This window comes from Molossus molossus, unplaced genomic scaffold, assembly GCF_014108415.1.
Source record: "Molossus molossus isolate mMolMol1 unplaced genomic scaffold, mMolMol1.p scaffold_m16_p_21, whole genome shotgun sequence".
Taxonomy (NCBI): Eukaryota; Metazoa; Chordata; class Mammalia; order Chiroptera; family Molossidae; genus Molossus; species Molossus molossus.
This window is the reverse complement of record NW_023425357.1, coordinates 6,011,415-6,116,214: the sequence shown is the minus strand read 5'-3', so window position 1 is coordinate 6,116,214 and position 104,800 is coordinate 6,011,415. Positions and strand designations below refer to the sequence as shown.

Genomic DNA, 104,800 nt, shown 5'->3' with positions numbered 1-104,800 from the left:
GATGTTTTTCTCTCTCTTTCTTCCTCTCTCTCCCTCCTACTCTGTCTGAACAAAAAATGGAAAATGTCCTCGGGTGAGGATTCAAAAAAAAGACTTGCTTGAGAATAGAGCCAATAACGAGCTAAGCAGAGTCACTTGAACACCTGGATCCAACCATGCCTGAAATCCTTCTGTGCTCTCAGACTTGCCATATAGAGAGGTCTTCCAATTCTGCTGGTGGTTATGGTAGTTGGGATCGCATTTCATGTCCTATAATCATAGTGGTCCTGGCCAATGTAACTTTTACAAATTAAGGATCAATTAAGACACCAAAGGTCACCCAGCCAGTGGAGGAAACATTTATCTGAATTCAGAGCCAGGAGGTTCCAGCCCAGCTTCCCAGTCCCAGAAAGGACAGAAGCCCAGGTGGAGTGAGACCCACGTGTGTGTTTATTCTGGCGTTGATAGCAGCAGCAGTGGGTGGATCGGCCAGACGCGGGGTGTGGCAAACAGAAGGGGTAGACACAGTTGTGTGTGTGTCTGGGGGAACACAGAGGATTGGTCCGTTGACATTCATGGTGAGAATGAGGGTCAGGACACCAAGTCTTGAACAAACAGCAAAGAGACTGACAGACAGACAGAGGGTTTGGGGGGTTGGGGTCCCCCAGACATGCACGGCCCCTCACCTGGAAGGGGAGCCCCAGGGAAGGGTAGACAGACACAGTAGAGACTGAATGCCCCCCACCCTGAAACAGGGAGCTGGGCCTGCCTGCCTCCCACCGTCACGCCTCCAGGGGTAGAAGGATGGGCAGGCCCAGGGCCACCCCGCACCACGCAGCTCGGACGTTATGGCTTCGAGGAGATGAGTTCACGGTCCGGGCAGGAAGGGATGGGGTCCTGAGGGGGCCTGGTCCGATCCCGGGCCTAGGCCAGACCTGCAGGATTGGGCAGGGAGGAGACGTCAGTGATGGCAGAGAGTGGCCGTGACCTGCTGTAGCTCCATCGCACCCCAGGGACCCAGGCATGCCAGTCCCATGCCCCTCCTCCACCAGCCCCCTCCCTCTCATCTGGGTTCCTTACCCCTCACTCTGAATTCTCTTTCTCTGACAATCCTTTGCTGCCTTTTGTGAAGCTGGTCAACGTCTTTTCCTGAAGTGGAAAATCCAGAAAGTTCAGGAGTGAGGGACAGAGGCGAGACAATCACTAATAATCACCATAATAAGACACCGATCCTGCCCTGGCCGATTTGGCTCAGTGGTTAGAGCATCAGCCTGCGGTCCTGAGAGACCCGGGTTCGATTCCCACTAAGGGCACGTACCTCGGTTGCAGTTTGTCCCCGGCCCTGGTTGGTCGTGCGGGTGGCAACCACTCAATGTGCCCTTTCACATCGATGTTTCTCTCTCTCTATCTCTCTCTCTTCCTCTCTCTCCCTCCCACTCTATCTGAACAAAAAATGGAAAAATGTCCTCAGGAGAGGATTTAAAAAAAAAAAAAAAGACACTGATCCTGTTTACCATTCACAGGGCTCTTCTGCACTTGACTCTGAAGTGATGGGGCAAGTGGAATTATAGTCCTATTCTACAGATGGGGAAACTGAGGCACAAAGATAAAGTCACTGGAAATGTGTGGAGCGATGAGGCTGCAGGGGTGAGTGGGGCAGACTCTGCCGTAGGGGAGCTGAGGCTGTCCTGGGGGTGCCAGGGAGCCAAAGGAGGGCCGTGAGCAAAGGTGGGGCAGGGGCAGCTCTGGGGGTAGAAAGGCCTTCTGGGGTCATGTTGAACTACTGGCTGAAAGTCAGGGTCAAGGCCAGACTCAGCCAGGTGTCAGCTTCTCGCTGTATCCCCAGCATTGCCCAGCATGAGTACGGCCCACGGAAGCTTCCAGAGAAGCCTGTGGAATGAATGAGTGAGTGAATTAGGATACCAGTGAATGCCAGAAGGAGGGTGTGGCTGCCATCTGTCGGCCTAAGTAGAGCCCCAAGCTTTTGTGTGTGTGGTTTTTTGTTTTTTTTTTGGTTCAGATAGAGTGGAAGGGGAAGAGAGGAAGAGAGAGAGAAACATCCACGCGAAAGGGACACATCAAGTGTTTGCCACCCACCCGATCCAACCAGGTCCAGGAACAAACTGCAACCGAGGTACGTGCCCTTAGCAGGAACCGAACCCGGGTCTCTCAGGACCGCAGACCGACGCTCTAACCACTGAGAAAAACTGGCCAGGGCTTGTGTTTTTTTTTTTAATCCTCACCTGAGGATATTTTTTTTTATATTTATCTTCAGACAGAGTGGGAGGGAGAGAGAGAGAGAGAAACATCGATTGGTTGTCACCCGCACGACCCCAATCGGGGAACCGCAACTGAGGTGCGTGCCCTTGGCTGGACTTGAACCCGGGACTCCCTGGTCTGCTGAGCCAAACCGGCCAGGGCAGAGCCCTGGGTTTTTGAAAACTCAAATCTGAGTTCCATGCTCAGCTGCTTAAATTCCCTACCCCTGGAAAAAAGACCAATGCAGGGCCGGACTGGAGGAGGGCAAATGAGGAATTCACCCAGGGTGCAAAATGTAACGTGTGCCCAAACTCGGCAATCAAGACACATACCACTGGAGTGCGATATTTTAAAAAAATCAAAATTAATGCAAAAAAATCCATGAGGAAGAAAATATGAAATGTAATAAAGGCCAGTCCCATGCCATATCATAACCTGGAACAAACAAAAAAAATGCACCCCTGCCCAGCTGTGTGGCTTAGTGGATTGAGCATCGCTCCATACATCAAGAGCCAATCGATGTTTTTCTCTCTCTCTTTCTTTCTCTTCCTCTCTCTAAAAAAAATCAATAAAACATATTAAAAAAAAATACACCTCTAGCCCGGCCAGTGTGGCTCAGTGGTTGAGCATCGACCCATGCACCAAGAGGTCGCCAGTTTGATTCCTGGTCAGGCACATGCCCAGGTTGTGGGCCCTGTCCCGGGTTGGGGGGGACATGCAGGAGGTGGCCAGTCAATGGTCTGTCTCATTGACGTTTCCATCCCTCTCTTCCTCTCTCTCTAAAATCAATAAAGAAAAAATATTTAAAAATATATATATATCCCAATTTTTACATATTTTTTATGCTTAATTTTTTCTGGAATACTAAAATAATTGAAAAATATTGGGGAAAAAAGAGTAACTGTATTGAAATTCACATAATTTTAAATTTAACTGTTTTATTTATACCCTCCAAGGAATTTAGTATAATTTTACTTTCTTGGCTTTAATGGCAGCAAATTCAACAATAATTTTTTTTCAAAATCGACTCCTTTGCTTCTCTGGGTTTCAAACGAGAGAGTGGCCATGCTTGAACATGTCTCTGGACCATGCGATGATCTGACATGATTTCTAATTTTGAAACAATTGTCAAGCTGGTTCGTGAGTGACCCCCAAGGCCCCACGTGATCTAGTTTCCCCTTCCCTCACTCCCTGGGGAGGACCTCCAGCCTCCTGCCTCTGGCCTGGCCTCCTTACTGCTCCCTGCAACTTCTCCTCAAACCTTCACTAAGCCAATTCCCCTCAACCTCCAGGCCTCTGCTCAAGTGTCACCTCCTCCTAGAGGCCCTCCCTGACCACCTAAGGGGCAGCCCCATCCCCCATACTTTCCAGACCTCCAAACGTCTTGGATCACAATCCACAGGACCGAAAAAAAAAATCGACATCACAATCCTTACCATGGGTACTGCCCTATGAAATTTTCTGTTCCGTTCTATTTTGACTTCGTTTTATTGTACGTGAAAGAAATTGTGGATCTCCACCCAGTAGACAACAATGCCCACATTTTCACACTCTGCTCTTTAAAAAAAGACCCAACCCTGCTCCATTCTATCACGCAGTTTTCACCTTTATTTTGGACTTAGCATCATGAGAAACAATAAGAACGGTAGCTGACCATTTGCGGGGCCCTTACTAAGAGGCAGATCTGTCATCCTGCCTGAACTCACTGAATCCTCACATCTAGGCCATGTCCCAGAGGAGGAAACTGAGGCACAGAGAGGTTAAGTAACTGGTTCTAAGTCACACAGCTACAGTTGGTAGAGCAGGGACTGGAGCCAGGGCAGCTGACTCCGAAGCCCCCAATGACATGATGCGTCGGGTGAAGGGAAGGGCAGAGGCAGGTGAATGGCGGGGAAATGGCATCGGGTGGCCGCCCCACTCACCTCCACCAGCTGGTGCCAGTGCTCCACGGGCTTGCGGGGGTTGGCCAGCATCTCTGCCCAGTGCTCGCGGCCGTGGGGGTCGGCGGCATCAGGGCCCACGCGGCACACACCGATCACCTCGTTGTGCCCAATGCTGGGGGTGGGGAGAGTCGGGTGGGCAATGAACATCCAGGTAGGGAGGGGGCGAGGCTGGTACCCTCCTGCCCTTGCCCCCAGGCGGTGCCCCTTGGCCCTCACCAATCATAGTCCACCACTGCGATGCTGAGCCCTACATTCTCCACGCTCTCTGGGGTCACGTCGAACACCAGCGCCTCATTGTAGGTGGGGTTCAGAGTATTCTTCTTGATGGAGGTTTTCCGCTTCTTGAGACGCCGCCCCTCACTGATCAGAGAGGCCTTCACGTAGGGGTCTGGGGGTGAGCATGGAGAGTACTGAACCACAACTTCCTCCCTTGGACTCCTCCTCCCCTCCCCACCCGAGGGTTTGGGTCCCCAGCCTTTTCTCCCCCAGCCCCTCCTCCCTCAGACCAGGAGTCCAGGCTCCCAGCCCCTCCTCCCTCAGACCCAGGAGTCCAGGCCCCCAGCCCCTCCTCCCTCAGACCCAGGAGTCCAGGCCCCCAGCCCTCCTCCCTCAGACCCAGGAGTCCGGGCCCCCAGCCCCTCCTCCCTCAGACCCAGGAGTCCGGGCCCCCAGCCCCTCCCCCTTCAGACCCAGGAGTCCAGGCCCCCAGCCCTCCTCCCTCAGACCCAGGAGTCCAGGCCCCCAACCCCCTCCTCCCTCAGACCCAGGAGTCCAGGCCCCCAGCCCCTCCTCCCTCAGACCCAGGAGTCCAGGCCCCCAGCCCCTCCTCCCTCAGACCCAGGAGTCCAGGCCCCCAGCCCCTCCTCCCTCAGACCCAGGGATCCAGGCCCCCAGCCCCTCCTCCCTCAGACCCAGGAGTCCAGGCCCCAGCCCCTCCTCCCTCAGACCCAGGAGTCCAGGCCCCCAGCCCCTTTTCCCTCAGACCCAGGAGTCCAGGCCCCCAGCCCCTCCCCCCTCAGATCTCAGAGCTTCCTCAGAACCCACCTGAGAAGCCAGTGAGGTCCATGGCTTTGAGGTTAGAGGCTTTGATGATGGTCACGGTGAGGCGCCCGGCCGTGGGGAGGTAGCAGAGTGAGAAGTTGAGCTCCCCAAGATCTGCCTTTTCCTGCAGTCAGGAAAAGGGGTTTAGTGACGCCCTGCCTCAGTCTCCCCATCTCTTCCTGACTCCTCTCCCATCTGAAGCCTCCAGCTCTCCTCCCGGATACCCACCCAGGACTCGGATTTCCGATCCACTTAATCTGACTCTGGGTCAAACCCGGTAACTCCCCGGCCACAACTGCCTGCCACGGCCAAAGCCTGTTTGTTCTCCTGGGAAGATGGGAAGAGGCCTGAGTCGGGGGGGGGGGGGGAGAGTGTGGGAGGGGGACCGAGAGAGAGGAGATTATAGTGAGAAATAGACTGAGACAGAGACAAAACATGAGCAAGGCAGTTAGAAAGACAGACCCAGAGTTCTAAGGTAAGAAACCGAGACCCAGAGTCAGAGACCCAGAACCGCAGAGGGGAGCAGACTGCAGAGAGGGGCCAGAGTCCAGGCCAGGGGCCAGAGATCCAGGAAAAGGGGGACCGAGACTTGGTGGGGAGGTGTGGAGACCTAGAGTGACAGAGACCAGAATGAGACGGGAGGTGCAAAGACCCAGAGAGATGCAGAAACAGAGACCTAACCAGAGACAGGGACAGATACCCAGAGACAGTGAGACAGAGAGGAGGTGTGCAGAGAAGTCAGTCTTAGAGATGGCGGAGACACACCCAGACCCAGCGTGAAGATCAGAGGAGACAGAACCCCCTTTGTGGACACACAGACACAGAGCAGTGACCAGAGCTAGCCAGGACCTGCGACCCACCCCACCCAGCCCTGCTGCCCCATCTGGGCCCCTGGCCGCCCAGCCACGCTGACCTGGGCCTCGGTCCCTGGACTCCCCACTTACTCTCCTCCCAGCCCTGCCCCAGCTTGTTCCCTCCTCTCAGCCTTCAAGGCTCAGCTGTCACCTCCTCCCACGAGCTCCCGGAGCCCCTGCCGCCCTGAGCAATGCTCTCCTGTCCCTCATGATGCTGGCCCCTGACAGTGAACTAACTCTGGGGTCCCCAGGTCCTGATCCTGCAAAAAGAACCCAGCTGTTGGAGGGGTGAATGAATACATGAATGAGTGATAATGAGGGAGAGAGAAAATGAGAAGATACAGGAGACAAAGAGGGGTACAGGGACAGGGCCTCCAAGTGGGCTGCCTCGGGTTATAACAGGAGTGGGGGTGGAGGGACAGATGGGGTCTGGGGGACAGGTACCCTGGAATTAGGCACTTGGTTCTCAGAGGCTGGGCTTGGACTGAACAAGCGGACCATGGAAACCCCACGAAGGGGGTTGCAGGCAGAGCCGCGGGCAGTCGCTTCAATATCATTGAACATGTGGGGAAACTGAGGCTCAGAGAAAGAGAGGACCTTGAGCATGGCCATCCTGTGGCAGCCATCCTTCTCCTGGTATGAGGACAGGGCTCACCCCCACCCCCCGATACACACAGCTCCCCCAGATTGGCAGAGTTGGGATCCCTAGATTGGAATGGAGAGGGCTGAGGCTTGGAGGGGGATGGGATCAGGACACCCGAGAAGGACCTAGGAGTGGAGCTGGGGAGGGGTCGGCACACAGGAGAAGGAGGTTCCAGGAGGAGAGAATCAGGAGAAATGAGAAATGAAGAAGGCGGCCCTGGGGGGTCCTACAGTCTGAATGCTGGGGAGCTGGGGGTGTCAGGACGTTAGGTTCCCAGAGTGGCTAAGGCCTGGGGATCAGGCTGTTGGGATTCGGGTGGTGACCGCGAAGAAACAGGATTAGATTAAACCAGGGTTTGGAGGTTAGGGTGCAGATGTAAAGTGTTCAGAGATGGGAAGTGTTAGGGATTCGGGAAGTCTGGGAAGTGGGAAGTCGGGAGGTCGGACGGGGAAGGAAGTGGGGAAAATAAGCAGGAGCTCTGGGGTCAGGAAGTTGGAGGGTCCGGAATCTGGGGTCAGAGGGCAGAAGCCACAGAGTCATGGTCTGAAATTCTGCGGAAGCTACCTGGTGGGTACCTGGGCATCTATTACAGTTTTCTCAGCTGTTACAATCAGATGTCAAGGAGGGGTCAGAACTGGAGAGATCTGGGGCCCAGGCACGATGCTAGTATTTGCCAAGGTGTGGAGGGCATGGGGGGTCCATTCTCTACTCTCTTGTGTACTTGCAATATTTTGCAATAAAACAAAATTGAAAAGAAAACTCTGGAGTCTGGAGTTAGGAGGTTATGAAGTCCGAGGGCAAGGAGGTTGCAAAGCAAAAGGGGATGCAGGGGCCACTGACCGAGCCGCCCTCCACAATGTCCCGCCACAGCGGGCGGTCAGGGGGCTGCTCAGCCAGCTCCAGGAGGTTGTCCAGCACCACCTGGCCGATGAGGTCATGCCGCGAGAAGCGGTCGAAGTCATAGACGCTGAAGTGCAGCTTGCGCTGGGCCAGCTCGGCCAAGGGCACCGAGAACTGAAATGTCTCGTTGAACACAGGGTTCAGGGTCTTCCTGTGCACCTGGTGGGGGTGGGGAGGAAAATGACAGACACCATGCCCACCAGCTCCTCCTCCCCAGGCCCCAGGAGCCCAGGCCCCCAGCCCCTCCTCCCCAGGACCCAGGAGTCCAGACCCCCAGCCCCTCCTCCCCCAGACCCAGGAGTCCAGGCCCCCAGCCCCTCCTCCCTCAGACCCAGGAGTCCAGGACCCCAGCCCCTCTCTGTGGGGACTCACTGTCCCACCCGCTGTCCCTGACCTTGGTCTGAAATTTTTTCTTTCGGTCAGGCAGCAGGTAGATCTTGACATAGGGGTCTGAGAAGCCATTGGAGTCTTTGGCCGGGAGGTCCAAGGCCTGCAGGATTCGCACCACCAGCTGGTCCGATCCATATAGGTACCGCAGGGCAAAGCTGATACGGCCACAGGGCGCTCCTGCACCAGCCTCTCCAGAGCCCGGGGCCCCACCGCTGCGCCAGCCGCCGGGTCCAGTCCCCTGGTACAGCTCCGGCTTGATCTGTCCAATGAGCTTGGCCTTTTCTTCACCGCCTGGCAAGGGTAAGGGTAGGGCAGGTGGCCGCTCCTCGCTGCCCGGGTCCGGCTGGGGGGTTAGGGTCTGCTGGGTGAGGGGCCGGGGCAGGGCTGGGTACCTGCAGGGGGGTGAGGAAGACCAAGGTGTGATGGGTGGCTCTCATCTTTGCATCTGAAGATCTGGGAGACCCCTCCCTGCCTCTTCCCCAAACCCCACAGCCAGGGGCACACAAATCCCCACCTTTGCTCACTGTAACCAGGAGCAAGCCACTTGTACTCTCTGAGCCTCAGTTTCCCCATCCGTATTGGGGAGCGGTTATCCCCTTCTCTAAGCTAGTTCCAGCCCAGACCTGCTTGGGCAAAAGCCTCCAGAAGCCTCCTCTGAACCTCAAGCTGGTGACTCAGAATAACTTCTCCATGGATCTCTGTGGCTGAGCACAACCCAGACCCCCGTAACCCTTATCTGCCCTTCTCCAGATCTCTTTAACCCATCTTTTCCCTTTTTGTCAAAAAAAGAAAATTACAGGTCAATATCTTTGATGTACATGGATGCAAAGATTCTCAAAAAATATTAGAAAACCAGATCCAACATACATTAAAAAGATTATATATCATGACCAAGTGGGCTTCAGCCCAGGAATGCAAGGATGGTTGTATATCCATAAATCAATCCATGTGATCCGTTACATCCCACAGCCGTAGTTCCCCAAGCTGCTTTGCTGCAGCACTGGCCCGGCTGGCTGGACACACTTCCCCTGCATTGTGAGTGACATGAGGGCAGGGCCTGTTTGCCTGCTCGCCTCTGTTTCCACCTTGTGAATTGTCTTTGGCCTCAGGGTCTTGGGAGGGGTGCTAAGTCTCATTCTTTCCACCTTCTTGACTCTGGAGTCCTGCCCTCAGCCTCCTCCTTCTTCTGTATCAAGGAGCACAGGCCTCCAGCCCCTTCTCCTTAGGTCCAAAGACTCTAGGCTCCTCCCACTCCTCTCCCAAACCCAGGAGTCTGGAGTGGCCTCCTTTATCCCCAGGATCCAGGAATCCACACTCCAAGCCCCCTACTGCCCCAGGACTCAGGACTCTAGATCTCTCCTCCCACAGGGCTCAGGTGAGCCATAGATGGGAAACAGACACAGAGGAGAAGCAGATGTTCAGAGTGAACCCCCAGCCCATCAACCTGTCTCACCTGGTGGTGGGTGCTAGGCTTGTGACCTGCTGATGTGACTGGGCACTGGGCAAACCCCCACCACTGGGGGGCAGCAGGAGCAGTCCGGAGCCTGCCCCACCCTCAGAGGGCAGCTCAGGAGATGTCTGGCTTGGTTTGACCCCAGCAGCTACTGCAGCTGCTGCAGCCTCTGGATACGAGTCCATGTCCAAGTAGGAGGGCTCAGGGGTGTCAGAGCCCCCCAGGCTGCCTGGCTCCAGCAGCTCAGCGAAGGGCGGGTGGTGGGCGGTGTGGGCATGGTGATGAGGGCCCCCCAGCAGAGGGTGGCCACCCAGGCCAGTCCCCAGGTGGTGCCCACTGCTGCCTACCAGGCCTGCCAGCCCAACCCCAGGGACCAGCTCTTTGCGCATGGGGCCACTGCCCGAAGCTGAGCCTCCCTTGTCCCGCCAGGGCACCCAGCACAGCTTCCAGGACACGAAGAGAGAGACACCCAGCAAGACGATGCCGCAGAACGTCACGATGACTGACAGCAGGCTCACAGAGATGTCTGGAGAGAGCAAGGACACGGGTCAGGGGTCAGGGTGGGGCTCACAATGTATCTTCCTGCTGCTGTCGCCAAAGAGCTAAGCTTTTAAAAATAATTTAAAATGTTGAGCTCTGGCTGGTTTGGCTCAGCGGTTAGAGCGTTGGCTTGCGGTCCAGAGAGACCTGGGTTTGGTTCCCGCTAAGGGCACGTACCTCGGTTGCCATTTGTCCCCGGCCCTGGTTGGGTCATGCGGGTGGCGGCCACTCGATGTGTCCCTTTCACATCAATGTTTCTCTCTCTCTCTCTCTCTCTCTCTCTCTCTCCCCCCCCTCCCTCCCTCTCTGTCTCTTTCTCTCTCTCCCTCCTGCCCTATCTTAACAAAAAATGAAAAAAAGTCCTCGGGTGAGGATAAAAAAGAAAAAAATGATAATTTTGACTCTTTGCCATGTGTTGTCCAAAGAATTTACATATATTCTTTAAACTCCATGACCCTACAAGGCTGGTATTTTAATATAACCATTTTAAAGATGAGGAAACTGAGGTTCAGAGAGGCTGAGTGACTTGTATAAGGCTGCACAGGTAGTAAATGACAGATCCGGGATTTGAACTCAGCTGTCTGTCTCCAGACTTTATTCTCTTTATGGCTAGCACACAGTGCCCCTCTATAAGAGGATACGCCATTGGAAACAGGACTAAAGTCCCCCCAAATGCTTAGAGGTGATCAAAGAAAAAAGAGTGCATGGCATAGTTAGGCAGCTCAGGGTTCAAATCCCAGCTTGCTGTGTGGCCTTGGGAAGATATCTTAACCACTCTGAGCCTTACATTCACCATTTGCCAGATCGGAAAACTCAGTCCTGCCTCTTTGGGGTGCCTGGTTCAAGCCCACTGTTCCCTACCGTTATTCTACCAGACCTCAATATGTCGCAGTAAATGGTACTTCAAAGGCGACGTAGTTTTCAACTTTTTATATTCAACTGAGGAAATTTTCATTGATTTTTAGAGAGTGGTAAAGGAAGAGAGAGAGAGAGAGAGAGAGAGAGAATGAGAGAGAGAGAGAGAGAAGCATCAATGTGAGAGAGACACATCAATTGGTTGCCTCACACAGGTGCCCTGACCAGGGCTAGGGATCGAACTTGCAACCCTTTGGTGCACAGGCCGACAGTCTACCGCTGAGCCACACTGGCCAGGGCGTGTCTGAGTGTTTTTGTTCACCTGAGAAACCTTGGCTCGCACCAGGTAGTCTATATAACGATGTGATGGATTGGGGGGCCTTGGGCCATGTGGTATGAATTGGAGAACAAGGTCAGCCATGTCTATGTGACCGAACCCCAGTTAAAAACCCTGAACACCCAGGATTGCGCGAGCGTCCCTGGGGGCCGATAATCTGAGTGTTGTCACAGGTCATAGCTGGGAGAACTGAGCATTGTCTAAGCGACGTCACCAGGAGAAGACCACGGAAAGCTCATGCCTGGTCTCTCCTGGACCCTGACCAAGGCGTCTCTTCCCCTTGCTGATTTTAATCTTCATGCTTTTGCTGTAACTGTGAGTATGACAGCTTTTCTGAGTTCTGTGAGTCCTTCTAGGAAATCATGGAACCTGAGGGTGGTTTTGACTTCCCAGGGTCGAGTTCTGCCTCTTCTTCCTACAGGCGGTGAGACGCGGAGCAAGTCCCCGTTGTCCTCTGGGCCTCATTCCTCATTTCTGTCTCCTGGACATTCTGCACACGACACACTGAGCCCTGCCCCGGTGCTCGGCAAGCGTGACCGTCACTCATCCTCCCAGCACATGCTTCTGCGGGGTCCCTCACCTAGACAATGGAACTCGTAATATTTCCTAGCTCTTAGAACCCTGCTGCTTCCTAGCTGGGTGGCCTCGGGCAAGTCAAATGACCCTTCTGAGCCTCAGTTTCCCACACTGAAAATGGGGATTGTATGTACCACAAAGGGTATTCGTGACTCGTTGATGGAATAGGTGAAGGGCCTCCTTGCTCGCTGCCTGGTGCTGAATAAGCACATCCCCACATGTGTGAAATGGCCACTGCGTGCCCAGCTTGTTCTAAGCCCTTCACATGTGTTATATCATTGGAGTCGCTCAGCTGTCCCACGAGGTAGTCATTTTCATTATCACCGTTGTCTGGATGAGGAAACTGAGGCAGAGAAGAGTCACTGGCCTAAAGCCATCCAGTTAGTAGGTGGGGGAGGTGGGATTTGAACCCAGGCGAGTGGGTCTGACTCCAGAGCCTGAGCTTTTTCTTTTTTTTTTAGTCCTCACAAGGAAGGGAGGGCGCGTAGGGAAGGAGGGGGAGAGAGAGAGAGAGAAACATCGATGTGAGAGAGACACATCAATTGGCTGCCTCCTGCATGTGCCCTGACCGAGACCAGGGATAGAAGAACCTGCAACCCAGGTAATGTGCTCTTGACCGGGAATCGAACTCATGACCCTTTGGTCGGCAGACCAACGCTCTAACCACTGAGCACACCAGCCAGCACAAGGGCCTGTGCTTTTAAGCACTGTGCAAGATGCACAGATATCTGTAGGGGATATGTGGGGAATGGGGGAGGCCCATAGGGGAAAAAATCCACAAGGTCAGGGGTCAAATGGACCCCACAGCTCCTTCTCCTTAGATCAGAATTTTGGGGGACCAGCAGCAGGCAGAATGGAGGCAAGGCTCCAAGAAGGATCAGCCCCACAGGGAACTGAGAGCTGAGCAGGTCTGCTCTGATTCTCTGAAAATCCTGGCTGTAGCAGAGAGAGGGGGGCTGGCCGATACAGCTGGGGGTGCTGACCTGCATCCGGGCCCCGGGGATAGCCTCGAATTCGCAGGTCGTTGAACTCCTGGCACCTGTCGCTGGTGTCGGCATCTCGGACCCGTGCACAGAGGTCTGAGACCAGGATGAGTGCCCGTCGGCAGAGGTCATCTTCGTAGTCTCCTGACATGGTGACCGGTGGGCCCTGTGCTGGGAGGGGCCAGGCAGGGTGCGAGGAACGAGAGTGGGGAGAGAGTGTGGATAACGTATGGAAAGAGAAAAAGGAAGGATAGGCAAGGGGACAGAGATTGGGGTTGATGGACAAGGGGATGAAGATTAGGGGCAGCTGGACAAGGGGACTGAAACTAGGGGTGGACAGGCAAGAAGATAGTAACGGGTTGGACGAACAAGGGGACAGAGATGTGTGTGACGAACAAGAGGACAGAGAATAAGGACAAATGGACCAGGAGGAAGAGACTGGGAAGGCCACAGGGGGTAGAAATTAAGGATGCACAGATAAAGGGGTGAACAGACAAGGAGACAAAGATTAGCGGTGCAGAGGTGAACAGATAGAATTTAGGGATGGACAGTCATTCATTCATGCTTTCAACAAATATTCATTGAGTGCCAACTACATGCCAGGCTCTGTGCCAACTGCTGCAGCTCCAACCGGGCACGAACCTCATGCATTCCCTAATTTCCTGGTGTCACAATCCACTGAGAGGTGACAAAGTGTAAACAAATCCACAAACACACATAAACACTCTCAGACTGTGAGAAGAGCTCTAAAAACAATAGTGGAAGGATGTGCCTCAAAGGAACCTGGAGGTGGGCCGGTGGGGGGGTGGGGGGCGCTCTCTCTGAGACCTGAAGAATGAGATGGAACAGGCCAGTGGGGCTGAGTGGGGAAAAGCATTCAAAGTAGCAGGAACAGCATGAGCAACGGCCCAGGGTGGGAAAGGGCTGGTGGTGTCCAAGGGACAGAAAGGAGGCCAGAACAGACAGGGAGAGGACTAAGAGAGAGGGATGGATAGAGGTAGATAAGAGATGGTTATGTGTGGTGGTGGCTGGGGAAGGATGGAGCTGCAGGATGCAGAGATAGGGACCAAGCTGAGGGAGGGAGAAATGAGGGGAGGGGAGACAGAGATAATGGGAAGGACAAACTGGGGCTCAGAAGAGAGGGTTTGATGAATAGACAGAAGTCAGGAACTGAGGCTTGGAATGCACAGCTCTAAAGAATAGGCTGGGGTGTGATTCAGGGCAGTGTGAGAGAGGGGCAAACAGAGGGGCAGCGATGAGGGCCGGGCAAGACTGTGGACAGCAGTTATCTCGGAGAGAGAAACAGTGAACAGAATGGATGCTGTGCAGAAATAAAAGAGACAGACAGATCATAGCCAGCAATCACAGATGGACAAAAGGATACAGAGGAGGGCTGGGCAGGAGACATGGGTCCAGAAGGAAGGTTGGATGGGGGGAGCATTAAGGAGAAGGGACTAGGAGAAAGAGGTGGATGTGGGGAGAGGGGCAATAGCGACACATGGTTTGGAGCCAGACATAGAGATAAACTGGAAGGAGAGTGCAGGGGGAACTGGGGACAGACAGATCAGGGCTTACAGATGGACAGGTGTCGTGGGGGTTCTGCAGAAGACCAGGGCTCTGAGACAGGCATGGTCAGACTCACCTGCGCTTATCCCTGCCGTCTTCTGGGTGGCAGCCGAGGCGGCGGCTGGCGGCAGCCCATGGGGATTGGAGGGCGGGCAAGGGGCTGTGGTCCCGTCCCCACGCGCGGAAACTGGTGAGAGGGGGTGTCAGATCTCAGGGCCGTGGCCGGGAGAAAAGGCTTAGTCCGAGCCTCACATCTTGTCCTACTCTGGCCAGCTGCTTGACCCCAGGGGACCCCGGGGAGGTCCAGCCACCCGCTTCCACCTCCGGGCCCCCACCTCTCGATGAGCTTAGAGACTACAATTCCCGATAGGCCTTGCGCTCTCACTGCAGCAACTTTATAGGCCCGGCGCTGCAGGCGCTACTGGGAGTTGAAGTCCTTAATGCCTCCTGGCTGCAGAAAGGATGGGAATTTTTTGGGGGGGGGGGGGAGTTATGTGATGCCGGGGTCCCAAAGCACTGCAGGGGACAGGAATGAACTCTGGAACCTAGAGCGGCCTCAGAGTCCTAAGTCATTGGGGGCTGTGGAGTGGGTAAACGATCCCCATGCCCAGGAGACGGGTGCGCGAGGTTGGGGTACACCCAGGTGTTTCGGGACCCCCCTTTCCAGGGCCACGTGCCCCTCCCCCGGGCAGCTAGCGAGCGCTGCAGCACTCCCACTCCCCGGCAGGAGATCGGCTTGCCTCTGCACCTGCCCCCGCCCCCACGAGCCCGGGCTGCCCCCCAGGATCGGGCTGGGGCGGGGGCTGTGGCAAGGGGGAGGGGAGGAGCGGACTCACCCGAGCCGCCGCCGCCGCCGCCGCCGCCGCCGCAGCCCCGCACGCCCGCCGCGGTGCCCGCTCGGCTCCTCCCCCCGCTCCTGGCGCAGGTCCGCCCTCCTCCCCTGCACCCCCCTTCTTCCCCTCCGAACCTGCGGCTTGAAAGCCGAAATCGCGCGGCCGCTGGGAGGGAGGAGGGAGAGTTTCCCGGACAGAAGCATCAGAGACCCAGCGCGCTTCCTCAGGATCCAGAGATCAGGCCTCGTGACCTTCTGCTCCCCCAGGATCCAGGGGTCCCAGCCCACAGCCCCTCTTCTCTCACACAGAGCAGTCCGGGCGCCCAGTCACCTCTAATCCCAGGACCTGGGATACGTAGCTCCCACCCACCTCCATTCTCAGATCCAGGAACCCACTTGTCTCGCTGCCTACAATTCCCGGACCGTGGAGTCCCAGCCCCCACCCCCCCTTCCTCCGCAGGACCCGGGACTTCAAGTCACCTCATCTGAGGAGCTCTGCGGGCCGGCGGTGGGAGGGCAGGCGGAGGCTCAGAGCCAGGGGTAGGAGTCTCAGCCGGGGTGGAGGTGCCAGCAGGCCCTGGGTTTGAATCCTGCTGGGCCAGCTCCTGCCTTTGTCATCTTGCGCTCTCTGCTCTGAGCCCGGCTCCTCATTAAGAAAACACGGACCATAAACCTGTTTCCTAAGGGTTTGAAAGAAACAGTCAGTATAAGTAAAGCATTGACATCAAGTAGATCAGCGGTTCTCAATCTGTGGGTCACGACCCCTTTGGGGGTCGAACGACCCTTTCACAGGGGTCACCTAAGACACAACAGTAGTAAAATTACAGTTATGAAGTAGCAATGAAAATACTTTATGGTTGGGGGGGGTCACCACAACATGAGGAACTGTATTAAAGGGTCACGGCATTAGGAAGTTTGAGAACCACTGAAGTAGATGCTTAGTGAATATTCCTTAAAATCGGCGAGAAGCCCTGGCTGGTATGGCTCAGCAGTTGGAGCATCGGCCTGCGGACCAGAGAGTCCCGGGTTCGGTTCCCGCTAGGGGCACGTACCAAAAAAAAAAAAAAAGGCAAGAAACAGTTACTGGTATAGTACTGTAATAGCAGTTCATGATAATCGCCACTGATGCTCTGGGCACTGGGCTAAGTGCTATGAAAGCATTTTCTCATTTAATCTTTTCTGCGCAGTTGTTATTCCCATTTCACAGAGGGGACAACTGAGGCACATGGAGGTTAAATCCCTTGGAGAAGGTCCAGAGCTACAGTCACAAGTGTGTGCACGCAGGTCCAGACGCCCCAAAGCTCACTCCCACAACCCGACCCTGGCAGCCAGCGGAGCAGCCCCCATGCACAGGCAGCCGCGTTCCTCAGGAAGAGGCACACGGAAGGAAGTGTGCACGATGCATACGCGCAGAGACATGTGCACAGATGGGCTTGCCAGATTCCCATGGCTCCTTCCCAGACACTCAGAGTCTGAGGCTGCCCAAGCATTAAGAAGCAGCTGTAGTGCTCCGGTCAATGTGTGTGACTTGGGGTGCAAAGGACCAGAGTTCAAATCCCTGCTCTGCTCTGTCTATACTGTGTGACCTTGGATGAATTATATTCTCAATGCCTCGGTTTCCCTTTTTGTAAATGAGGAAAAACTTTTCTCTTTTTATTGATTTTTTAGAAAGAGGAAGGGAGAGGAAGAGAGAAACATCAATGTGAGAAAGAAACACGGATCAGTTGCCTCCCATGCACTCCCCGACTGGGGATAGAACCTGCCACCCCGTATGTGCCCTGACTGGGAATCCAACCGGCGACCTTTCGGTGCACATGATGGCACTCAACCAACTGAGCCATACTGCCCAGGGCGAATGAGGAAAATGTTTTAAACTCCAGATTCTGCCATGGCTGAAATTGCTCAGTGGTTAGAGCAGTGGCCCATGCATGGAAGGGTCACGGGTTCCATTCCCAGTCAAGGGCACATACCAGGGCGTATGCTGGAGGCGACCACGGCAGCCGATCAATGTCTCTCTCTCTCCCCTCCTCGCTCCCTTCCACTCTCTCTAAAAATCAATGGGAAAAGTATCCTAGGGTGAGGATTAACAAAAAAATAAAACCCAGATTCTATGTCTAAGTTATTTTGAGGATTAAATTAAATTTATACAAGGTGAAAAATGGTTAGTATTTGGTAATATTGTCACAGTTAGTAATTACCTGCATTTGCTTATGAACTCTAACTGCGTTTTACAAGTGAGAAACCTGAGGTTCAGAGAGGGGAAGTGCCCTACCCAAGGTCACAGAGCTGAGATTCAAAGCCACCAGGGTCTGAATGCAGAGTCCTGCCATTCAGCCACTATGTGGTTTGCATTCGGGAAGTTTGAGGACCTTGCTTGTCATCGCCTGGAATAGCATAGGGCACTGAACAGGAACCAGGAGACAGACAGTCTTCTGCATTCATTCAATTCAATTCGTGCAGCCATTCGATAGATACTTACTGAGCATCTACTGTGTGCCAAGCACTGTTCTAGGCACCAGGGATGCAGCTGGGAACAGAGAAGACAAAAACCCCAGCAGGGAAGATGATGGAAAGTGCAGGGTGCTGTGAGTGTCGGGAGGAGGTCATGGAGCAAGTGACACCTGCACTGAGCTTGGAAGGGTGAGTAGGCATGAGTCAGGTGAAGATGGAGTGGGGGGAGGGGAACAGCTACAGGGAGAACAGCCTGTGCAAGGCCTGAGGCAGGAAGGAGTTTGGCTCATTGAGAGGGACTGCCGGGCACATGGGGGCAGCACTGTACTTTGTTTATAGCTGTGTCCCCGCTGTCTGACACGGTGCCTGGCACGCAGGAGGCACTCGATAAATATTGGTTAGTTGAATGAATAAATAAATGAACAAATAAATGGATAAATAGAGGGGTGGGTGGAAGAATGGATGGATGGATGGATGAGTGGATGGATGAACAAATGGGTGGATGGAAGCAATGATGGTGGATGGATGGATGAACAGATGGATGGATGGAAAGACAGGGATAAATAGATGGAAGGAAGAAAGGAAGAATGAATAGATGGATGGAAGTTTGGATGGATGGATGGATGGATGGATGGGTGAATGGATGGAAGTTTGGATGGATGGATGGATGCATGGATGGATGGATGGATGGATGAATGGATGGATGGAAGGAAGGATTGATGGATGAACAGATGAGTGGACAGTTGGATAAATGGATGCATGAGTGAATGAATGAGTTTGCACAAATACCTACAAATTCACACACAAATATGCCTGGAAATACACGCAGACACACACCCAGAGACAGGCACACGTGTGTGTAAACACAGTCACCGCTCCTCCTGGTGCTGCCCCTGGAGAGAACAACCACCGGGAAGAGAGGCAGGCCAAACACGGGGCCTGTGCGGATGAAGATGGAGGGAGGCAAACCCTCGGACTGGGCTACCACAGCCCCACCCCCCACTGCGGCTCTAATATGATTTCTGGAATAGGAGGAAAATGCTGATTCAGGGAGTTGTGTCCCAGGCTGCAAGCCAGGCCAGGGAGTGGGACAGATATGGCCTGACAGAGATGAGGTGAGTGACAGCGGGAGGCAGGTGGGGCTAAGGCAGAGGGACAGGGGAGGAGATAGATAGATGCAGAGAAACAGAGATGGAGAAACAGAGCAATGGAGACGAACACACACACAGACAGAGACACCCAGAAAGGTACAGAGACAGACACAGAAAGATATAAAATAGAGATACGTGAAATAGTAATTCAAATTCAGACACAGAGCGAGATGAGGCAGGGTTCCAAAGACAGACAGACAGAGAGGAAGAAAAGTGAAGACACAGAGAGAGAAATGGAGACACCCGGAGGGAAACCTAGAGATGCAGACGTTAGAAGGAGGGAGGCAGAGAGGGAGGGAGAGAGAGAAACCGCTCCAAGGAGGGAAGAAAGAGCTTCAGAAGAGGCAGCTAGAGCTAGGCTCAGAGAGGAGAAGACATTTGCCCAAGGTTGCACAGCCTGGACATGGCATTCAGTCCTGGTTTGTTGACTCAGAGTCCATGTTCCAGCAGCCTCAGGAGGACCAGAAGGGACAGGGAAGACGTGGTTGGGGCTACTGAGTGTGGGTCACAGGGAGAGAGGGCAATAGCCATTCTTTTATTCACTCAACATATGCAGTCTGCACTTTCCTGAGGGAGGTGATGCTGGAGAGCCATAGAGAAGTTAAGAACTGTTGGTCTGGTGGGGGAGGCAGACACAAGTTCAAATCCCACAGTGGACAGTGTTCAGAGGTCTGGGGAAGGAGGAGATAAAGAACATGCAGAGCCCGGCCAGTGTGGCTCACTGGTTGAGCATCAACCCATGCACGAAGAGGTCGCCGGTTCAATTCCCAGTCAGGACACATGCCCACGTTGTGGGCCAAATCCCCAGTTGGAGGCATGCCGGAGGCGACCAGTTGATGTTCTCTCTCATCAATGTTTCTATCTCTCTCTCTTTCTCCCTTCCTCTCTCTTTAAAAATCAATAAAGAGCCCTGGCCGGTTTGGCTCAGCAGTTAGAGCGTTGGCCTGTGGTCCTGAGAGACCTGGGTTCGGTTCTTGCTAAGGGCATGTACCTCGGTTGCAGTTTGTTCCCAGCCCTGGTTGGGTTGTGCAGGTGGCAGCCACTCGATGTGTCCCTTTCATGTCGATGTTTCTCTCTCTCTCTCAATGGAAAAATAGAAAAATGTCCTCAGGTGAGGATGAAAAGAAAAAAAATCAATAAAAAAATAATAAAGCCATGTATTAATTTTTTTTTTATCCTCACCCGAGGACATTTTTCCATTTTTTTTTGTACAGATGAAGTGGGAGGGAGAGAGGGGAAGGGAGAGAGAGAGAGAAACATCGACGTGAAAGGGACACATCGAGTGGCTGCCACCCGCACGACCAACCAGGGCCAGGGACAAACTGCAACCGAGATACGTGCCCTTAGCGGGGACCGAACCCGGGTCTCTCCGGACCGCAGGCTGACGCTCTAACCGCTGAGCCAAACTGGCCAGGGCTGTATTAATTTAAAAAAAAAAAAAAGAACATGCAGAGGAAGAATACAGAGAACACAACTGGGAAGATGAGGAGTCCAAGAAGGACTTCCTGGAGGAGGGAGCATTTGAGCTTCTTATTAAAAGGATGAGAGTATTTGGCCCTGGCCGGTTTGGCTCAGCGGTTGGAGCGTCAGCCCGCGGTCCAGAGAGACCCGGGTTCGGTTCCCGCTAAGGGCATGTACCTCGGTTGCAGTTTGTTCCCGGCCCTGGTTGGTCGTGCGGGTGGCAGCCACTCGATGTGTCCCTTTCACGTCGATGTTTCTCTCTCTCTCTCTCCCTCCCGCTCTATCTGAACAATGGAAAAATGTCCTCGGGTGAGGATAAAAAAATAAATAAATAAATAAAATAAAATAAAAGGATGAGAGTATTTGGACACTGGGAAAGGTGGAGTCTCGAAGGGCATTCTAGAAGGCACAGCATGTGGGGAATGGACAGAGAAGTGGGCTGGGAAACATTTGTTAAATAAAATAATGAATGAAAGGTGACTGGAGAGTGTTTAAAGCGGGGAGGGGGGAGAGGAGGGCGGGACCAGATCATGTGGGTCTCGAACACCTGGCTGAGGGGCTGAAGTGTTTCCAGGGGAGCTGGGAGCTGTGGGAGGGCTGTGAGCAAGGGAGTCCTGGGGCAGCTCTGGGTGCAGAGAGATCCCTCTGGACCCCTGGGGAGAGGAATGGGGATGGGGGGGGCAAGGAGGAGGCTGGGGAGAGGGTCCAGATGGGAGAGGGGGGGGCCTGAGGGGCTGTTCTGGCCACAGGAATGAAGAGGAGAGGAAGCAGTGTCAGGAGGCAGAAGGGATAGAGTCTGGGGATGGATGGATGGGCTCTGGGAGCAAGGTGTACCTGGGGTCGGGAGACAAATACCTGAAGAAGTGGAAAGGGATTCAGGACCACAGAGGAACTGAGTCTGGAAATGAGTCTATTCAAGTCTAGACTGCTCATTGCCAATGACAGAAACACAAATGACCTAAGCCTAATGGGGAATTAATTGTGTGGATGCGAGTTTCAGGCATGGCTGGATCCAGGAACCCCAATCATCATCAGGAATCTGACTGCATCCTTGTGTCTGCTTTGCTCTGTGATGGCTCCCCACAGCTCCAGCCTAGACTCCGGCCAGCCTGGCAACCTCAGTGGGGAAACTAAGATCCTCTTTAATAACAAGTTCAGCAAAAGTCCAAGAGTTGACTCTGCTTCCTTGATTGATTAAAAAAAATTTTTTTTCTTTATTGATTTTAGAGAGAGAGGAAGGGAGACGGGGAGAGAGAGAGAGACATCGATGAGAGAGAACATCCATTGGTTGCCTCCTGCATGCCCCCCACTGGGGATTGGGCTCACAACTTGGACATGTGCCCTGGCCGGGAATCGAACCAGAGACCTCTTGGGGAATGCATGGGTCGACACTCAACCACTGAGCCATACCAGCAGGGCTCCTTGATTGATTTCTAAGGTCATCCCTGAACAAATCACTCAGAAGATCAAGGTGCTACTACTGAAAGAAACAGGAGACTGATGCTTATCAAGCAGGATGAATGGGCAGTCAAGACGGAGACCATCTGAAAGTGGAGAGAAGAGAACGGGCGATACAGGTGCAAAGACAGGCTGGGAGGGCAGACAGAAGAACTAAGAAAGTGTAGCTTCCTCTGGCACAGTTTCTGCCGTGAGCTCTGCAGACACAAAGGAAGGGATGCCTAGGTGGTTAGACCTTTTCACTTGGGACCCAGAAGCCCCCAAAGCCAGGAATCCAGGCCCCCAGCCCCCTTCCTCCCTCAGACCCAGAAGTCAGAGTCCCCAGCCCCTCCCCCTCCTTCTGTAGGTACCATGGCAACCAAGCCCCCTGCTCACTTTTCCCTCCCCCATATAGAATCCAGTTTCCGTTTGAGTCTTGACTGTTTAAGCAGTTCCTGCTGAGACAGGGATGAGCGGAGGGCAAGTGGGAACACAAGGGGGTTGACAGAGGGGAGAGGAGCCAAGAGGCGGGGCAGAGGCAGCCATGAGAGAGGAGAGATGGGGAGAGATGGAGAGTGGAGACTGGGAGGAGATGGGGATAGAGGTAGGGACACAGAGAGAGGGTGATGGGGTCAGAGAGAGGCAGACAACTATGAATAGAGGGAGGGACAGGGGGTGGGGGAGATGTTGGGAAAACTGATAGAGGAGATGGAACCAGGGAGGGGGAAAGAAGTGGGGAGGTGGGGGGCAGAGAAATCAAGGGAAAGAGTGGAGGAGAGATGGGGAGAGAGAGTAGGAGAAATCAGGGGAACAAGATTGGGAGAGAGGGAGAGAGGAAGGGGAGTAGAGAGATGGGGAGAGAATGAGGAGGAGAGAGGGAGAGGGAGGGGTGGGGGAAGAGACTCCAGGAGACAGGGAGAGATAGAGGAAGAAACAGGAAAGTGGGAAAGAAGAAATTGGGGCACACAGGGGCTCCCCGATGTTAGAGGAACCTGGATCTCGACGGGATCTCAGCCTTCCGGTTCTTCTGCATGTGTGCCCCGGGGCTTCAAAAAGGAAGAGGAGGCAGCAGTGGGGAGAAAGAGCTGGGGTGGGTGGCCCAGTCAGAGATCTTCTTCCCACCCTCCTGAGACATCCCCCACCCACCTTCCCAGGATGCAGCAAGAGGTGGAGCCCCTGTGCTGCTCCACCCGGGGCACCCCCAGCATGCACAGGGAAGCAGGTACTGAGCCCTGTCTGTCTGTGTGTTTGTGTGTAAGTGTGTGTGTGTGTGTATGTGTGTGTGTGTGGGATTTTCTTCATGTATTGTGTGGTAGCCCTGGCCTCCAGTGTGGCCTCAAGTGAGTCACTGGCCTTCCAAAGGGAGAACCACCCAGACTCTTAGGTCGACCAGATTCCTGAGCAGTATTCTTTGGAGTTCACACTACATTTCCCATGAGCCTCTGAATTTCCCTGGACAATATTCTGAACCCAGAACTACATTTCCCATGAACCTCTGGGACCTTAACTACTCTTCTGAGGCCATTATTCCCCTAGACATCCTGCTCTGGTTCTCCCACTCTTCTTGTCTCCCACACTGAGCTCAGCATCTTCCCCCCGAATCATTCCTCCTCCTTGCTTCTCATCTTCTAATGGGCCCATCGCCAACCTGATCACTGGACTAGATCCCAGGTGCTGTCCCTCATTTCCTCCCATAGTCATCAGTCCCCAGCCCCATCTTTCTGCCTACTCTCTCTGCCCCACTCCAGCCTCTCCATCCCCACAGCTCCAGCTCAGGTCTTGTCTTCTTCCATATGGACCCTTTCTCCTCCTACCTTTCCGGTCTCCAGTTTCTTCCCTCCAGCCATTGCCCACATGGCTCCAGAGGGGTCTTTCTGACACTAGTGCCGATTCTGTCTCTCCCCTGCTCACAGCTCTCCCTCATTCCTCATCACTCCAAGGACAGAGTCCCAGACTCTCAGCCTGGTGTTCAAGGCCCTGTGTGGCCTGATGCCAGCTGACAACTTCAGGCTTATGTTCCAGGGCTCCCTACTGGCCTTCTTTAGCACAGTGTATTCATTCATTCATTCACTCATTCAACATTTATTGAGTACTATCTTGGTAGAAATGCATTTGGTGCCCTGACCAGTATGGCTCAGCACATGCCCTGGTTGCAAGCTCCATCCCCAGTAAGGGGTGTGCAGGAGGCAGCCAATGGATGTTTCTTTCTCCCTTCCTCTCTCGCTCTAAAAATCAATAAAAACATATATTAAAAAGAATGCATTTGGCTAGCAGGTAATAGAAAACGAGACTTAATGTAGTGTAAAGAAAAAGAAAGTCATTATCTCACCCAAAAATGAAGCTCACAGGTGGGATGGAGTGGGATTTGGGTTTGGTTGAGCCAGCAGCTCAATGATGTCATCAAAAGCCCAGTTTCTATTTTCATGCTTTTTGGTCTGGGATATATTCCCTTTGCACACCAGCTAACCTCATGGTCACAAAATGGCTGCCACAGTTCCAGGCATCACTTCCAGAGGTCTTCATCTTAAAAACTCCCAAATGATCTCTTTTCATACTTTATTGATCAGCACTCAGTCCCCTGCTCATTCTTGTCTCTATTGCTGGCAAAAGAAATAAAATTGTCATGATTATTTCAGTCAGGGGTCCTCAACTCCAGCTACACATGAGGTGGAAGAATTTTTAAAAACCTATACCTAATCCCACATCAGATCCAATTTAATCTGAATTTCTAGGACTGGGGTATTAGCATCTATATTTCTGGAATGTTTACCTGGTAATTATGATAAACAGTGGGGTTGGAAGGCATTGGTTTAAACTTGATGGGATATCCCCAAGGGAACTGGAGATCAGTGAGCCTCCCTTGAGTTGCATAAGTGAGGAATGGACCCTCCACCCAAGTGAGGGAAGGAGGATAGGAATGGCTGAAGGGGTCTCCTTTCCCGGTGTTGGCTATAGGCACCTACTATGTGCCAGGTGCTATGTTAGGCATAACAAATGCCCTGGTTGCAAAACAGACATCATAACTCTGTCAGTTGTCTTTTAGTGTCTTTGAAGGACTCTTTCCTTTGGAAACCCCGCCTTACCACATCTCTAACCTAGACTGAAGCACTTACCTGATCAATATCATTTGTGTCTAGCTGTAGAATAGCTGAGTGGAATTGAGTTGACCAGTTGGCTGGTTTTGTATATCAACATTTGTTCATTTTTCATTCCATTGTTTTCTTTGTGGTATTTTGGAACCAATAACATTTTTAGCTGATCAGGTTGCAAACTTTGGCTTAGGGCATTAGAAAGCCCAAGTATTTTACCTGTAGAGCCTAATGAATGAAATGATGCAGCCTGTTCTTGTGCAGGGAGGGCGGATGTGAAAAACATCTCACGAATAATTAATAACCTACAATGGACAATGGTAAGTGCTCCTGAGTCTTGGGGCTGAAGATTATTCTGGGAAGTTTCTGCAGATGTTTAAAGACCAAGGTCCTGAGGTAGGAGGAAACATGGACAGTTCCAGTCACAGAAAGGCAGTGTTTCCGGAATTCAGCAAACGAGGGTGACTGTGCCCAACCAGGCTTAAGACAGCAGCAGGGTCAGATCTTGTGTGGTCTTGTGAGCCACAGGGAGAACTTTGGACTTAATTTACCTCAAGGATAATTGGGATACTTTAATTGAGAAGTCTTGGGAGGAAGTAGGCAGTATGATCAGATCTATATTTCAAAATGCTATTCTTGATGGGATGACTAGAGAAAAAGAGGAATTAGGAAGCTGTTTTCTAGACAAGAAAGGCAGCAGACTGGGGGGATTGGGAACACAGACCCTGGATCCAGACACCTGGATTTTTATTTCGATACTATGGGCTTTGTGACCTTAGGCAAGCCACTTAACCTCTTTGTGCTTCTGTTTCATCCTCTGTTAAACTACACTATCCGGATGTAGTGGAAAGAAGTACTTTTGAAAGTGCTCGGCTTTTTATTTTTATTTTATTTTATTTTTACTTTTTTATCCTCACCCGAGGACATTTTTCCATTTTTTGTTCAGATAGAGTTGGAGGGGGAGAGAGAGAGAGAGAAACATTGTCGTGAAAGGGACACATCGAGAGGCTGCCACCCACACGACCAACCAGGGCGGGGGACAAACTGCAACCAAGGTACGTGCCCTTAGCGGGAACCGAACCCAGGTCTCTCTGGACCGTAGGCCGATGCTCTATCCGCTGAGCCAAATCGGCCAGGGCAAGTGCTCGGCTTTTTTAAAAGGGACTGTAACCATGTAGTTATTATTATTGTTAAATAGATGGATTTGAAGAGATTATTGTGTTGGAGGGATTGAGGGGAATGATCAGGGAGGTCAACAGGGGTGACCACACACAGGGCAGGTGCTTCTCAAAGGGGATCTTGTTCAAATGCAGATTCTGATCTGGTAGGTCTGGAGTAGACCCTGAAATGCTGTATTTTAAACAACGGGACTTGATCCTGAAGGCAAAAGGAAGCCTCTGATGGTTTGTAAGCATGGGATGCTCAGAAGTAAAAATCACCTCAGCTGCCCAGTGGGACGTGTGGGAGGTGGGAGGACAGGGAGCAGAGAGGTAGACTTACTAGGGTACAAGCTAAGCTTTGTCAATGCCCTGAAGTCAAAGACCACCAGGAGCACAGTTGTGACATAATTGAGTGCCAGGGTACAGCTGTACTGGCTCACAAGAACCCATTGTTGAGTTTTGCAAACTGGTTGTTAAAACTGTGGGTAGCATGAAATTGGTCATGGTGTGAGTATTGACACCTTGAAACTGGCAAATGCTACAATCTGTGTGTGTGGGTGTGTGTGTGAGAGAGAGAGAGATAGGGAAAGAGAGAGAGAAAGAGAGAGAGAGAGAGAGAGAGAGAGAGAGAAAGAGAGAGAATGAGAGAGAGGCACACACTGAATTTATTGACTTGTAATGAAGGAGATGGTAGAAACATCTGCATAAGGGGTGTCAAAGAGGACTTAGAGGAGCTGGGCTGGGTTAGGTGACTTTGGCAGGGCTTAGGGAAGCAGGGTTTCCCTCCGGATCAGATGCTGGCAGAAAGTGGAGGCAAGTCCCCAAGGAAGGAGGAATGAATGGAACTAACGCTCTGATTGGAAAAGAAGCAGAATCTGAGCCAAGAGGGGGATGTTAGGTCATTTTTGTGTTGTGGGCCGTGTTCACATTTTGTTGTGTCGAGACATGATTCAGAAGTGGTCTTATTTTGATCCTGGTCCATTGTGGTCACAGAGTGGTCTTGGCTGATGGTGGTGTTCTGTGAAATTGTGTATGTCAACAGGAGAGCACCAGGGCCTGCCTGGGACGCCAGGCCAGCTCCTGGCTGTTAGGCCCTGCATTCTGCTTTGTTCAGCTGCTGTAACAAAGGGACTCCCAAACACAATGGCTTTAAGGAGACAGTGTATTTCTGTCTTGTATAATAGGAAGCAGGTGTTTCAGATCGGTGGGACATCTCACTCTGGGATGACTCAGGGACCCATGTTCCCTCTGTATTGTGGCTCCACCATCTTTAGCATGGTTGAAGCTGACTTATGGCCACATCAACATTCTGGTTGAAGGGAAGGAGCAACCAGTCTAGACAAACAATCTTCTTTTAAGCAAATGACTCCAAAGATGCACCCTCACTCCCTCTAACACTGTGGGTGAGAACTTGGTCACATGCCACACCTAGCTGCAAAGGAGCCTGGGGGCTGTTGTCTTTAGCCAGGTGACCATGTGCAGCAAAAACTCTAGGATTGTAGAGGAAGGGAGAAATAGAGTATGTAAGACAACTAGCAGCTGGCCATAAAGAGCCAGTTAGCCGACTGTGGGGTTGTCTAGAAGGGCCCAGATTTAAGAGCTGTTATCAGTCTCAAGTTCTAGTCCGGAGGCTGTTTCTGGGAGTGTTGGAAAAATCTCAAACTGGATTCAAATGCTGCTGCTGGAGTGAACTGACATTGTGAAGAAGCAAGGCTGGGATGACTGCAATGGGAAGCAAAAAAGGGCCACGTCCCTTTCTCTTCCTCCTGCCTTGCAGTCTCCCTCTAGGGCCACCTTTAGGTAGAGCCTAACAGGACTCTAGTAGGAACCCAGCTGTCAGAGCCGAAATGAATTTGGTAGAGCCTGGTGTGGAAGGGTGGAGCTTGGAGCTGAGAGACAGTAGCTTAATAACAAGAGCTATTCTGGGGATGGCATGGGCAGCACTCGGCGATGCCCATTTAAGCGGAATAATGTGTGAGGAGTGCTCAGGGCAGCTGACACTGGCTTCTCCATCCCCAGGAGCCCTCCTTGTGGACCTTGAGAACTCAGAAGAGACACAAGCTTGGAGCCTGGGCAGGCCCACCAAATCCTCGTAGGTAGTCCCCGGCCCCATGATTCCTGACTTCAGCTCCCTGGAGTGTGATGACAGTGACCCCTAGCCTTGGAGGTCCTTGCCCACTTGCTCTCTCCCCCAGGAAGCAGTACCTGCACCAGGTCATTGCAGAATATGAGGCACTGGACCGAGAGCTCCCGTGCATCCGGAAGTTCCCCACACCACCCACGGCCCAGCCCCTCTGCCTGTGCATGGAGACCTCGGTGAGTGGTCCCAAGCCCTTGTGGCATTGGGCAGGGTGGTGGAAGGGACATGGGCACAGAGCCAGGTGGACAGAGTCTGAATCCAGGCTCTGGGGCTTACCACCTGTGGGCTTGGCACCAGTACACGTTGCTAAAAATTGATTGTGAATATGTCAAAGAGTCAGTTGTCAAATGTATTCCTGCTGATTCCAGTGGGGCAGAGGGAAGGGAGAACAAGGGGCAGAGAAGGGAAGAGATTGAAAGGCAGAGAGAGGGAAGACTGAGGCTAAAGAGGCCTGCTATGAAATTCTGTCAAGTTCACAGATTTAGCAAAAATATAAGAAAAAAGTTCATGTTTTTAATAGATTTACCAAACTCGTTATTCAGTGTACAAATCCTTTGGCAATCCCTGACCTCAGTCAGAGGAGATATCTATTAGGGTCCCACTTGTGCAAAAGTTAAGAGAGAAGCCCTGGCCGGTTTGGCTCAGCGGTTTAAGCGTCGGCCTGCGGTCCTGAGAGACCCGGGTTCGATTCCCGCTAAGGCATGTACCTCGGTTGCAGTTTGTCCCCGACCCTGGTTGGTTGTGCGGGTGGCAGCCGCTCGATGTGTTCCTTTCACGTCGATGTTTCTCTCTCTCTCTCTGTTCCTCTCTCTCCCTCCCGCTCTACCTGAACAAAAAATGGAAAAATGTCCTCGAGTGAGGATAAAAAAAAAAAAAAAAGTTAAGTGAGAAGAGTAGATATTCATGGGACATTTACTGTGTACCGGCCACAGGGCTCAGAGGCTCTCCCTCCGCTGACCTGGGTGACTTGACCCCAACACAAGGATTGCTGTCCTTGTTTTAGGGATGAATCCCCACCCCAATGATCCTCTTCTTCGTGGCTTTGAATGCGGAGCCCCACCCCTTCCCCCACACACCCAAGGCTTGCCTTCCTGGAGGAGACCAATTTCTGGATTTCATTTTAGTCCCTCGGCAATTTTATATTCTATGACAATGGCATGATGAAAATGTGATAGTGCTGAATGTTTCTGAATGTTAAACATTCACAGGAAGTCAAAACCCTCTATGACCCGTAGTTTTTGACAACTGAACCTTCCTTAAAATGCTTGTATGAATATAAAAAGAAAAGGGTACGACTCAAATCCTTGAGGAAATCTTCAAGAGCTGCTAAAAGCTTGCCATCCAATGCAGGTTGCTGGAAAAGTTTTCAGTAGATTTGGTCAAGTTGGCCAAGTTGGTGAATCACTCAGCCAACTGTTCGTTGGCTTTCGACAAATCAGCTTGGTGAGAACTGATGTTTTGGAGAATGACCTTGAATGACAATAGATGCTTTTCTCCCTGAGAGATGCCTGTCCTCCCGCCTCTGACAAGAGGGACAGGACCCTTTGATTAGGTGTGATGCTTGCCCCTCATTTGCCACCTGGGACTCTGGCAAGTTCTGCAGATGGGGTGCAGGGTGGGGACTTCTGAACCCGGAGTGAACCCGGTGTCACCGGCTGAGGCTCCCTCTCCGACTCCCTCAGACTGAGGAGGACCTTACCCACCTGGAGGTGCTGCAGGCGCTGGAGGCCGAATTACCCGGGGCCATGCAGAGCGGCCGCGTGAGCAGCATCCGCTTTGAGAACATGAACGTCATCTGTGGGACTGCGGGGCGCAGGAACCGGTGAGCCCGCGGCGGGGGTGGGGCGGCCCCTAGAGGGACATTGAGGGGCGGAGCCTGGGGAACTGGAAGGGCGGGGCGGAGGCGGTGAGGGGTGGGGTCCAGTGAGAGCGGGATTAGGAACCGAGTCCGGGCGGAGGGGGCGATTGGGCGGATCTGGGAAGTTAGGGTAGTGGGGGGCGGAGCCTGGAGTGACTCCAGAAGGGCGAGTTTATGGAACTGGGACGGGGCGGGGCCGAGAGTGAGCGCGGCGCGGGGGCAGGGCCAGGTGAGACCAGAGAGAAGGCGGGAGCTGGAGTGAACGGACTCTGAATGGCTCAGGGGATGGCGGGGACCGTCAAGACCGAGGTGTGGGGGCGGAGCCTGGACTGAGCGCAGCGCAGAGTGATTGGCGTCTACTTTGAGGGGGGCCAGGAGGGACTCCGATCAAGGCCCGGGCCGGAGAGCCACACTAAAAGGGTGGGGCTGGACCCAGGGGCGGGGTCTGAAGTTGCTGGGTGCAGGTCCAGCCCTGGTGCGGCGCTTTGAAAGCGTGTAATCTCCATAGACCGCGATTCGAGGAACAAACCAGGCTGACAGCGAGGACTGGGCCAAGGATGGCCCAGGTGAGGGTGGCAGTACAGGTGGACTGCGTCGAGAAGACAGGGCTGGAGAGGGGTTTAGGGACGGAGCGACAGGTTGAGGGGCCGGAGTCGGTAAACGAACAGGGACCAGGCAGGGACGTTTCGACGATCAGAGGTGGGGCTGGGACCACCGGCGACTGCCCTTCCATCTCCACCCTTGCCCTTCTCCTCTTGGCCCCGCCCCCTCAGGTGGCTCATCACCGTCACGGACTTCCAGACCCGCTCGCGCCTGCTGCGCTCGGGGCTCTGGCTCCGCGGGTTCGCGCACCCGCTCGTGCGCCACGACGAACTGCTGCTGAGCGATTACCGCCTGCACCTGCGCCGCTCCCTGGTCCGACGGCGCATGCTCGAGGCTCTGGGGGCGGAGCCGACCGAGGAAGACTGACAAGTGGGGACGGGCCCCGGCTGCGCTTGCGCACCGCCCAGCTGGTTCGGGCGACTCACCCGGATCCCCCGAGGAAGGGGGCAAGGCCTCCCCAGGAAGGAGGCGGGGCCGGCTCGAGGGGGTGGATACTGTGAGTTTAATTATAAAGAATGACCTGGTACAAAAGCCATTTCTCTCTGCAAAATCTTGGTGGGTAGTCAGGGCAGATGATGGGGGGTAGGGACGAACCCCCATAATATAATCCCGCCTTCCTAGTCTTCCCCAGTCCCTGCAGATGGACGCCTGGGTCCCAATCCCTTGAGGGATGAACTGAGGCCCGCGAGAGGGAAGACCTGGGCGCCGGGCTTTCAACGCGTGCAGATCCCTGTCTCAGCGAGAACCAGACGTCCTGATCCGCCCCCTTCTCTTCCTCTTCCCACCCCCCTTGGAAGACAGTTCTCCGGGCTTTGATTTCAGGTTTTTTTCTGGATTTTTTTTTGTGTGTTCTAGGGTTCTTTTTTCGTATTTTCTTTTGTTATTGTAACTTTTTGCTTTGTCTCACCTCTCCACCCCACGCTGCACCCCCATCCAGTCCCTTCCCCCTCCCCACCCCAGCCTCTCCTCCCCCCTCCCCACCCCCTACACCCTCCCCAACCCCGCGGCACCCATCCAGAATGAACAAGCCCTTGATAGACAGGCGCCGCGCAGGCCCCCTGCGGACGGGGGCATCCGACAAGGGGGAGGGGGCGGGTAGGGGCCCGGCACGACCTCTGCCCCCTCCTTGCTACCCCTCCCCCCTCCCACGACCCTCCCACAAGGTTCCCCGCAGATCCCTGACGTGGTGAGGGGAGAGGGCTGCAAGCACCCTCCCCCCATGGACGGAGCCCCTCCCCTCGAGGGTGGGGGGCAGCAGAGGGGGAAAGGGCTTGGGGGAAGGAGGGGGAGCTCCCTTCTTTGGCAGCTGAACATGGGGGGACCTGAGGGCATTGCCCTCCCCCCTTTACCCACAGTAGGGGAGGGGGCTTCCCAGGGGAAGGGGTGGTTTAAAATTCCCAAGCCCCAGGAACAAAGGGAGGGGAGGAAGCGTGCAGGAAGCAACAGCCATGCCAGAGGGAGAAGGGGTTTCTTGGAGAGAGGAAAGGGTTGAAGGGAAGGGTCTTCGTGCAAAATGGAAAGACAGATGGCCCAGGAAGGACTGGGAAGAGAGGAGGGAGGATGTGCCAGAGGGCGAAGACTGGAGCCGGGAGAAGAGGAAGCATGGTGAGCAAGAAGTGGATGTGCACAGGGTCTTCTCGTGCCAGAAAGAACAGACAGACGAGGACAGGCGGAGTGAGAATGGCCGCAGGAGCGGTGCCTTCCCTGGGACAAATAACAGAGCTGCCAGGAAAAAGAAACCATAACACAGGCCGAGAGTGTGGAGTGAGACGAGTGTGCAAAAGGCACGAGGCAGAAGTGTTCCCCAGGGAGATGGAGAAAGTCACCAGACAAAAACAAGTCGCGACTCACGCGTGAGAATGCAGCAAAGCCACGGTGTGCAAGGGCATCGCCAAAGAACAGAAAGGAGCTTCAGAAGAGCAGCGAGGTGCAGGGAGAGTGTACGAGCGTGTGCAAGGAAGTCCACGAGAGTCAACAGAGATGGACAAAGATTTGGAAAAGGAGAGAGCAGGAGAGCGGAAGCCTGGCAGAGGAGAGGAATGAGCACTTGAGAAACAGTGCCTGGGAAGCACGTGTGCAAGCTGTGCGAGAAGTGACAGTGCAAGAGGGGGCGGGGCAAGGGGATCTGAGGTGTCACGGTGATGGGCAGAGGTGGGTAGAGTAAGAATGTGGGGGTTCAAGAGGGGAAAGTGCTTAAAGAAAATGGAGGCAAGCGTGTCAGGGGAGGTGCACGGGACAGCAAGTGTGCAAGAGCTGAATAAAGAGAAGGGTGTTTCAGAGAGTAGATGTGTGCATGGAGCCTGTGAATGGTGAGGGGAAGGGTGTCCCAAGTGTGTCTGCAGCAAGGGCCCAGAGATCTTCAGAAGTGAGGTGCAGCAGGGAGGGCGCCAAGGGAGGAGCGTGCAAGCCAGAGTTGGAGAGAGCAGGGCGTGTGGAGTGTGGGAAAAGAAATGCAATGTGTGCAAGGGAAACAGATGAGGGCCTTGGGGGACGGAAGCAAAGGCGGAGTGTGCAAGACAGCGAGAGGGCAAATTTGTGCAAAATTGTAGCCCAGGGTGGGGACAGAGGCAAGCAGGCGTGCAAAGGAGGCGTGCAAGAGGCCGGGGGGGGGGGGCTGCTGTGTGTGCTAGGGAGAGGTGAAGGCGGGAGAACAGAGGGGCCTGGAGAGGGGGGAAAGGGTTATTAGAGGGGTGGCAGGTGGTGGAATCTGAGGGCACCCCCTTCCCCTGCGGCCTGGGGGGATGACCCCCATCCAGTCAGGCTCAGGGCTGGCCCTCTATGGCTCTGTCTGTCCCCCCACTCCCCAGAATCGACCCTTCCCTCCTTCTCTACCCCCCTGTGTGATTTCTTCCATCCCCACCCCCTCCGCTCCCCACTTCACACACACAGTCTCTCTCTTAGTAGCTGCCCCTCCTGTGAGGTGCAAATGTCTGGCTGGAATCAGGCCACCTGGTGACCTCCAGCCTCGGGAGATGAGGGCAGGGCACAGTTGTAGCAGAGTCCCTGGCCCAGGGAGAGAATAACGGTCAGGGGTCAGAGGTCCAAAGGCCAGTGGGCTCGAGGGTTCTGTGGACGGGCTGGTCCGTCCGAGCCAGCCATCACCTCTCCAGGAAAAATTTGAGAGCCCGGTCGATGTTCATGCGGTGGCCCACCCTGGTCACACCCAGATCGACGTAGTCCTCCTTGGTCAAGGCGGGCAGGTGCGAGCCATCAATCTCGTGGTCCAGGAACCGGGCTCGGTGCTCAGCCAAGCCCAGCCACTCGAGCCAATCAGCCACATCGAACTTGGTCCAGAACCCCAGAGGTTTAGCGCCGAAGGGCTTGTCCGGGGGCAGCGAAAGCAGGCGGGTTGGTGAGAGGGAGCGGGAGGCCCCTGACAAGGCTCCGCCAAGCCCCCCGGACATCCCCGGGTGCGGTGGCACAAACACAGGGGCGAAGGGGTCAGCCGAGCCCCCTGCCCCTCCAGTGGGAGAGCTGCGGATGTCAAAGAGGCCCGGATAGAGGGGTCCCGAAGGCAGGATGGGCAGGGACGAGGGCCGGGGTGCAGGGCTGACCTTGTGCTCCGACGTGGGCAGCAGCGAGGGGCTGGGAGCCCGGCGGAGCAGAGGTGGCCGCATCTCGAATTCCACACCCTGGAGGTGGCGGGTGGACGTGGAGGAGGAGGCTGAGGGTGAGGTGGCCCCTGGGGCCGCAGCAGCTGAAGGGGGGACCCCGGTTCCTGTGGGGAGTGGCGGCAGAGGTGGTTTGGGCCAGTTCTGAAACAGGCTGCTGACAGGTTTGGAGAGGAGCGAGGACTGAGAGTCTTCTGAGAGTCTGGAATGTGACAAGGCAGGGTGGAGGAGAAGGGGGGGGGAGGGCAGGGTGAGAAAGAGGAGGAGGTCAAGATATAGGGGGAGAGGAAGAAAGACATAGGGTGGGGGTAAAGAGATGGAGAAGAGAGATGGGAAGAGAGAGAAGGAGCGTGGGGGTAAGATGGATGTCAGGACAGAAATGAGGGGAGAGAAAAATGAGAGGACAGGGAGAGGGTGACAGTCAAGAGAGATGAAAGAAAAAGAGACATTAAGTGATAATAATAATAATCGTCACCACTTACTGATGCTCATGTGTGCCAGGCATTGTTCTAAGTGCTTTACATATCGCATCTCAATTTAATCCCCATGACAGCCCTGATGCAGGTTACTATTATTATCAGCACAGAGAGGTTAAGTAACTTGCCTAAGGACACACAGCCAGGAAGTGGCAGAGCCCGGTTATATGGCACCGAAGTCTGAGCTCTTAACCACTATTCTATACTGCCTTTTGGTTTATGGCCAGTCACAGCAGAGTGGAAGACAGGGAGACGGTGGGAGAGGAACAAAAAGAGGGTGAACGTTCAGGGGAGAGAGATGGAAGGGGACAGGGAACAGAGAGAGAGAGAGAGATGAGGAGAGGGAGATGAAAGAGAGAAGAAACAAGGGGAGAAAAAGGTTCCCCTCATCCCTTTAGCTCCCTCCAGAACAATCCAGCCTCAGGGCCTTTGAACTGGCTGTTCCCTCTGCCTAGCTCACTGTTCCTCCCCTCCTCCAGTGTCTACTCCTCTTGCTGTTGGAGACAGTCTCTAACCATCCCACTGTATCCCCCCACCCCCAGGACGACTGCAATTTTCTTGTCTGGCCTCTACCTCCGTCTCAGTAGGCTCTGAGCTCTATGAGGTCAACACTTGGCCTGTCTGTCCACTCTGAGGCCCTTCTCACCCATACGCGCACCCAGCACATAGTAGGTGGTAGATCAATAATTGGCTCAGCTGTTGCCTAAAATAAGCATCCTTTTTTTCTGCCCAGAATACTTAAGAATACTCAGTGAGTTGGTTGCCATAAGCTCTCAAAGGCCTGATAAAAACCCTATTTGAATATCACTAAAAGGACATCAGACCTTCAGACAGCATTACAGTGAGTTCTGCAGTTGGGCAAGGGGGTTAAAACACCTCTCTCCACTCTGTGTGTGTGAATTAGGAAGGTGACTCTATTTGCCCCAGACTAGGTATACATGTACTTGAACTCTGTGGCGATCCTGGCTAGCTCTCCGCTTTAGAAAACTCCGGCATCACCTGTATTTCCCCATCTATACTTTCTAGGCTTTTGTCAGAGGCCTTTTCCCTCCCCCGTCTCATAACAGTGGCCTCAAAACCCCTTTTAGGTGGACTCCTTTCCCTGTTAGAAAGTGCAGGGCTGATTCCAGAACCACACACGTCACCACTGTGCCCTAAAGCATCTCGTCTTGAGCTGCAATGAGCTCAAGAGACTTGCAGATTTCAGGGATCTTCAGAACTGACAACCCACCAAGGAAACAGACATCGGCAAGTTGTGCTCCAGTCTCCTTTGTTAAAAACTCTTTTTGTTCATCATGGGATGTGGGTTGTCATGGTGATGGGAGGAGACCACAGAAGCGAGTGAGATAAAGGGAAGTTTAAAGCGTCTGTGAGAGCGTGCTTCTTGGAGGGCAAACGTCACCAAGCCAGCCTGGGTTCTGTTTTCTTTCTACCACCTGGGACCCTAAAGGGACACAGCTGCGGGGAAGGCGGACTCTGGTACCCACGGCATCAGCCCCTCTGGCCTTCGTTGCCAACCACCAGCCCCTGCTCACCTCTGCCGCTGCAGGGAGGAGGTCCTCTCGGGGATGTAGCTGGCTCCCCCGTGGTGGCTGTCCCCACTTCCCCCGCTGCCTCCCCGGGCCCAGGGCAGAGCGCCACCAGCTGCCGAGGAGCCCCCAAACTGCTGAAGCTTGGAGCTGAGTTCACTGATGATGCTGGCTTTTACAGTGGCCAAGGCTGAGGCCTGAGGCTGGGCCAAGGGCCCGGGCAGGGGTGGCGGCGGCGGGCCCGGGCCCTCCTCCCAGGGCAGCAGCTTCCGCGGCAGGGAGGAAGCAGACGACAAGGACACTGGTGGGCCTTCTGGCTCTACAGCTGCAGGACCTCCAGTCACTCCGGCCACCGAGGGTCCTGAACAACCACTCAGGGCCAACAGCCCATCGGTTCCGGCCCCTGTCACAGAGACGGTGGGGCTTGTGGGAGTGACAGGGTCTCGGAGTCCCCCACCGGGGCTGGGCCGCAGGCCTCCACTGGCCCCCAGAGCTCGGCCCCGGAGCTTAGACGGAGTCATGAGCTGGGGGGGGTATGGTGGGCCAGGAGTACCACTCCCCCCAAAGGCCTGGCCGTCCAGGTAGGCCACATACGTGTCCAGAAGTTCTGGCCCACCGGCCACACTGCCACCGCCACCGCCACCCCCTGCACTGCCGCCCCCTTCTGCAGACAGGCTGCTCAGGGTGGAGGCGCTGCTAATGGTCTCCAGAGGGTGGTCGCTGCTGCTCCGACTGTCCACTTCCTCAATGCCCGAATCCGTGCCAGGCGGAGGGTCCGGCCCAGGCTGGGGGGCCGGGGCCACCGGGGCCACCGGGGCCACCGGGGCCGGCGGGCCGGGCGGAGGGGCGTCCCCAGGCGCTGCGGGAGCCCCCTGGGTCAGCGTGGCCACCTCACTGTCATAGGAAGTCAAGCTGGATGCGGTGGAGTCCAGGGTGGGCGGGGCAGCAGCCACGGCAGGGGGTGGCACTGGGGGCAACGGGGTGGTCGGGGTGGGCGGGTCTGGCAGCGGGTGCGGAGGCCCGGGCGTGAGGGGTGACTCGGGCTTCTCGAAACTGTTGGAGAACTCCAGGGGTGGGGGCAGCGGTTCCACGAAGAGGAACTCGCCGTCTTCCACGTCTACCGAGGGGGCCGGGGGCGGCAGGACTAGCAGGGGAAGCCCGTTCTCCTCACTGCCCCGCGGGGAGGTGGGCGAGGGGGGCACAGACCGGCGTGGGCTGGGGGGCGCGACCCCAGGGCCGTCCTCCGAGGGGGGCCCTCTTCCACCCGCCCCACTGACCCGGGGCTGGCAGTTCTCAAGGAACCGCACGTGTAAGGGCAGCCGCTCGGGCTCCTCGGGGGCCCCGGCCCTCCAGGCCTTGCTCACCCCGGGGAGCGGGGCGGGGGGCTCAGGCCCCAGCTGCAGCAGGAGCGGCCCAACCCCGGGAGCTGTGGGCGGCAAGCGGTGCAGCAGGGAGCGCCGGGCAGCTGGCGGGCTGGCCGGGAGAGACTTCTCCTGGCTGCCCAGCCCTGCCCGGTACCCCAGCTCCCGGCGGGCGGGGTCCGGCGGGGAGGCCCCCCAGAGGCGCAGCACTGGCTCGTGGTGGGCGTGGGGCGAGTGGTGGTGAGGGGTGGGCGGCGGGGCCTCGTAGCGGGGCGATGGGGGCCTGGGAGGGGGTTGTGGGGTTCCCCCGCCCTCCGAGGACTCCTTCAGCGCCCGCTCGCGGGCCGCCAGGGCCAGCCCGAGCGGAGAGGCGGGGTCCAGGGCCTTGCCGGTCAGCGGGTGAACCAGGGGTCGCGGCGGCAGGAAGCTGGTGAAGGCGCTGCTGCCCCCGCTGCTCCCGTAGGCGCGGCCGGCGGCCCCGTAGCCCCCGTAGCCGCCGCTCCCGGCGCCTGCAGACTCCAGCCGGAGGTAGGGCTCGGCGGAGAACATGCCTTCGTCGATGGATTTGGAGTGGCGCAGCCGCGGGCCCGGGGGCGCCCCGGAGCCCAGCACGCTGTCGCCGCCCTCCTCGTCCCCGGCGTCGGTGGAGAGGAAGAGCGTGGAGCGCCGGCGGGCTTCGTTCTGCCAGCCCCCCTCTCTCCGCGCCGCCCCCACCAGGGCCGCTCCGAACTGGCTGGTGAAGTCGAGGGTGGCCGGGCCGCTGGGCGAGGCGGGGGTGGGCACGGGCGACGGGGACGGCGGCACGGGCGACATGGCCGGGGCGGGGCCCGGCGCTGAGGAGCCGCCTGCGGCCTCGGGCTGGGCCGGGGGCTCGGCCTCGGTGCTGCTGCCCTGGCTGCTGCGGCCGCTGCTACTGGTGGACGGAGCCTTGATGATGATGGTGGGGATGGGGATGGAATTCTTCTCCGACGGGGCGGCCGCGGCGGGCGGCGGCTGCGGGGACGCCGGGGACGTGGGCGAGGGCGCGGGCGGGAGGCCGCCGCCCTTCTGCGGCTCCCCTTCGACTTTGGTCTGCTTGACCAGCGGGCCCTTGCGCCCGCGGCCCGAGCGGGCGGGCACGTACATGGCCGCGCTGGCCGCCCGTGGGGGCAGCTGGAAGTAGCGCAGGGCCGGGGCCTGGGAGGAGCCGCCGCTCGCGCCGCCGTGGTGCGACGGGGACGGAGCCCCCGGGGTCGGGCTGGGCCCGCCGCCCCGCCAGCCGCGCAGGCTCGGCTGGGGCCCCAGAGCCAGTCGGGGCGGGGGGTCGTCTGGGGAGCCGCCCGTCTCCATCTCCGGAGGGTGAGGGGGGTGGGCGTGGTGGTGGTGGGGCTGGGGAGGCGGGGCGTGATGGTGGTGGTGGTGGGGCGGGTGGTGGTGGGCAGGGGGCAAGGGTCCGCTGTGGTACAGGCTCTTCTCCCGGCCACCTATACGGGTGTCGGGAGGGGTGGGCCCATCAAAAGAGGAGGGGGAAGAGGCGGGGAGGGGGCCACCAGAGCCGGGGTTGAAGTGCCCTCCCCGCGGGGAGGGGGTGAGGCGACCAGAGATGGAGGGGGCTGGAGGTGTGCTGTAAGGGGGCTCCGGTGGGGACGTGGTGGGAGGCGGGGGAATGTCCTCCGAACCAGGCACAGACAGGCTGCGGCTGAACTTCATGGTTGGGGGTGCTAGGTAAGGTCTATCATCTTCTGCAGCCCCTGGGAAGATAACAGAGGGTCCAGGAATGGAACGGGGCAGGGGTGGAGGTCTCCCTGTTCCCTTATTCCACAAAACTACAGCATCGGTAAAATCATAATAATAAGACGAATAATGGCGCCCGTATACGAAATAAGACTTGCACATGGATTAGTCCAGGGCTTCCCCAGCTATAGTAAATCCAAATCAGCTTGATACAGTAACACAAGTTGTGCACTGCGCGACAGCCAACAGCAAAGGGAACAACCGGGGCTGGGGTGAAATTCAGCCGAGATTCCACCCCAGGCCAGGAGGGGGCGCCGTTTCTAATTCACGCAAAGGCACAGTATAGGCTGGTACTGGTGGCTTGGGGGGAGCACAAGTGGCTTGAGCCAGGAATAGATACCGTGTTTATCTACATAGTCATAGATTTCTTTTCGTGTATAGGCAGAAAAGAAATGTAATTAGCGCATCAAACCTGTGATTTCATAGATAGAACTGCTCAAGATGAGGCTAATGTTTACAAGAGGGAGCCGATTGATAGGTATGCGATGTTATGTAGATTTTTAGGTGGCCGACATTAGGTAAATGATGATATACAGGTAGACCTCACAGATGCAAGACACACACTGGTAGACTGGACACTGGAAGTTCAGGCAAAGTTGGATCCAATTAGCAAAACGACTCAGAGAAGACTGGAGGAGTGAAGTTTTTTGCCTACTTATCAACTGTCAGGACTCAGTCTTTGATCCTCTTCTCAAGCCTCTGGCTACTCTCTCTCCCTCAACTACTGTCATGGCTTCATTCATTACTTCTCTGCTGAAGACTCCTACCTTTGTCGCGGGCCCAATTCTCTCCCCTGAGCTCCATGCTCCTACATCTAGATGCCACATCCATTCAATGTCTCACTGGGATCTCAAACTGGCAGGCTCCCAGTTGAGGTCCTGATCTCCTCCTGCCCCTCGTCTCCCCCATCTTAGCAAATGGCAGCTCAGTCTTACCTCAGGACCTTTGCACTGGCTCCTTCTGCTTCCTGGAATGCCTTACCTCTGAATATCTCCATGGCTCCCTGCTTCATCTCCAAGTTTCAGCCTAAACCTGCCCCCGCAGCACTAGTGATCTCTCTTGTCCTACTCTACTTTTTTCATTTTTCCATAGCACTTACCACATTTAACATACTACATAATTTTCTTGCTTTTTATCTTTATAGTAGTACATGTCTGTCTTCCCTCAAGTAAGCTCTATGAAAGAAGGACCCTTTAGTCTGTTTTGTTCACTAACATATCCCCCGCAGCCTAACCTGGTATATGGTAGCGCTCAATAAACACACGTAGAATGAATGAATGAATGAATGAATGAAGTTAAATATAAGGGAGAAGGAACCAGAGTCTGTGGTGGGACCCACGTACTGCATCTGGGCAGAGGCAATAATCTCCCCATTTTCAAAATGCAAAGCCCTACGCCCAGAGAATTAAAGCCACCTGGCCCAGGCCACACAGCTGGGATGGACAAGAGCCAGGATCCAAACCCAGGTTTGCCCATCAGCAAAGCCAGAGCTCTTGGTCCAACTTCATGGAACTGTGGTCACATATGAAAGTAGAAAAGAACATTTCTAGGCCCCCTTGTTTCTGCTGTACATCGTCACCCTTCCAGCCTCCCCTCTCCCTGCCACCATCCCTTACACCCACCCTTCCGGTGACATACCAATAGATTTTTGCCGGAGCATAAGCCCAGGTCCTGGAGGCAGGTAAGAAGGCCGTTCATAACTTGGCTGCGAACGGTGGTGAGGATCGAAGCTCGACTTTGGGGTGGCGGTCGGGGAAGAGAGAAAAGATAGCAGAGGAAGAACAGTCAGGGCAGGAAGATTCAGGCTTCTGAACCTGGCCAGCCCCCATTCCTTCTCTGAGCCTTTGCAGGAAGGGAGAGGGGCCTGGAGGAGGTGGAAGGGAATTCTTTCGGAGGGAAAGGTTTCTGAGTCCTGGCAGTGGGGAGAAAGGAAGGAAAAGATTTCTAGTCAACCCTCTTTGCTCTGTTTCCATACTGATCACTCATCTGGATGCTTTTCTCCACTCCTGCTGCCCAGGTGCAAGTCACCACCATTGCCTACCTGGACAGCTGCCTCTTCCCTGGTCTCCTTGCTGCTACCCTTGTCCCCCCACTCCCTTCCGGTTTGCTTTCCACGCAAGGGTCAGAGGGAACTTTTCAGAAAGTAATTCAGGTCATGCTATTGCCCTGCTCAGAATCCTGCAGCCACACCCCATACCAGTTAGGAAGGGTGGTGAATTCCCAACTCTGGTCTTCAAGCCCCTCTGCAGTAGACACCCGCCATGCCCAGCCAGATCCCCTGGCTGGGATGCTGTGCCCATCCAGGGCTGCCCTTTGCTCTGCAGAATTGCCCTCCCCCAAAAGAGCTGGTGGTGCCCAAGCAGTTATGTGCTCCCACTTCTGGGAGCCACTGGCGGCCAATGACGGACTGACATGGAGGTTCAAGGCAGGATCAACCCTCTAGTGCAAGTCACATCCCAGAGCTCTCTGAGGGATCAGGCTGAAGGTGGCCTCCAGGGGGGACCTGGTTTGCTGTCCTCTGCAGCCCACTTTGCCTCCCTCACTTCGTTACAGGTTCCCCCGCAGATGGCTTAAGAATCCCTATCTCAGGCTCCGACTGCAGGAGACCCAGACTCAGATACTCTGTCTGATCTAGTCCTGCCTGCATCTCCTTCTTCCTCACTTCAGTCCCACAACGTTCCCCTTTCCCTGGTCCTCTCATGCCCCAAGGGCCATCTCTGCTTTAGAAGGCTTGCCAGTCCTGGATCTTTTCTTGGCAATGATTTGCCCCTAATTGTCACAGGTTCTTTCCACCCATAAGTTGTCCACTCTACTGTCCCTTCCCAGTCACTGTTGACTGCATGTCCTTGTCCTGTTTCCTTCCTGGCACTTTTCTCCATCTGAAATGATCTCGTCTACTTGTCTGTCTCTCTGCCTGGAATGTCAGCTCCCTGGAGGCACCCCAGATGACATGGGTGCAGTGTCCAGGGCCCATGACACTTTTGGGGGAAATGTTTTCATTTATTTTAAAATCAGAAAGGAAAGCCCGGCCTATGTGGCTCAGTGGTTGAGCGTCGACCCATGCATCAAGAGGTCGCCGGTTCGATTCCCGGTCAGGACACATGCCCAGGTTGTGGGCCAAATCCCCAGTGGGGGGCATGCAGGAGGCGGCCAATCGGTATTCTCTCTCATCGATGTTTCTATCTCTCTCTTTCTCACTTTTCTTTCTCTCAAATCAATAAAGGAAAAAAAAAAGCAGAAGGGAAAAAATAGAATCAACGTAGATAATACTCATCTTTGTACCAACACAGTAATAAAATAGAGAGTTTTAAACTTTTTTTTTTTAAGGAAGGGGCCCCCAAAGGCAAAATTGCTTGAGGACAGTGCTTGGTCTCCAGTCCCTAAACAGGGCTTGATGCTCTCTAAGCTCATGTCAAATGAACAAGTGACTCAGAAAGAGCCAACATCAGGCCCTGTTATTTGGGAGTTTCTCTTATATACAGCAGAACCCAATTCCACAAATCTCCCCCCGACAAATGTAAATTTTCTAAGGGAAGTGACTTGCTTGACTGGTTCTCTCCCACAACCCTAGGGCCCAGCAGCAGGTCTAGCACATAGTAGGTGCTCAATAAATATTCATAGAATGAAGGACTGATTGGCAGTGACACAACTCATAAGAAAGGAGAGCATCCTGAAGGCACAACTCTCAGTCCTGGTCCCTTGAACATCCCCATGAAACAGCAGCTGGTTGGCCCCAAGAAGGCATCAGGACGTATCTCCTGAAGGCATGCTTGTTTTAATGGTTCCCCCGTTCTGATCTTCTCTGAGCAAGATTCTCAGCCTGCCAACTCTTCTGGACTGTGCTGCCTGTTTTTCTCATTCTCCTTAAGCCCATTCTCCCCTAAGCCTCGGCTGAACATCCTGCTTGGTTTCCCATTCTGTCCTGCAGCCTGTAATGATCAGTGTGGTATCAGGGAGCCGAACCCCGCAGAGTGAGAGAGACTTTGTGGTGCTGCGAAGAAAGAGAGAAGGAAAGTGAAGGGAGCCATTTCTGCGCAAGTGTCTTTGCCGGCTGTGTTCCGTGCTAAGTCCTCACCGGATCCTCAACCCTACGCCATTAGGGTTGGTCGCCCCCATTTTGGTGACAGTGAGAGAGGCTGTGGATCAGAGAAGGGTCACGTCCTAGGTTAGCCAGTGAGGAGGAAGTTACAGAGCCATTGCAGAAAACAGACTGGAGTGACGAGAAAATGCTAAGACTGAGTAAGACGGAAGAAGGGTTATGAAGAGTGAAGAAAAGGGACGTGACCCTCAGAAATAATGCAGGGACCACTGAGAACAAGCAGGCTGGGGACGAAGGGCAACAGGACAGGAGGAGGAGGGAAGGAAGGTTCGGGGAGTATCCCACATGAGGCGCAGGGATGGGGGTGGGGTCAAGTTGTCGAGAGAGAGAGAGGTCGGAAGAACAAGAGGGGGTCAGAGTGGCAGGAAAGGGGTCAGAGAGATAGAAGAGGAGTCAAAGTAAGGGGGAAAGGGTGCCCCTAACTGAAGAAGGCACAGAGTGAAGGGAGAGGCACCCGACTTGCAAACTGACCGAGGACACTTTGAATTGGAAGGAAGGGATCAAATAATGGGTTCGCTTGCCGTCGTGAGGGGTCAGAGTGGCAAGGCGATATCAGACTGACAGAGGAGCCATAATAGCTTCCAAGGACACGAACTGACTGCTCGAGGGGCGGACAGACTCAAGGTGGATAAACTGACCTCCAACAACAAACCAACAAACGGGTAGCGCTCTCTCCTGCACGGAGGGAGCAGCCAATCAGGGCGCGTGACGTCACCAGATGCCAGGCAGACTCCTCCCAGCGAGTAGTCCAGAGGTCCAGCCTCCTGTGCTACCTCGTGGGTTGTCTGTGGGCCTGGTGCCTCAGTGACAGAGTATGTGCCCTGGGAAATTCGCACCGCGGAGACAGCCCCTGAAAGGGGTCAGGGGAGAGAGAGTGGAGGGGGAGACAGATGGAGAGACAGAGACAGAGAGATGGGACAGAGAGATGGGGAGACAGAGACAGAGATTCAGGTCCAGAGAAGGGAGAGGCACGAGGGGAAATGAGACAGCGATGGGAAGGAAAAGGGACCCAATGAGGCAGTGAGAGAAAAGTCAGTCCTGAGAGGCCCTGAAATGGAGAGGAGCTGTCCCAGGGTGTGATCAATGTAATCAGAGGGAGAAACTGTGCCCAGAGAAAGGCTAAAACCTGCACCCATACAGACTGAGGGAGAGAGAATGGACAGGGTCCCTGCAGGGGAGTGGAGGGGGGCATCATTGACCAGGTAGCAGAAACAGTTGTTGAGAAAGCCAAAGCCACACAGAAGGGAGGACAGATGGATGGACAGCAGAGCCTTGGGAGGAGACAGAGCCCAAGAGGAGCCCCAACCTACAGTGGATTGGCCTGGGTCTGTGCCCCCACTGTTGGCATCAGCAAGTCTCCCCAACCCCACAGGTTTTTGGCAGAGGTGTGCCTTTTAGGGAGGGTTAAAATCGCCCAATTCTTAAGTCGATAAACAGTGGCATCTTGGACGATATTTTGCTCTTGCTCAGTGCTGTGCGGGTCTGAAAAAGGCGGCCTCGGGGCCACACTGGGCCCCCATATTGCCCACATTGCTGTGCATTGCCTGGTCTAGTGCAGAGGGGTCCAAGTGGAGGACTGAAGAGGGGACAGAGCCTGAGACAAATGGGAGATGGAGATGCAGAGGACAAGACCACACATCAAGAGAGGTCCTGAGAGGAGACACAGAAATGTTAGGACTCAGGGCAAGAAAGATCAGGATGGCTGGTGGGAAGGGAGAGAGAAGACCCCAACACGAGAGGGGGGGCTTGGGGAAGGCCCAGAGACAGGCCTCAGGATGGTGAGAAGAAAGGGGAAGGTCAATGCGGGACATGACCAGTGGCCTCCAGCTCCTGGAAAAGAGGCTCCAAGGAAGACCTCAGGTGAGTGGAAGTGAGCAGGCTGCTGGTGTTATTATTGGCTGGTGTTTGGGACCATCTGAGGGTGTCTTTGGAGCTCAGAAAGTGAATTCTTGAGGATCTTGTCCATCTTGTCTGTCCTGTAACTACGGTTCACACGGGGAGGGCCTGGCACCCTGGCTGCCTGGCGCTGCATGGGTGCTCCAGTTACTGGAGACTCTGCCCTGGGCCTGACATGGTACTATGGGGTCTCTGGGTGCACGAGTCACAGTGGCCTCTCCAGTTTGTTATTTTGTGGCCTGTGGAGGCTCACCCTCTGTCGAGAGCCTGCTGTGCTAGGAGTTGATCTCATTCAATTCTCCTAAGAACCTGCAGGACCGGCTTTAGTCCCATTTTACAGAACAGGAAACTGAGGTGCAGAGAAATTAGGTAGCGTGGTCCAAGGCAGTTAGAGGAGGTTGGGATTTGAAGGCAGGCCTGCGTGGCTCTATGGTGGCCCATGCTGTGATTCTTACTGACCTTGGTGGGCAGGTGGGCACGGAAGATGACCCTAACAGCCCCAAGGACCTCAAACTCCTTGAGCAGCCAAGGACAGGTGTGAAGTAAGAACCGATTACACACAGGGCACTCCGCCAAGCCCTGAGAAGTGGCCAAAGACCCTCCGCCTCTAAATCTGGAAGAAATCCTAGCAGTCTGCGTGCAAAATGCTCCACCTGCATCTGGTTCTTGTAAAAAGACCAGACCACCCCCCCCCCCGCCCCCGGCCAGAGTGGTTCAGTGGTTGAGTGTCGACCCATGCACCAAGAGGTCGCTGGTTCGATTCCTGGTCAGGACACATGCCCGGGTTGTGGGCCTGATCCCCAGTGGGGGGCATGCAGGAGGCGGCCGATCAATGTTCTCTGTCATCGATATTTCTATATCTCTCTCCCTCTTCCTTCATCTCTCTCTTAAAAAAAAAAAAATCAATAAAGAAAAAAAAAAAGACTATTAAAAAAAATAAAAGTGCCAGACCCTCTAGAGTAGGCCGTTGAACCCTTAGGGGTGCTGTGGACAGACTTCACGAGGCCTGTGCGCTCGGATGGGGAAAAAAACATCTTTATTTCCATTATCCTCCAACTAAAATGCAACATTTCCTCAATTAAAAATGTCGGCTAGTGTGAGCAAGACCCGTGACTATATCCCCCACAGAAACCCCAGATTTCCATATCCCATCGCAGTGGTTAAAATTCCTCAAAAGAGCATTTAATGTCTTTGAAATGAGAGTAGTTAAGATCCGCCAGTAGTAAGCTCTTACTGGATAACAGGTTGACAAAAAGACACTGATATTACTGTCTCATAAATCTGCTTTTAAAAAATATTTTGATAACTGCATTTCAGCGTAACTGGCTTCTTTGTTCCCTTATGTATTTTATCGTATGTCTTTTATAAGCATCATTCTCCGCACTATGCTAGCCCGCCAAAGGGGCCCATGGCTCCCTAGAAGCCAAGGAGCCTAGTTTTAGAGTAAATGGCCCCTTGGCCACCAAGTGGCAGGTGTGAAAAGAGGGGTTCAGAGGTCAGGGACAGAGAGCAGGGCCTGGGCAGAGAAAAAACGTGCTAAGAGAGAGTTAGGGTAGAGTGTGACCTCTGGAGGGAGGAGGGAAGAGCTGGTGGGGAATGTAGTCCCATGAAGGGGCCCAGCTCAGCAGGGACGACAGCCAGGGAGGGACCAACAGGGTCCCACCATAAGAAGCAGGGCGGTAGCTGAACCATGGATCCAGTGACCTCACTTCCCGGGTTGAAATCCTTGCTCACTCTCTGAGCCTCAGTTTCCCCTCTGTAAGTGGGCTACCATGCGTACTTCACAGGGTGATTCTAAGGAATGAATGACATAATCCACCTCAAACGTAGTGTCCAAAATATGACCAACACTCACTCCAGTGAGCCTCCGTCATGGGGAAGAGCAGGCAGGGCCAAGACAGAGATCATAATTAATATTTTAGTAACTACCACTTGTTGAGAGCCTATTATTATGTGCTGGGCCTGTGCCAGGGATCTCCCATCGGCTTACCTTCCCTGAGACCTCTGAGGTGGGACAGAGATGGATAGAGAGGGAGTGTAAGGAGCAGGAATGGAGAATGGAGAGAGGGGACAAGAGAGACGGATCTGGGAGAACAAGGAGGAAGAAGAGGGACAGAGAGGAAAGGAGACCCCCGAGTGGGGGAAAGGAGTGGACCCAGGAAGGGGGGAGCCCTCCAGGTTGGCACATGCACCCGTCAAGTTTCCTTCCCCCAAGACCCCAGGTCCCCAGACCAGCCTGCCTACCTCAGTGGCGAAGAAGCCTTTGGGCCGGTGTTTGCCCAGGGATGCCAGGCCACCAGGCCCAGGACTCTCGCTCGCACTGATGGTCTGCTGAGCCGCAGCCAGAATTTCATCCAGTTTGTCTAGGGGGAGGCAGAAGACGGGAGGAGACACCGCGAAATGATTGCTCTGGCCTCCAGCAGAGACCGCTGCCCAGCCCGGAGCCCACACAGCGGCTTGTGAGCAGCACCAGACAAGCACACCCTGTCTCCATCCTGGAGACAATCTCCAGCCCCGCGGGCAGGACTCAGCGATGGGAAGGCGTGAGGGCGGCGAACACGACAGCCAGCTTGGGAAGCGGGAGCTTAGACTTGAGGGCTGGGGCAAGGCTGGGTTTGAGGCTGATCAGCGGGCAGGAAGAGGGACAGAGTGGACGCGGCACCGCAGGGGGCGTGGGGTCAGGGGCCCTGGGCAGCCCAGGGGGCAGGGGTGGGCCATCTTACTGAGCGCCATCTGATACACGGTCCGCTTTTTCTCCATACTGGGCACCGGTGCAGGCTGCTGCTCATACTCTGTGGGCAAAGAAAGGATGGGGCTGTAGCCCAGGGGAGCCCCTGGGGGGCATGGCCAGCGGGTGCAGCCCGTGGGCGTGGCCAACAGGCGTGCGCAAGCGCGAGTGGGGCAGTGAGGGGCCGGGACGGGGAGGGGCTAGTCCGCCGGCGGGATCGGGTTGGGGGCCCTCCCGCCAGTCCTGTGCCCACTCACCACTCTTCTTCTTCCAGGGGGAGACTAGCCCGGGGGAGAGGCAGTAGAGGAGCCAAGAGTTAGGACTTCAGGGGGAGGCGAGGGGCCCCCTGTCTGGAACGCCCGCCTCCCGCATGGCCCCCTGGTGAGGACGGTCAGCTGCCTGACCCGCCCCTGTCAGCGGACACCGGACCCCCCAGGTCCACTCTGGAGGGAGGGGGCTGGCCTTCATTTCTGTTAGTGGGCGTGGGGGGAGCTGGTGGCAGGTGATGGAGAATAGAGGTGGGACAGATGGAGGGGGGCTAGAGAGGAAACAGACCCACAGAGAGGGACATACAGACCAGACCCTGAGAGACCCCGACAGAGAAACAAATACAAGAGGACAGAGGAAAGTCGACTCTTAGATGCCCCTTCCCAGCGACACACACGCAGGCCAGAGAGAGTCTGGCCCATGGACTGGGGACAGGATGAGGACAAGGAATCCTGGTCACTAACAACACTAACAAACTCGAGGATGGTCCCGCCCCCTCTGCCGGTCTCCCTCTCGGCACCTGGGCCCCAGCAGCCCCACAGGCTCACCCATCTCCTCCAGCTCTGAGGTCATGGACTTGGACCGAAGGGAGATGGCTGGGGGCGGGAGCCGCTTAGCTTGCTGGGGTGCTAAAAAGGGGACGGTGGGTGTCACGCATCAGTACCATGGGGAAAAGCCCCATGACCCCCCGCCCCCACGCCACCGCCACAGTGCTCCCAGAGCTCGGAGAATAGCACCAGCAGCATGTGGAACCCTCCCTGCCTCAGTTTCTCCCCAGAAGGGTCATGGACAAGCAGCCATGAGGAGAGGCAGGCCAGTGGTGGGAGGGCACCTAAGGGTCTTGGTCTAGTGGCCGTGATGTGCCAGGCCTGGCCACACAGTAGCAGAGGATCACCTTTCTTATGGACAGCCTCATCCATGTCCGGGTGCCTGGTGACCATCACCACCTTGACCATCAGCGTGTTGCCCCCTTGGCGGATCATGTTCACCACCTGTCGGTGGCCGACCTTCACCACATTCTGCCCGTTCACCTGTGGCACAGACACCCCCAAACCACACCCAGTAGGTGAGGGAGGGGTGCGTTCAGCTTCAGAGTCCCCTGACAGCAGCATCACTCTTCCCTGGCAAGGCCCCACCTCTATGTTCCTGCGACTCTCCTGGCCTCAGGGTTGCGGAAGGGGCTGCACCCACCCTGTGCACCCCTTCTCTTCCTCTCTGTCCCCCTTGCTTTGAGAAAGAGACAGACAGAGAGAGAATTCGTGAGCATGCTGGGGGCAGCTCTGCCATCTTTTGAGATATTTCAGAGAGGCCTTCGGAGTAAATTCATAAAGAAAGCAGAGGCTGATGCCCTGGCCGGTTTGGCTCAGCGGTTAGAGCGTCGGTCCGTTGTCTGGAGAGACCGGGGTTCGGTTCCCACTAGGGGCGCGTGCTTCAGTTGCAGTTTGTCCCCGGCCCAGGTTGGGGTTGAATGGGTGGCAACCACTTGATGTGTCTCTCTCACGTTGATGTTTCTCTCTCTCTCTCTCTCTCTCTGTTCCTCCCTCTCGCTCTATCTGAAGATAAATGCAAAAAATGTCCTTGGGTGAGGATAAAAAAAAAAAGAAGAAAGAAAGCAGAGGCTGGGAAGCCTGGTGCCAAAGGAGAATCTGGACCTGGGCAGCCAGATCCTGGTGTGGATTCCAAGGGGCCTTGGGATTTGTCATCAGGGTCCCAGGGAAGGAAGAGGTGTCTGTGGCAGGGGGCCCAGAGGCTAGGGTTTGGAGAGGGCCCTGGGGTGGGGGCCGGGACTCACCTCGATGAGGAAGTCTCCCATGCGCAGTCCAGCGCGCCATGCCACGCCACCCTCGTCCACCGACTCCAGATACTGCAGGGCCGGGAAGGCCGGGGTGGGGGTGAACTCCTCGATGGGGGTCTGCGCTGCAGATGGGAGGAGCCGGCGGGGTCGGAGGGGAGGGGGTGGAGAGGCCGAGCAGGGGATGGGGCTCAGACCCAAGTCACGGAGGCCTCACTGTAGCTGAGGGACCAGCACCCTGGGGTTGGGGTTGTGGGTGGGCTGGGGTCCCTTCCCCTGTCCATCCCCCTGGGTCAGAGAGCCATTCCCCCATCCCCTCCCGGCTGGCACTCACCCTTGGCCCCCCGGAGCACGAAACCAAACCCCTCACTGTCCTTCTTCTGCAGCAGAACGGTCTTCTCCTTAATGATGTAATCGCTGGTGGGGAGGGCAGGAGGGGTGGGGGCGGGGTGGGTGGAGAAGGGATCATGAGACACCGAGCCAGGCCCCACCGGCAGCCCAGTGGCCCTAGCCCCTGCTCTAGGACCATTCATCCCACCTAGGATCTTCCTCACCCACTCCGAGAGTGAGCGTTTGCTCCCAGCAGCTCTGACAGGCCTCCCCCGCAGAGCCCGAGTGCCTCTCTCCCACTCACTCTTTCCTCATTCATCCATCGGAGCATCCATCCACCCATCCATTCAGCAAGCAGTTACCAAGCCCACTGGTCCCCAGGCACGGCTCGAGGGATGGGGCTGTACATCGCCAGATCACCAGACAGCCTGCTAGCCACATCCTGTCTGTGACCTTGAGCCCAGGACTTTAACCTTTTGGGTCTCAGTTTCTTCATCTATAATCGCAGGCTCCACCTGCCAACTTGCTGTGGTAGCAAAGTACGTGTAGCATTCAGCACAGTGCCCAGCACGTTACACGAGCTCAGTAGAATTCCTTCTCTGTCTCTGGTCAAGTTTTTAAGTCAAGAGGACACATGTACTTCGATACCTCTCCCGACTCCTTGACTATATATATACCACAGCAACATCTCCCCAGGTCCCCAAGCATATTGTAACGTTGCTTATTCTGCGCTGTCCAATATGGTGGCCACTAGCTGCATGTGGCTATTTATATGCAAATTAATTAAGAATTAAATGGAGAAACTCGATTCCTCAGTCTCACTAGCTACATTCCAGAGTGCCCAGTAGCCACAGGAGGCTAGTGGCTACCTTGCTGGAGATGCAGAACATTTCCTGGCTGCCATCTAGGGGGCAGCCCCGACTTCTCTGTGCCCTGGTATAGCTCAGATGTATCTCCTGCACCCAGAGGGTAGACTCTAGTGAAATGCGAATTCCCCATGAAGATGGGGATGGTTCTCGGTAAGGCCACAAAAGCCTGCTAGCACATTTAGGTAATAATGCTCACATACCCAGTAAGCTGACACGTATCCTATGTATCTCAACACCTGCCGTGGCTTGCTCGGACACGGCTCCCAAACCTTGATATCACCGTGGTGTACCTCAACATTACACACCGGTTCCATTCCAGGCACCCCGGTATGCAACAGGAATACCCGAACGCCCTGGCTCCAACCCCACTCCCATCAGAATACCCAAGAACACCAAGATGAGCAGAACACATGGCGGGCTGCACCCCGGCATTCTGCGGGCTGGGGTCTGCTCTCCACCCAGCGCTCGCGTAGAGACTCCCCTCAGCATATCCCTACAATCTCCACCGGCCCCAACACACTCCAATAATATCGCGTGTGCTCTCTGCGCACTCCAATTACCTACCCACACAAATTCGGCAAACAGCCCTCCACGAATACTCCAGTATATTTCAGTAACAGCCCCGCACATCCCAGTATGCTGCAATAATAACTCCCCCTCACTCTGATCTCAGTATATTCCCATAACACGCCCCCTGAACACATCCCAGCACACGCCAATAATACGTAATGTGCCCCCTCCCCCCCGCCACACAAGCACCCTGTGTACTCCCATGACCCACCACGACTTACACCGTCAAATCCATACATTTGTACCATAGCGACAGAGTTCTGCGCATGCGCGGGCACGCCCGCCCTGCCCCCGCCCCCTTAGTGTAACTCGTGTGCTCCACAGCACGTGTGCACACGTAGACTCACCCCAGCCACTGCCCTTGCTCAAAGTTCACCAGGGTCCAGCAAACAAGTCCACACCGCACCCACCATGTCTTCCTGATCTCTTATTCAGCCCAAGGATCAACCATCTTTGTAGCTGGGTGGAGGGGATGGGGGAAGACAAGGAGGGAGGGGTTGAAAGGAGGGAGGGCAGAGAGGGACCGGGATGGGAAGAGAGAAGGAGGCCAAGAAGGCTCTAACAGTGAGTGCACGGGGCCAACAGAAATTGGTTGAGGGTCAGAGCTGCCTGCTCCTGACCATGTTCTCTGTGATGCCCTTGTCCCCATCTCTGTCCCCACCGAATACCCTGTCAACCTCCTCCGAGCCCTCTCGCCCTGGCTACCCCCATGTCTCTTCCAGGTCTCCAGGGCCCCCCAGTGGCCAGCAGTGCCCTTCAGCTCTCCTTTATTTCTCATTTACAGCCAGTTCACTTTCCTTCGGTGGTGCCATAAGGCCGGATCCTCCCCACGTCCTCCCCCTGTCCCTGGAATCTCTCTTTTACCCCCACATTATCCCGACACTCCATACATAAGCCTTCCCCAGAGAGCCCATCCTCCAGTACAATTAAACAAAACTCCCATATCCATTACACGCCAAGAAGCAGCCCTTGCTATGTGCGAAGCAGTTCTTGAAGCCTTCACAGCTAAATAACTCAGCTGTCTCCACAGCCAGCCTCTGAGGTAGGCATGAGTACTGTTTCCACTGTATAAGCCAGGAAACAGAAGCACAGAAAGGTTAAGCAATTTGCCTGAGGTCACAGAGTGAATAACATTCTTCAACCACCTCCCAGAAATGCCTGGGTAACCACAGTAGTAACACCCTCCACTCACTCCACAGCACCCAAATACCTCAAGCACACATGCCTCTGCCCCAAGTCCACCGCCATGAATGCCCTTCCAGGGCCTGCGATTTGTCCCAGGAGATGCCAATAGCACAGCAACCATGGATGACATTTACTGAACCACTGCTGAAGGCCAGCCAGTGATCCAAGCACTTTCCATTTATTCATTCACTTAGTTCTCACAACAGCCCAGGGGGATAGGGGTTGACTGTTACCGTTCCCATTTTACAGATGAGGAAGGTGAGGCACAGAGAAATAACTTGCTCAAAATCACACCAGCTAGAATAGTGTCGAAGCCAAGATTCGAATCCCCAACAGGCAATCTACGTACCCCAATAATGTCCAAACATCCCCAGATCATCACAGCACCCTCCTGCCCCTCCCTCTAGTGCCCCCATCATGTACATGCTCCTGTCTCCCCCCCACTCCTGTGACTTTCTCACCCAGTCCCCAGCTATACATGCTACCTCGTGCACCCACCACATTCTCCTTGAATTGCACTCTTGCCCCTACAGTTTCCTGCAACTCTATATGCCCCCTCCCTCATTCCTGTATGTCCCTTCCCCTCTCTGCACCTGCTCCCTGCCCCTCCATGTCATTTGAAAACTGCACTCCACCCTAACCCATCACCATCAGCCCTCACTTCCCAAAGCCCTCAGTACACCCGTGGGCCACCCCTCCACCTCTCCCTTTGCTCTTGCAGGTCCGCCCCACTTCCTCTTTCCCCAAGTCTCCTCCTCAGACCCCTGTCACCTTTGTCCCCTTCCTTGCCCTCATCCTGCCCACATTCCCAGCACCTCTGCACGGATCCCACTGTGTCCCCTGCAGAACACTAGGTTTCCTTCCATACTCCCTGGTACCCCCTATCCATTATCCATGGAAACCTCTTCCTCCTTCTGCATCCTTAACTCACTTCATCACACACCTTTCTGCCTCCTGGCAACTGCATTTCATTTACATTCCCTGCGTCCTCAGTCTACACTGCCTGAATTCCCACCCCCAAACCTCCCTCACTTTTCCTGCATTCCCTCCTTACCCCATTGCTCCACACAGTCCATGCACCCTCCATGCTCCGGTGTTCCCCATTCCCCCACTTCAGTATGCCCCACTCTTCCCTGTTCCATTCTCATCCCGATGCTCTCCCACCCAGACCCTCTAACCCCACCCCCTGCTCCAGTCTTACTACCCACTCAGCGCCCCATTCAGGATCCGTACTGCTGACTACCTGCCCTGCAGGGACACACACAATGCTCTCCCCCAGGCCATCCTTCAGAGACCCCGAGTAGCCTCCGGAGCTCAGCAGCCAGCTCTTGTTCACTGGATCCCACACACGGAGACTGCAGCAGCGTCCACTCCCCCCACCCCCACCCCGAAGGTCCCTCTCACACACCCAGGATCCCACAGCCCAGAGCCTGCTGCTGCACAAGGCGCCCCCTCTGGCACTCAGCCCCTCCCCATGTACCCATCTCCATGGGCACCTCCAGGGCTGGCACAGAGGCCCCCATGCAGGGAAGCCAGCCCCCTCCCGTGATGAGAAGTGGTACACACAGCAAATGCAGCTCCCGTGCAGAAGCTCAGCCATGGCTCAGCACACGTGCCCCTCAGAGGCACAGACCCCTGGGGGCAGGGGGAGAGGCACACAGGGACAGAGAGACACACAGAGGACTGGTGGGTGTGTGTGGGGGAGGGGACAGGCCTGGCATGGGAGGGTGGGTGTGGGGAAAGAGCTGCAGTGCCTGGGACAGACAGACACACACACACACACACACACACACACACACACTCCCCAGACAGCCTCTCTATCACTCCAAGTCACACACAGAGACAGACAGCCCTCAAACAGGGACACACAGATGGACACAGCTGGGGGGTGGGCTGGGAGCCCACCATCTCCCTATCCTACTCTCTCTCTCTCTTTCTCTCTCTCTCTCACACACAACTGCAGGCAGTCATACACACGCATGCACATCGGCACAGCCACACTGACACACGCACAGTCGCACAGTGACACGCAGCGGAAAAAGCGGAGGGGAGAGGAGGCCGGGGCGTATGCGTGTGTGATGGGGGGGGGGTGACTGTGAATGGGCGAGAGGGGTATGAATGGGGGGACTTGCCAACTCCGTGAAGGGGTGTGGGGAAACGGGGATCAGAGGAGCAGGGCCCTGGGGTATAGGCCCTCAGGGAGAGCCACTGTGGCTCCCCAGGGGGAGGGCTCCACAGAGTGGGGGCTCTAAGGGCGGCGGAAAGGGCGAATGAATTCTGAACCCCAAACTGGGGTCCGTTTGGAGGGCCTCGCTGGGGGGAAGGTCTTGGAGGAAGACTGAGGGGGGCCAGGAAGGGCCTGTGAGCAGGTGGAGGAAAGACTCCTGGGCTGGGGGCGGGTGCTCAGAAAGAGCGGCCCAAGGAAAGGGATGAGAAGAGGGGCCCCATCAGGGTGTAGCGTTCAGAGGAGATTAGGGGAGAGGGATGGAGAAGGGGGCTGCTTAGGGGATGGAGAGAAGCCTCGGGGTGCGGAATCTGCGGCGGGGGAGGGTCGTCACAGCGGGCCCGGGGCCTCCAGGCCGGGCCGCGGGGAAAAGGGGCGGCGCGCTCCGTTACCTGTAGATGTACCAGACGCTGCGCCGCCGGGGCCCCAGGGCCGGCCAGCTGGAGGAGAGCGCGGGGGGCGGCTGCGGCAGGGAGCCCCCACTGGGGCCGCCCCCAAGACCCCCGCCGCCGCCGACCGCAGACAAAGCCATCGCCGCCGCGGCCCCGGCCCGGGTCCGGGTACCGGCCGCCCCCGCCGCCGCCGCCGCGTCCCCGTCCCCGCTCGGCCGAACCCCCGTGTCCGGGCCCCCAGGCCCCGCCTCATGCTGACCCGCGCCGGGAGGGGGGAGGGGGAGGGGGCGCGCACCCTCCCGCGGTAGGGAGGGCAGGGCCGGGGGCTCACATGCCAGGGGGCGCGGGGGCGCGGGGCGCGGGGTCGGGCGGCCGCGGGAGCGCAAGGACCGCGGACGGCGCCGGCTTCAGCACCGCGGACAGCTCCGGAGGCGGGCAGCGGGCGCGAGGCTTAACCCCTTGGCGTCCTGCGCCGGGTGGCGGAGGGGGCCGGGCAGGGGGGAGGGGGGCGGGAGGGGAACGCGGGGGCCCCTTGGCGGGAGAAGGGGGAGGGGCGAGACGCGGAGGGGGGAGGAGAAGGGGGAGGCACTTCCGGTCTGGGCCCCCCCTTAACCCCCTCCCCCCTCCAGAGCCCTCCCGCGCAGGTGCAGAGCGAGGGAGAGCGGGAGAGGGACGCACACCACCACACAAGATGCCTCGACACCGCGTGCAGGGACGCGCGGACCCAGCCCCACTTCCAGGGCAGGGACGCCACGGTGAGAGAGGCCCCAGGAGGGGATACACAGCCCCCCACCACAGACTCACAGACCAAGCATCCCAACACAATCTGGAAGGGCCGGAAAGGGAGGGTCAGACGGGGCCCAAGGCAGAGAGAGACACCCCTCCCCCCAAAGAATCCCAGGCTGAGGGACATACACACACTACACCTCACTGGAGACCCACAGGAGAGGAGAGGACGGCACAGGCCGGGAGGGGCTCCACGTGGCAGGACCGCCAGCTCCAGCAGGGATGCAAGGCGCACAACACAGGATGGGCCAGGCTGCCCCAGTAAGGGTCTGGCAGAGCAGGGGCGAGGCAGGAGAGGCTCGCATTCACCACACACAGCAGCGCACTCCAGGGAGCACAAGAAGTGGAGGAGGGGAGGGCGTGCACTGGACACGACAGAGTTGAAGGGCCAGAGGGCCCACCCCCATCCCGCAGGGAGAGCAAGTGACCCCCAGCCCAAGGCCAAGGAGAGGCCCAGAGAGACACTGACAGAGACAAGAAGCAGAGGCTGATGGGGTGACTCCGGGTGGGGAGGACCTCAATACTCACCCGGTGCCCAGAGCCGGAGACGTGCCAGGTGAACACGCACAATGGTCAAGCGCCTCGGACACTTGGGGCGCAGGGTGGCACCCCAGCCCCACCCTCTCTCCCCACATTGTCATTTCTCTTCCTCCCCACCCCAACCCATCCCCACTGGCCAGAACACAGACACGTAGGTTTGGACACATTTAATGGAAGGATGCTACGAACAAGGAGACCCTTCCCTGGATGGGGAGAGCAGCAGGGGAGGGTGTCATCTTTGATGCCCAATTATGGCCACCCCTCCCCCACAGCCTTGCCCTTCTGGAAGCCCAAGTCCTGGAGTCCTCCCCTCTTGTGCCCCCTCCCTCAACACCCCAGGTCCTGAATTCCAGATCAATCAGACAGATGCAGATGCAAATGCACACAATTGTATGTGCTAATGTGCACGAACAGTGACATGCATAGAGAGGGACAGCCGTGTGCAGAGACCCACCTGTCCGGACGCAGTAAGCAGACACACTGCCATCTCTAGAAAACGCTTGCCCTCATTCTCAGACATACAGATTCAGGGAAACACAGACGTGCAGAGCCAGCTGCACAAGGAGCCACAGTCGTGCACCCATAAACGACAGCCACAAATGCACCCATCTCTGCGGAGCCCGACAGGCCCTCTTGCCGTCAGATGCGCAGGGCTATACATCTAGGGGCCTCCAGTCACACATGCATACAGACACGTGTCATGCGCGCCTACAGAGACACACGGACAAGAACACACTTGGGGAGGAAACTGTAGAAGGGCACTCGCCTGTGTAAGCCATTCACGCATGGGACACTTCAGCTCTGGTCATGCACACGCACACATCCGTACACCCCAGGCACCCCTTCCTTCCCATTCCTGACCCCGTCCCCTCCCTTCCCCTCCCCTCTCACCTCCCTGGGCCAATCCCATCCATCAAGCTTCAGAAGCAAGTCAGCCAGCAGCCAGGGAAGGGACAGGTGTCAGTGTGCCCCTCTCCCCACCCCCACCCTGCCTGGCCCGGCTCCGCCCACGCCCAGGGCAGGCATGGGATGCATAGCTTCCACTGCACAGGATCGCACAGAGCTGGGCACAGGAAGGAGACTAGGGCCTCCAGCCAGCCATGCGCACCAGACCCAGGGCCCCCAGGCAGTGCCCCCACCCCACTGCGCCCACCACGTTGGTGTTTGGCTGCCCCAGAGCTGAGTAGTCTCAGAGGCTGCCAAGGCAGGTCGGGGAAGGGGCTGTGTGGTCCGAAGCTAACTCTGCCTTCCCCCACCCCTGGATCACACTTTACACGGAGCAGGTGAGAAGAGGGACTTAGAAGTAGTGGAAATATTTAAAAGATGGAATGTGAAAGGAGGCAGAGAGCACCCAAGGGTGCAAGAACATTTACCTTGGGGCATCAAAGCTGTCGTAGGAGCCCACGGTATAATGCCGGAAGAGTCTCTTCGCCTTGTCACTGCGGCTTTCTGCAGGGGGACAAGGGATGACCTTGGGCCCTCATTCTGGAAACCACAAGCCCACTCCCAGTGCTCCTGGCCCAAGCCTCCCCATTCCCCTCCCAGCCCCCCACCCCAGTTTGGAGAGGGAAAGAAAAGGACATGAGTAAGCACCCTAGGGTAAATCCGAGGCAGGCTGGGGTTCCCCATTACCTTGCTTTCCCTCCTGGGTGCGGTTTGCCACCTCTTCCAGGCAGTCAGAGGGGAACCAGCCGACACGACCTTTGACCTGGCCTTCCCAGAAGCCTCCTTCCCCGATGCTAAGCACTGGATGGGGAGCAGAAACATAGACATTTCTACATTTCCATGCTGCCCCTGCCCCCACACGCGGATACACAACCTTTCCACAATGCCCAAACCTGGCACAGAGCCTGGCCTGGCATCCTTAATGAATGTTCCAGGCCCTGGTGGGGGAGCTCAGTTGGTTAGAGTGGGGGTTTGATCCCTGGTCAGGGCATATACAAGAAGCAACCAACAAATGCATGAATAAGTGGAACAACAAATCAGTATTTTTCCCCCCTCTCTCGCGCGCTCTCTCTCTCCCCCTTCCTCTCTCTCTAAAATCAATCAATAAAAATAAAATAAATGTCCCAGGAAGGGGCGAGGAGGTGGGGCAAATCATGTCACTCCTGCATTCTAGTTTTCTGGATCCAATGGGGACACCTAGAGGCAGTGGGGAAGAGGGCCACAATCCATGACATGGCCTCACAGGTTAGGGACACGCCCACCACTGGTAACCAGTTAAAGCTGGGTTGTTATGTGATTTCCCTAACCGCTCCCAGATAACTCCATCACTGCCCCGCCACCGGCCCACAGTCTCCTTGCCACTTAATTTTTGCCCTTTCCTCCCAGACCCTTCCCTCTGCCTCTCTGTTTCCCCTGGCTCTGGAAGGGAGAATAGATTAGAATCGCCTCTTTTCTTCTCTCTACCACGCGGAACTGGAGTGGAGGACCCTTCCTGCCGGCCCCACCTCTTAAGCCATCAGCACACATTTAGCGATAGCCTGTGTCGGGCCCAGCGCCGCTGTGCGGGGCGCCGACATTCCAAGACAGACAGCGGGGACAGCTCCTGCGTATCCAGCTCTCATGCTGGACCAGAACCCTTAGAGGGGTGAATCTTAGGATCCACGTTTTACTGATGGGGAAACTGAGGCTCGGAGATCCAAGGTCGTTTGCTCAAGGTTATACCGCTTGTAATGGACACGGAGTCTGGATTTGAACACAGCTCTGCCCATTTCCAGAGGGAATGCTTTTAGTCAGTAAAGGAAGCTACCACTTTTTCCAGCCCAGCCTTCCATCCCTGTAGCGTGTTCATGGCTCTGCCCGCACTCAGTCCTTCACAAACTCTCACTCGATCCCCACGCCCACCCTGGGAGGTAACAGTGGGTTTCCCATTTTACAGACGAAGCAGCTAAAGCTCTAGCAGAGAAGTCCCTTGCCCGGAGACGGCGCGAGTCATGCTGGGATCTGAGTCGGGGCCATCGGATGCTCTTCCCTGCACAAGCCACCTGCCTTCAGACGCTCTGGGAAACGGACTCCAGAGACGCGCGAGGTCATGGAAGAGCAGGAGACAGGGTGACAAGGAGTCTGGGCTCGCGGCTGGCTCTGCCATGCCTGGCTGGGGAGCCTTGGAATCAGTCATTCGTGCACTGAACAAATATTTATTTAGTGCCAGGCATGAGTCGGGCATCGGACCAGACACGGGGTAGAGCTGTGGGATACAACAGATGTAGTTCTTGCCCTCACGGAGCTTCCACACCGGTGCCCATGACAGGTGTAAGTCTACAAGGGACCTCGGGGTGGGAAATCGAGGTTAGCGCTCAAGGGGAAAAGACAGGGTATCCGGAGAGAGGCCAGAGGGGAGCACATGAACTGGATGGCCGAGGGGACCGGAAAGGCCTAACCTCGAGGGCATAAGCTAGAGTCTGAGAAGTGAAGGGTTGATCCTTGGAGTCCGGGAGGCAATGAGAGGGAGGAAAGGCTGTCCAGGCACAAGGAACAGCATGTGCAGAGAGCTTGGTGTGGAGAAGGGCTTGGGGCATTTGAGCCGTGGAGAGAAGGATGCGGTTCCTGGAAACGTGTGGGTGAAGAAAAAGTGGGATGAGCCCGGCCGGTGTAGCTCAGTGGGTTGAGCGTCGTCCTATGGACTGAGAGATCCAGGTTCGATCCACCAGCAGGGCACATGCCTGGGCTGTGGGCCCGATCCCCAGTAGGGGGCGTGCGGGATCGATGTTTATAGCTCTCTCTTCTTCTCTCTCTAAAAAAGTCAATAAAAACATATTTGAAAAAGAAAAAGTGGGATGCCGTGGCCGGTTTGGCTCAGCGGTTGGAGCACCAGCCTGCGGACCAGAGAGTCCCGGGTTTGGTTCCCGCTAGGGGCACGTACCAAAAAGAAAAAAAGAAAAAGTGGGATGAGATGAGGAGGGTGGGTGGGCAGGGGAGGCCTTGTAGGCCAGGCTCTGGTGCTGGGCTTGGATCCTGAGAGCGGAGAGGGCTTTGCTACTTCACAGGGATGTGGCGAAACTCAGCGACATTGCGGATGTGGGTGTGCTTTGAGGCAATGACGTGTCTTTTAATGAAAGGGGAGGATATTAAAAATAGGGCAGCGTGTCCTCTCCCTGCATAGTAGTATTGGGCTTGAAGTCCAGAAAGACACATGGCAGATACCGCCCATGGCTCTCTGCCTGCCGGGAAGGTCACTCACTCTTGGCCTCAGTTTCCCTTCTTCTTTCTCAACCTCCGATCACAAACCAAACCACCCCCGTCACTGACACACACGCACTTTCCCTCCCTCTCTCCCCACAACCCCCTGCACGCTGCCTCTGGAGGCACTGCCGTGGCCCCCACCATTAGCTCTTGCATTCATTCATTCACTCACTCATTCATTCACTCATTCATTCATTCGCTATGTGCATGGAGGCCTCCTATGTGCTCCACATGTCATTAAACTGGGCCCCTGTGACCCAGAGATCAATGCCATGACGTTCCCTTCAGGAACTCAGGCTCTGGGCAGATAGACCATGAAACAGATGCAGTTACACAACCCGCCTGGAGGACCCGCCCAGCTGGCCCAGGTGTGGGTCCCCCGCCTCTCGGTGCCTGCAGTGGGAGGTACTTACCATAGCAATGGCTGCACAAGCTATGTGCGGGCATTGTTCTAAGTGCTTCTCGGGGGATCACCCTTTCGCCTTCACAAGGGTCCCATTTGATAGACGAGGCAACCGAGGCCCAGAGAAGTCACTTGCCTGAGGTCACCCAGCTAGGAGGGGGAGGAGCCAGGATTTGAACCCCAGCAGCCTGGGTCTCAACTGCTATTCTACTCAGCTCCTCTGTAGCCTAGAGTTGGGTACAGTCGCTCCCCAACCTCGTGTTAACTACCAGTCTGCAGCATGCGTCCTGTCTCCAGAGCACCATTCTGTCCAAGAACACGCGTCACCAGCCTGGCAAGTCTGCCCATGGGGGCTCCTGGCACCATTTTCCAGACAAAGACAGGAAAACCAAAGAGAGGAGAACCCCGATATCAACAGTCCCGGTTCGGGGAGCCCTCGGCATGCACCTAGCTTCACTCCTCCACCATCTCATCAGGGAAAGTAGGTACCACCCCGTTTCTCAGACAGAAGACTTGGCAGAGGCAGGAGATGAAGGCGGGCAGCTTGACCTCAGGCTCCCCACCAGGTGCAGGAAAGACTTCAGGCAGGTGCCACTGGGGGACCCCGGGGAAGTGGCCTCCTGATGGCATCATCTCGGTTATACTTTATGCTCCACCAGGCAGAGGGGGCATCTCAGGGTCCTCTGAGGCCTCTAGGACTGTTGTTCTGACTGCCCCTCCCTGAGCGGCCAGCTCACCTGCCCGCCCTCCTGGCCGTGGTTTGCCCTACGCACCCCCTTACCTTTGATCTTCTCGCCTTTGCTCAGGGAGATCTCCCCCTCCGCTTGAGCCTGGTAGGACTTCACGGCCATGAAGGAGCGTCCCGGCACCGCTGAGTAAAGCTTCCTACGCCTCCCACGGCTGCCCAGGGAGCCCCCGGGCCCCCCTGAGCCCCCGGTGCCCGCGGTCGGCCCTTCCCGGGGTGTCCCACTGGAGCTGCACACACAGAGGGTGTGAGAGGCAGGTCGGAGTGGAGGGAGGGCGCACTTCTGGGAGAACAGGGGTCCTTGGAGGGGCAGGGAAGAGATGGAGCATTGGGGTGGGGGAGGAGGTTTGAGTGGCTGTCACAGCTTTGGCGTGCTGGGAGGAGAGGGCATCTGGGGCTCCCTCTGCCTGCTGCTGTCCCCAGACCGCTTCCTGTCCCCTGACTTCCAGCTCTGCCCCCTCCCGCGGTCCCGCTCACTCTACCTGACCCAGCCTCCTGGAGCTAAGCTCCGACCACGTCATCCCTCTGCTCATTCGCTTCGGTGACTCCTAGCTTCCTCCTGGGCTGGATCCAACCCCCCTGCCCACCCTTCCCTGTCCACCGTGATCTTCCTCCCTGCCACACCCACAGGACATGCTGGCCGGCCATAGCTGCCCTCTGGCTCTCCTCAGCCAGCCTGGACTCTTCACCCCAGAGAGCCCCTCCCACCCTCCCCTCTGCCCTCTGCTCCCCTCCTCCCTCCCCTCCTCCAGTTTCATCTCCAAGCTCAGACACCTCTCCTTAGGTCCCTTGCCAGTCCCCACCGTTTGGCCTCCTCTCACCTCACCCCATCTTTCTATCTGTCCTCAGGGGCTAGAGCCAAGCTTTCTTGGGGGTGTCCCCCAGGCCCCTGGCAAGGAGCAGGTGCCCAGCCGAACCTTGGAGTAATTGGGACAGGCGCGAGACTGACTCATGACACCCTACCTCCCTCAAGAGTCAGGGGGGAGGCCCGGAGGCCTGGGGGGACCAGAGAGTTGGGTGGCTAGGAGACAGCCGTACTTGGGACAGGAGGTAGGCAGCTGCGCTGGCCCTGGGGTCTGGTGGCTCTGAGGGGGGATTCGGCCGGGTTGGAGCTGGTCCCTGGGACCCAGGGCTGAGCAACCCTACCTGGGCCTTCCACGGGGCTGCCTCTTGGCCTCCTCGGGGTGCCTCCCTCGGGATGGGGAGCGAGCCCGGGCACCCCGGGGGCTGCTGGCACTTCGAAGGGTCCCACTGCTGAGCTTGGTGCTGGGGGCCGAGGGCTGAGACTGGCCCTGGGGCCCTGAGGTAGGGCCAGGGGCCCCAGTGGATGAGGCCCCCGGGGCGGCGAACACCATCCAGTCAGGCAGGGCCATGCCGGTGTCGCTGTTGGCCCGCAGCAGTGCGGGGGGCACCGTCAGCCCGGCGCTTGGGGGTCCCCGTCGCCGGACTGCGTACTTGGGGGACTCCTGGAAGGGCACTGAGAGGGCACAGGGGCAGGGGGCGGAAGGGGGGAGACGGAAGCAGGCAGTGGGGGACATGCAGGCAGGAACGGTGGGGACAGGCACAAGGAGAGGGAGATTGAGATGAGAAAGAGTGGGGGGCTTGGATCACACCCCCTGCCACTATTCAGACATCTGAGGTCCTCCAAGGTTTTCTCAGTCCCATCCTGGCCCCCAAATCAGGTCCTCTGACTCCCTGGTCCCACCATGTACCCCTAAGTACCGTAGGCTCTCCCTTGGCCCCAGCCCCACCCACTCACCCACGTCCTGTTCTCGATGGTTTCGAATCAGCTCCCCCAGTTCAAAGTTCCCAGCAATCACGGCCACCTGGATGGAGGGGGGACAGGAAGGTGGGGTGGCCCGGGCACCCGGGAGAGGGGGCAGGCCCTGACCGGCTGCTCCCTCTGCCCCCCCCCCCCCGTCTCCTCAGATTTTTACTCCAGAAACTGCCCCCCCTCCCAGCACGCTAATCGCTCCACCTTCCTTGACCCCACCAGGTTCTTTGTCCCCACCCCACCAGGGCTGCCCCCCCACCGTCCGATCTGACAGCCCCAGACCTGGAAGGCAGTCTGTCCACTGTTATTCTTCACATCCTTGCTGGCCCCTCGATAGAGGAGGATCCGAGCACAAGACTCCTGAAGGCGGTGGTGGGTGGGTGGCACAGGGTGAAGGGGGGAAAAAGACAATCAAGGTCACCATGAGTGGACACAGGCACTGTGCTAAGAACTTTAGACCCTGGCCGGGTATCTCAGTGGTTGGAGCACCGTCCGGATACACCAAGGTTGCAGGTTCCATCCCCGGTCAGGGCACAGATAAGAACCAACCAGTGAATGCACGAACGAGTGAAACAACAAATCAATGTTTCTTTCTCTTCCCCTCCCTCTCCCTCTCCCTCTCCCTCTCCCTCTCCCTCTCCCTCTCCCTCTCTCCTCCTTCCTCTCTGTTTTTCTCAAAATCAATAAAATAAAAATCAATCAATCAACCAATCCATCAATCAATGAGCGAGCTTCAGGAACAATGTGACCTCCGCCTGCCCTGCCCAGGACAGCAGCCACTTGCCAAGTGTGCCACCTGAGCCCTTTCCATGTGGCCAACCTGAGATGTGCTGTTTGTAAAACACACACATAGTAGGTGCTCAAGGGCTTAGCATGAAAAAAAAAAAATGTAAACGTGCTAATGTTTCTATTGATTACATGTTACAATGATACTATTTTGGATACAATGGGTTCAATAAAATATGCTGCTAAAATTCACGTAACCTGTTTCTTTTTTCATTTTTTTTTTAAAAAAAACGTGGCTCCTGGGACATTTAAAATTATGCCTCTGACTTGGACGGCGCTCACCTCAACCAGGGTTTCTCCATCACCCTGTGCACTGAAGGGTGTCGAGCACCATCCCTGGCCTCTACCACTAGATGCCAGTAGCATCCCCTCCCAGTGGTGACAAGCAAGAATGTCAGCAGGCAGTGACAAATGTCCCCTGGGGGGCAGAAGCGCTCTGGCTGAGAGCCATCCACCTAAACCCGTGGAGGGCTCACTATGCTGCAGGCCAGGTGCTCAGCACTTCAGAGGTAGAAACACACAGAATCGCCCAACAATTACGTGATAGAAACTATTGTTCCCATTTTTCAGACCAGGAAACTAAGGCTTCAAAAAGAGTCAAGGGCACAGGGCTGGTGTATCGGTGTTCATGTTCGAACCCAGGTCTGCCCACCTCCCCAGCCTATGCTCTTGATCACACACTCTACTAGAGCTAGAGGAATGGGGTGGAGAGGTGGCAATGCCACACACATCCAGATCAATTCCTTACTCCAAGTCCCTCTCACTCTGGATCAAACCTAAAGTCCTTCCCATGGCTCAGGAGGTGCCACCTGATCTGCCTGCCCTGCCACCCCAGCCTCACCAAGTTCATCTGCTACCACCTCCCTCTGCTCTCTATGCTCCAGCCACGGTGGGCTCCTTCCTCTGACAGGCAAGCTCCTGCCCCAGGGCCTTTGCACCTGCTGCTCCTTCTGCTCTGAATTCTCTGCCCTGCCAACTTTGCATAGCTCGATTTCTCACTTCACTCAAATGCCACCTCTGTAGAGAGGGCTTCTCTGACCATCCTATCAAAAATACCACCCCCACCCCCATCCTGCTCCCTGATTTATTTTTATTTAGATGATACCTGCTAGGCTACAGTCATTCCTCCAAGCCAGTATTAGCTCATTTTCTCCATAACACTGTCTCCCTGAGTTTCTATTTCATTTGTCTCTTTAGCACTCCCCCCCGCACCCCACTACACTGTCCCTTTCACCGGGGCTTGATTCTATCTGTGGCACTCACCACCTGGAAGAGTAGCCCGGCCCGTAGGAGCTGTTCAATAAATAGGTGCTGAATGAGGGAAGGTTCTCTGCCTTTTTTCTGGGCCTGGCCAAACCCGAACTGCCTCTGACCCCTGCTCAACTCTTCTGCAGTGCCCCACATACTAACTGAACCAGCATTCACCAAGAACCTCCTTGGTCTGACCCTCCCCACACCACAAACCCACCAAGGATGCTTGGGATGAGCCCATCTTGCAGGACAAGCTCAGAGAGGGCAAATCCATGCCCAAAGTCACACAGCCACAGAGTGGAGCGGTGAGGACTCCAACGTGGCCTTCTAATCCTAGCACTTATCTATTTCCTGCACAACTCCGATGGCCCACGTCAGTCACTGGACAGCACCGTTGGTCCAGTCGGTTTCCTGGGTGTGTGTCTGCGTGTGCACATGCTCTCCCCCAACTAGACCGTCAACCACCGCCAGGCGTGTTACCGTGTGTCTGCGTGCCCCTGTCCTCCACCTGGGCTGCCTAGCACATGGCCAGAACATCAACACCAGCTCCACCAGCTCCTCCAATTATTCCCCGAGAACCCCGTGTTTACTGGTGTCCTAGCACGCATCTCTCAGCTCTGCAATTCTTTGTTTACACGTCTGCCTTTTTGCCAGACTGTGACTCCCCTCCCTTCCCCCAGGGCAGGCGCCACGCTGCGCCTGATTCATCTCCCATCCTGCACACAGTAGATGCTCAAGAAACGGGCAGGAAAAGGATGAGGATGGAGGATGTGGCGCTGAGTCATTCAAACCTGATTTGCTAAAGTCATTCATTCATTCCTTGAGTCATTCAATCCATCTAGAAGCAAATGCCTGTTAAATGTTCTGAGCTGGGTGCTGTGCAGGCTTGGGGGAAATCCAAGGTAGCTAACCCATCATTCGTTCGTTCGTTCGTTCATTCATTCATTCATTCAATCATTCAATCACTCACCCCTCAACAAAGATGCCCCTTGGCCTACCACGTGCTGGGGCTTTGGGACAGTGGATTGATCACACTTAGCCCCAAGCATTGAGGAGCTCACAGCCCCCACATGAACCTGATTGTCACCACCAGGACTAAATGGGCATGTCGGGAGACCAGGGGAGCAGAGAGCAAGGAAATGTCAGACCCAGCTCTGGGTCTTGGGAAAGTAAAGTCTGGGAAGACAGACAAGGGGAGAGAAGTGGAAAAAGACCTCACATGGGTCGAGCATCTGTTCTTTAAGTACCTGGCCAAGAGCAAGCCAGAATTCACCCATGTGGTCCTTTGTTACTGACCCATTTCGCAGACGCACCAGGGGAAGGCCAAGGAGGGGAAATGACTGCTCATCTGACTTGCTGTGAGGAACTGCTCTTGTTATTAATTCTTCGTATTAAATTTCCCCCGTTCAAATGAATGGTATAGTTTCCACCTCCTGACTGGATCCTGACTGATAATGGTTATGATAATGATGATAATTATTATTATTATAGCTGCCTTCTAGGGATGAGCACTTAATATACACGATCCGTCATCCCCCTCAATCAGTTGGCTGCTATTCCAATTTCAGGGAGAGGATAGAGCCTCGAAGAGGGGACAGGGCTTGTTTGGGGGGCCCTGGGCTGCCCACAGGCCATGCGCACAGGTGGTGGTCAGGGAATCGGGCACGAGGCCCGGGTCAGGGAGCAGGAGAGACAAGCACGGAGCACCAGGAGGGGCAGCAAAGGCGCCGTGTTGGGTGGGTCTGACAAGCACTGAGTTCTCCCTCTCCCTCTGCGGGTGCCAAGCAGACTGTTTGCTGCCACCAGGCGGCACGTGGCTACCTGCCATGTCCCCAGCACTGCAAGTTCTGATGAGGCAGAAGGGGCTGGGGCTGTTTTCGAAGACAGAGCAGGGGAGGAGGGGAAAAAGGGGCTGATGACCGGCAACAGTGGGCCAAGCCCTGTCCTCCCGAGTCCCCAGGGCAACCCTCCAAGGACAGGCAGCCTTTGCAAGTGGGTAGGGAGATGGAGGCTCTGAGGGGGCTGATGTGCTCTGGACTGCCTGCCGCACAAGTAGCCAGGGGCTGGGGGCATCCGGCCAGAGCAGGAATGTGAGAGCCTCCGCCAGCTCTGTACAGGTCACCCCACTCCTGAAGTGGGGACCATCCACCCAGTCCCACATTGCTACAATTTACAACATACTCGTGTCCCCTTGGGGGCTGGGGCTTGGCTTTCCCTCCGTTCCCCGCAGTGTCCACCCCCTCCCCGTGCACTGTGCTCAGCAGGCTGCTGAATGGAGACTCAGGGGAGACAGAACCTCAGAGTGACTTTTCCCTCTGGTAGTGGTCTCGACTCTCCCCCCTCGGGCCGTGCCCCCTGCCTGCAATGCCCTTTCTCCCCTCTTTCTACTCGGCTGACTTCTGCTCACCTGAGCACAGGTGGGACATGCTCCGGAGCCAACTCCACCCCAGCCCCAGCCCAAGCCCGCACGCTGGGCTCCCACAAGGACCTGGGTTCCCCGCGAGCTCCCTCTGAGCACGAGGGATTGTAACCGCAGGTATGTCCCCAGATGGACGGGCTGTCCTGCTTGCTCACTACTTGGTCCTCAGCACCCAGTTCCAGTCCCGACACAGGGAAGATGCTCAGTAAATACTTGTTGGGAGGGAGGGAGGGAGGGAGGGGGGCAGAGGGCACTGGGAGGCTGGGAAGCTGGCAGGAGGGGCCGGCAGACCTTATTGTAGAGGGCGCAGATGTGCAGGGCCGTGTTCCCCGAGGCATTCTGGGCTCCGGGCTCCGCCCCGTAGAACAGCAGGTGCTCCAGGTGCTGGGAGTGACCTCGCTGGCAGGCCTGGGGAGGACAAGAAGCTGAGGAGGCCGGTCAGACCCTCTGCTCCAGGCGTCTGATCCTTCACCTTGAGGTCAGGGGGCCCTGAATCCACCGCCCGCCCTTCTCCCGTGAGCCCCTGTTCCTTCTTAGAGACCTGGGTTGTCAGCTTCCCCAGTCATTCCAAGGCCCCGGTGTCCGGCCTGGCCCTTTAAGAAGCCCAAGAGGAGTCCAGTCCCCCATGTCAGGGATCAAGGAGTCCAGTCCCCCAGCTCTTGTTCCCTCAGGGTTCCAGTGTCGACACCCCCATCTTTTCCTCTTCGGGACCATGCACCCCCACCCTCTGTGAGGCCTCCAGCATCTGGATCTCCAGCCCCTTGGACCAGGGTCCCTGATCCCTGTCCCCATTTGGGCCCGGGCACTCCAGCCCCGGCCCCTGCCCCCAGCGCCCCCCCCTGGCCCAGTCGGGGTACCTGGTGGATTTCCTGCCAGCCGTTCTCATCAGCTATGCCCAGCTGGGCCCTGTTGTACAGGAGCAGCTCACAGCAGCGAGGGTCGCCCCCCACCATAGCTGTGTGGAACAGAGGGGTCAGCCCCCGGCGGTCCTTATAGTTGGGGGAGCCCCCGAGGTCCAGGAGTGCCTAGGGAGGGAGACAGGACCGCCCACAGTCACGAGAGCACTGTGCAGGTCGTCCCACTGAAGAGACGTGAGGCGGGGAGTCCCGGTGACCTCCACTGGCCAATGCCAACTTCAGTTCTGTCGTGATGCCCTTGTGCGACCTTGAGCCCAGCCCCTCCTCTCGCTGAGCTGCTCCCACCCGCTATGGACAATGAGGGGACTGGGAAGCTGCCTCTGGAGGACCCTCCAGCTCGGACACCCAGTCTACCCTCCCCCCACGGCTGGCGTGGGGTGAGCCACCGAGGGAACTCAATGCCCCTCTACTCAGTGGGATGGCCATGGGGACAAATGACAGAGCTGAGTCTGGCTGCAGGGGGACCCTGGCCAAGTGGGAAGGGTTACTGGGACCAAGACCCCAAGGATGGAGCACAGGAGGCCTGGGAACGGGCCAGCTTGGGTAAGGCAGTCGGGCCAGCTTCCAGAAACAGCTCTGGGCACAGGCCGGTGGCACCGAGTATCACGAGGGCAGTGGCGGTAGCTCTGGGAGGTCCAACAGCACCTTCCGTGGCAGCGGACACGGTCGCAACTATACGCCCAGCACGGCGGCCGCATGTGGGCTACTGAGCACTTGAACGTGGCTAGTGAGCCCAAGAAGCGGACATTTTGATTTTAGCTCGTTTTAACCAATTTAAATCTAGCGGCTAGTGGCCGTAGAATGGACAGCGCTGGTCTGGGTCTGGCGGAAGGCAGTGCATTGGGGGTGTATCAGAGGGTCTGTGGGTTCCAGGGGTATAAGTTTTTTTTTTTTGGCTGGGGTTTGACTGCACTTGGGGTTCTTCAAGAAAGGGCTGGAGAAAAGGAAGGAGGGTGTGCTAAGCTGGGGTGTTTGTGAATCGGGGTACTCACCCACAGTTACACATCTTGGAGGGTGATCTACCCTGACCTGTGTGTGAAGAGGGATCAGTGCCTTTGGGAGGAGGTAGGAAGGAGGGCACAGCAGCCCTGGCTGGGTAGCTCAGTTAGTTAGAGCGTCGTCCTAACAGGCCAAGGTTGTGGGTTTGATCCCCAGGCAGGGCACAGACGAGAATTAACCGATGAATGCATACATAAATGGAACAACAAATCTCTCTCTCTCTCTCTCTCTCTCTCTCTCTCTCTCTCTCTCTTTCCAACCCATAAATAAAAAAAGAAGAGACTAGTATTTTAAAATAAGACTAGGTAAGCTGATTCTGTATGTATTTTGTGGGTATATGAGGTTCATTGATTTGGGGGGCTATACGGGCATGGGAGAGGAGGGGGAGTGTATTGGGGTATGCACCTAGATGGGGCTGTGTTTGCAGAGGGTGTATGGAAGAGGGTCTCTAGCTGGGGGCAAAGCAGGGAGCTCCCTGGATATTTCAAGGGGCATGAGGAGCGTCTACACCTCAGGGAGACAGTGGCAGGGTCGGTGTTGTGCTGAGTCAGAAGAAACGGAGGACACCGAGTATCTGGGTGTCGGGAGGGTAATGTCATCTACCAGGCGTAGGGGAAGGGTCCATGTGACTTCAGCTATAGCTGGTCCTGAGCGGGGGAGGGTAGCTGCATCTGGGGATCCTGGGGTCTCAGATTCAGTGGGAGGAGTGACAATGGAGGGGAGGGAAAGGGAGGGTTTGGGGCGATTTGCCCAGTACAGTCTGTGTGGGAAACACAGCAACTTAGGGGTTTCTCTGATGTGCAGGAGGGCCCTGGGGGACCTGGCACCTCACCGTGAGAGCTAGGCAGTGCCGGGCACATGCGGCCTTGTGCAGGGCTGTCATGCCATCCCGGGCTCGGAAGTCGATGTGGGCTCCGCCCAGGCACAGGGTTCGAATGACATCTACGGAGCCTTCTGTCTGGGCAGCCAGCGTCAGGGGGGTCTCTGAGGGGTGAGACAGCAGTCACGTGCAGCTCCCAAGCCTGGTGCTGGGCGCCCCCCAACGCCCCTGGCCCCCTCCCTACCTCCTGAATCTGAGTCATGATAATTGGGGTCCAGCCCCTTGTCCAGCAGCCGAGCCACCTTGTCAGATGTCCCGAGCTGCACGTACTCCAGGAATTTCTTCAGCCCAGTCTGAGTTGTGGACAAGAGAGAAGACAGGCCCATCAGGGAGCAAGGGAAAAGCTGGGGTCTCGAGTTGTGCTGTCCAGTGAAATACACAGCGAGCCACACACGGCATTGAAAAGTCCCTGGTAGCCACTTTTTTAAAAAGGAAAAGGGAAGGCCCTGGCCAAGTAGCTCTGTTGGTGAGAATGTCATCCTGATATACCAAGGTTGTGAGTTTGCTCCCTGATCAGGGCACATACAAGAAGCAATCAATGGCCTGGCCAATGTGGCTCAGTGGTCGAGCATCGACCCATGCACCAAGAGGTTGCCAGTTTGATTCCCAGTCAGGACACATGCCCAGGTTGTAGGCCAGATCCCCATTGGAGCGCATGTAGGAGGCAGCCAATCGATGTTCTCTCTCATCAATGTTTCTATCTCTTTCTCCCTCTCCCTTCCTCTTTCTCTAAAATCAATAAAGAAAAAAAAAATGCAACCAATGAATGCATGAATCAGTGGGACAACAAATTGATGTTTCTCTCTCTCAAATCAATCAATAAAAACATTTTTTTAGACCAGCTGGTGTGGCTCAGTGGTTGAGCATCGACCCATGCACCAAGAGGTTGCCGGCTGGATTCCCAGTCAGGGCACATGCCCAGGATGTGGGCCCAATCCCCAGTGCGGGGCATGCAGGAGGCGGCCAATCGGTGTTCTCTCTCATCGATGTTTCTGTCTCTCTCTCCCTCTCTCTCTAAAATCAATAAAGGAAAAAAATGTTTAAATCAAATGGAAAGGCGACTATCACTGATGTTGAAATTCACTTGGATGACATCTCTTTTGAATCTACTATCACCGTTTCAACAGGTAACCTGTACGAAATTCATTAAGGAGATACTTTACTCTTAGGGGAATCCGAAGTCTGAAATCTGGCATTGCACACTTGCATCGCGGCTAAGCTTGGGGACCAGCCACACAGCAAGAGCTGAATGTGAGCAGGGATCCCATGGCTGACAGCGCTGTTGCGAAGGGATGGGACATTTGGGGGAGGACGAATGCACGGTGGGGGCAGATGAGGAGGAACCAGGGGGCTTTTCCCCTGAGTGACAAGAATCCTTCACTTCACTGTTGACCAAAGCAGCCCCCTGGCTTCCTCCTAGCTCTTAGGGGACCAGGAGAGACACAGGGCACATGGTCCGAAGACTGGAAGGCAAGGTGCCGGGAGGAACAATGTGGCTGGGGAGGGGGGCACCCCTGGATTTGGTAGAGATTTAGGCCACGGGATTAGGGGACTGCAGGGTATCTATGAAACAGTCCCAGACAGAGGGACACTGGATGTCACAGTCCAGGCTAAGGAGAGTGAAGGGCCCTGTGTGAATATGAGGCACCCAGGAAACGAGATGGGAGAGTTCAAGGATGAAGAAAGTGGGAACCAGGCGGAAGTGGTGTGGGTCGGGGTACAGAAACGAGGGGCAAAAAGAGAGGTTCAGGAGTTATGATAGGAAGAGTGGGGGGCATTTGGGGCTATCCCAAAATGGGGACCCTGGCAGAGGGACAAAAAGGTTGAGGAATGTAGAGGGCTATTAGGAAGAGGTGGCAGAGAAAGTGGCTGGGGAGTGGGTTCCAGGTGGGGGACAGTGCGATGGGGGAGGGGGGCAGGTACCAGCAGGGTTCTCTCACCTTTGTGTGCAACTTGGCCAGCTGCTTCTCATCCAGGTTGGTCTGTTTGTAAACTCGGGTCTTGTACCGGAACTGAGGCCAGGGGTGGGGTAAGGGGAGAGACAGAGGCTTAGCGTCAGGGGCCTGGGGAGGAGGCTGGACTCCTTCTGAGCTCAGGGTCAGGATGGAAACAGCCCCAGCCTTGCTTGGGTGGACAGAGGGGTGCAGGACTGTGGTGTGTGTGTGTGTGTGTGTGTGTGTGTGTGTGTGTGTGTGCAGACTGTAACCCCTAACGTGAAGGAGTCTGGATCCCACAGGGAATGTTCTAGAACACCTGCTATAACTAGGGATCCTCCCCCAATTTGCTGGATGAGGAAAAGCTTGGAGTGGGGAAGTGACTTTCCCAAGGCCACTCTGCTGTCCAGAGAATGGACAGGAATTTGAACTCAGGCCTCTCTGATTCTTAGGGGCACGGAGACCCGGAAGATCCCTTGGCTGGGAGAACACCTGGATGGGGAAGCTGTGGGGGGACATGCCTTCTCTCATCTGGGAAGGCTGTGGGCCTCACCTCCAGGTAGGGCACCCCCTTCTCGAAGGACTGGGGGTACTCCCGCAGCAGCCGCTCCTCCTCCAGGAAGTTGGCGTCGCGGCCCGAGGTGGCGGGCTGGAACAGGCCGTAGTTCAGCACGTCCTGCAGGCTCTCGCTCAGGGCGCAGAGCACCTGCTGCTTGGCCGTCCAGATGGTGGCATCCGGGTTGAAGCGCAGGCATTTCTGGGGGGGAAGGTGGTAGGGAGGAGCCTGAGGTGGTTTGGGAAGGGGGTGGGGGTGATTCTGGGAACAGGGGCCACGTGGGAGGACACCCAGCAGCAGAGGCCTCCTAGCGTGGGTTGGGGCCTCTGTCCCCCTGCTGGCCAGTGGCAGGGTCACTCACGGTCTGGTGCAGGTCTGGGATGCCAATCCTGAAAACCATCATGCTGAAGTGGGCGTCGTCCGGGACAGACATGGAGCGGCCCTGGATGCCTCCCGCTGAGGCCAGATTACCAGGTGCCCCGCTGCCCCGGCCCTGGGTCCCCCGGAGGCCTCTCCCAGGCCCGTCTGGGGAGCTGTCGGACTCTGAGGCTCCCTCGGGACACTCGCTGGCACTGTGGCGTTCCTCGTCCTCGCTTGAGGCGGGGCTGTGGGTCATTGTGGGGCCACGGGGCGATGGGGGACGGCAGCATCACAGGTCGCTGCGGGGGGGCCAAGGGCGGCTGTCAGACTCGGAGCCCCAACCCCTCAAAGGCCACAGACACACTCGGCAGCCCAGTGGTCAAGGCCAGCGGCCCCACACTGCCAGAGGCGGGCAGGAAGAAGGCGGGACACACCCCAGACACTCCCACAGACTGAGCACACCCCCCACCTCTGCCATGCTGCCAGCACGTGTCCTTCCCTGCCCTTGGCCCTGCTCGAAGCCCCCGCCCCTCCTGCGCCCCATTTTGCCGCTGACCCAGCGTGGAGGTGTCCCAGAAACCGCAGAATCACCGCGGGAGCTACTGGCCCACTTTGCCAGGCCACAGAAAATGCAGCTAAAATTAGCTGAGGACAGACAGGTGGACGACCCACCGGCATCCTGCCCTCCTGGCCCCAGCCTGGCCCCAGCCTGGCCCCTCAGCGGAGGCCCTCCCATCCTCCTCCTGGATAGCCGAGGGGCGGGGGCTGAGATGTAGTAAGGGGGAGAGGGAGGTGCCAGGAGCCTGGGGCAGCAGGAGCAGGAGGCCACGTGGTGCCCCAGCGGGTGGAGCTGGTGACTTCACTGAAGTGTGGCTGACAACGTGTGCAGAGGGCTGGGGAACGAGTGTCCCAGGGGAGCCAGGGCACCGGGATAGGGGTGTCATGGGGCAAAACATCATGCGAGGGGTGCCCCTGAGGGAACCACAAGAGGTGGCCTGTGTAGGTGGTTGGGGGCATCTCAAGAGGGTGTGTGGGTGGCTGGGGAGGCTGGTCCTGGGAGGGCTGTCCAGATGACAGTAGTGTGGTGGCCTGCACCACTGTGGGGTGGCTGGAGATGACCTGTGGGCATGTATGAGAACTGGCTATGCAGGGTGGGTGGATCAGCATTGCCTGGTACTGGTGGCCCCACTCTGAGGGAGACTGGGGGGCTGGGAGGGATAAGGAGTGGGGTGAGGGTCTGGGGGACTGGAGTGGGAAGGATTCCTACCCTTCTCCAAGGAGGTAGTGTCAAGAAGGTGGGTCCCCAATGGGGTCCCCCTGGCTCATCTCCCCCACTCCTACCCCAGCATGGGAAACCAGAATGTCTGGTCTGGTCCCTCCCCCCCACACCAGGCCCAGCTCCTGCACCGTTGCCATGGAGATGGGAAGCAGTGAAGGGTACTGCTGACTTTGGGGGAGTGGGGATGGGCTGGGGGGTTGGGGGAGGGAATGTAAAATGTGTGTGAGAGGAGACTTCCAAGAGCTGTGGGCGAGCCAGCATCGCCACTGCCGGCCAACCGCTCCCCCGTGCGAGCGCAGGACTACGAAGCCCCCTGCCCCCCAGGTACTGCCCCACCTCGCCCTCGCAGAAGCCCCGGCCTCCTGCTCTCGGCTCCACTCCACATGCACCTCCCGACACGGGGCCCGCAGCCACTCCCCCTCGGCTGACCCTGGCTGACCTCCAGCCTACACCGGGCACTACAGGGGTTGCCGCTGGGAAGAAAGCAAAGCCGGCGCGGGCCCCCGGCGCGCGCGGCTGCCCCCAACCCCCAGGACCAGCCCGGCCCCTCCCCCTCCGGCCCCGAAGGAGGGAGCGGGCACACTCCGCCGGGGCGGCATGAATCAAACGCTCCGCGGCTAAGAATAGCTGGCACGCAGCTGGCACTGAGACTGGCTGAGGAATCGGCGAGGGGGGGAGGGAGAGAGGGGGCGCCCTGGGAGGCTGCAAGGGTCGGGGGGCGGCTGGCGTGGCTGACAGCGGTACCCGGGAGAATGAAAGGAGGCGGAGAGAGGCGGGAGAGGGAGCAGGGCCAGGGCCCAGAGCCGGCGGGGGAGAGCCCCGGGCCGGGAGAGGGGGCGGGGGCACCCGGCAGCGGGACTCGGGGGCGGGAGCCGAGGGGGCGCGCCGGCCGGAGGAACAGGGAGAGGCGACGGGGTGGGGATTGGGGGGAGCTGGTAAAGGTGTTGGGAGCGGATTGGAGGAGCCTGAAAGGAGAAGCAGGAACTAGAAGGGGGTCGAAGGGGGCGGAGGAGGCCAAGGCCCAGACCCCCGCTAAAGGCGGGTGGGCACCGGGGCGTTCTGGGGAGGGGCCTCGCGCGGTGTGGCAGCAGGAAGGGTCTAGGGACCTGGGTGGGCCAGGGTGGGCGAGGCGGGGGAGTGGCCGGGCAGGGCTCAGAGGCGGGTACAGAGACCGAGCTCCCGGCTGTGGAGCGCCGGGAGGAAGGTTCGGGCCGGGGGTTCTAGCGGGGATGGGGGGCGCATCCTCCCATCAAGTCTGCGATCTGGGACGGGGCACCGGGGACCCGGGCGTAACCCAATTTGGCGTCGCCCGGGGCAACGCTCCCCTCCTGGCCCCCACCCCCCACCGCACGCCTGGGCCAGGAGCCCGACTCGCGGCCAAGGACGTCCGGGCACCCCCGCCCCCTCCCGCATCTCCAACCCCGCGGCGCCCCCAGACCCCCGGCTTCCCGGTCCCCTTACCTGCCTGGCGGGGCTGCTGAGTCCCGGTCGGCGGCGCCCGCAGCCCCTCCCCCCTCCCCCCACCCCCCACCCCCCCGGAGACGGGGGACCCTCAGGCCATGCCCCACCGCCCCGGAGGGCGAGCGGGCCGGGAAGGGGGCGGGCGGGGGCCGGGGGGGAGGGCGGGGGGGCCGAGGACCTCACCCCCCCCGCGGACCAGGCCTGGCCATCCGCAGAGCGTCCCCTTTTAGCCGCGGCCGCCGCGCCCCTCCAGGCTAGCCCGCCCCCGGCTGGGTCCGGCCCGCTCCGGGCGCCGCGGCTCCGCCGGCTCTTCCTCCTCTTCTTCCTCAGGCCGCCGCCGCCGCCGCCGCCGCCGCCCGCTCCGCGCCTCCTCTGTCTCCCTTCTCGCTCTCTCGCTCTCGCTGTCTCTCCCTCACCCTGTCTCTCTCTCTCTCTCTCTGTCTCCCTCCCTCTTTCCCTCCCTCCCCTCCCTCCGCCCTCTCCCCTCCCTCCGGGAGCCGGTGAGAAGACATCGCCCCTCCCCGCGCCCCCAAACCTCGCCCATCCCCGCCACTGCCGGCTCCGCCCCCTCCCCCACCCCTCCCCCACCACTCCTCCTCGCCCCCAGATCCCGAACCCGGACTCCACCCCTGCTTGCCCCCAAACCCCGACCATGGGGCTCCGCCCCCTAAGAATACCCCCTCCACACTCACACCCCAGGACCACCCCTTCCCAGAGTGCTTCCCACCCTCTCTACACACAGTAGGGCGCAAAAAATATTTATTGCTGAACTCTACACCCCCAAATTGGATGTTACCAGCTATAGATTCCTGTGCTGTCCCCCAACCACACACACACACCCTCCCTCAAGGCACAGGTGCACAGAGACACTAGCTGGCCTCGCAGGTGCAGCCATCCCACGTGTACATACTCTCCAGGGCATGCACAACGACCTACCTGAGTGTACATTTCCACAAACACTCAGCTACACGGACATGTCACACCTGTGCGCCAGAGCATGTGGGCAGCACTGCACGCACATTAACACACCCCACACACAGCACGCACCCCAATGTGCACGCTCAGATCTCCAGTTCACACGAAACCCCCAAACAGATGCACACTGTAGGGAGATGTGTGCATGCGTCCCCATCACGCTCACCCACCTCGCCATCCATCACACAGGTGTGCACACGCCCACTTAGATGCGCAACACGGGGCCAGAGCTCCCTCCATAATTGTTGCTGACATTTCTTGAGCACTTCCTGTGTGCCAGGCTCCCTTCTATTCTGGATTTACTCAACTTCTGCCACCAATCTATGGGCTGGGTAGGAACATTCACCATCCCTGTTTCCCAGAGGTTCAGAGAAGCTAAGCAACTTGCTCAAGGTCACCCAGGCGAGGCCAGGGATCAGGGACAGATAGGCTGGCTCAAAGTCTTCACACTGCAGTTGTTCACTATGGGGGACACCGTGGTTGTATACCCTCCTTCATAACTCAGCTTGCTGGTGCCCCAGATGCACCCACGGGGCCAGGGAAGATCCCACAGGGTTTCAGTGAAAGCGTCTCCACAGCCCAGACTTCTACCCTTCTCCCAGCTCCAACAGCACCTTCAGGGCCACCAGTCAGAGCACAGGTGCCTATACAGGGCAGTTCCAGGTGGCCTCTGCAGGCATCTCCAGCTGCAGGCTCCAGGGTACCTCTGCTTTAGCTGGAGCAGGTGCCAGCCCAGCTCTGGGAGGTCCCCTCTGGATGCACACCCATCAGCCCAGGTGGTGAGCAGCTGGGCCCTGAGAGAGAACAGCTGCCCATGTTGGTGCCAGCAGTGAGAGGCTGTGCACCCTTCTACAGTGTACAGGGCCTTTCCTAGCCTGTGCATGATATCCGGAGGCCTCTAGCTGTCGAGGAGGGGTCCTCAGAACCCAATGGGCACCCAAGAGGTCCAGGCTCTGATGTGATGAGCAGCCTGCCCGAGGTCACATTGCCTTCTGCTTTCTTGGAAGACAGAGCCTGGATGCATTGATTTCAAAGGCCCCTCCTGGGGCTCCCAGCAGCTGAGGGCAGGTGCCCTGCTCTAGCTTAGAGCCAGAAGCCTTGGCTAGCTGCCTCCATGCTGGTGACCTCCGGCAGGTTGTGCTGTCCCCTCTCTAGCCTTGGTTTCCTCCCTAGAAGAGTGGACCTGCCATCCCTGGCTGGTGAGCTCCATGCTTGCTGGCACAGCCAGGCAGGTCGAATCTAGGAAAGCCCTGCATGAGTCACGAGTCTGGCATAGAGTGGGCATGGCATGGCCTCTTGCTTCTCCTGCTTGTGCAGCCTCCCTTCCATTGCCCTCACCACCTCCATCCACCCTGGCTGCCCCAATCCTTTCCTGGCCCCGACAGTCAAGCCTTGAGTCTTCTGGCTAAGCTATTACTCCGCCACTCATGGCCACTTCCTTTCTCATTCAGTAGACTGACTGAGCACCTATTATGTGCTCGGTTAGCCCTGTTCTAACTCTGGGGATACAGCAATAAACAAGAATCCCTGCTGTCATTGGCAGGAGACAGACCGCAAACAAGCAAACAAACAAATTAGACAATACCAGGCTTGAAGATATCAAAAAGATAAAACGGGGTGTTTTAATGAAGTAACTTTCAGAAGTGAAGCTTCTCTAGATAAAAGTCAGAAAAGGCCTCTCAGAGCTGAGATTGCAGGAATGAGAAGGGGCTGGGCCACAGAGCCTTATTCTAGAAGGATGAAAAGATGAGTGCTAAAGCTACGAGGTGGGAAGGAGCTTAACATTCAGGAAATAGCTAAGAGGCTACCCACACTCCAGTGTGGCTGGCTCCTAGGGGGCAGAAGAGTGGGGGTGATGAGCTTGCAGAATTGTGAAGGGCCCACCCTTCCCAGCCCCCTGCAGGGCAGGCCAGACCCTTGCAAAGGACACGGTTTGGCTTCTCTTCTGCCTGTGATGGGAAGCTGGGGAAGCAGGGGAGTGGGGAGTGACGCGATCTGATTTACAGTTTGGAAGCATTGCTCTGGCTGCGGCAGAAGCGTGGATTGGAGGGGCTAGAGAGGAAGGAGGGGGAGAACAGGAGGAGGCGACTGCAGTGGTCCAGGCTGGAGATGAACCTCGCTGACTGCTCAGAGCTCTGTGTGCACCCAGCCCAGCATCTGCTTACTCCACCTCCTGGAGAAAGCTTCCCTGACCCCCACCCACCCATTCTCCTTCCACCCCTTTTCCCTAGCCCCTCACCCAGTAGGGCTGTCTGTCTGCTGGTCTGGAGTCCCCAGTCACCCCAGGAGGGGTTCAGCCCGCAGGCTTTCAGAAAAGTATGGCAAATGAATCCCAGAGGTCGGCCTCCTAGGGCTGCACACACAGCCACACACATGCTCTTCATATGTGTCCCACACACTCACTTGCCCCTTGGGGCGAGAGCTTGGAGGGCGGGGATAAAGGAGCTGAGGGCAGAAGGCGCCCTGGAGGCTGAGAACGGTGGGAAAGCTCTTCCAGCAGGGTGTGTGGGCAACAGTGGCCGCAGGGTAATAACAACCTTGGAGAGACCCTGCAGTCTCTCCCCTGCTGAGGAGTGGCCAGGGGACCGAGGGGAGCAGGGTCAAGTCCCAACAACCCTCCCTCCAGGGGGTTCTTCGGTAGAGACTTTCTTCAGGATCCCTTGGAGAGCTAGCTCCATGCTCTTGCTGACCATCTGAGCTTTTGGCCCTGGCAGAAGGAAACAACAGGGCGGAACTGAGCTCTGGAAAATGGGAAGAGGGGGGTGTGAGGGGAGACCCAGGGCGGGATTCAGGCTTTGGAACGTTGGAGGTTTCCGGCCACAGAGGCAGGGCCTCAAGGGAGCCAAGAGAGGCGGGGAGAGACTCACATCAAGGAACAGAGACAGGAGTTGAGAGGAGAGGGACCAGGGAGGAGCTGGGAGAGGTGGGGACCAGGGGGCTAGTGATCTGCACACACTCCAGTCCCCAGAGTCACCCCCTCCCCAGAGACATTTGTCGACAGCCTTGGGTGCTGCACTGAGCCCACCCTGATGCAGGCAGCCTGGCTCCTTGGGGCCCTGGTGGTCCCCCAGCTCCTGGGCTTCAGCCAAGGGGCTCGGGGACCTGAGAGGGAGTGGGAGGGGGACTGGGGAGGCGCCCAGGAGGAGGAACGGGAGAGGGAAGCCCTGATGCTGAAGGTGAGTTGGGGAGAGGCGGAGGGGGAGGACCTGACCACTATGCGCTTGGGAGGGGCTACTCCAGGATCAGGGAAATAGGCAAGGGGGAGGGATGGGACAGGCTCAGAGGATGGGGGTGATGGGTTCACAGAAGGGACTCGAGAGCAGTGAGACAGCTTATAGCTGGAGAGGGGTTGGTTGGAACATCTGGGGAATCAGAATGGGGCGACAGGCTGTCCCTGACCATCCTTCCCCTGCCTCAGCATTTACAGGAGGCCCTGGGGCTGCCCACTGCGAGGGGGGACGAAAATCCTGAGGGAACCCCTGAAGACAAAGGGGCCTGGGAGACTGAGGAGGGCCATCAGGGAGAGGAAGAAGAGGAAGCAATGCCAATCCCCTCCTCCAGCCCCAGCCCCAGCCCCAGCCCCAGCCCCTCTCCCACCCCGGAGGACACCGTCACTTACATCCGTGAGTTATCATTAGCTCCGTCCTGCCCCCCAGGCCTCCACCGTCATTTTCACCCAAATGAACGTCCTTTCACTGCCGGGGAACCTTTCAATCGCTCAGGCCCAGCCCGTGGCGCCCATACCCCCATGAGCTCCAGGTCCTGGCCTTGCCTCCCCAAAGCCCCGGCCATCGATCTTCCAGGACTCTCGAGTCACTCCACCCTACCCTCACAAACTCCGCCTCCTGAGGCCCTAGGTCCCTGTCCCCCCAGGTCCTCCGGTCCCCCGATTCCGCCCCCAGGGTCCCCGCCCAACGTGCGCCCTGTCCGTCTGCAGTGGGCCGCCTGGCGGGCCTAGACGCAGGCCTGCACCAGCTGCACGTCCGTCTGCACGTGCTGGACACCCGTGTGGTCGAGCTGACCAAGGGGCTGCGGCAGCTGCGGGAGGCGGTGGGCGACACCCGAGACAGCGTGCAAGCCCTACAGGAGGCGCAGAGCCGCGCGGAGCGCGAGCATGGCCGCTTAGAGGGTGAGTCCGCACCGTGAAGGGCGGGGAAAGCGGGCCGATCCGGGGCTGGCGGGGGGCTGGTGGGAGGAGGGGGCCCGGAGAAGTCTGGGGACCCTGGGCATCACGGGCGAGGGGGTTCCTGGAGACTTGTGTTGTGCTGGCTGATGGGAGGTTAGAGTAGCGGGGAGGGTGAGTGCCGGGAGCAGGCGGGCGGTGCGGGAGGCACACTCCACACCACGCGGTAGAGCAGATCCCACTCTACACGCGCCACGCCCCCCACAGCCCGGTCCCTACAGTCTGGCACCGCCCACGGCGTTCCTGACTCCGCCCCCTTGATGGTTCTGACCCCGCCTCCTCCCCGCCCTCCAAGGATCTGACCCCTCCCCTCCCGCAGGCTGCCTGAAGGGGCTGCGCCTTGGCCACAAGTGCTTCCTGCTCTCGCGCGACTTCGAGGCTCAGGCGGCGGCGCAGGCGCGGTGCGTGGCGCGGGGCGGGAGCCTCGCACAGCCAGCTGACCGCCAGCAGATGGAGGCGCTCACTCGCTACCTGCGCGCGGCGCTGGCGCCCTACAACTGGCCGGTGTGGCTGGGCGTGCACGACCGGCGCGCCGAGGGCCTCTACCTCTTCGAGAACGGCCAGCGCGTGTCCTTCTTCGCCTGGCACCGCGCGCCCAGCCCCGAGTCCAGCGCCACGCCGCACCCGCTCAGCCCCAACCAGCCTAACGGCGGCGCGCTCGAGAACTGCGTGGCACAGGCCTCGGACGACGGCTCCTGGTGGGACCACGATTGCGAGCGGCGCCTCTACTACGTCTGCGAGTACCCTTTCTAGCGGGGCCGGCCCCCCGCCTCTCCATTCAATCCCGAAACCCGCCCCTTGCCAGGGCCGTGCACCCTGCGAGAGCGCTTTCTTCTGTCCCACTCTTCCTTCCTCCCCCTTCCCCTCCCCCTCCCCCTCCCCCCGCCTTGCTGGGCGATTCTGAAGTGGGGGTGGGGACTTCCGCGGGGCTGGGACCCCTTCCTTGCCTGTGTTTTCCTGGGAGTGGCGAGCACCAGACCAGGTCCAGCGACAGTAAAACCTTCTGGAATCTGACTTGAGCGGGCAGTGGAAGCACTTTGGGCCTTTATCTCGCCGCGTGGCAGGCCGGGAAAGGCAAGAACCTGGCCTTGGGATGCCTGTCCTGTTCCTCTTTTTACGGATGTTATTTGAGCCTCAGAATCATCATATGGAGAACACTGATGCATATGCACACACGGTCATCCGCTCCACACAGATGTCGGGATTACATAAGTGCACGCACTACTAACGCCTTCAGCCCCATTGAGCCCCCGCCCAGGGCCTTCGGGACCCAGGGCCTGTCAATCATTGTCCCAGGTCTTGGTCCTGATCAGAGAAATCTGGGAATCACAAAGTAGCTAAAGGCTCTGACAAGTCTTGCAAGAAAGACCCTTTTTAATTTTGTTTAGCATGTCTCAAACTGGTTTCAGCAGATGGTACTGAAACATAATGTCAGGCACCCCCCCTCCCCCCCCACACACACTCCCTTCCCTTTCCCCTACCCCCAGGGTCCTGTGCTGAGACACAAACTTGAAGACTTCCCCAGCCTGGAAGTGTAGGCTCCCTCCCAATGTTCCCTTCTCTACTTTGCCTGTGAGGCCATGAGCCAATCTCTTCCCTGCTCTGAGCCTCAGTTTCCTCATCTGAACATAGGCACAATCACCCCTACCTTGTCTGGCTCTTGGGATGTTCAGAGGAGCCCAGGAACATGAGCATTTGAAAAATGGTGGAACATGACCCACATTATACCTTTATTTCCCCACCATTTTTCATATCTTGATTCCCCGGGGCAGAGAGGACACCCAGAAGTCACCCCAGTTCCCCCTAATACTGGCATCATGGTCTTGACCCTGACATCACAGGAACTAGGAACCTGAGTATGACACTGTCGTTACATCTCTTCCCTCAGCTGTGGCACCACCAGCCTAAATTGTCACCATTGGATCAACCAGTTACAGTCACCCCTGTCATCTCCAAAAGGGGGGAGTACCCCCCCCCCCAGGTGCCATTTATCAACCCCACAGCTCCCATAGGTGGTGAAGAATGAGAGGCTGGAGGGTAAGGGGGTGGCCTCTGGTCAGGAAGACTTCAATGATGGGATTGAAGACCTTGCTCAAAATTCTTGCCCCTGAGTTTGTTTTCCAGCAGAATCATAGGCTACCAGAAGATAGATTAAGCAGGCATTGAGAGTATCTGCCATTGCCCAGGAGAGATCCACCCTCACAGACCTGACTGACATTCTGGAAAGTAAGTGGATTGGGCATTTCAATGGATATACCTGCCTGGACTGGAGCCAGATGGCCCAAGTTCTAGTCCAGCCTAGGCCACTTCCTACTGGGAAAATTTGAGTAAGATTTCTCTCCTGACCCTGCACGACCGGATAGCTTAGGGGGCAGGGCTGAGTATGACCAACTCTGTGTGCCAAGCATACCCTGGCACATGGGAGCCTGCTGAATGGAGGATGGCTGTCTGGGGCCAGGTTGGGGACCCTGAGATGAGTAGGATCTCTAACTGCTTCTCGTCCTCCCTGGCCTCCCCTGGGCTCCCACAGGGTCCAAAGCTTTCCGCATCATACCCTCCCACTCTAGATACCACTGCCTGGTCAGTGTCTGTCATACCAGTCCAGGAACAAAGAGTTGGGGCACACAGAGAGGTCCCAGGTGGTGAGTGGAGGGCATTTGCAAGGATTGTTTATGCATCAGATCAGGTCGCCTGTACGCAGCATTCTGGGTTGATTCGTGATTCAGATCTGCATATAGGAACGCTTACCCCTCCCAGGCCTACCAAGGGTCAGCATTCACCAGTGCCCCCCCCCGCCCCCCCCCCCCCCCCCCCCGCACTCTCCGCGTAGCACCTGCTTTGAGAGCTCAGAGCTGCGGAGCAGAAAAAGCCTCAGCAACTGATTGGGGTCGATACGTTAATGGATCCCAGGGAAATGGTAGAGGAAGGACGCAAGGCCTGAGCTGATCCAGCCAGGGGAAGACCTGTAGTCTGTAGCCGCACGGGCTTGTCAGGACTACAAATCCCAGGCGGCTGAGCGACAGCTCCAACCCCACCCCTTCCCCGCCGTCTCAGAACCACGTGTCCTGGCAGTGTCGGGTGGCTCACGCTGGTCCTTCCGCAAGCCCCGCCCCTCCTCCACGTGTAGATCCCAGCAAGCTTAGGGCCAGGCCTTTCGCATTAACAGGACTCAGCAGTCTCTGACCATTGGAGTCGCCCCGAGGTACTATGGGAAATGTAGTGCGGTCACGGGTTAATGGGTAGAAAAACCCAAAATCGAAGAGTCGAACGTTCGTTGAGCCTTAGACTATAACCGGCGCTCAGATCTCTCCGTCGAGGGTTTTTCAAAATACGGGTGAATTTCCATGGGTAGAGCATAACCATTTAAAACAAATAGTGAAACAAGTTCATAGAAAATGGTTAGAAATAATTATCAAAATTTGAATGCCTACGTACTAAATGACAGTGTGAAATACAACCAAATTTTTTATTTTGCCTGAAGAAAATTTGCTAAACACTAGTGCAAACTAATTTAGCTTCTAATTAAAAACGAAACAAAACAAAGCCTTTTATTTGGAAATAATTTTAAACTTATGGACTACTTGCACATGTACAAATAGTATTTTGTATTTTATATACCCTTTACCCAGTTTTATCTGTTGTTAACAGTTTACTTCCATTGCTTTATCTCTGTCTTTATCTATACGTCCATCACCATCCATCCATCCATCCTAACCCAGTTACCACGGACAAACCAAAGTCAGGTTCACCGACCGATTGCAGTGAAGGAGACCACATTCCAGTAGAGGACAGTGACTGAGTTGTAGGATTTGGGAAAAGAAAGGAATTTAAGTGAAATTAAATGAAACTGTGTCTTGGTAGCTTTGGAGCAAAGCAGTAATGTATATAAATGAGTCAACATCAGGCCTGGAATGCAAAGTGGACTCAGGGTCCTGTTTCTTTGGAAACTACAACTTAAGACAAAGGTGGTGTGTTGTTCCCAGCTCTTGATCAGGGCTGGAAATTGAGGCTTTTTTTGTCTTTGTCAAAGTGCCTCAGACCTTCCAGGCAAGAGTAGGATGTGTTCATTCTTATGGCTTCATTTTCAAACAGCAAAATTTCCAAAAACCTATGATTTTAGAGAACAAAGTTTCTCAGTGAGCAAAATAGCAGTGGTTGCTGACAAAAGGGGGTCGTTAGGACAGTTTACAGCCTATTCCTGGGAGAGATGTTTCCTGTTGGCTTTGCGGCTGGCTTTATCTGTGTCCAGAGATTGATGGCAGGCAGATTTTTTCCACTCCTAGATGGTTTTTGTTTCTCAATATATACATACGGTTTTTGTTGTTGTTAATCCACACTGGAGGATATTTTTTCCATTGATTTTTAGAGAGACTGGAAGGGAGGGAGGGAGAGAAACATTGATATGGGAGAGACACATTGATTGGTTGCCTCAGGCCTGTGCTCCGACCAGGGCCTGGGATCAAACCTGCAACCCAGGTACGTGCCCAGGAATTAAATCCACAACCCTTTGGTGATCAGGCTGACACTCTAACCATTGAGCAACACTGGCCAGGGCTACATATTCTAGTTTTTTAGTTGCTTCTTTGGGGCTTATAACATACATTAAAAAAATGTTTTTCTTTATTGATTTTAGAGAGAGAGGAAGAGAGAGAGAGAGAGAAACATTGACATGAAAGGGACACATCAAGTGGCTGCCTTCCACACCACCCCAACCAGGGCTGGGGATGAATCACAACCAAGGTACGTGCCCTTGGCCGGAATCGAACCTGTAATTTCCTGGTCCACGGGCCGATGCTCTAAATACCGAGCCAAACTGGCCAGGGCTAATTTTTTTCTTTTATTGATTTAGAGAGAGAGGAAGGGAGAGGGAGAGAGAGATAGAAACATTGATGAGAGAGAACATTGATTGGCCACCTCCTGCATGCCCCCCACTTGGGATTTGGCCTACAACCTGGGCATGTGCCCTGACCAGGAATCGAACCAGTGACCTCTTGGTGCACGGGTTGATGCTCAACCACAGCCACACTGGCTGGGCTGTATGCTGTCTTTTATTGTTATGATGTGTCAGCAAGACAACCAGAGATGCACAGCTGAATTGTAAATGAGAGGAGCGCTTTATTCACTGGAGGGCTGCAGGGGGCATAGTCTCCCCAAATCAACAGCCCCGAGCATTCTTACAGTTCCGTTTATAAAGACCAAAACCACATCCTCTTCATGCTTCCTTGGCGTCATTAAGGGGACAATTGATACAGATAGGGGGCATAAGGCGCTGTTACAAAGGTCAGGAAATCATTAATCACAGTATTTTTATGTTTTTTTCTGGGTTTCCCAAGGCTATTACTAATCCTTTTATTTTTATGGTTCCGGTTCCTTAAGGCCACGGTGTTTAGATGAGTCAAGGTGTGTACATGTTATCAGTTGCTGGTCAGAATGGAGTTACTTAAATTAAGTAGTCTACTTCATTATGACATAATAACCTTTGCTAATTCTTTTCCTGTGGATTTGTATTAGCATTTGGAATAACATTGCTTCCAGCTGGAAGAACTTCTTTAGAATGTCTTGTGAGACAGGTCTGCTAGCAACAAATTCTCTCAATTTTTGCTTATCTTGGAATGTCCTTATTTTACCTTCATTTTTGAAAGACAGCTTTGCTGGGTATAGGATCCTTGGTTGGCACTTTTATTCTTCGAGCACTTTTAATATGTTATGCCACTGCCTTCCAGCCTTCATACTTTTGGCTGAGAAGTCAGCTATATATCTTATTGGGGTTTCTTTGCAAGTGAAAAATAATTTTTCTCTTTCTGCTTTCAAGATTATCTCTTTGTACTTGACTTTCAACATTTTATTAGGCTGTGTCTGATTATGGGTCTCTTTATGTTTACCCTATTTGAGTCTGTCCTATTTGAGCTTCCTGGATGTGTAGGTTAGTGTAATAAATTTGGGAAGTTTTCAGCCATTACTTATTCATTTTTTTTTTCTTGTTCCTTTCTCTCTCTCCTCTCCTGCTACTTCCATGGTGCATATGTTGGTCTGCTTAATGGTGTCAATAACAGTAATAGTCTCTGCTAGAGACTTTCTACATTTGAGTTCAATATTTAAAAACAGAATAGTTGGGGGGGGGGGATGCATTTTTTTCTTATTACTTCTTTTAGCTTTCCTGTGCTTTAAAATACTTAAAGTTGCCCTGGCTGGTTGGCTCAGCAATTAGAGCATCGGACCAAAAGGTCATGGGGTTTGATTTCAGGCAGGGGCATGTACTTCAGTTGCAGTTCATCCCCAGCTGTGGTCAGGGTTGTGAGGGAGGAAACCAGTTGATGTGTCTCTTTCACATCAATGTTTCTCTCTCTCTCTCTCTCTCTCTCTCTCTCTCTCTCTCCATTCCTCCCACTCTATCTGAAGATAAATAGAAAAATATTCTTGGGTGAAGATTAAAATAATAGTAATAATATAAATAAATAAATAAATAAATAAATAAATACTTAAAATGAGTGCAAGGGAATTTTGGGGTGGTGGTTACACAATATATGCATTTGTCAAAACCCTAGAACTGCACAGATAATGTCTTAATTTTAAAAATACACACCCAGCTGGTATGGCTCAGTGGTTGAGTGTCGACCCATGTACCAGGAGGTCACCAGTTTGATTCCGAGTCAGGGCACATGCCCAGGTTGTGGGCCCAATCCCCAATTGGGGACATATAGGAGGCGGCCAATTGATGTCCTCTCTCATTAACGTTTCTATCTCTCTCCCTCTCTCTCTCTCTAAAATTTGTAAAGAAAAATTATTAAATAAATAAGTAAAAGTAATTAAAGTATTTCTTTTCCTTTTCTTCTCTCATTAAGGATACAGATTTGACAACCTTAAATTTAAAAGCTTTGTGTATAAAAAACAACTCATGCTAAAATTAAAAGTGAAGAAATAGACTTGGAAAAAAATTGTACCTCATGTGACAGAAATTGGTTAACAATCTCATCACGTAAAGTGACAGAAAAGGGAACGAAACTCTTGGATTGCAGGAGGCAAGTGGGGGAAAAATACGAAGGAACAAATCGATATCTTCCCCCCTCCCCTCCCCCCCCTCTTGTTCCCTCTCTCTAAACATATCCTCAGGTGAGGATTAAAAAAAAGGAATACAGTGAATAACTGGCCATTTTAGGGAGCTATCTCATCACACAGGAAATCACAATCATTCCAGTAAATCAATAACCCTAACCCTAATCCCTGACCGAAAAGTTTCTTCCCGTATTCAGGATCTGAGCCTTACATATCTGTAGTTTTTCTCTTAGCTTCAGCTACGGTGATTCTAGCACTCGTTTTAGGAAATTCTAGTCATTCTAAACTGCCTGTAAAAGAAATCTCCACAAGATAAGAAGAGGAAAAGGCAGCTACAGAAAAGCACATCTAAACCTCAGGGCCTTTGCACATGCCATTACTACTCTCTGGAACATGTTTCCCTTCCTCTTTGCCTAGTGAACTCCTATCATCCTTGAGATCTCGCCTTGATGGTCACTTACTCAGGAAACCTCTGGCCCTGCCACCATTTCCTCTGTTGCAACTCTGATCAGACGAAGTTCGCTTCCTTCGGAAGACTTAGCCCCGTTTATAAATAAATACATTTATTTATGAGTCTGTTTGTTTCCTGTTTGTCTCTCAGGACTTAGTTTCCTGTTCTCCCCAACATCCAGCCCATGTGGAATGTGAATACTCAGGTCTCTTTGGAAAGCAAGCTGGTAACATCACTTACAAACACACATCCTGTGAACGCAGTAATTGTAATCTGAGAATCTAGCTCATGAAATGTAAAAAAAAAAAATTTAAAGGATGGTACCTGGGCCTGGCGGGGTGGCTCAGTTGTTTGGAGTATTGTGGCATACACCAAAAAGTTTCAGGTTTGATTCCTGGTCAGGGCACATACAAGAAGCAACCACTGAATGCACAAATAAATGGAACAACAAACTAATCTCTCTCCCTCTCTCTTTCTGTCACTCAAAACAAATAAATAGAAGAAAATTTTAAAAATAAAAAACATAGCCCTGGCCGGTTTGGCCCAGCGGTTAGAGCGTCGGCCCACGGTCCAGAGAGACCTGAGTTCAGTTCCTCATAAGGGCACGTACCTCAGTTGCAGTTTGTCCCCGGCCCTGGTTGGGGTCATGTGGGTGGCGGCCAGTTGATGTATCTCTCTCACATCAATGTTTCTCTCTCCCCCCCCCCCTCTCTATCTGAAGATGAATGAGTAGAACAACAAATCAATGTTTCTCTCTCTCTCTCTCTTTCTACCCCCGTCCTCAAATCAATAAATAAAAACAAAAACAAAAAACTCATGGCATGGTCCCCGCTTACCCGAGTGCTGGAGAAAACGTCACTCTAGTCTGCAGACTCTTACTTGAGGATGCTTTGCTTCTTGACTTAACAGACACTCACAGACAACACGAATTCCATTCGGACACAGCTCAGAGCATAGCACAGATACGAACTCACGTTATCCATTCAACAGTCTCACGGGTCTGTCTCAGTTCCTGACGCCAGAACTGTGTCCACAACCTGAAGGTCCACACCCACGTCCACAGAAATAAACCCACGTCCTGGATTATGCACAGCTGACATTCACCAAGCCTAGTACAGTAAAACAAGGACTATGATTATCTGCATTTTACCGATGCAGAGACTCAGGAACAGAGCGGTCAAGTAATCTGCCCAGGATCGCACAGCTCAAAAGAGGTGAAGCCAGGATTTCTTAAAAAAAGACTTTTTAAATAAATTTTTTTTGTTTATTGATTTTAGAGAGATAGGAAGGGAGAGGGAGAGAGAGAAACATTGATGAGAGAGAACATCGATTGGCCGCCTCCTGCATGCCCCCCACTGGGGATCAGGCCCACAACCTGGGCACGTGCCCTGACAGGGAATCGAATCGGTGCCCTCCTGGTGCATGGGCGGACGCTCAACCACTGAGCCACACCAGCCGGCTGAAGCCAGGATTTGAACTTAGGTCACTGGACCCTAACCCTCCTGCTGTGCAGTAACACATAGAAAACATAGAGTAGGTACTTAAGGAAGCTGAGTTCCCTTCCTGAGATGGGCCCAGGGCTGGGACACAGGAAAGGATGAAGGAAGAGAATTAGAATGGCACAGTGACAGGATCTCTTTGGAGCCCCTCACTCACAGCTCCCAAACTCCCAGCTACCAGGGCCTATTGGGACCCACATCTAATGACACGTCACAGGCTCTGATATTGGTCTCTGTGGCCACCATGAGTCTTGCTCAAGTCTTTCCTGGACTCTTATCTGCTTCCTGTCCTCCATCCTCGACCCCCAACCCGGCCTCAAGATTGGCAGCTGCCCTGGACAGACAGACAACGAAGACAGACAGAGCTTCCTCGGCTTGACCCTCGCCCTAGGACACAGGACACGGTGACACTGGACGGGAATTTGGTGGGAGGGGCCTCAAAGGGCTCAGAGGGTGAGGGTTTGGGGGTAAGGACAGTTGAAGCAGGGCCAGGGTATACAAGAAGGAGATAGCAAAGAGATCAAAAATTCTGCAGCAACTCTGGTAACAGACTTTCTCATGCCATTTGTCGGTTCCACCAGAGAAGAGATGTTTGAGTGTTTTTTTTTTTTTAAATCCTTACCTAAGTATGTTTTCATTGATTTTAGAGAGGAAGGGGCGGGGGAGAGAGAGAGAGAGAGAGAGAGAGAGAGAGAGAGAGAGAGATAGAAACATTGATTAGTCGCCTCCCATGTGTACTCCGTCCGGGGATTGAACCCAAACCTGGGCATGTGCCCTGACCAGGAATCAAACCCATGACCTTTGGGTGCATGGAACAACAATCCAGCCCCTGAGCCACACGGACCAGGGCCGTTTGGACTTCATCAGTGCTGTATCCGCAGTGCTAGGGAGCGCGTCGGGCAGGCGGTACGGGCTCAGTGCACACTGTCAGACTAAAAGAATTGAATCGTCTTCTGGGGGACAAAGGAGAGCTTGTCCTCCTAACCAATCATTTGTCGATTGTGTAGTGAGTGCCTACAATGTGCTGGGGGCTGGTGAGCGGGCCACACACCGGCCTGGCCCCTGGGGAGCTCAGTCCAGTGGGGCAGATGGAAGTGAATCGGGTGATGCAATGCACTCAGGTCTAACTCCTACCTGTCTCAGTCTCCCAGTGAGTGAGAAGCTTCTACAGGGGGCCTGCTCCAGTCAAGGTGGGCAGAAAAGTCTTTCGGGGAGCAAGGGAGAGTTTTACTGAGATCTCAAGAATGAGTTAAAAAAAAAAAAAAAAAAAAAAAAGCCGGCCCTGGCCGGTAGGGCTCAGTTGGTTGAGCATTGTCTCATGCACTGAAGTGTCGCTGGTTCAATCCCTGGTCGGGGTGCAGCCCATCGACGTTCTGCTCTCACATCAGTGTTTATCGCTCTCCCTCTCCCTTTCTCTCTCTCTAAACATCAATAAAGATATTTTTATTTATTAAAAAATTTTTTTTCTTTTTTTTTTTTATCCTCACCTGAGGACATTTTTCCATTTTTTGTTCAGATAGAGTGGGAGGGAGAGAGAGGAAGAGAGAGAGAGAAACATCGACGTGAAGGGACACATCGAGTGGCTGCCACCCGCATGACCAACCAGGGCCGGGGACAAACTGCAACCAAGGTACGTGCCCTTAGCAGGCACCGAACCCGGGTCTCTCTGGACCGCAGGCTGACTCTCTAACCGCTGAGCCAAACCGGCCAGGGCAAAAATTTTTTTTCTTTATTGATGTTTAGAGAGAGAGGAGAGGAGAGAGAGAGATGAGAGAAAACATGGATTGGCCGCCTCTTGCATGCCCCCCACTGGGGATCAGGCCCAAAACCTGGGCATGTGCCCTGACCGGGAATCGAACTGGTGACTTCTTTGTACATGGGTTGATGCTCAACCACTGAGCCACACTGGCCAGGCTCAATAAAGATATATTTAATGCTAATAAAATGTATTGACTGGAGAAAAAAAATGGAAGGGCCTTCGAGGGGACCATGGACTCTGATAGGTAGGGGAAGGTAGTCTGTACCTCTGACATGTAGTCATTCCTGTTCTAGAAAGATGGACCTTAGCTCTGCTTCCAAATGCCGCGAGAAAGAGGTGGGGTACCTCCACCAGCTCACCATGGCCATCCTGTCCGTGTCCTTTGTGGTTGGCGTAGTGGTCAACGGGCTGGTGCTCTGGATGACCGCTTTCCGCATGACCCGCACCGTCACCACCGTCTGGTTCTTCAACCTGGCCCTTGCTGACTTTATTGTACTACTGTTCCTGCCTGTCGCCATCTACAACCTGATCACCCACCATTGGCCCCTCACTGACTTGGCCTGCAAGTTCTACCTGGCCTTGATGGTCCTCACCTTCTTTGCCAGCATCTACCTCCTGGCCCTCATCTCTGTGGACCGTTGCGTCTCTGTCCTCTACCCAGTGTGGGTCCGAAATCACCGCACTGTGCAGCGAGCAAGCTGGCTGGCGCTCGGTGTATGGCTCCTGGCTGCCATCACTTGCTCTCCATACTCGATACTCCGGACTGGTGGAAAACAGGAAGGATGTAGGTACTGCTTCTTCAAATTCAACACAGAGAATGAGAAGAACTCCAGCAACGGGGATTCAGTGGTTTTTGACAGGCAACAGGTAGTGACCATCACTCACTTCCTGGTGGGCTTCTTGGTGCCCCTGGTGATCATCAGCACCTGTGCCTACCTCATCCGTGCCAAGCTCCAGCAGGAGGCCTGGGTCCACGCCAGCCGGCCCAGGAGGTTGCTGCTGGTGTTGGTAAGCGCCTTCTTCATCTTCTGGTTCCCATTCAACGTGGCACGCTTGATCCATCTGGGGCTAGCAAAGTCTCATGACGCCACGATGCTGCCCATCCTCTGGGCTACCTTCTCCTTGGGCTGTCTCAACAGCTGCCTCAACCCCTTTCTCTACGTTTTTATTGGCAGAGATTTTAAAAAAACGTTTTTTCAGTCTCTGCCTTCTGCCCTGGCCAGGGCATTTGGTGAGGAGGGGTTTCTCAACCACCCTGATCCCGAGGTGAAGCACCCAGGGAATGATGAAAACCTTAAAGGGGAAGCTGAACGTCCTAATCCTCCTGTGTAGTTTGCAGTCTCTTCCATAGGCTGGCTTCCAAGACCCTGACACATCCTGTCTCTTCTTTCAGGAAGTCTTCTTGGCATTGCTTCATCTAAACTGCTGCCTTAGAGACATCTGGTTATTTCCCCATATTCATTCTATCCTCCCTTTCTAGGAAGACTTCTATTTGTTTTAAACTGCCCACAGCTAGCCAGAAAAAAAGAACAAAGACTAAATTTCCCAGCATCCTTTGCAACCAGGTATGGCCATCTTACTGCTTTCTGGCCAATGGGATGCGAGTGGAAGTAATGGGTCTAACTTCCTTGAAGTGCTCTTGAATGGGAGGGGTCTGCTCTATGTTCTCCACTTCCCAAGGTCTAGAATGCAAACGTATTAGTTAGCTTTTGCTGCATAACAAATACCCCCCCAAATTTAGAGGCTTCAAACCATAACCTGTTATGATTTCTGTGGTCAGCAGTTTGGACTGGGCTGGGCTGAGCAGTTTCTGGTCTTCACTGGGCTTCCTCGTGGGGCCAACTACGTGACTCCACTTCTGAGAGGGGTGACTGGGACCATGGGATTGACGGAGTCACACAGCTCTCAGCGTCCTGCAGGCCGACAAAGGAGGGTTCCATGAGCAAGACGGACATCATGAGATGTACACTTGGCACTTTACACGATGTTGCTATGCCCAAGGGGTGAGGGAATGCATTCTACCTCCCTGGGGGGAAACCTTCATAGTGACCTTGCAAAGGAGCATAGATACAGGAAGGCATGCAGAACGGGGGCCATTTTTGCAAACGGCCAGAGCATCGTGGTGGCGAACCACGTGGAAAGTGACCATGTTCCCATCCCTGCTCTGCAATGTGCAAACCCACACAGTCAGCAGAGAGAGTTCAATTTCCAGCTCATTGAAGCTACTGCTCTTCTGGGTCTATTAAACCATCGTGCCTCCAACCGCTGACACATGTGCGAAGTGATATAATAAATGTCCTTATTGTTAAAGCCACTTGGAGCCTGGTTTTCTATGACTTGAAACCCACGGTAACCCTACAGGTGTGTGCCATGAGCACTCCTTTTTGGGACAGAAATCCCAGTGGTCCCTGTTCACAATGAACCATTTCCTTGGTTCTAGGTAGAGGCATAAAAAAAAAAAAAAAGTAGGTATTCAGCTCAGCCGGTGTGGCTCAGTGGTTGAGCCTCGACCCATGTACCAAGAGGTCACTGGTTCAATTCCTGGTCAGGGCACACACCCAGGTTGTGGGCCCGATCCCCAGTGGGGGGCATGCAGGAGGCGGCCAATTGATGTTCTCTCTCATCAGCATTTCTATCTTTCTCCCTCTCCCTTCCTCTCTCTCTAAAAGTCAATAAAGAAAAAAATGTATTCAAACCAAAAGCTACCGTCTTATTCATAATCAGGAGAAACAGCTGTGGGCCTCAGGACAGCTCCACATGCTTCCGTGCTCACTGATGAGGAGAGGGTGAAGTGATCCTATGTCTGAGGATCAGGAAGGATCGAGGCGCCTTCAAAAGTAAGCTGGGGAGCCCTGGCCGGTTTGGCTCAGTGGTTAGAGCATTGGCCTGTGGACCAGAAACTCCTGGGTTCGGTTCCCGCTAAGGGCACGTACCTCCATTGCAGTTTGTCCCCGGCCCTGGTTGGGGTCATGTGGGTGGCAACCACTCAATGTGTCTCTCTCACATCGATGTTTCTCTCTCTCTCTTCCCACCTCTCTCCCTTCTGCTCTATCTGAAGAGAAATGCAAAAAATGTTCAGGGGTGAGGGGAAAGAAAAAAAAAAAGTAAGCTGGGGAAAGTGGTTTATTTAAACACAAAACTTTAAAATAATGTAGGCTCAGCCCTAGCCGGTTTGGCTCAGTGGTGAGAGCATCCGCCCTCAGACCAATGAGACCCGGGTTCGATTCTGGCCAAGGGCACGTACCTCAGTTGCAATTTGTCCCCAGCCCTGGTTGGGTCGCGTGGGAGGCAGTCGATGTGTCTCTCTCACATCGATGTTTCTCTCTCTCTCTCTCTCTCTCTCTTCCTCTCTCCCTCCCACTCTATCTGAACTAAAGTGGAAAAGTGTCCTCGGGTGAGGATAAAAAAAAGTAATAAAACGTATCTCTCTCTCTCTCTCTCTCTGTCCCTCCCACTATCTGAACAAAAAATGGAAAAATGTCCTCGGATGAGGATTAAAAAAAAAAAAAGTAATAAAATAAAATCATGTAGGCCCATGGTGAGAAGAAAAAGACTCTTTCTGTTTTTCCGGATTGTCCATTCCAACTGCTCACTGGAGACTGTTAGTTTCTTATGTATCTTCTCTTTTTCTTTTCTTTTTTAATATTTAAAATTGAGTTTTCGAGAGAGGGAGAAAGAGAAAGAAGCATCGATGTGAGAGGGACACATCCATTGGCTGCTCCCAGCATGCTTCTTACTGGGAATTGAGCCTGCAACCCAGGCATGTGCCCTGACCAGGAATCAAACCCGCAACCTTGCGGTGCATGGGACGATGCCCAACCAACCGAGCCACAGCCGCCAGGGCCGTGTGTAACCTTTCAGATAAGCATTTTTTATTCAAAGAGAATAGGTTATGTACATGTTTCTACTTCGTCTGACTGTGTTTTATGAAGAGTATATGTTGGAGACGGTTGCGTATACATACATAAGGGGTCTGCCGCCTTATTTTCAGTGTAAGTGGCCAAGTGTTTTCTTGTCTGGATGTACTATGCTCAGAAGCATTTCATCCATCCCCTACTGATGAGTATTTAGGTGGCTTGTGAATCTGCTGCATGCTATTTTGGCAACTTAAAAATCATTCAATATAACCCACACCCCGAAAAATACAGACACACAAATGGAGGAATTCACTGATTTATCACAGTGACCACCCATGCAACTCAGCCAGGTCACAGACTAGAATGCAGCCAGCCACCCCAACCCTCCCCTTTCTCTCCTTCCAAAGAGAACTTGTAACCCAAATTTTATCATGAACCTTTTTTTTTTATCCTCACCCGAGGACATTTTTCCATTTTTTGTACAGATAGAGTGGGAGGGAGAGAGAGGAAGAGATAGAGAGAGAGAAACATCGATGTGAAAGGGACACATCGAGTGGCTACCACCGCACGACCAACCAGGGCCGGGGACAAACTGCAACCAAAGTACCTACTTTCAAAAGGTTCAGAATTTTCTAGCAGTGTCTCTAATCACTGGCCCCTTGAGAGACAGCAGGTGTCGGGTTCCCTCCTCAGCCCCCCAAACTTCAAGTATCTCTATGACAGGTATACAATGGTGTATACATATGTGTTTGGAGAAATAGATAGGTAGGTAGGTAGGTAGACAGACAGATAGATGAGAGAAATACACAGATACCAAAGTACGTGCCCTTAGCGGGAACCGAACCCGGGTCTCTCCGGACCGCAGGCCGATGCTCTAACCGCTGAGCCAAACCGGCCAGGGCATGAACCTTTTTTTTTTAAATCCTCACCCAAGGACATTTTTGCATGTATCTTCAGATAGAGTGGGAGAGAGGGGGGGGGAAGAGACAAAGAGAAACATCGACGTGAGAGAGACACATCAACCGGTTGCCACCCACACGACCCCAACTAGGGCGGGGGACAAACTGCAACCAAGCTATGTGCCCCTAGCGGGAACAGAACCTGGGTCTCTCTGATCTGCGGGCCGACGCTCTAACTGCCGAACCAAACCGGCCAGGGCATTATGAACCATTTTTGCCTTGCCTTTTTTCTCTCAAAATTTTCATCTGAAACATTTCAAACCTGTGTTAAGAGAATAATACAATATACCTTTCAACTAAATTTACCAAATGTTGATATGTGCCCATCCCCACATCCCGTATATTTAGCCTTTCTTCTCTCTCTCTCCCTCACATCGCTCTCTCTCCTTCTCAATCCTTCTTTCTCATTATCTGCCTACCTCTCTATTGTTCTGTCTCTGTCTTTATTAGTTCCTCTCTTTACTGAGAAATCTGTGTATTTCTCTCATCTATCTGTCTGTCTGTCTGTCTACCTACCTACCTACCTATTTCTCCAAACACATATGTATGTATACACCATTGTATACCTGTCATAGAGATACTTGAAGGTTGGGGGGCTGAGGAGGGAACCCCACACCTGCTGTCCCTCAAGGGGCCAGTGATTAGAGACATTGCTAGAAAATTCTGAACCTTTTGAAAGTAGGTACAGACATATCATCATGATTAAATTTTTTACTCTGTGTCTCCTAAGAACAAAGTCATTTTTCCTACACAAGCATAATATTATTACCACCCTCAAGAAATTGAACATTGATATTGTCTAATAAACAGCCTGTGTTCAAATTTCCTGATTGCTCTAATAATGAACTCTATAGCATTTAAAAAAACCAGGACCTTGTAATGATATTCCCCCCTCCACACACACACACACATACAAATGTACTATGCATTAGGTCAAAAACACACCACAGATTAATTCCCTGAAGCAGAAGTAATACAGGTCATGTTCAAAATTAGTAATAACAAAGGATAACAAAAACCACTCAGATTGTTATGAACATTTTAAATCACCCTCATAAGTAACTTCTGGTTGCACAAAGAATAAAACTGGAGTTCTACTTTATTTAGAAATGAGCACACTAGCCTGGCCAGTGTGGCTGAGTGTTGACCCATGCACCAAGAGGTCGCTGGTTCAATTCCTGGTCAGGGCACATGCCCAGGTTGCAGGCCAAATCCCCATTGAGGAGCACGCAGAAGGTAGCCAATCGATGTTCTCTCTCATCAATGTTTCTGTCTCTCTCCCTCTTCTTTCCTCTCTCTCTAAAATCAAAGAAAAAAATTTTTTTTGGTATTTTTATTTTTTTGATTCTTACCAGAGGACACTTTTGCATTTATCTTCAGATAGAGCGGGAAGGAGGGGGGGGGGGGAAGAAAATGAACATGAGAGAGACACATCGACTGGTTGCCACCCACATGACCCCAACTGGGACCAGGGACAAACTGCCACCAAGGTACGTGCCCTTAGCGGGAACTGAACCCAGGACTCTCTGGTCTGTGGGCTGATGCTCCAACCGCTGTGCCAAACCAGCAAGGGCAGAAAAAAATTTTTTTTTTCTAAAAGAAAAAAAATGAATACACTACACATCAAAACTTGAGGGGTGGGGCCAAAGCTATACTCTGAGGAAAATTTATAGCTTAAAAATGCTAATTAGGGGAATAAAAATTTCAAAAGGGAAATGAGCAAAGCAAACAACTCAGGCAGCTAGAAGAAAACCAATAAAATAAATGCTCTAAAAATTGAAGGAAAGCATTGGTAGATATTAATGACGTAATTAACAACAACAAAAAAGTGGATAATGATAAGAAGGTGGTTCTCTCTCTTTCTCCAACAGTGATATCCTTTTGTATTTATACTTGTGTCCTTTGGTGAATACTCCCAAAAGGCAGAATGGCACGATGGCCCCTTATACCTGGGTGACACCAGTCAGGCTGCTTCCACAATCCATACCTCAGTTTCTACCTGTGTGAAATAGAACAATAGCACCTCTCTCAAAGAGTAGCTGTGGGGCCCTGGCCAGCTTGGCTCAGCGGTTAGAGTGTGGGCCCGCGGACCAGAGAGACCCGGGTTCAGTTCCCACTAAGGGAGTGTGCCTCGGTTGCAGTTTGTCCCCCGCGCCTGTTGGGGTCGCGTGTGGCAACCATTCGATGTGTCTCTCTCATATCGATGTTTCTCTCTCTTCCTCCCTCTCTCCCTCCTGTTCTATCTGAAGATAAATGAGAAAATGTTCTCCTGTGAGGATAAAAAAAAAAAAGAGAGTGTCTGTGGGAACGATAGGGTTATGTATAATATTGCTGGTGCCACAGAGGTGCGATGTAAATGTTTGTTATTATCGATATTCTCATCTGTTAGACAGATTTCTCCCGGGGGACTGGCAGGGTCAGAGGGTCAGTTCCTCCTTCCCAGACTCTGCTACAGGTGCTCCCACCGCTTGGCCAGTGCAACCGCGCTGTCCATTCCTTTCCTCTTTGCCTTCCCCGAGGAGAATAGTGGGGTCATGGTGAGGTTTTTAATTTGCATTGATTTTCTAATGAATGCGGTTAAGCAGTCTTTCAAGGAGACTGTGTTTTTTTGAGGCGGCTGCAGGATTCTGGGGGGTGGGGGACGGAGTGGTTGGTAAGGCAGGTTTTGGGACCCAGCCCAGACAGGGTGCAGCTTCTGAGTGTGGTCCAGCGAGGGACCCAGCCTTTCCTTGAACAAACCCTGGGAAAGGACTGTGGAGGTGCCCTAAGCCTCAGAATCTTACTGGGCCAAAGAGGGACTGAAAATCCTTCTCTGATAACATTTCTATAAGAACCCAAGAGCTCTGGCCTGTTTGGCTCAGTGGTGCGTCGGCCTGCGGGTCAGTGAGTCTCGGGTTCGATTCCACCCAAGAGCACGTACCTCAGTTGCGGTTGGTCTCGGGCCCTGGTTGGGGTTGTGCAGGAGGCAACCAGTCGATGTGTCCCTCTCGCGTCGATGTTTCTCTCTCTCTTCTTCCTACTCTATCTGAAGAAAAATAGAAAAATATCCTCGGGTGAGAATTTAAAAAAAAAAAAGAACCCAAGAAGGCGACTCACTTCTTCAGGCATCGAACAAGGACAGCTCACAGGTACGGATCACTCGGGCGCACCAGGTCCCATCCGGAGCCTTATCAACGCATGGGTTCCCCGAAGTGTCATCTCACAATTGCGCCATTGACAATTGCGCCCATTGTATAGAAGAGGAAATGGAGGCTCAGAGAGCTAACTTCACTTACTAAAGGTCTAAAGGTCACACATTGTGTACGTGGCCGTCGAACTGGTCCTACCCCTCCAATGTATTCAGTTCTGGTTAGTGAGTGCCTGCGCGTGAGCGTCTTGGTTCCAGGCACTGGAGGTAGGAAGGGAAAGGAGGGTCTAACACTGGAGGGGGGGAGGCCCCACATTTGGGAAAGAGGGGCTGACATTCCAGGAGGAGGGGCTGTGGGGCTGCCAGTCCGGGGAGAGGGGGCAACATTTCCGTGGGCGGGGCTGACATTCCAGAAGTGGGCGTGGCTTTCCAGGGGGAGGGGCTGCCACTCTGGGGGGTGGGGCTGCCACTGGGGCGGGGCGGGGCGGGGCGGGGCGGGGGTCTAAGCGGGAGGGGCTGCCCCTCTGTGGGGGGAGGGGCTGCCACTGGGGCGGGGCGGGGCGGGGCGGGGGTCTAAGCGGGAGGGGCTGCCTCTCTGTGGGGGGAGGGGCTGCCACTGGGGCGGGGCGGGGCGGGGCGGGGGTCTAAGCGGGAGGGGCTGCCACTCGGGGGGGGGGAGGGGTGCCACTGGGGCGGGGCGGGGACCTGACATTAAGCGGGAGGGGCTGACATTCCTCATTCTGCAGACCCTACAGCTCCCACCTCCGTGCCATACTGTGTGCCTGCAAGTATCCGCCGTGTACACGGCACATACACACCCCTACCACCCCTAGGATCCGCGGCGCCTGCCAGGAACGCAGCCTCTGCCCTCCGGAGTTCGCAGCCTGCAGGAGACACGCAGGCTCCCACGGTCCCACGCAGCGATACTTCGCTCCCGGGCGGGGGGGAGGCAACCGCGCTGTTAATCACTACCTCCGTTCCTGTCAACAAGGGGAGCGGGGAGGCGGAGCCCCATTCTGCCGGTTTGATGTGTTCCCAGCTGTGGGAGACAGACAGACTGTCATCAAAGTCGGAAAATAGCTGTCGGGGAAACTCCTCATCCCCTGACACCTGACACCTGACACCTTCCCTCCGCATCCGAAACCCTCCTGCCCCGCTGCAGGCTCGGGGTTCTGTTCCCGCTGTCTGAGCACAGACTGCTCTCTGAGCCTCGGCCCGACGGGGGTAGGACGTACCTGGCCCAGGTCCTGGAGGTCCGAGTCTGGGTGGCCGGGTCGGAGTCCATCCCAGGAGCGGGACTTCGTTTTGGTGGGCCTCCTGGTTTCCATTCTTGTTCTGGCGCAATGAAATGAAGAGAGGGCCATGTGACAGTCTTATGCCCTGGTCTGTGTCCCCCGCTCCTGGGACATGTCCCACCCCCTCAGGTTCACGCTGACCTATCTGAGGACGGGGTATGAGGTGTAAACGATGTCCTGTGTGTCTCCCGTGGTGAGTGATGCTGGGGACCCCGGAGGAGTCAGACCCAGAGGCCTCAGGCTGGCCGCAGACATGGCCATGGAGAGCCAGCAGCCAAGGTGGTCTTGGCTGTGACGGAGCAGGTGCCAGGTGTGCGGGGCCTGGAGCTCAAAGAGGAAGCTGTGGGAGGCAGAGTTGGGAGGTTTGATGGGTCTCAGTGAAAGGCCAGGCTGTGGGCTGGGACTTTGTCCAGGAGTACTGGGTAGCCATGGGAGGTGTGTGAGCAGGGGAGGGAGCAGGGTCAATGACAGGTGTAGAAAGATCCCTCTGGAGCCCTGTGAGGAGGTAAAGAAGCCAGGAGAAGGCTGGGCTGGGGGTCTAGCTGCAGAGGAGCCCTGAGCGGGAACCAGGTGGTGGATGGAGAAGAGAGTTGGAGGAGGGGCAGGCGGGGCCAGAAGGGGCTGGAGGGAGTGAAGGGGAAGAGAAGCTGGGGATGAGTGGTCTCTAATCCAGAACCCCTCTCCTCCTCCCTTGCCTTGCCACCCTCCCGGGCTTGAGCACCTAGAGGCCCACAGGAGCCACAGAATGAGGATGGCAGAGCCCAGCACCCACTTCCCCTCAGGACTCCCATTCCTTCCTCTTTCCAGCATCCAGCCCCATCCCCGCCACCGCAACCTGGCCACTCCCTCCTGGCCTCTCCTGGGCCATCCTGGGCCCAGACCCTCCTCTCTGTGGCCTGTCTCCAATGTCCGACACCCCTGTCATTCCAGAGGCCAACTCAGCAATCGAGTGGCTGTGTGACCTTCAGAGAGCCTCCATTTACTGTTCTATAAAATGGGCATATTAGTTCTCCATGGCCGCAGTAACAAATTCCCACCAACTTAGCGACTTAAAACAACACAAACGTATCTCATGATTGTAGGGCCAGAGGTCCTAACTGGGTCATGGGCTCCAGAGAATCCATTTTCTTTCCTTTTCTGGGTTCTGGGGGCTGCCCCCACCTCATGGCTCACTACCCCTCCCCCTGCCTTCAAAGCCAGCGGGCAGTGTCTTCACCTCTCTCTGCTTCCCTCCTCCACTGACCAGGACCCCAGTCACTACACTTGGGACCACCTGGACAGTCCAGAGTCCTCTCCCTAGTTTAGGGTCACCTGGGTAATTCCTGTTTGCCAAGTAGTGTAACATACAGGCTCTGAGGATTAGGATGTGGACATCTTTGGGGCTGTTACTCTGCCTACCAAGATGGGCTTGGGGATGCTTACTTGTACCCACTTTATTCAGCAGTATTTACTGAGCACCTGCTATGTGCCAGGCACCACCTTGGGATGAAAATCCTTACCCTTATGAAATGTCTACGGTACCGCGCTGGGAGGAGGGGCGCAGACAGTCAATTAAACACAACAGAAATGTAAAACAATACATGTAACCCTGGCCAGTGTGGCTCAGTTGGTTGAGCATCATCCCAGTGCACTGAAAGGTCACCAGTTTGATTCCCAGTTAGGGCACATGCCAGGGGTTCGGGCTCCATCCCCAGTAGGGGGTACAAGGGTGGGAGCTGATGGATGTTTCTCTCTCTCTCTCTCTCTCTCTCTCTCTCTCTCTCTCTCTCCCTCTCCCAACCAGGGCCGGGGATAGAACCAAAACTCTTTGGTGCACAGGCCGATGTTCTGGGCATTGTGCCACACCAGTCAGGGCTACTATAGGATTCTTGATGGACCCTCGTTCTCCAGTGGAGAAAACTGGGGCTCAGGAATGCATGAGCGATTGGGTCATACAAGGAGGCTGCCACAAGGTGAGGCTCACTCAGCCTGCCTTGGGCCCTGCGCCCCCTGCGCCCTGCAGCCCCAGCCAGCTCTTTCTTTGGAGAAAGTCTGAGGTTTTGCTTCTTTCTCGCTGTTGGCTTTAGCCCCTCCTTCCTTCTGGTTCTTCTCCAAACCACCAGCTCCCTATGCAAATATGTCCCGAGGCCTCCTGTGGGTTGGTTGTTCAAGGATGATTTGTTCATTCATTCATTCATTCATTCATTCATTCATTCATTCATTATTTGTTTGGGCAAGGTAATAAGACTTCAGATACTGGAGTCGGTTGCCCTGGATTCCTGTCTCAGCTGTTTCATTTACTGGATGGCCTCGTTTCTTTTCTTTCTTTCTTTCTTTTTTTTTTTTTTTGGTACGTGCCCCTAGCGGGAACTGAACCCGGGACTCTGTGGTCTGCAGGCTGACGCTCCAACCGCCAAGCCAAACCGGCCAGGGCTATGACCTCGTTTCTTAACTTTGCTCTGCACCCCGGTTTTCCCTCTTGATAAAATGAGGACGACAATAGCATCGTTGTTTCAGTGCTCTTGAAAGAATAAATTAAAATGGTGCACGTGAGGGCCATAGCACACTGCCCTGTACACAGCTAAAACTTAGTTCCTGCAGTTGGTGTAGCTGAACCCACGCTCAGGGACCCTACATACAAGAGAGGTGATACCTGATCCAGCCTGGGGCAGGTGGCACTCAATAGGGTTTTAGAGGATGAGTAGGAGTTTGCTGGCTGAAACAATGAGGTACAGCAAAGTGCTATAGGATGAGGAGACAGCCAGAACAGAGTCTGGGTGTGTAA

General features: G+C 55.2%; 5 protein-coding genes across 6 annotated transcripts; 3 read left to right on the top strand and 2 right to left on the bottom strand.

Annotated features, from left to right (window-relative positions):
• Positions 1-406: 406 nt before the first annotated feature.
• On the bottom strand, positions 407-12,904 carry SYT3 (synaptotagmin 3). The gene is made up of 9 exons (XM_036274016.1): positions 12,754-12,904; positions 9,463-9,988; positions 8,014-8,401; positions 7,560-7,778; positions 5,226-5,346; positions 4,398-4,569; positions 4,161-4,293; positions 1,060-1,128; positions 407-914 (listed from the first exon to the last, which is right to left on the bottom strand). The coding sequence occupies exons 1-8, from the start codon at positions 12,902-12,904 to the stop codon at positions 1,063-1,065; spliced, it is 1,776 nt and encodes a 591-aa protein (XP_036129909.1). The 3' UTR covers positions 407-914; positions 1,060-1,062.
• A 9,761-nt stretch (positions 12,905-22,665) lies between these two features.
• On the top strand, positions 22,666-31,032 carry CUNH19orf81 (chromosome unknown C19orf81 homolog). The gene is made up of 5 exons (XM_036274121.1): positions 22,666-22,873; positions 27,920-27,992; positions 28,096-28,216; positions 29,723-29,862; positions 30,672-31,032. Exons 1-5 carry the CDS (start codon positions 22,807-22,809, stop codon positions 30,865-30,867), a joined length of 597 nt encoding a protein of 198 aa, XP_036130014.1. The 5' UTR covers positions 22,666-22,806; the 3' UTR covers positions 30,868-31,032.
• On the bottom strand, positions 30,981-77,287 carry SHANK1 (SH3 and multiple ankyrin repeat domains 1). 2 transcript variants are annotated; one of them, XM_036273977.1, is made up of 24 exons: positions 76,879-77,287; positions 74,140-74,437; positions 73,776-73,979; positions 73,229-73,300; positions 71,473-71,581; positions 71,241-71,392; positions 69,350-69,517; positions 68,784-68,900; positions 64,319-64,396; positions 64,022-64,088; positions 63,409-63,739; positions 62,299-62,492; positions 58,562-58,675; positions 58,303-58,378; positions 57,821-57,847; positions 50,368-50,450; positions 50,034-50,158; positions 49,137-49,272; positions 48,790-48,870; positions 47,970-48,038; positions 47,491-47,609; positions 40,890-40,986; positions 36,124-39,208; positions 30,981-34,314 (listed from the first exon to the last, which is right to left on the bottom strand). In XM_036273977.1, the coding sequence occupies exons 2-24, from the start codon at positions 74,392-74,394 to the stop codon at positions 33,600-33,602; spliced, it is 6,474 nt and encodes a 2,157-aa protein (XP_036129870.1). In that variant the 5' UTR covers positions 74,395-74,437; positions 76,879-77,287; the 3' UTR covers positions 30,981-33,599. The 2 variants fall into 2 exon arrangements, with proteins under 2 accessions (XP_036129870.1, XP_036129869.1); XM_036273976.1 differs by lacking the exon at positions 76,879-77,287 and adding an exon at positions 48,232-48,255 and having other exon boundaries at positions 33,401-34,314; positions 74,140-74,394.
• A 3,595-nt stretch (positions 77,288-80,882) lies between these two features.
• CLEC11A (C-type lectin domain containing 11A) lies at positions 80,883-82,882 on the top strand. The gene is made up of 4 exons (XM_036274072.1): positions 80,883-81,029; positions 81,272-81,476; positions 81,791-81,982; positions 82,356-82,882. Exons 1-4 carry the CDS (start codon positions 80,883-80,885, stop codon positions 82,787-82,789), a joined length of 978 nt encoding a protein of 325 aa, XP_036129965.1. The 3' UTR covers positions 82,790-82,882.
• An 8,496-nt stretch (positions 82,883-91,378) lies between these two features.
• On the top strand, positions 91,379-95,113 carry LOC118638326 (probable G-protein coupled receptor 32). Its single transcript, XM_036274065.1, has 2 exons — positions 91,379-91,443; positions 93,096-95,113. Exon 2 carries the CDS (start codon positions 93,096-93,098, stop codon positions 94,128-94,130), a length of 1,035 nt encoding a protein of 344 aa, XP_036129958.1. The 5' UTR covers positions 91,379-91,443; the 3' UTR covers positions 94,131-95,113.
• The last annotated feature ends 9,687 nt before the right edge of the window (positions 95,114-104,800 follow it).

Excerpts from the sequence above, each read along its gene's own strand:
- CLEC11A (XM_036274072.1), top strand. The coding sequence starts at position 80,883 with ATGCAGGCAGCCTGGCTCCTTGGGGCCCTGGTGGTCCCCCAGCTCCTG. Across the intron at positions 81,030-81,271 it reads GGGAAGCCCTGATGCTGAAG|CATTTACAGGAGGCCCTGGG; the intron begins GTGAGTTGGGGA and ends CCCCTGCCTCAG. Across the intron at positions 81,983-82,355 it reads CGAGCATGGCCGCTTAGAGG|GCTGCCTGAAGGGGCTGCGC; the intron begins GTGAGTCCGCAC and ends CCCCTCCCGCAG.
- SHANK1 (XM_036273976.1), bottom strand. The coding sequence starts at position 74,394 with ATGACCCACAGCCCCGCCTCAAGCGAGGACGAGGAACGCCACAGTGCC. Across the intron at positions 58,379-58,561 it reads CACCCAGGAGGGAAAGCAAG|AAAGCCGCAGTGACAAGGCG; the intron begins GTAATGGGGAAC and ends GTCCCCCTGCAG. Across the intron at positions 48,256-48,789 it reads CTCAGAGCTGGAGGAGATGG|TCTCCCCCTGGAAGAAGAAG; the intron begins GTGAGCCTGTGG and ends CCCCCGGGCTAG.
- SYT3 (XM_036274016.1), bottom strand. The coding sequence starts at position 12,904 with ATGTCAGGAGACTACGAAGATGACCTCTGCCGACGGGCACTCATCCTG. Across the intron at positions 4,294-4,397 it reads GCAGTGGTGGACTATGATTG|CATTGGGCACAACGAGGTGA; the intron begins GTGAGGGCCAAG and ends CCCCACCCCCAG. Across the intron at positions 1,129-4,160 it reads ACTGGCACCAGCTGGTGGAG|GAAAAGACGTTGACCAGCTT; the intron begins GTGAGTGGGGCG and ends TTTCCACTTCAG.
- CUNH19orf81 (XM_036274121.1), top strand. The coding sequence starts at position 22,807 with ATGCAGCAAGAGGTGGAGCCCCTGTGCTGCTCCACCCGGGGCACCCCC. Across the intron at positions 27,993-28,095 it reads GGCAGGCCCACCAAATCCTC|GAAGCAGTACCTGCACCAGG; the intron begins GTAGGTAGTCCC and ends TCTCTCCCCCAG. Across the intron at positions 28,217-29,722 it reads GCCTGTGCATGGAGACCTCG|ACTGAGGAGGACCTTACCCA; the intron begins GTGAGTGGTCCC and ends CGACTCCCTCAG.
- LOC118638326 (XM_036274065.1), top strand. The coding sequence starts at position 93,096 with ATGGACCTTAGCTCTGCTTCCAAATGCCGCGAGAAAGAGGTGGGGTAC.